Below are 144,179 nucleotides of genomic sequence, written 5' to 3' on the forward strand. Positions count from 1 at the left end.
AGCTGAACGAGATGCGTAGACAAAAACACGCCCTCTCTGTTTTAAGAGAAAGTAGACCCAAGTGTCACCAACTAAACGGGTCTGTAAAGGAACATGTTTAGTTTGGGAGAAGACACACGAACCCGTCAGTGGCCAGAGTGCGCAAAAGTATTGTTTCTTATTTTCTCAAGTGCTGAGGAACTGCTATACAAAGGTCATGTTTATGTAAAGTGCAGCCGTTATTGAGATATATCAGACATTTTCATTTCCGACGTTAAATTCCTCCTTTTATTTGAGGTCCGTCATGAACGTCAATTTGAATAATCCAAGTTGAGAAATGCTAATTCGTTAATTTAAATGCTAATTCGTTAATTTAAATGCTAATTCGTTAATATAAATGCTAATGTGTTGCTAGTTAATTAGATTAATATGTGTTTGCTGTACACAGCAGACCTGAGGTCGGTGTGTCTTCTACAGGTGCGTCTGGCTGTAATGCTGCATTCACGGAACAGGTAGGAGTCAGGTACTGTGTTAGTCCTGCATAAAGCCCGCCCTTCCTCGGCTTTGAGGTGGACGATAGTGTTTGAGACAGCTCACCTTTGTTACCAAAACAAAAGCGACCCTCCAGGGAGCCGCGATATCTATAAGTTTCCAGTTTTGAATCAACTACAGGCTGCTGTCACCGTCAATACGTGGTATCTACGATGTGTCCGCGGTGTTTGAACGCCCCACAGACCACGCCCCTCGGGAGAGTTGGGCGGTTTGGTGCCCCTGGGTGTCACCGGTGGAGTTTAACTCTCAGGCCAGTAGTCACGTAGACGGCCTGCGAGGAGCTGTCTGTCCCCTCCCTGCCTTCAGTCTCACGGTTCAGGTGGACCCCAGTCTGCATCTCCACTGTCAGCATGTCGCCGTCCACGTCCCCGCGGCTCTTCACGGAGAGGGAGGTCTCCCGCCACCGCACCAAGGACTCCTGCTGGGTGCTGCTGGGGACCAGGGTGTACGACGTGACCTCCTTCTTGCGGATGCACCCGGGCGGGGAGGCGCTGATACTCCGGCGGGCGGGCAAGGACGTGAGCCCGGAGATGGAGGGACCCCCGCACCGGCACTCGGAGAACGCCCAAAGGTGGATGGAGCAGTACTACATCGGGGAGCTGGACAGAGACAGAGACACTGACGAGGAACAGGTAGAGGGGACGGGGGGGGGGGACGACCACCTAACTAACTAGCAGGTCGGACATCACTGACCTCGGAGCGCACGAACAAGACCAGAGAAGAAGAGAGGCTCGTTGCTAGGGGGGTCGTCAGGGTGTAGCCTACGTCACGTCTTTGCCAGGTGTTAGAAACTTACGGGGGTCTTTTTTTTTTTTTTTTTTTTTTACCAAAATGACATAAAGTAACAAATTACCATGGTGGAAAGTATGTTTAAATGTAATTAAAGCGGTCTCCTACTTTAACCGCTCCCACTCAGTCGCAGGAGCTTTAGACACATTAAATAGCCATAGTCAAACAAAATGAGACAATTTTAAACCTCATTGTTGGATAATAATAATAATCATCATTTTACGCGCCTGCCCGTGTTTAAGTGTTGACTTTTTTTTTTTTTTTTACAGTCGTCTTTTAAATAGTCAAATTAGATGAAAACATGTCGCACTCTGAGCTGTCCCTGGCGAGCTAAATATTCCTCACACTGCCCAAAGCTTTGATTTTTGAAAGCCGAGCTGGGCTTGTTGGCTCTGTGAGGAACGACAGGTGTATAATTGTCTCTCACTTGACTTTACTGGGTGTTGCTGTGAGGCAGAGATAAAAAGGAACTCCTCCTCCTCCTCCCTCTCTTCCTGGAGTATTGATTGTAAGGGAGGGAACGAGGACTAAGTGGAAAAAGACACACAGGGGCAGGCTGTATCTGGCCCCATGCTTGTGTCATTTCTTTGGGGGAGGGGGGGGAGCAGGCGAGGGAGGGGCGTGCAGGTGACATGGTACACCTGTGATTACAAACAGGGAGGGAATTTGAGGGGGAACCAGAAACTCCCTGTGTGTTTCTCTTCGGGTGAGGAGGGAGAAACAGAGACAGTATGCAAAAAATCTCTCGCCGACAGAGATGACATTTACATGGCTTTCCCATGGCCCACTCTCACGTGTGACAGTGTGTGTTCCCACCTGTCTGTTGCATATCGGCACACAGAGTCGACAAACAAATGCAGTAACAAAAGACAATTTTTCTTCTTGTCAGTTTTATTTTTTTCTTCCTCTCTGGAGCTTTTAATCCTCTCTGGAGCTTCATGCTTCAGTCACTCAACTACTAAAAATATGGATTTTTGCACTTCTCTTTTTTGGTCCGTCAGCTTTTAGATTTGTAAGTAGCATACAGCAGGTTTGTGGGCTGTAGGGATGATGAGTGTGTAAACAAGGCGCGCTTGAAGGAGGAGGGTTCATGGAGCTATGCCCCCCCCCCTCAAAACACACACACACAACTTTACTACACTCTTTAAAGTTTCAATCATTCCCGTCCACTCTTAAGACGTTCGGTAAAATTCACATTTGAATCCAATCACAGAGGACATTGTCAATCCAATCAAATGTATGCTGGCCACAATTGCGGACATGCTTGCAGCACAGGGACGACGCACACAATCCCTATTTTTGTGGACAGGCAGTGGACAGACTTCTTTTAAGATAAGATAAGATAAGATAAGATAATCCTTTATTAGTCCCGCAGCGGGGAAATTTGCAGGCTTACAGCAGCATAGGGTAAAGTGCACACGAGACATAGTAAAAGAAGACAAGATAAAAATAAAAAATGAAATGAAAAAACAAGTATTATAAATAAGTAATAAAAGAAAGTAACAAAAAGTAACAAAAGAACACAAATTTAAAGGAAAAAGCTCACAGGTGAGCAGGAGCTGCTGTAAAAGAGAAAGGATCTTCTGTATGAGAAAGGAGCAACCACCTGATGAACTTAATTTCTACGTAAAATTATTGTTTCTTAATTATACACACTCTGATTCTGCTGAAAGACTAGTCAAATGTGACAATGGAAGTCATGAGACACATTTCTGCCCACTGACTAAAGTCACAAGGCCTAATTAATTTGTCAAATGCTGCTCCGTTTCTCTTCTCTTTCTCCAGTTATTTAGGCTCCTTGGTTTGACGAATGTTTAACCTACCCCACATTTTGTTCTTTAATGAATGGCCTGCTTAACAGTGAATGGCATTTCCACCATGCAGCATAAATGCCAGTGTGGTAACATGATCTATGAGTTTTGTGTCATTGTGACTGTAAATGGGTTTGATTTGTGCTTGGATGGCATCCAACAGAAAGGTCAGTAACAGAGGTAATACCGTCATGTTTTGAAGAAACAAAGCAGCTTTGCCTTTTGTGATAAGGCTTGTCGTGATGAATAACTGATACGGCGGCATTGATTGATCAATTTATCATTGTCTATGTTTCCAAAACCCTAACAACTATTAATTTACTATGAAAGAAAATCGGCAAATCTTGTCATTTGAGCAGGCGGAATAAGGAATGTTTGGTGTTTTTGCTTGAAAAATCACATAGATCATCAAAATAGCAAGGGATGCGCCGATCTGACTTTTTCAGTTCAGATATCGTTATTGGTACCTGTGCTTTGGGTTTCGTCAAAAACCCAGAACCGATCCAATACCAGTGTTGAATTAATAAGCTGTATGCCTCTCTGTGTTCAAGTGACTGGGATCTTCTCTTTTATGTGTAAGGCAACATCAGGCTTGACTTAAACATTGCTTCTCTAACTTTGTGACAAACAAACATAACAAATAAATACAAAATAAATTAAACACGTAGACATAAATTGTTGTTTATAATTTACATAATGAATCACACCCCAGCAACAAAGTGAAAAAATCTTCAAAATTAGCATGAATTACAATTCAGTTGTAAGGTTTACACTTAACACTACACACTTAAGTGCAGCCACATATTGGTCAAAACTTAAATGGGAATTAAAAATTAAAGTATATTATATGTATAGTATTCAAATATAGAACTGAATCGAATTGATCTGCTCCATCGTTACAAACACCCGATCCAGCTATTTGAGTCAGTATCGGCCCGATATTTGTGTCGGTCCATGATTTTCTGGCGATAGACGAATTCATTTCTCAACAAATTAATCCAGAGAATAAACACATTATAAACCTATTGCTTGCTTCGTAAATAATGATGGGTCCTTTTAAGCGGTATGTTGTCAGCTTCAGTTACAGATATCGCAGCGTATCGTCACCTGTACGCTGAAACCATTGTTCTAATGGGCTAAATAAGGTTATTGTGTCCTATTGTGTGTTACCTTGAGACTCTCAGCCCTAGGCATCGCTGTTAATTAATTGCCACCATGAATCATTTTTACACATTCAATGCTTCAAGTGTGACTTAATTCAGTCCCAATTTTGGCATAATCAAGCCTGGTGTGGTGTTCTGGAGGCAGCAGGTGCCAGAGTACTCTACAATGAAGTCCCACTCTTTCATGGAAGACCTATCCACCAAGGGGCTAAGCCCAGAAGAGTATACAGCCAGCGCCTTCCTCTGTCTCAGGGGAGGCCGCTCTGTTTGCACTCTGCAACATAGGACAAAGTGTTTGATCAGACCATAGGCTAATGGTATTTAGCTTGGTGGACATTACAGGACTCGTATAACACTCTGTTTGAGGTTGCTCATAGTACAAACACAAGGAGATTAAAGTGGAGATTAGAAGAGATGGTATCCTCCATGTTTGCGTAAATAGTCGGCATACACATGTGCTTTAGTAAAAAGGGGGAACCTGGCATTTTTCACATCAAAGATTATATCCTTGTTTAAGAATGTGTTCCTCTGAATCTCAAAACCCCAAATGAATCAATCCATAGAACACATGATTTACTAGGACTGAATCCAAAATCTGTAAAAGGAGACAGGAGACAAGACTGTAGCTGCTATGTGTGTGTTTGTGTGTTGAGGAGCAGGTTTACAATTAAACAGAGGTGCTGTTTATACTTCAACAAATGAAACTGGTTTTTAAAAGATGCTAATGGCTTCCTTTCAGAATTTGTGTCAACTCCCTGAGTTGACACAATGACACAAATTCTGTGTCAGTTGTTGGAGGTGCAGAAACCCTCTGTTACCTCATAAACAACCTTTGGCAGAGTACAGAGACCGGCTGCAGAGAGAACAACTGATGTTCTCTGAGATTAAAGCAGTACATTTCTGAGAAGAAACAAAGCGTTACGTGGTTTTCTTCTGATTAGGCCCAATTCACAGCAGGGTCTCTACAAAATCCAGATGCTGGTAACATTGTGATTGTGGCTAAAATCACAAATATTTCTATTTGGCGCAAGTATAATTTCATTAGATCATCAATAGAAGTAATATTTTCTTTTGTGAAAGTACAAAATTCGGAGTTTTTCATTATTGCTAAATTCAACTGCAAAGTATAGTTTAATAAGTTAATTCACTGCAGGTGTAATGCGGCAGCGTCTGTGGTGTGTTGATCCAAATTTGACAAGTTAAGCATTTTAGTTCCTTAAGCAAAAAGAAAAAAAGTTTTGGATTTGTCAGGTTTTTTTTTCTTGTAAATTTGTCAGTTTTTTGTCTTTAATCTTGGTAGGTCTGATTTTATTTTTGGAATATTACCTCCCAACCCACCTCCAAATGTTTTTGGGTTTTTTTCAGTTTGAGCTTTTTTTGCAAGATATTTTTGAGGGAGAAATTTGTGAGGCAGCGATCCTAAGTAACTCCAAGCACGAGTGTAGTGGTATACTGCATTGTGTTAATTTTTCATCGCAGACTGACTAAAGACAGAACTGCTTATTCTCTTAATCAGTGTGTCAGTCACAGGCACACCTTTGTTTGCTCCGTACTCCTGAAGCTTTGTATTGAACGTATCGAGCCAGCTAGGGCCTATCTACCTCTGGACAGGATGTGAAAATACACTTTATCACAAATTATTTTATTTTGTTTTCCACTTTTTGTCTGACTTTCTCTTCCTATACATTGATTTGAAATGTAAATATATTCAACGGGGCAAAGAGCCAGAGGTCGCATTCACGCCTAATGTACAGGAGAATGTAGCTCTGTGGTCATGAACTTGAGGGGGATAGTGCACGTATTGTTAAATAAGTGGAATCACAAATGAGTGAGTGAGTGAATGAATGAACAATGGAGATACTATGGAAGAGAACAACGCAGAGTAGGGGAGTGGAAGTGAGTCAAATTGAATAATAGTAGTTAAGTAAAACTCTGGTGGGAAAGGCTGAAACACAGATAACAACGAAGCCCAGCACGGATGGAGAACATAGAACATAGATGGGGAAATAGAGCATACAGAACATATTAGGGGAGAAACCAGTAGGTTGAGGTACAGCCTCAAGGTTGTGATGGTGCGTGTTGATACATTTGTGGATGGAATGCTGGAGGGCGACCGGGTCAGGCTGCTGGAATGCAGACTTTCATCTGCATGGATCTGTCTCCGCTCAATGATGTGATTGTCTTTTATCAGAGGGCAAACGGAGTAAGAGCCGGAGAGATCGACGGGGTTGGGAAGGGACTTGGTATAATATTAACAGTAAGCTCAATTTTAACAAATGCAATGTGCCAAATGTTGGTACTGGTTAGTCGTTCATTTTAAGCAGCATTTGAGATGTTCCGATACCATCTTTTCCTTCCAGATATCAATATCTAAACTTGTGTATTGGGCGATACCCATCCGATTCCAGTCTGTTTAAAAACCCAAATAATAATTTTATAACAACACAATTTTATAACTGTGTTGTTATAAATGGTTGTATTCTTATTTAAATATGTGCTTTGATTAATAGAAATCTTGGCATTACTCAATTTAATTATGTATTGTAAGCTGCTGAGAGTTAGTTTTAGGAAATTATTCTGTTGTATATTGCTGCTAAAACATCTACTTCAAACAACTGTATTTATTCCAGTTTCTCGCCCAAAAACTACATTTAACAAGATTACAAATCAATATAACATTCTTATTTAACTTCGCCCACTATTAATTGTTACAGAATAGAGCTTGAACGCATCATAATGTAACTTAACGGAACATCCATTAACACTTGCTGTTAGCTCCATTAGTTAGCCAAGCAGGAATGTGTGCTTCCCACTGTCTGCTAACCGCTAACGCTAACTAGCTCTCCTCGGTTTGGTTATGTTGTGGTTAATTGTTAAGACTTTGTCCCTGCAGGCCATTATAGACTCTTTTAATATGAGCCAATCACATTGAAGAAAAGGAATAGCTTAGTTTGAACAAGGATCCTGGCCAGTGTTTTGTAAACATTTACCTCTACTCCACACAAGCCCAACCAGCTGTTGAGGTATACTGCCTCTTTTACAACTCTTAAGAGCTGCTCTGAGTTTATCGCCATGGTGATACATAACCCTGCTCATTGTTTACCTTTGCTACCATAGAGACTGCCGACATGGCAATCAGGTGCAGGCCTCAGGTGGCTCCCCTCATCGCTACGGTAACACCTCGGAGAGAGTGAGGGTGAGGGAGGCTGGATGGATGGTCAGAAGGGATGGAGACGAGCATATGCCTGAAAGGAGCAATTGATTTGGGCAAAGTGTTTCACAGGAGTGATACTGAAGCCTGCCGTTAACCTTTTTTTCCCCAGTGTTTGCACTGAACTGGGTCCTAAGGTTCAAACTTTTTTTTTTTTACCCATTAATCCTTTTCCCATTGGTCTGTTGTGATCCCACAGCGGGATCTGATTGGCTCTAGAGGCCCGAGGCCCTGCTAATGTTTGCCAGTGGACATAAAGAAAAAGGACAGAGGAGATTATGGAACACTGGGACTGAATTTCTGCCCAACTTCCCTAAAATATCATGATCAAATTATTGTATATCTTGAGTTGCTAAAACAGAGTTATGTGACTCATTTTTGTGAGAGACAATCGGATGTATTCACTTTCCCATTACGTTTTGATTTGAAATGCTCTTTTAACAAAAAAAAGCATTTGTTCTATATACAATAAATACCCCAGCTATACTGAAAAAACAAATAGTGTTTAGATTAAAACTGTTTAAATTAAGTGGTTACTTTCCACCCCTAACTCTGCTGACCCCTTTTTCTTTGGAGCCGTTGGCTAGGCATTACACAGTGCACCCTTTAAGATAATTCTCATAACTCACACCTGTGGCTATAGATATGGCACTTTTGGCATCATTTCATGCTGTTTTCTTTCTGGTTGGTTTGTAGGCGTTGGTTGTAGCAGCAGTCACATTGTGATGATTTGGTCGGAAATATTTTGGTCAACAAATTTGGTCCCTGGCTGGTTTATGTCTCTACATCCTTGAATCTTCTTATGTGGGCTCATTTCACAGTGTGAGTTTCATGGATTACCAAAGATTTTACCACGTCTCTGTCATGCTTGTCAACTTTTGTCTGGTTTCGTGGCATTTATTTTAAATTATTATGAGAACTACATTTCTTCAAAGCACGGCAGCATGCTGAGGGTGGATGCCCTGTTTATATGGCACTTAGCTCAGTAGTAACTGTCTGTATGGTAACATAACACCTGCTTCACAAACTGGCTAGCTACACAGAGCGTCTGATTATGACACAGGAGGGAGAGGGAGAGAGAGGGAGAGAGAGAGAGAGAATCGGAATCTAGACTCCTGGACATTCAGGTTTGACTGGTTCTTTTAGTTAGAGGGAGGCGAGTGGTATTGCTGGCCACACAATTCCATCCTCATTTCTTTCATTGTGTCCTCCGACTAAATAACACGCCTGAGATGGATGATGTCCAAATCGACTTAGCATATGATTCAAGGCATCAGCGGTCAAACAGCAGCACCACGCCAACAATGCATGATGTGGATGTGTTGCATTCATTATTCTCATGACGTATTGATGACATTCAGTCATCCATCTTGGGAGAGAGGGAGATGACATAAAGATTTGCTCTGGAGCTTTACTAGATTATCAATTATAAATTTGTCAAGCAACTAAAAAGAAGGCGATTAGTGAGCTTTACAATCGTTTTGCAGCTGAAGTTATCTTGTTTGCATTGTTTAATTCCCTTGTGTGAACCGGTTTGGTTTGTTTGTCAGCAGGATTACGGAAAAAGCAGTCCCTATTTTTGTAAAACTCGGTGAAAGGGTGAAGCTTGGGCAAAGAAAGAACTCATTTATTTTTGGAGCAGATCCGAATCACGGGGTGGACACGCACATTATTTTTAACATTGCGAGGTAGGGCACTTGGCCTCAGCGGAGGTCTGCGCTCTCCGAATGCCCTTCTAGTTCACTTTGTAACAGACGCCGACCGTTTCTTTAGGGAGAAAGTTAGCCCAGGATATGATTCTGTATAAATGTCCCGTGTTGCTGAAAAGGGGAAGGTGTTCTTCCACCTGCTTCATGCTGTCTTCACTACCAACAGCCTCAGAATCTTGAAGGAAACACCAAAAGTATCCCAAGCTAACCAATCGCTGTACTACTTTTATCCGGGCCATTATCTCACCCCCTAACGAAGTGTGGATATATTTTTGAGGCTCTGCTCGGCCTGCTGCCTCTCATGCTGACAACAGTTTTGTGGAAGGGATGAAAGCAGAACCTGCTGACAGGTGTTCATTACAAATATCCACTCCCAGAAATGACTCAGGGGTTCGATTGAATGCTGTTGTGTAAGGACTTATATCATGAGGCCAAGTGTGAGCCATTAGATAATTCAAAATTCACAGTCATGTGATCTTGCCGCTGCTGTCATTGTTTTAAAATCTGATTAGCAGAGCGAGGCAGTGGCTTATGATTCAGTGATAAATAAACAACATTATCACTTTTATTTTTTGAAAGCTTGTGCAACACTTGATTTAGACTTCTTCCACACCCTGTAATTGATACATGGAGCTGCTCAAATAAGTAATCCTAATGGCTGTCACCATAACGTCATTGTTTTAGTAAGAGTTAGTGGTGCAAAAGGATCACAAAGCTCACGGTTCAGATCGGTTCAGATCACATCAGCAGAAAAAAAGAGCAAATATAAATTTTAGAAATGCCCACCCTTAGGTATTTTTTCTTTTTGCCGCCGATTCTGATTCCACATCGTCAATGGCCGATACAGATAGTTTTTGTTGTGGGTTTGCTTTGTTATAGCAGCTGCTATCCAGAGTAAAACATCACACAATTTAAATGATTATGAAATACAGGATTTTACTTTTATAAAAAAAAAAAGAAGTTTAAATGATGTCTAATAAGCAGTTAAGAGCTAGTGTTGGGAAGTTAAACAGGTCACAATTCCCTCTCTAATATCTATTTTATATCACTGTGAAAACAAACTGTATCCATTGAAGTTTTCTTTCATGGGATTACTTTTTAACACAACATGATATCGTTATAATTTACCTTTGCTCAATTCTTACTGAAAAGAGCCTGAACGCATCCTAACGTTACTGAATGGAACCTCCATATGTTAGCTGTTAGCTCTGGTCCTGCCAACTCTACAGACTCTCCTCCTGATGATTTAAAACACAGATTTGTCATTCACAATGTAGCATTATCAGGGAATGCCGATCCCCTGATTGTAGAATTTTACTGAATACCTTCCGATATCGATTGGCAGTAGATCTTTATTTCACAATATGATAGTTAAGGTGTGTAATCAAGCCACGGTTCACATTACACCCCTAAAGAGACTTAACACAGATGAGACTGTGTTTCAAGTTTTACCTCGGTTCCCTGATCATGTCTGAGACCTAGATGGCATAATGAAGCCCTCTTGTGCATGTGCATTGGGTCATGGTTTTAAGGATTTGATAATGTGTGAAAATAGATTTATAGAGGTCAACAGACTTTGCTTAGTCACCTCTGTTGGATTTGTAAATAAAGCATTTTCTCTTACATTTGCCGTAATCTGTGTGAATGATCGATGTGCCACACAAGTGGTCAGTGTTATCGAACCCTCCACGGTGTCACTGAACTTCAGCCCTGCTCTTTTCACATGAATCCAGCCAGGGACCTGCTGTTGACACACCCTCAGAAAAAACACAGTTGTCACAACGCCCAGATTGTGTAAAGTATTAATTCACATGAATACATTGCAGCGTTATCTTCAGGATAACACATATCACACCCCTGTCCTCTTGGAACACATTTATACTCCTGTTGGCCATGTAATGATGAGATGATGAGATGAGACATTGCAGCGTTATCTTCAGGATAACACATATCACACCCCTGTCCTCTTGGTGTGTGTGTGTGTGTGTGTGTGTGTGTGTGTGTGTGTGTGTGTGTGTGTGTGTGTGTGTGTGTGTGTGTGTGTGTGTGTGTGTGTGTGTGTGTGTGTGTGTGTGTGTGTGTGTGTGTGTGTGTGTGTGTGTGTGTGTGTGTGTGTGTGTGTGTGTGTGATGTTGGTCCATCTATCAAACAACCTCCAATCCATATTGGTTCATTTAATTTCTTGATGACAATATACATCACAATATAGTATGTTTTCTGGTAATTCAATAAATGGAAATCACATGGTTTTATATGCTCTTGTTAAAATAATAACCCCTACAAGGACTATCATTTTGTGTTGAATTTGGCCTTCCGAAAGTGTTCCGAGCACCAGAGTCCCTTTTAAAAAAAGATCATTATACTGCAGAAAGAAACTATATATAAAAATAGACTTTCTCACTGATAGTCTCATTTACTTATGAATACAGAGGCATCTGTAGGTGTTACGAGTGTCATTCTTACATAACGCTCGTATCAGCGCAGTGTGATTAAACCACGTCAGCCTCCACAGGTTGACCGATTTGGTTGACGCTTCTCATCTGCTATGTAACTGGAGACCAGAGATTATGAAAGCTTTTATCTGGCACTAAGGTTACCTGTAGAGCTGCTGCCTTTGATGCTCTGTTGTATCCTCAATGTTATTTATTTACTTACCTATGCTGCTGGAGACTGAGCCAAAATCAGTTTCAATATGTGTATTGTTTTTATTAATCACAAATAAGGTTTGACTTGAGGGAAATGTAAGACCAGAGTTAATCAACTGCACGGCTTCAGACTTCAGACTTGGTCCAAGTCTGCTTACATAGTGGCTTCCCAGAGGGCAACACCACCTCAGCCTTTACCCTACATGTAATTCCCCCACCTTTTAGTCCCAACACTCTCCCCATCAACAGTCATAAAAACACACAGCAATAAAAGACAATGACAGAAACGCACGCACACCCTGAAGAGATGGAACCCAGTTTTTCTTTTGAGATGGAACAATTTTTAAGTTGGTGTTATTTTACTTCAAAGTATCAAATCAAGCTAAATTTCATTAGCAATAAAAGACAAGAAAAAATAGAGAAATACAAAAATAGGCCTCGTGCACAAAGGGAAATTGGTCAAGTGAGATGTCTTTACCCGCCGACATTTTCTTGCGAGTGCCGAGTAGATACTGAGCATATGCAGCTCTAAGCAGAAATGGGAAGGAAGGGAGATGGTTTGGAGAAAAAAAACCTGACTTGTTTAATTCCTTTTTACTACTTGCCTGATTTGGCAAGCGAGTTGTTAAATTAAAATTTTCAACCATTAACCCGTAACCCTCTTTTATGTGATTTCAACCCCCAACCCCATGATCCCATATAGACCATGACGCAGTTGTAAAGGTGAACATTCCAAATGGGTCACAGTTTATTTCCTGTTGCAGTGCAAATATCATAAAAGGAATGGTCATTGTGACAGCATTCCAGTTATTTTATAGTGAATGAGGTGGGCAGAGCGAGTCCCACTATAACCCATCATATCTGTGTTGATTCACCTATGAGTGACAACTGCTTCCAGTCATTTAAAAAAACCAAAAAAAAAACAATTTTGACAATTTTTTAATCTAAATCTGCTCTTTTATTTATATTGTTATTGGTCCCTAAACAGATCTTGGCTCTGTCCAGCATTTGCTTATAGCTCAAATCAAGATAGCTACATCACGAGACATAACCAAACAATTATCTCTGATCAGACTGCATTTATAGCCAGGTCATTAATGCCTCTAATAACTGGTTTGACTCAATGATATGGCCTGTCAGGGTTGGGTAAATATAGGACTTGACAGTACGCTGCAATGCCCTCAGTGATTTGCATGTGAACTAGCCTTCTAGCCTTCATTTTTAGCTAGCACACACATCAATAAAAGAGATTAAGCTAGAGAGGCTGTCAAATGTGCTTTCACTCACCAACACTACATCTCTCTGTCTGTTTATTTACAGCTTCACGAAAAATTATTTACTACTGGAGTCATATTTCTAAATTAATGTAGGACGTCTCAACAGACATATTGCTGTCTAATGTTAGCCAAACAAAGTGCAAATGCTAACTTAGTTCATTGACCAACAAAGTAACAGGTACCAGAATAAAGGTCCAGATTTGAAGAAGCATAAAGTTATAAAATTGGAAAATTGCAACCACCTCCTGATAAGTATAGAGAGAGCTGGCTAACGTTAGCCCTCCTGAATATTACTAAATGTTATTAACAGTGACGGTTGGCTAGTTACTGATAACAAAGACACTCTATAACAATCATATGCATGTAGAATACTATCGGCTTGGCACCAATGTGAGTTCCTTGACATAATGACTCTTACTTATTTTATATCATCAGTTGCAGTGTATGTGAATGACATCAGCTGAGAGGAAGTAAACATGGACCCAAGCTGTTGCCTAGCAATTGAAATCGATTAAACCAATCTATAATGTCCACTTATTTTCCCCATTTGGTTCTTCTTTCCCCCAACCAGCTGATCTTTCACAATCACAATAAATTGAAACAAAAATAAAACAGGGTCAAACAGCAGAGTGGACCGCCATGTATCGCTTCTTCTTCATGGGTTTTTTAAATGTTGAAGCTTCATCCTTGTCCATCAAGCTAACCTGAATTGTGACAGATTTGAGGGTTGTTTTCTCTTATTGTAATCACAACCAAACTCCTATTGCCTTGAAAATGTGTTTTATTCCTCCTCAGCACATTCATTCAAGTCATCCACCCACATTCTCCTCCTCCTCCTCCTCCTCCTCCTCCTCCTCCTCTCCCAGCGGAGGCTGACTGTAGCTTCTGTGTTGTGATGGTACCAGGCCACATCGCCACCCCACTCTAACCATCTCCTTTGTTTTATTTTGCGTCTCATTCGTTTACGTTCTTCCTCCTACTGGGACAGAGCAGTCCTTATGTTTTCTCCTTGACAGGGATGCCCTCTGTAAAATAAGATTATTCAGTCATGCTGACCTCTCCTAACGTAAAGCGTCTCTGAAGTTTACATTTAATTATGAATCATGGATGCACAAACATGGTGACCTGGCAATAACTTAAAGACCATACTGCTGTGTCATGAGAGGGGAAGTTGAAGACTTGATCAATTTAATCAATAATCTACCGAAACGGCAAATATGAACATAGGAGGAATGACGTAATTGAGGGTTTCCTTTCTCAAGACAACAATAAGGATTCTTTAGGTTTAGACGGTGTTTGTTAAGCTTTTGGAATGCTATTAATCACACTGTATACTGTAAGCTAGCACAGCATAATGAAAAAGTCTTAAAATCATCCCTCCCCATACTGCAGTCAATAGGTGTCATTCTGGACATGACAATGGGTCAATGTAGGTGAGAGTTGTGTCAACAGAGCAGGCATACCACCCATTGTCTCAGCCCAGGCCTGAAGAGTGTACACAGCCACTCCTGGATCAACAGGAACACAGATCGAGGCCAGCAATTAGTTTCTGAACTCCTGCCTCCCGCATTCAGTGTTTACTTAACAACTAGCAGAATGAACCTGCTATTAATTTGTTCTTCAGTACATTCAGGCAGTAACGTAGAGGATGTGTCAGAGCGGGCGACTCAACATGAGCTGTTAGCGGCGTCACTGACGGAATGAAAGAAAAAAAGAGTCAGAAAGATAGAAGAAGTGTGAGTCAGAGAGGAGAGAGGTGTGGTGGGGTCACCTCAGTCCTCACCTCCCTTGGGCACTGTTGATGTGTTGCCATGACAGCTTTTGATCTGAGTTACGGATTATATTGAAGTCTAACTTCACCCCCAGGTCTGAGCCTAAGTCCACCCACTGCATAATTTAGAAAAATGCAAAAAAAGGCTGGCAAGGTGTATACGGCATCTCTACCACGGCGGTACTCCTCTGTAGTCCTGTTATGGTCACTTCCGTTCACTGGTGGCAAAAAAACAAGATGGCGACGGCCGAAATCCAGGAGGGCCATGGCCAAAATGCCAAACTCAAGGCTTCAAAACCGCATTCCCCAAACCAACTGGTGACGTCACATCGACTATATCCACTTCTTATATACATGCCTATGAGATATTTTCATAGTGGAAGACTGAAAGAATAGAAATTAAAGGTAAACAAATAAATGTATGGGTTCCTGCGTACAGTTCGATACAGAGTATGGTTGACATTCTGACACCAAATTGTCCCAATGTCCAACTTAAAAGAAAAGTGAATCTATTTCCCACAAGCCTGGATTATTAGGAACTATAACTTTATCTTCCTCTAGATATTTCTTGCCGTGGAGAAATTAAACAACAAAAACAGACAACATCCAGTTGATCTTTTTTCAGCCAAAGCACAGAAAGTTCAAACCTACAACCAGCTTTGGTTAAAACAACTGTTGTAGTCTCAGTGTGGCACTTCTGTGGTGTTTCATAACCGGTAACAACATAACAAGTTGCTCACCCATCGAAGATGTGGTTCTGTTTGTTAGTTTCGAGTTATTGGAATTATGTTGTTCCCTTCCAATAAAACTAAATTGCACGTTGCTATATTTTAGGCATGATCTAAAGCACTGGAACTGGCAGCATGACAAGTTTCTATAACCTACCTCGGATGTTCGACAAATAGTGAATTAAAATACACGCACTGCATTTCTTTGTCAACCTGCCACGTTAAATATTGGTTAAAGATTGATCTTAAATGTGAAACTCACAATAAATTAAAGCCTGCACCTGAGCAGCGATGTTGTGTTGGCTGTAACACAACGTCGTGTACTTGTAGGGAAGGATAGTTTTCTAACCGTAGTTTGTAATTTAAATCTCCACAGACACAACAATATATGTTTTTTCTAAATCATTTTAGAGGGCGAGAGATGCGATATTATAAAGAGTCAGTCTTCATTTTTATTGTTGTTGTTCAAAGGTCACACAGTTGTATAACCATAAAGGAGAGCAAACACTAAGGCATTTGCCGAATTACTTCCTGTCCTGGTTATTCCCGGTCAGGTATGAGAGTAGAACAAAACTTTGGCGTCCCAGTGGATGAACAGCTCGAGGATCTCCGTGGACGTCTGGTGCTGTGGCTTTTGAATTTCCCCAATGAGCTTTGTTTCTTTTCAGCCACTTGCTCAAAAATAATCTGTCTGAATAATATGTAAAAGCGTATAAATTGCCGAAAGCATACCAGTACCTCTGTTTGCCTTTTCATTTTTTTGTGTGCCGTCGCCACGGGATACCTTCAAAGGTGGAGGCAAAGCCTTTAATGGCCTTAGGTGCTGACACATTTTCAGTGTCTGTGTTTGTTATCTTAGAATGTGAACTATTGCCACCTGTTTAGTTAACGTTTAGCCCCATTTAAACCTCCAGTAAACACATTTTAACAGCTCCACAAAACTCAGCAGGCTCTTTGACTGATTGAAAATAATGAAGCAGAGGTTTCACTTGAGCTTAGAAGGGTGGTTTACCAGCAGAAACCTCCTTGCGTGAATGTCTCATAGATAGACTTAAAGTTGTACTTTTAGCTAGTAAACAATCGTTGTTGTAGTCATGTGTCATCATAGTTTGGCTGTAAACATAATTATACAATTGCTTTTATTCACTTTTTTTTATTATTTTCGTAACCAATCCATATTTCAATATAGATGTTTCGGTTTATGAATTAATTGCCAAGTCGTTTTTTTAATTGGATACTTGGCTGAATAGGTGACTTTGATTGGCTCTTTTCCAGTTTTCCTTATTTGACAGAAAACAACAGAAAGTAGAATTTTAAATAAATACCATGGAGGATTTGTATTTGAAACATAACAAATCTAAGACACAGTGACCTGTGTTCTCCTATACAGTTCTCTGATCTTGCTCAATAATCCACATAACAGAAGTATGATCATCCCTTTCTGTTTTAAAGTTCTTGGCAGTTAATGGTCCTCTTCTCAGAACCTGCTGTGACACGGTTCCCTTTAGCCAAGTCACACGATGTTATTAACAGTCAAACAAACTCTCTTTCTCACACACACACACAAATATAAGTAGTTGCACATGTTAAATGATTGACTATATTCAACCATTTGTTTCACCTTCATCAACAACTATGAAGGAACATATTGCTGGCCATCAATGGGAAATCTGTGAAGTCCTCACAAAGCCTAATCTGTGGTTCAAGTGTGAACTCTTGGGTGGGGCCAGTGGGAGAAACACTGTGGCAAATATTAATTCGGCCACGAATAACTAGAAAACTTTTGGGGCGTATGAGTCAGGTGCCATCTTGGGGTCCAGTACCAACTTCTTATAATACATCCATGGCCTAAACACAGATTGATTGGTGTCTGACTGGGGACCTGTGATAGCATTGTATAAGCTAAATGGAAAAAGGAAAATTCCAGTTTTCTTTTTAAAGAAAATGGACTTTTGGAGAAACGTTATTCGTTAATATGAGAGTAACAAATGCACCCACAGTAAGCCACTGCATCTGATTTTATCTCATTTTTTTTTACGTGTTTGAAAGACCCATAAAAATAGGAACTGAGTTGTGTAACTGTAAAAACATGTCAAGAATAAATAGAAAAAAAAGGAGCAGTCATTGCTGATCACTTTCAAGCCAGACTGGAACTTTCCTTCTATTAATATCAATACAACTAACTTATAACAGTATCAACACTGATACTGATCTCATTTTCATTGTAATGTAAAATGAAACCCCAACACTGGACCACATTCACTGCTCTTACATATAAGGTCAGAAAAAGCTCATTTTGAGTCTGAAGAAACTACAATTGTTTTCTTATCTAAACTGTTCTGATTGGTTTGTGCACTAGAGAGTGCATACAGTATGTGGGCTGTGTTCTGTCTGCATTAAATACAATTCTGTACTTCAAGGTGGTACGTGGAGGTTTGCACATATTTTGGCGTAGCAGAATTGTGAGGTGTGTCTTTGCATCGCCTGCCTACATTAAGAAAGATAATAAATCTGAAACAATGGCAATACTGACACACTTCTAGTGAAGCATTGCAGTACAGCCCCCCCAAACGCACTGCACCTGCAGAATTTTTCGAGCTCCGGTGACCTTTTGTTAAGCCGGTCCTAAATGTGTAAAGTGGGAGGAGCTTATTAAACATCGGAATCGCATGTCGCTCACAGCCTCACTCACGTAGGCCACGGCTGCTGCTGCTGATACAGAGGGTGTGTCTGCTTATTACTGTCACCAACATAAAGCTATCACGCTGCTTATTTCTGTGTGTGTGTGTGTGTGTGTGTGTGTGTGTGTGTGTGTGTGTGTGTGTGTGTGTGTGTGTGTGTGTGTGTGTGTGTGTGTGTGTGTGTGTGTGTGTGTGTGTGTGTGTGTGTGTGTGTGTGTGTGTGTGTGTGTGTGTGTGTGTGTGTAGCTTTGAGCGGAGCCACCCTGTTTGATTGTTTTGGTATCGGGTCTGTATCGCCATGTACAGTATCACCTATAACAACGCCAAACAAATGACGCATTATGTTGTATTTATTTTCTGATACCGGTATTGATTTGACGTTTCTTTTCTATAACTTTTCTTCTACTACTTTTCCCCCCATGTGTATTTGATGAACATTTGCTCAAACATTTTATCCAATCAAATGTATCAATACTGCTGTTAATGAAGAGCTACAGGACTGTGGATTCCAGATAAAGAGCTTCTGAACATTTTTGGCAATTAAATACAGACACACAAGATTACTTCTGCTCTTACTTTTGATTTAACTCTCTGGGTTTGTCAGAGTATGATAACTTATCATACTGTTTAAGATGATCTACATCACAGTGTTGTTATCAACTGTATAGACAGCGTTTTTCTGTCCGTACTGTAGACATGGCTGGGTGATGGATTGAAAAACAGGTTCGAAGTAAAGTATTGATCTCATATTACTAGACGTCACAGTGAGTTACAACATATTATTCTTCCAAGAAGGACGAGACAGCTTAATGGTCCCTTTGTGTCTTTTTTGTTTTGTTTTAGAACACTGTGATAATTGGGGGGGGTGTTACGTTTCCTCTGTAGGTGTTAGATTGCCAAGGTGATGTTAGCAACAAACCACAGGGGACCTGTGAGTAAGTGTGTACGTGTGTACTTGTGTCTCTGAAAACCAACCAGCTGATAAATATTTCACTTTACTGACAGCCAGTCAGAGGATGAACAGAGGCGGCCAATTGCAGAAGCAGGAGGATGATGAGTCCGGTAACATTGTCACGGAACGAAAGAGAAGCAGATGTAGAAATATTTAACTGACTACGTTTTTTGCCGTTATTCCGTAAAAGACAATGTTCCTACTAAGCTCTTTACATGGTTGATTAGAATGAATATTCCAATAATATTCCAGAGTACATGCAGCCACTAATACGCCGATTAACGTAACCGTGTGTTAGAAAGCAAGAAAAACAAAGCAAGTGCACACATGTATGACTGCCTATACGGTCTGGTCTGGATCAGTTTACTGCATCATCCAAGGCAATCCTAAATTAAATTGTAAATATTCTAAGAATAGTGGTTGGAATATGAATGTGTCACTGTGACAGGCTATCAAATTAATTGATCATAGTTCCTTATCAATAATTCTTATGTATCCAGACTCCCTCTTTCATTCCTTCAACCGTTGCTAGATGATAGATACCGTTGCGATATTTGTGCATATCCAAAAAACATTTTTTACCCAAGTCTTACATGTCTAAAAGTTGGTGTGTTTCTATGTCCGATTAGAAATGCGGGCTTTTGTTTTGGGCGTGCATCTCTGCAAACTGTTTGTAGTCAATTTGTGTATAACTACTGTACAACGCACAGAGCTGACTGTAGACAGGCAAGAGGGCCGTGTGTCAGAAAACTGTGATAAAACCCCCACTGAGACGCATATTGGGGAAATCGCTGTTCACCTGTCCAAATAATGCTTTCTAAAACCTGAATATTAACATCATACTTAATCAGAAAGTGCTCCATTCCGGATAAGACCTAATACGGATGCTGATTACATGACCCATATCTAATGATGTTGGAATAAAAGTGTGCATTTAGTCGCTGCTTCCTGTACCGCGGTGCGATTCCAGCAAAACAAGAATCAGCTACTAATTTCTCTGTGTGGGTGAGCGTTATTCTTTTAAATAAAGAAATACTTTAATTTACAATCTTTAGGTATACTAATTGCACACACAGTACGCTCGTTATATTTCATTATGTATTCACAACACTCATATCTCCTCCAACACATGTGTGAGGCCGCAACGGATGCCACTTCCTTTTGTCGTCAGGGTGAGTGACCACTAATGTTTCATTCAAATAGGCCAACAAACACCCCTGTCTTCAGTTTCACAGTGGAGAGGTTTGATTAAGGAAACTGGCCATTGTATTTTTACATATGGTGATGGAGAGGTGACGGCTCACACATTTTTCTCCTCTTTTATCACATTATAGCCCGCACTTTCCGGTGTTCTTTTCTACCGCAGCCGGTGTTGGTTAGAGCACACAGGCTGATTGTGTTATTTGTTTTCTAAAAACCTGGTCTTGGATTTCCGACCGTTCTTCATATTAACACACATCTTAAAAAGGGTGCAGCAGAGTCTTCAAAGGTTACTAAGGATCACTTTGGCTCAACGGTTGATGAGTGTGCGGTACTTTTTCACATCCACCTGTGGAAACGGTGACAGAAACAGCAGTTTTCAGTGTTTGTCAGTTCAAATGGTTAAAATATTGTGGATTGTAAATGTTAAGTGTTGAGGTGTTGGTGTCACATGTTGCCTCGACCTTTTAGTATACGACATGTAGATGGGATCAAAGGGCAGTCCCTCTGGAAAAAAACTGGACTGTGTGACTCACCTTACAGACAAACAGAGGCGTGATGGAGTAGGCGGAGTAGCTGCATAAGACCTGTGTTTCTACCCCCCCTCTTTTGATCATACAGATTTGCAATTTTATAAGTATTGAAGCTTGTTTGGATCAAACGTAGTTATATCTGTCGGTTTCAAAAGTAGTATATGATTTGAAAATGACATTTCCCGTACTTTATAAGCCCTTTACTCGTACGGATTGCAGACATTGTCTGGGTGAAGGTGGCTCGAGTCTCCGGACGTTTAATGCACAAATTGCCCGGACCTTGCCACTTCCTGGGGCCAAGGAAGTTCTCACTGTGACCCTCTCTCTGCAAGAAGGGACGCGGCCCCGTTGCTCGGTCTGTCCTCAGTGTGTCAGGGGTGTCGATAACCCCCCTGACCCGTCTGGTTTACAATGATTTGTGGGTGTGATTTTTATGACCTGTCGTTACCATTTACGTGTTTACAAGAGCACAAAGTCCTTTATAGACCTAGCCGATTGATTTTGCTCTCAGAGTGCAACAGGTTGATGCATTTCACTTGAATATACTGACAATTTTCTCCCAGGGAAGCATGCCTCGGGACTCCCTTGAGTGTTCCGAGGCCCACCCACCACAGTCTCCCAAACTGTGGGAAACACTGTAGTATGTTTAGTGCAATTAACTGGTATTTATAGTGGCAGAACAGCTTTATTGGTCGTGGTTTTAGGCTCTATATTTCAGTAAACGGCGCCTACAGGAGTTGATTAAATGAAGAATATCATGCCATGCCTCCCCTTGCTTCACTAATCTTGCATCCTCACTATAACAAGGCGCCCATGCAACCAACCAAACATACAGACAGATCAGTGTTTTAAACAGGTCTGTCTCTTTCTATGACTTTTATAAAATTACAAAAAGGGCTGGTGCCAGCTACAACCACGAGTCTACCTTCCTGCTGTTAATCATGTCCATCTCTTTCTCGATTTTGTTCTTCAGACTCTGAGAGAGAGGAGGAAGGCCAGCGAGCAGACAGCTGGAGAGACGGGAGACAAGACGACAGAGGAGCAGGAGAAAGAGGAGGACGAGAATGCCAATTACAACCGCTGCAGCCCTGTGGACCTGGACAAGGTGCGTGTGCGTGTGCGTGTGCTGGTCATGGGGTTGTAGACGGAGAGTGAACAGTCATCCGGTTATTCACCCTGCCTCATTCCAAAACTGTCCCTGTTAGTTAGTACACTCTGAATTTCTCACACTGCTAGACAAGAGCCTGTACAAACAAACAAAGATGTGTTAATGGCAATAAAATATAAACCCCTAACATAACTTTAACCTAAATACCAAACTGTCCCCTGTAAAGATAAAATAAGATAATCCTTTATTAGTCCCGCATCGTGGAAATTTACAGGATTACAGCAGCATAGGTTATAGTGCAAACAAGAGACATAGTGAAAGAAAAACAAGATAAAAAAAACAAGTATTATAAATAAGCAATAAAAACAGTAAAGAATCCAGAATAACTGAAATATTATATATACAGACAGAAAAATATTATAACTATAATTGCACAGTGTATTGTATTGCACAGGTTTTTATTGTCATGTTTTTATTGTCATGTGTCATGTGGTCTGCTGGGAGCAGAGCTGGTTGTGCAACCTGACAGCAGCAGGAAGGAAGGACCTGCGGTACCTCTCCTTCACACACCGGGGGTGAAGCAGCCGGTGGCTGAAGGAGCTGCACAGAGCTGCCAGGGTGTCCCACATGGGGTGGGAGGTGTTGTTCATCAGGGATGACAGCTTAGCCATCATCCTCCTGTCTCCCACCACCTCCACCATATCCAGTGGACACCCCAGCACACTGCTGGCCTTCCTGACAAGTTTGTTGAGTTTCTTCTTGTCAGCTGTCGAGATGTAGGATCTTGTCAGCTGTCAGGAGGATTCGCCCCTTCCTCACTGAGGAGACGGCGCAGGTGCTCATCCAGGCTCTGGTCATCTCCCGCCTGGACTACTGCAACTCACTACTTGCCGGAGCCCCGGCGTCGGCCATCAGACCTCTGGAGCTTGTCCAGAAAGCTGCAGCACGTCTGGTGTTCAATCGCCCCAAGTTCTCTCACACAACTTCCCTTCTCCGTTCTCTACACTGGCTCCCTGTAAGAGCTCGCATCCAGTTTAAGACTCTGGTGCTAGCCTACAGGGCAGTGAAAGGAACAGCTCCTTCCTATCTCCAGGCCTTGGTCAAGCCCTACACCCCCGCCCGACCACTTCGCTCTGCTGCCTCGGGGCGATTGGTTGCCCCGTCGCTCAGAGGTCCCTGCGGCCGATCCACCCGGTCACAGCTTTTTTTTTCTGTCCTGCCCCTCAGTGGTGGAATGAACTCCCCACAGTTCAAGGACTTTTAAAGAGTCGGTGCCCATCTTTAGGCGCAGGCTGAAAACTCACTTCAAGATTCTCCTCCGGGCGCAGCTCTCTGCGCCCCTGGCCAATCCTCTTTGAAGTACTACCCTGAGCCTTCCATGGCTGTTGCAGGCACCAGCGCGGTGGAGCGAAAATGCGCCTCTCTAGTTTACTGTTAGCCTTGTAAACCAGACCTGCCCAGATTTTTTTTAGCACCAGCCACGGGCTTTCCCCACCGACGTAGACAGCAGAGCGCTGGATTGCGATCAATTCGTTTATGCTTTTAGTTTGTTTGCCACAAAATTTATGTTCAAGTGTTTATTCGTATCAGTTCGCTGCACTTATTGTATTCGTCATCTTCAAGAAGTTTATGCACTTCTGGTGATTACTTAGTTCTAGCACTTATTGCCCAGTCTCTTTTAGTTTGTCGTATAGTCTGTTGCAATTATTGTTTTTAGTAATTGCCTCTTATACTTTTGCTCTGGTTTATGCTTTAAGATGCTTGTTTAAGAAAGGAGATAACTTATGACTTCTGGTGACTAGTAGTTCTCTTGAATACCTATGTTGAATACACTTCCTGTAAGTCGCTTTGGATAAAAGCGTCTGCTAAATGACTGTAATGTAATGTAATGTAATGTAAAGGAGCATTTCCTGTCTGTCTTGTCTCGGTTTTATAAAAAAATCACATACAGTCATTGGCGCATAAAGACGCACTCACGCATTCATTTGAATCATGTGATTGAGCGGTGTTTTTCTCCTATGCAGCTGTCCTCGCACAGGACGTTGCAATGACAGATTCATTATCGCTCACTCTGTTGCCAGGCACCAGTGCATCGAGCGAAATGCGCCTCTCTCGACTGTTAGCCTTGTAAACCAGACCTGGAGCGGGCTTTTTCTAGACCTTAAGGCTTCACAGTCTGTCCTCCTTTACAGCAAGTCAGTCGCTCCAGGCACGCTGACGATCAAATCCCCAGTTTTGAGTGTTTAGACGTCACTGTGCATCACTGACACTCCCATGAAAGAGCCTCCAGTTTGATTTCAATAATCAAATCCATGTCAGACACACACACACAAAGCATTTGTTGTATTCTGGCTGCAGTGCTTTGTTATGTAAGCACACCTGTTGTGGTGATAAAAAAACCAAAGCAATATGTATTTATATATGTCATGTGATGTCAGGACAACTGTTTGGATCTGATCCAGCTCTCACTGAAGTAGTCACCTTGTTCACTAAACACCTTGTTTTATTGTGACAACTGCATTGTTGTCACAGTCCACTTTGAGTAGACACACAGTGCAGAGGCAAACTGGTAAAGCTGGTTTCCGACATTATTTGATACATAACTTTCCTTTTGAAGCAAGCTGTGTGTGTGTGTGTGTGTGTGTGTGTGTGTGTGTGTGTGTGTGTGTGTGTGTGTGTGTGTGTGTGTGTGTGTGTGTGTGTGTGTGTGTGTGTGTGTGTGTGTGTGTGTGTGTGTGTGTGTGTGTGTGTGTGTGTGTGTGTGTGTGTGTGTGTGTGTGTGTGTGTGTGTGTGATCACATTTTCTCTGAGCACATCTACTTGGTCAGCCCAGTCTCTTTTGTAATTTGTCACCTTTTAATCATGTTTGTCGTTAATGAACAAACTATTAACTGATTAATAGAGAATCAATATTCATAATTCATATTCATTATTTTCAATTTAATTTATGTTGTATAGCCACAAATCACAAGTTTGCCTCAGAGGGCTTTACAATCTGCACGACATCCTCTTTAGGATGTCGTGCCAGGAAAAACTTGAGTGTTTGAACTTTTGTTGATGATTGAAACACACTGGAAGAAGTCATTTAGTTCAAACTATCATTGCTTGTCTTTGGGAAGTACCAACCCTTGTCACAAGTGCGCCTATCTTCATCTTGTGACATGCAGTTTCACTTCTTTTTTTGGTTTTTGTTTGCATAAACAAGGTCCCAAGTGATTTTCAGGACAATTGTTGTAGTTTAATGCTTATGTCCTTTCTGCTGTAATCCTATAGGTTTTTGTTTATTTATTGCTATGAGTTTAACGGTACAGACAACAACACTTATGCTCAGGGATTAGCAGCCTTTTAAACTACACTACCAGACTACAACTTGAGGTATTACAGTCTGTAATTGTCATCACTAAGAAAAGTAAAACAGTGTACTCTATTTATAATAATACAAAATATATACACCTACCAAGCTCTGTACTTATGTTGCGGCTGTGCAAAGTAGGCCTGTGTGCAAAGCTATAGAAAATAACGTTTTTGCATTCAGTTTATTTCAAGTTTTAATATTTTTAAATTCTTTGGGGAGACTGGGCATTGTATCATTATTATATCAATACAGCAATATGAGCGTGGACGTTGTCTTAAAAAAACAAGTGATGTCTTTTCCAGGTTTTAAATAACACTAAAGTGAATTTTCTTAACTAACCAGCCAGTTCTAGCTGTCGTTATCAATACATTGCTGATCATTACTTATGGAAAATCCTAATGTAAATATTTTATAAAAGCACCAACCCAATATCGATTTATACCCAATTTGTTCTAAAATATTGTCACATTTGAGTTTCTCCATATCAGCCCTTGACTGTTTTTGTTGTATCCTTGTCCATGTACTGCTCAGCATTACTTACTATCAGCACAACAGAACAAGCTGCTTTGACGCTATCAGTTTGTCCTCAGTGAACAGAGGTAATAAAGTAGAGAGATGCAACGCTCTGTGTTGATAACTTGGCAACCCTACATCGATATGACGGCTAGCTGACCAGTCGGTGCCGGCAAAAGTGCCACGACATGCTAAACTGTTGGCCTGAGTGAATGTATTTACGATGGTCAGTGTGGAAGTGGAGACGTCAGCCACAGCGGCTGCACGTTGAGAAACCATCTTTAGATTTCTTTGTATCTAAATGTGTGTATGTGATAAACACGTTATCACCTGCAATTACTTTTAATCAGCCTCGGACTAGATAAACTCCCTTAGGTAACTGTGTCAGGCTGTGCCTGATACCAACGTCCTCAGATTGTATCATAAGTGAGACAATCATCATATCCCGAATAATAAACACCATTTAGAAGTGGAAGATTTGGGATCATAATAAGCTTACAGTGTCAACACTGTGCGGTGGTCATGGTATTACTGTACTCATCTCCCTTTTGAATATAACAAAACTGACCACAGATCAGTGTGAAACTTGAGCGTACTATTTTCATTGTTAATCCACACCAGATCTGCATGTCTCATATTAAAAAAGTAGCTCATTGTCTGGTCTTGTGATTCAGAAATATTCAATTATTACTGGAACAAACACAACACAAACATACAAACTGTCTCTTCCTGGTTTGAGGAGAGCGGTTCGTCAGTTTTTAACTCTCTGCTGCCACCTGCTGGATGCAACTGTTGCACGTTTCTGTTACAACACACTGTTCTGTGGGCTTTCTACAGCACAGGCCCATTCACCTGTACAGATTACACTGTTCTAACTTCTCATTGGTTGTTTTTATACAGGATTTGGTGGACTGGCGGAAGCCCCTGGCTTGGCAGGTAGGCCACCTCGGAGAGAAATATGATGCGTGGGTTCACCAGCCAGTCGACAGACCCATCAGACTGTTCGGAAACCCCTTCCTGGAGGCCAGTACCAAGACTTCATGGTGAGAGACTTTGTCTGTCTGAAAAAAATAAATTAATAAAATAATATAAGGTAAAAAGATTTGTTTGTGGAAAAAAAAAAATAAAAATAAAAATATATATATATATAATTTAAAAAAAAAAATATATATATATATATATTCAATATTAATCTACAATGTAGAAAAAAAATAAAGAAAAATCATTGAATGAGAAGGTGCGTCCAAACTTTTGACTGGTACTATATATATACTATATATATATTATTATTTTTTATATATAATATAATCCTGACACTAAATTTATTCAAATCAATCTAATATTTTTTGCTTGAGAATTGAAAAGCCCTGTATTGCATTAAAAAATAAATGTTATGCATCCATGAGCAATGACAGCAAAACGCAAGACAGTGTGCTGAAATGAAACATGTGCACATCAATTATGTAAATAACAAACAAACGGTCTCAGATCGCGTTTTCCTGGCGTTCGGACCACATGCTATAAAAACAAAATAAGGCCGATGATGACCTTTAACAAAAAATGCCTTGATCGGCCCGGATACTGACCTTTGAGATCGGATTGGGGCACACCTAATCTATTGATACAATAATTCCCAACCATCAGAGTTTTGTATCCGCTGATATAGTTCATCATCAGCTCTGCAGATGCAACAGCGTCCATTGAAAGATGGTGGAGTTGCTCAGCTAATTCGTAAAAAATAGAAATCATAAAGTGGTGTGAGCCTGAACTTCAGTATATTTATTGGCACTTCCCATTAACCTGAGTCAAATGTAACACATCAACCCCACGTGCTGCTGGGATTGACAGTTCATGAAAACTAGTTACTATATGAGAAGTCAAAATACGAAGCTAAAAGTGACTCATAAATGGGTAAAGCGTCCAGTCCTGGTAACCCCAAGTGTTGGTATTATGGATGCAAATTTGGCCAAACCTAAACAACAAGCAGCTACACTGGAGCAGCTGGTGGTTTCCCCACAGTAGTTATTGCGTGAGAACAGTACATTTTTTTAATTTATTTTTTATTTACACACTTTAACTTTTTCAAATAGACTGAGGTTCCTGCTCCTCTCTCGTCTAGGCTGCATCACCCTCAATATGATATGATATGATACGATAGAGAAAAAATAAATGAACGCTCCTTCATCCATAAAGATCGAGAGTGTGACCATATTGCTATGTGCTCTCTTGCTACAGGTACTGGGTACCAGTGGTGTGGCTTCCTATTGTGTTTTATTTCAGTTGGCACTGCTACACCACCCTGGCTAAGGGCACCACCAGGCTCAACCTCACTTCAGGTAATACAAACACATACAATTGACTGCCTGAACACACAGCCATCAATGTTGATATCATTATCAAACATAAGCACCAGAGACTTTTGCACAATTTCCTTTTCATTTGCACTCTTCATTTGTTTACGCACACAACCGTATAATGCCACGTCGTCATCACGTTCACGTCCAGCTAATGTGTGTTTGCATCTGTGTCACTCTCGGTGTGTGTTCCCAGGCATCTCTGTCCCCATCCATAAGTACTTCTTCCCACTGCTCTTTTTGATGGGCTGGTTCTTGTGGTCGTTCATCGAGTACTGCATTCATCGCTTTGTCTTTCACATGAAACCGCCGGCCCACAACTACTACCTCATCACGATACACTTCCTCCTGCACGGACAGCACCACAAGGTACAAACAAAGCGCCACTGAGGGATGGGGCATAAAACTGGTTTAATCATTAGCTCGGAATTGTTTATTATATTCCCCTTTATCGTTGGTAATAAACAACTTTCTCCCTATTCCAAATATTTTCAATTCTGTATGTTATCAGTAGTTATAATTGACATTGATCATTTATGATTCTCTTTAAACCAAAGTGCTTTTTAGCCAAAAAATGTAGACGCCGTCTACTCGTTTTATCCCGTCTCAGTGTACGATGTCTGTCTCCACAGTCTCCGTTCGACGGCTCTCGGCTGGTCTTCCCCCCCGGCCTGGCCTCCTTGGTGGTGGGAAGTTTCTATCTAATCCTCTGCAGCACGCTCCCGGAGATCCTCGGGACGTCGGTGTTTGTCGGAGGACTGTGTGGCTACGTCATCTACGACATGATCCACTACTACCTTCACTACGGTTCACCCAAGAAGGGCTCGTACATGTACGGCCTGAAGGCCTACCATGTCAAACACCACTTTGAGCACCAGAGAGCAGGTGAGCCCTGGAAGCCTGATATTTGACAGACATATAGGGGCCAATGAAGATGCTATTAGATTCTTATAAGGTTTGATTCTCCATACTTTTTGTTTTTGTCTGTTCTAATGAAATCTTAACTTCTCTTTCCAGGTTTTGGAATCACCTCCACGTTCTGGGACCACCCCTTCAACACAGTCATCCCCGATGAGAAGTTCTAACATAGAAACGGCTCTCCTGAAGGGCCACAGGACTTATCAACCACCCTCCTTAGCAACCAGCATACATGCTGTAACCGCCATGACACCCTTAGTTCAATCTCCGCCGCCATAGCTTTTCAAAACCACGTAGGACATTCTAATTCTGCGGACTCCTGGGCCTCCTCGACGAATCCATACATCCATCTTATGTCCCCCTGCTTTTTGAATCCAGCACGCAAAACATTATTCGCCTAAGCTCGGTCATGTAGTTGCAAAGAACGCACCGTTTCCATCTGTGATCATTCTTGCACAGTTGCAAAGCCATTCTGTGCCAATTTTTTGTTATTATTATTATTATTATGTTATTAACTGAACCAAAATCTACTACGGCTGTGCTCTTCACCGCACTGACCTCTCCAGCCAAGTCATTGGAGGAAGGCCAGGGAGAGACAGAGAGGGACACACATGAACAGACACACAAAGCACGTACACATCTGTGTATTTTGATTGTTGAGCTATAATTACATTTAAAGGAATAACATGATTCCTCTACACCTGTAGAATACTATAGTGCACATCACACTGAAGAAACTCCAAAACATACTCCAAATATGCACTCTTTTCCTGGTTTACAAAAACCTGCCAGCAGCATGATATTCCCCTGTTCACTTTCAACTTTGGTTAACTTTGACCGGCGAGGTCGCAGCCTCAAACAATAGCAAAGAAGCGCATGTTTGCTGTTGTACCCATGTGGCAAAGGAAGTGATAGGTGGTTGTTGAATGTGGAAGACGTAAAAAGGAAGGAGATGTAACAGGAAGTGTGTGTGAGAGAGGGTATGTAGAGTCGAGAGTGAGAGAGAGAGAGGCTGTGAACTGGTGAACTAACTCAAGAAATGAAACCTTCATCCTTCCCCCGCACTGTCTGCAGCTTTAACGTTTCTCTTTTTTGCCACGGGTCTCTCAGCTACGCTGCAATACTCTGTTACACTGCAGGAATCGTAACAGTCTACAGATGTTCCCTCCACCGTTATTTGCCCTCACTGTCAGTTTTTGAAAACAGCTGTGAACAGAAAATATTTGGTTTTAGATATTTGGACAATGCTGGGTTTTAATTTATTAATTATCAGCAAAGCTGCAGAAGTGAAATCATACTGTAGGGGACTAATGCAATGTAATGTTAATGTCCTACATGTTTCTAACCACTTGAGATATATTTTTGCAAGTCTTTTGTAATACTTCCCTCTGTTTTCTTTTCTGTTTCGTCACTCATGATACAACAAAGATGTAGAATTTTTTTTTTTTGTAAAATGCTTTGTACAGAAGAGGAGATTGTTTAATTGCAGCAGCGTTACGTTGCCGGAGTGAGCAGATGTTTCGGTGTGAAGATGGATGGATGGATGTAGTGTGTTGTCATGGCGTCAGAGGGACAGAGCTGAAGGCATGAGGCCGGCCTGTCAGACTTCCTGCTGTGGGGATCTCGGGGTTCATTTTTTTAGTGGCCCTGCAGACCCTATCAGGATGACGATGGATGAACCATCTGACCGGGCAGCAGGAGGTCTCGATAGCGCCTGGCGGATCCTCAAAATGTCTCCTCTAAACACTCGACAGCAACACTGATAACTAAAGCAGAACAAAATAAATTAAAACCCATTTACATGAATATGTAGAGTAAAGTGAGAATATACTACAACTGCAGACTTATCCACTTTTCTAGTTTGAAGTAAAGACTCCAATTTACATCAATTTTATGTACATGCATGCTTACACATTCAAAAAGGAGTAAAACAATAATAATTTATTTTCTTAATATTCATTGCAGCAATAATAATTGAGTCTTCAGGTAAACCTTAAGAGGGCTGTGTCGCCAAAACACTGTTTCTGATAACAGGATTGAGCTATAACTGCACCAAATGTGTCCTGTTGTCTCCAGCATATCAGTTAATATGAAAACATAACACTGTCTGTCTTATGCTTCATACAGTCCAGTTGATAATGAATGCTCAAGCCATCATGAAAGAAGAATTCTGACTTTGATATAATGACCACAAAAAATGTTGCTTAAGAGAGAACCAAAGATTACTAGGTAATGAAGGTGGAGATAGTGATGACCATGATAATAATAATGCCGATGATGAGTGTAATAATAGAAAGTGATTTTGGCAGCTGCTTGGCAAAAGTGAAACAATTCCACCTGTTGGAATGAAGTACACACAGATCTTATTTATGTATATTTATACGACGTAGATGAAAGACAACAGCTTGTACGCCTTGATTCTGACAAGTGAACTTTTCCTTGTGCTAAATTATGCAGCGGAAAATAATATTCCCTAAATCTGTTTACTATAATATCTTATAACATTTATTTTGGAATTTTTAAGTGTCTATGCAAATGCAAAAACGTATTTGTAAATAAATATCTGTATATTTCTGATATCAGTCTCTCTTGTACTTTTTGTTTGATCACTGTTCATTATGCATTTAGTAGTTGGGACAACAGCATTATTACAATTCATCTTCATAGGGCCATGCATGCTTAAATGTCATGCAAACCCATCAAATATTTGTTGAGATATTTCAGTTTAGACCAAAATGGTGGACTCCCAACCAACATTGCCATTTGTATACTTTCCGAATAGTTTAATAGATGCTACAATAATGTAAACATTTACATATACAACTAAAAATGGCATTGGACTTTCAGAGAGCTCCATATTATGTCAAACATGAAGTATGGGTTCCCAACAAGGGACCACTTTGGTCCAAACTTAATTATCTCACCAACTATTTGATTAATATGATGACATTTTTTGACATTCATGGTCCCCAGAGGATGAAACACACTGACCTTAGGGATCACCTGACTTTCTCTCTAGTTCCACAAGGTTGACATTTTTTAATTTTAATAAAAACGCCACCACCAGGTCCACATACTCTGTCTTTGCTTCTAATTAGCAAATGTTAGCATGCTAACATGCTAACCTAAGGGGGTAAACATAACCTGCTAAATACTAGCATGCTGTCGTTGTCATTGTTAGCATGTTAGCATAAGAATGTTAGCATTCATCTCCCTGCTGTTCTTTAGTACAGCCTCAGAACTGGCCTTTGGACTCTTATTTTCCAATGCCTCCCTGAATACAAACAATGAATGCAAACAGGATACAGTGCTTGTTTATGAGTTTTGAGCAGTTCACACAAAGTGTGATTCTCCCATCTCAATATTTTTTAAAATACATATTTAAGAATTAAAGCAGGAAGAAAATAAATGAGCAAAGATTAGAAAACATAATGCTGTACAGCAGTGCTGTAATCTAGTTTTACCTGACATGTTTTCAAAGCAGCAGATTGTCTTAGAAGTCTCAAACCAAAGTGTAGTTAGTTGCCCTGGAGCATCTTTAGGTGTGTGTGTATGTTTTTTAACCCAGTTAACACCGAGTAGCAGAGGTGGTGGAGCAGTAGGACCCAGTAGCAGCAGTAAAATCAGAGCTCTGTCAGGAGGGAGGAGCCTGAATATAAACCAAGCAACCCTCCACACCCTGCAGTCTCTGGAAGTTCCTCCGCATTCCTGGCATATACCCACTCACACACACACATACACATATATACCAGCACAGACAGCTGGGAGGAACCACATACTGAGGCTGGGTAAGTGTGTGCAGAGAGTGAGAGTGTGTCGTTTCTGGTTTCTAAACTGAACAGATGTTGTCTTCATGTTCATCTCTGTGTGTGTGTGTGTGTGTGTGTGTGTGTGTGTGTGTGTGTGTGTGTGTGTGTGTGTGTGTGTGTGTGTGTGTGTGTGTTCAAACAGGAGTTCGGAGGGGTTGTGGGCCTGCTGTAGGACCAGGAACCAGAACCTCTTCATCAACACTCCCTGCCAGGTGTTGTATTTCCTGACTCAGCCTCTTTCATTCTGTGTATGTCTCTCTCTCGCTGTCACTGTCTGTTTAAACACAACTCAATCACTATAGGAGGGACGGTATCACTTCCAGTTGTGTCTCTGTCAATCCCATTTTGTCCACCGTGAGTTTGTCTGTGTGTCAGTGTATCTTTAAGCCCAGTAGCGATGCAGTCAAATCAGAGGAAGTTCCTTTATCTGCTGCTTTTTGCCAAAATAACCACAATTACTTCCTGAGAAACTGAACATTATCGTGTAGGTTCATATCTGAAGGGTGCAGCAAGTAACTGAAATTAGAGTTTTGAATACAGTTTGCAGATTCCTGGAAAATTACGCCTGGATCTGCTGCCAGTTTAGTCTCATATAACCAGTCTAATGCTGTTATAATGTAATAGCTGGTGATGCAAATGCAGCAATGAAAGATGACAATCATAACTGTCAGGATATGGCTGCACTCAAATATGTAAATAGTGGTTTATGAAAAAGTAATTTCAGAAAGGAGGTTACAAAGGTTGGGAGTGTTTGGTGGCACACTTACAGAGTCCTTAAACAGGTAGAATAAGCGCTGACTAACAATACAGTGTTTTATTGTCTCGTCACTTTTAATCAGCTCATAAAAACATTATAGCCAAGTAATGACAGTGAACTTAACTGACATATGCATGCTACCATGCCGCCCACATTTGCAATGCTAACATGCTGATGTTAGGAAGGTTTAATGTTTACCATGGACTTCATCTTAGGCTAGCAGGTTAGCACTCTAACATTTATTTATTAACCCAAAGCAGCTGAATTGTACTTTGAAATGTCAGTTGTTTTGTAGGTGTTTGGTCACAAACCGTATTGGAGAAAGTGAAAATTTGATCTGGTGATGGTAGTAGAAGAAAAGTTAAGGAATCACTTAAGTTATTACAAGTGATCCTGAGGGGATCGGGGATGTTTGAACCAGATGTCAGGACAATCCATCCAGTAGTTGTCAAGATATTTCCTTAAAAAATGCAAAAACCTCATGGTGACACTAGATCAAATGTCAGAGGATCAATAAGGACAAAAGCATTTAACCCCTGGGAACCATGAACGTCTGTACACAACGTTGTCCTAATCTTTCTTTTAGGTATTGAGAATTCATCCTCTGGGCACCGCGAATGTCTGTGCCAAATTGAATGGCAATCTATCTTATAGTTGTCGAGGTATTCCACAGGAAGACAATAATGTTAACCCCCTCGTGGCACTGTAAAACAAGTCAGGAATAGCCAACGTTAGTAGGATTCATCCTCTGGGGACCATGTACAAAGAAGTCATTAAGATATTTCAATGGGGACCAAAGTGGTGGAACGAAAGAATGGCATTTCTATGACTAGAGCCAAGAGGATAGCATGGCTGAAAATGGCAAACAAGCTCAATTGCAAGAGTGTAACAAGAGTTTTTGCAGTTTCACCAAACCATGACTAGTTCTTTGAAGATGATCTAACCATTAGCTCCTCTATCGGGAGATCTTTAGGATCGAAAACAGTGACGGGGACCCACAAACTAATACTGTTTTGTTTACATTTCTTCACAGTCTCAGCATGAGTAAGGCAGGTGGTGATGAAGGTGGTGGCGGCGGTGGCAGCAGCAGTGAAGCAGATGAGCAGCCGGAGGGTAAGACTCCAGCGGGGGCGGCCCCGAGCAAACTGAGTGCTACCACTATTGGACCGGGCTGGACCAAAGTTAGCTGCCCCTGCTGTGTATCGGAGCGGGTCGAGCCGTTGGTTCTGGTGAAGCTCGGAGAAAAGGTTCGCCCTGAGACGAAAAGGTGGCTCATCAGAGTGATTGGAACTTCTCAGAAAGATGGAGGTGAGGGCTCGAGTAACGGTGATGAGCTGCAGGAGTCCTGGAGAGCTAATTTGTCTGTCTGAATCGATTGCAGCCCTGCAAAGAAAAGCATAGATATCAAACATGTATGAGTCTCTCTCTCATACTGGAAGTCTATTAAACAGGAAAGTCATTGCTTGGAGGGTCTCTAAGATCGTATCTAGCAATAAAGCATTTGCATTTGCATCCCAGTTGGCAAAATAGATCGATACAGTTAAATGATTCCTATGTAAATGTACACCAGAGTTGGTTTATATGGAAGTAGGACAGAAAACATGAAAAAGAAGCATACTTGTATTCTGCAGCTATATGCATTTCTTTGCAGATGAAACACCGCATTTCAATATTCAAACTACTTTATTAATGTAAGAATTACATTATTTATATTTTTTTCTAACGTCCCGTTTTGTCTAGTTGAATGTCACATCAACATAGAACTCCTTCATTTATCAGGAAATCACACCCAAATCATTCAAAACCTATGTATGTGATGATAATATGTCAACTACTGGAAAAAAAGTTTTTTCCTATTGAAGGAATGTGGCCAGCTCAATTAAGGATTGGTTCACATTTTTCAAGTCTGTCTACAAATTACAAAATAAGGGTGTTACTGTCTCTCCCCAGGTGCTGGATTACTGACCCACCCGGGCGAGGACGCCACTGGGAACATCCTTGTGCTCTCTGCCCCACGCTGTACGTTACTTAAAGCCACTGAAGAGTTGGGCCTATGTAAGACTTACCGCAACGGGGAAATGGAAGCCTTCTCCTACAACGACAGAGACAACTTTAAAGATTCAGGTACAGCAGTAGAGCCTTGGATGCATATTACAAGTTTAAACCAAACAAGAGGGGGTGTATGTGAGTTGTTTAATAAAACAACAAAAACCATACAAAATTCATGAACACACAATGTATAACATTTTAATGGAAGCAAGTGTCTCTATGTTTACTTTAACAGTTGCTCAGATTTCCAAAAAGCCTGCAACTGTTTGGGATGTTTACTAAGCCATAAAACTAAAGCTTTCCGTAGTCTGGCAGTTGCACACGAAAATTCAGTTGTGCTGTGTTTTTCAATGGCCTGTCTGTTTTCAAAGCATATCAACTGTCCAGTGAAAATAATGTTTGTCGAAATTTGTTGATTTTGATTTTTTCAGATTAACTGGATGATTAAGTGTATTTTCCTTCTTTAAGAGATAAATAAACCCTTAACAAAATTAAAGATTATCTGAAAAATGCAAATCTTGATATATCTTCAGTTGGGTTGTTGTAAGTGTTGACCCGTTGTGATTTATAATCCCTAGATAACTTTCAAAGATGGATTCTAAGGAAATATCATTCATATCCCCAATAGAATTAATTTTTTTTGATCCCCTAACCTTTCTTCCAGTGCAATCAACTAGTCAGCATTTCAGTTTGTCCAATACTTTTGTTTATGACCAAATAGCTCCAAAATTATGTGAAATTCCCATTAGTATCAGCACTTTATGTTTAGTGCTAGTTAATGCTAGCATGCTACCATGCAAAACGTAAATGATATAGTCACATGTAACATGTATGATACACATTAAACCACCATGTTAGCATTGTCATTGTGAGCATGTTAGCATGCTGATGTTAGCATTTAGCTTCAATCTGTGGTTCTCAACCTCTTCTAGTCATGGCCTCCTAGAATAATCAATTTGTTGTTTGCGACCCCCCATTTTTTTTTTTCAAGAGCCCGATGTTGTCTAATGTGCTCCAAGAACTGTGGATTTTTGATGTGTTCCTTGACTTTTTCTTTCACTGAAATTCCCGTCAGAAACACATGTGCATGCAATCTTCCCCATTCTAAAATATATCATTTTATTTCTATTATGTTCTTTTATCATTTTTTTACACAACCATCTGGCAACCCCCTGAAATTATCTCGTGGGTTCTGACCCCTAGGTTGAGAACCACTGGCTTGAAGCGCCACCGTGCCTAAGTACAGCCTCACAGATTCTCAGGTGTATTTGCATTCATCGCTGGCTATATCTATGTATCTGCTGTGTCCATTCATGTGTGTGACAGACAACATGGAGGTGTTCCTGACCCTGGCGGAGCGGCAGTACATAGTGAAGTATGAGCTGGACGGTCTGAGGGCGCAGAGAGACCTGAGAATACCGGGCCTGTCTGACGGATACACACTGCAAAACCGTGACAACATCTGTGAGTGCTCTCACCGTCAGTATTGGGGAGACGAGTCAAACACACAGTGGAAAAATATCTATATGATTTCTTTTTTTTCAATTTGATTATGTCAATGGATACCTCAGGACAAGGATGGAAAACACAGCACTTTGAACAGATATTTTTGCAGAGCACTCATCTCACATGTGCAGACTCCCATCCAGTTCAAATACTGTGTTTAAACCAAGCTTATCATCACTTGGGATTTAGCTTTTTTAGACATATTGACAACCATGTTGTGAAGTTTTAGTTTCAAACTGCTGTCTCCACATTCAGCCAGTATCCACATGCACTATGTGCATCTATGTCTTGCTGACCTCGGCTGTTCTGCTCTCCTCACATTCAATCAAAAAATTGCTTCAGTCAGCATCAGCCTCAGAGTGTGTGACGCGCTGAGTAAGTGTGTGTATGTTACTGTATATAGTGTGGATTAGTCGTTGCGTCCGTCCCTCTGTCACCCGTGTCCTCGAGGCCACTCTGTGTTGTGTGAGTGTTGCTTTGTCCTGGGTGTAAAAGTGAATGTTGTTGCAGGGCCGAAGCTCGGGTCAGCTGGTGTTGTTGTGGACACGCTTCCACTCCACAACCCGGACAAACTGAAGGATCTCAGTAAGGCCTGGTATTCTGGGAATCAGCTGGCTCAGCCTCTGGGTGGGTGTAAATACGACAAACACAAAAACACACACACTACCACATGACTGCTTGTTAGCACGCACACATGCAGAAAATGATGCAGATTTGCAAAAATATATGAATATATTAGAACAGTAGACAGTTTCTTGACTTAATTGAGCCACGCATGCACTTACACCAGACACCTGTGTGCTGCTTTTTCCAGATTCAGTCAATGGTTATTTTGGAAGCCCTGTGGCGTTCTACTTCAGCTTCCTTGATTTCTACACCTGGTCTCTGCTCCCACCAGCGATACTGGGCCTCACCATCACATACTTCTCAGGTAGGTGTACAGATTTTTCCTTTATTTTTGTGTTTTTATACAGTCAATTTTACCATTTGAATTGAGACATATGCCTTTCTTTTGCAAGCTATTAGGTTACCTTAAGCAGCAAACTGGTCACACCTTGATAAGCACCTTGCAAGGCTGTTTTGTTTTAGCACTTATCACAAAGTGAATAAACTGTTTGAGCTTGAAATGACTGGTCGCCAGAGGAACAAAGGGACAAGAAACAACTGAAACAATAATAAAAGCCTTCCAGGCTAATGGCCCAGTGAGGTTATAAAGCCTTGATAATCTTATCAATGGAAGACAAGAACGGTTGTTGCAATTATTTATATTTATCAGCTTTATCTTAAAAACTGGATCACACGCTAATGACCTTAGGAAACAACCTTTTGTTTTATTGAAGATACTACAACTGTCTTATCATGAGATAGAAAAGGTAATTAACTTGTGTTCTTGAGAAAATTGATAGAATGAAATAACTGCTGCCCCTCTGTTATTGGCTTCCATCCTTCCCTGCTCTTTGGCCCACTGCTGTGTAAAGTTTTGCCTGAGGGTGGTAACAGAGTAAAGCCTATTTTGTGTGTTAGCATGTTAAAGCATGTCAGCATGCCTATAGTTAATGTTACAGGGGGTGGGTGAACGGAGGCAGAAAGGAAAATGACACAAATGCAGACGGACCAGGTGGACTGGGTGGCTTCAGGCTTTCATTGATAAAATGAAAGTACATGAGATTTATCGTTTGGGTAGAGCAGTCCAGACAGAAGTAGCAGAGTCCACGGGTAAACAGGAACAGGGCAGGAAAAATTCAATTTTAAGTATTGCAACCTGAATGCAGCTGGAAGTTGGACACCGACTTCTTCTCGCCCGTCACAGGTGAGGTCCAGAAGGAGATGGAGGAGTCCCTCTCTGCCTCACCGGTCACAAGTGATGAGGACTCGGGACCGGCCGTCAGCGGTCACATGATCCAGGCGATCTTCAGCATGCTCTGGTCCACGGTGGTCATGGAGCTGTGGAAGCGTCGGAGCTCCTCCCTCTCCTACCGCTGGGGGACCATGCACCTCGCAGAGCGCTTCGCAGAACCCCGACCCGGCTTCCACGGCAGCCTCGGGGTCAACCCTGTGACAGGTCGCATGGAGCCGCTCTTTCCTGAATGGCAGAGGGAACTGCGTATGGCCGTGGTGTCAGTCCCAGTGGTGGGGCTCTTTCTAGGTACAACTTAAAATGTGAAATGAACAAACTCATCAACGCACATAACTGTGAAAATACTTCTCACCCCTGCCTTTGTCTTCGTGTCCCCTGCTCCTGTCACATCTCTCTCTGCAGGGTTGGTGATTCTGGGTATGCTGTGCTTCTACTGGGGGGAGGCCCAGGTTCAACAGCTACACGGAGACTGGGACTCCCTGCTGTCTCAGACTCTGCTCTACGTGCCCTCGGTGCTTCACATCCTCTACACGAATGTGCTGGCAACCGTTTACAGGACGGTGGCAAAATCTTTGACTGAATACGGTGAGTGAGACATAGTGGGTGTCAATAAAGATATCTGTCTATCTATCTATCTATCTATCTATCTATCTATCTATCTATCTATCTATCTATCTATCTATCTATCTATCTATCTATCTATCTATCTATCTATCTATCTATCTATCTATACTGATGATGGTTTGCATTGAAAACCAAGGAGGTTGAGGTAAAAGGGTCATAGGAGGGAGACGGGGACACAATGAGGGAAAAGAGAATTGAAAATAGTAATTTAGCTGATCAGGTCATGCAATCCTACCAATAGCACTGTTCATAATGATTGTTATGAGCCAATCATTTCCCTTTTGTTTCCCTTTAGAGAACCACAGAGAGGAGTCCTCCTTCGAGAACCATCTGACAGCTAAAGTCTTGGTGGTAGGTTCCTCCTCGCCCCTCCACTCCTTTCCAACCATTAGCTCCTACATCCTATTAACCCAGTAGCCTCTTTCACCGGGCTCTTGTCTCTCTTCCCCCAGTTCACCTTCTTCAACTGCTTTGCAGTGCTCTTCCACATTGCCTTCTTCAAGCAGGACGTGCCTTTGCTCCGCAAGGTAACAGCAACATACCTTACACCTGTCTCAGTAGAGTGTTGAGTCTTCAGGCAGGGATCCCAGTGATTAACCAATGCACTTCCCTAAACATGGCTAAAATAATAGAGAATGGCATGGGTTGATGTAGCAGAGGCCAAGATATCCTGGAGCCATATAGATTTTTACCATACTGGTAATTTAAGTACTTAATCTATTTGATTTAAAGGTGAGGGAAAATGTATGGTTTCTATGTCTATGTAAGTTGCGGCGTTGATCAGCATGTATATCTATAAACCAGCATGTTGTGATCACTTTCATTTCTGCTTTCATTTCTGCCGTTATTGCATTGGGTGGGAGACGTGAGCATCTCTGATGGGATCGACCACAAACATTCTCCCTGCAAGATCTAATCTGCAGCGTTTCTTTAACTCACTGTCATTCAGCGTTTGGAAAATATTTTTCATGCCTCTTTATCTCTCCATAATTTTCTCCTCTGCTTAAGAAACTCTTAAGCCTCTTAAAAGTCCTTTTAAAATACCTACCCCAAATAAAAGCTCTCTTCAGGGCTAAGATGCCATGTGCATAAGTTTTATCTTTATCCCCTATCGCTAGGGAAATTTCTTAAACACGTCATAATTCTAAGAATTGTCTTACAGTTTCGTCACAAGGGGCAACTCTTTGTACTAGGAAGCTTGATGAATACAGTCCTTTATGGCTAATGTGGGTCAGGATCCCAAAATGCTGGATCCACCAATTCCCATAATGCAACTAGATAGTGTGTCTCACTAGGCCCTTCCTGCCTGTGTCTTTGGAACTCCATCCACCTTGTTTGTAACTTAGGCGTTCTGTTAAAAATGTAGTTTCTAAACACAGAGGATGAGCCGTACAAGCTTAATAAAGTATTTGGTTTCACTTCATTCATTTAGCCTGACAACGTGTTCATGTTAGCCATATTCCTGTTGGGAGGGGAGGTTATTTGTTTTTGCACTGACCAGTGAAATCAGTGATGAAAATAAAAAAGCTTCTGGAGTGACAACAAGTTAACGTATTTTTCGTTTTCTGTCTGAAGCGTCTGGCGTCTTTGCTGATAATTACCCAGCTGTTGAACCAGGTGACAGAGGTGGTCATACCCTTCCTGGTGGACCGGTTCATCAGCGCCCCCCACAGGACAGAGAGTGAAGACGACCCACAGGAGGACAAGTTTAGGAACCAAAGCACCCTGCCTGCTTTCCCTGTGAGTGTGCAGTAGTCAGAAAAAACGCAGATCAAGACAGTGATTTAAAAAACACTCTTGCAGCGTCTGACACGGCTTCTTGTTTTCCTCACAGGGCTTGTTTGCAGAGTACATCGAGCTCCTGGTGCAGTTTGGGTATCTGAGTCTTTTCTCCTGCGTGTTTCCTCTGACGGCCGTACTGCTGCTCATCAATAACCTAACGGAGATCCGAACGGACGCCTACAAGATCTGCAATCTCTTCCGGAAACCCTTCTCCCCACCTGTGGCTAGCATGGGCGTGTGGCGGGTCAGCAGAAAAACACAGCGCACAACAGAAATGAGACGCAGCCGGTTTGTCACACTAAGTTATGACTGAACAGATCTCGTCTTTGTCCTGTGTTCCAGATTGCTTTCGAGGTCCTGAGTTTCGTCTCCGTCGTGTCCAACTGCTGGCTGCTGCTGCTGTCACCATGGTTGCAAAATCTGTGTCAAGAGGGCGGATTGAGCAGCACAAACATTCTGCTGTTGGCTGTGTTGGTGGAGGTAAGAGGGAGTACGGAGAGGTCTCTAGTGAGAGCCACATTAAGGATAAATACACCCTGACATTTTTATCTCTGTGTTTGTTTGCAGCACGTGCTGATCTTGGTTAAGGTGGTTTTGGCGGTACTGATACCCGATGAACCGGACTGGGTCCGGAAGAAGAAGGAGCATATAGAGTTCACATCCATGCAGGCCTTGAGAGAGCAGGTTAACCCTCCACCACGCATTTCATTAGTTTACATATTGGTGTTCATTTTCATTGCCGTGACATATTTCATTTCTTCTCTTCCAGAAACTACATTCTGAATGAAGTCTTGATTTCGTTCCAAAGCGTTGAGGTGTTGCTTTACGCTGCTGTGTGCTCAGCTGCTACAACTAGAAGATAGTACCATCCTCAGTGTTGTGTGGACCCACAGAGGAGAAGAGTCTCCGGCAGGGCCCACAATGCATTCTGCTGTGCCCCGAACACTGCCCCTGTACACTTTAGTATTTCTGCTGCTCTCACTAGTTATGGTGCTTCCGCGATGTACATTTGCATTTGAAATGCATACTCATATTACATGTACACTGCAAGTGCAATTGAAACAGCAGCTAAAAAGTAATTTTTTTTATTAGATTGCAAATGGAATGTATTGATTATGTGTGCCCTTTAAAAAAAGACTTTGTTATGATAACAGAGGTTTTGACGGGCACTATGAGGGCACCCTGGGATGTATGTTAAATCACCTTGGCTACAGTATGTAGTCATTAGTTGCAGTAGTAAAGGACACACAGGACAGAGTATTTGATGTAATGCTCAGGGTCAAAGGCAGACAGAATACTTGACTAAGCTATCCATTTTTTTGTCTGGAGTAGGACTCTTTTAAGGAGTGTTTTTGCTCCGATCACCTAGTGATAAGCCGTGGTTAGTGTTCGGGATTCATAATATGCGGACAGTCTCATCACTGTAGTGATTATAAGATAAGATAAAGAGATATAACTTCATGTATGTGCATCAGTTGCAATACAAAGTGGGAAAAGTGAAAATATTATGAGTGCAAATTTAAAACCCTGTAAGTCTTTAAGACAAAAAGCAACATATAAATGTCTTTAAAGCTGCTTTACATGTTGCCTATTCAACAATCAGAGCATTAATAAAGCTGCAAATAGCTATTTGCTATCCAACATATTGGTGCAGTAATGACCTGAGCAGATAATGAAATCATTTCCCCTGTGTTTGCTGTAATCTAAACTTCTCATTGCTTCTTGACATAGTCAGGTCGCCATGCTTGCATGTCAGCTTATAGCGTAACGCCCACCTCCGGTTCACCCTCAGGTAACTACTGTTAACTCCTTCAGCGCTGTTAAGGTTGTTTGCACTGTTAGAGCTGTAGGCACCTTTAAATGCAAGCCGCCAGCGCCATATTTAGAGGCAATAGAAATGCTCTGAATTCGGCGCTTAGCACCTTTAATCAATGTATTTGTGAAAGGTTGGACTCATAATAATGAAACCACAGAGAATTATTACCCTACAGTGCCATCTTTAGGCTCAACAGAGCATTACAGCATCTCTAATCTCATTGTTATGGTTTTCTGGCCCACAATTTTGCTGTTTTGATCAAATCTCACTGTCCTCGTCAGGAATAAAGAAAAGCTCTGATAAATCTTCTATTGGCTAGCAAACAGCAGACAGACAAGGATAGAGACTAGCTGGTGAACATAATGGAACGTTTAGCAGCTAAAGGGGAAAATATTTCCCTCAGGAGCTGGTGGAGACCAAAAACAGAGCTAAAAGGAGAGTGAATATTGGACATTAGGTGGACAGAAACACAACTCAACAACAATGCTGCATTTACAGTTAGTTGTGCTGCCCCCAGGCAAACTTCAGAAAATCATACATTTTGTCTATGGTTCCATCAAGTGGAGAAATACCAGATTGAATTGTTGAATTGAATTCTTTATTGACAGTGAAAAAGGTCAAACCCTTTAGAGGGAGGTAGAGACTTTCACAGTAGAGTATTTTACACATTTATTTATTAACGTTCTACTATAATGGTATTACTATCTGTTATTGTGCTCAATTCACTTTCTTGTCTGACTTGATGTTGAAAACCTCGTAAGAAATCATGAAAAACACTTTGAGATTTGTCTCTGGTTGAGCCGTTAGAAGAAAATGTGGCACTTGTAGCCTTAAATAATCAGAGTATGGTTGTAGGACCATGGCACATATGTAACATGAGATGAAAACAGTAAACAATGTACCAAGATCTGATTTGCATTGAAAGTGATGCTACCAAAGAACCGCTATGTGCTTTGCTTTTAGAAATGTATATATTTTTAATGTCTGGATTTCAGTGTTTACTAACCTGCCCATCTGTTGTGTGCCACTAAGAATGACTGCTTGAGTTCACTGTGCTGCAACAGCTAATTCACCTTATAGTCTATTACATTACATTCACACTTATAGTGTTATTTCACTGTTCACTGCTACATTTGAATTAATATAATGAATGTGCAGATGAATCCAGGGAAGAATTCCACCATTTCTTCCATACTTGCTTGACAGTGGTGAATTGTTTTTACTTATAAATTATTGACTTGAAGAGTTAGTATTCTTTCCGGCCACCAGGAGGCACTATACACTTTCAATGTAATTCCACATGCAGCTTTTCACATCCCTGGTGGCTGTAGAAGGCCTGCCTCTGTAGAGATGCAGATGTAGAGGGGGGGTGAGACTTCCTCATGCGTCAGTAAATGTGCACTCTTGACACTAATCATAAACCTAGGAGTTTGTGTGCGTATGTTCTGAAGGGTTGTGATGAGGTTGTGAAGATTAAAACTATTACATAACCTGGTCCCAGGATCAGGATTTCAGGTCAGAAACAGAGATGGCAATGTGGGCCGGTTATCCTTCAATAAACTCACAGAAAGAAACTGCATGCTGTGTCTACTCTTTAAAGAAATCAACATCTCCCACACTCTTTACTCCATTCATTTGACAGCTGCAGTTATTAGTTGATTTTATCACTTAGTCGATCATCAGACAATCACCAGATGTCTTTATAAAGTCTATAAAGATATATTTTCCAACTGAGCTCTGACTAAATAAAAACTCAAACGAGATTATTTTGTTCGGTGCAGGGTCTCGCCTCAGTTCATGCTGTAACACTTGTTATGATCCAGCATTGATTGAATAAAAGTTATAAAAATCAATTGGATGTCTGTATGTTGGTAGCTTCTTTTGTAGGATTTTGTATGAATGATTTGTGTGGTGAGAAGATCAGGACAGTAGAATATCTTAAAGAACTATTAAAATATGTAATTATTGTTTTTGTAAAAAATATTTTTATGGGAAGAGTCGCAGATGAGTTTTCAGTCTGCGGCTAAAAATGTGTTGAGAATCTGCTTGTTCAGTAAACTTTTTTCGACATCCTATACTGTGCTTTTCAAGAAGTTCAGAAAGAGGCTAAAGAGGCCACTGGATTATTATTATTATTATATTATTCAATATTCAAAAATATTCAACACAACACAGCCGGTTATGAAAAAAACACATCTTACATCTGAGTTTCAGCAGAGAGACGTTGGTCTGTATAAAGTTCTTCTTCTCAGACGCCATCCATTGATGCCACATCTACAAGTGTGACAAATAGTAGCAACACTGCACACTATCACTGTCCACGTTCTCTATAAAACCAGCACACCGCACACATTCATCCTGTTGATTTAATCCATTTTAATAAATAAATACAGAAAAATAAGTTCACAGCTCCATGGAGACGTGGTCCTAGTTACAATACAGGTCAGTAGACACAGACACACTGAGGGGAGACAGGTTGCAATCACACAGGAACAAATAATGGGATTTTTATCCCTCGTCTGCACAGATTTGATTCTTTCATGGCTGATGAAATATAACCTATAATCAGATTTCACATGACATCCGCTGCTTATATATGCAGGGACCGTCCAATCACAGGTCGCACGCTAAAAATCCAATTAGTTGTACCCATGAAAGTGCAGTGACTGATTGGAATACGCTCGCTTTACTTAGCTTATTGTACAGCTTTGGCCTTCTTTAACCTTACAAAATGTTTCACTTCTTGTCTCAGCGTGAAAAGAGGAAAAATATACAGTATGAAAAAATAGAGAGACACACAGAGGCATTATATGGTAAAATAATACCATACGGAGGGACTCCTCAGCTACATAATAAAGTATCACATCATTCAGGCTAAATGACAAACAAACCTAATCCATCGGTTCAAGGACAAAGCTCGTATAAAGCTACCTGCTACAGTAGTCGTACTGTGTGCAATTCATCATTCAGTGGATTACCTCAAGGTACTTACAGTTACACAAGAACAAAGTCCTGTCAGATCCAAGACACATGGAGGTATATTGTGATAAATAACAGTAATAACATGCACAAAGTCACATGTCTCTTTAGAGAATTAATATCTTTGACGGTCATAAAAAAAAAAAGGTCAAGAATCTTCATATCTGCACATCCAAAATAAATCTGTTATGATTAAACTGTTCAGTATGAATACAAAGAACAAGTTCAAATACAATGGAAGACCTGCATCCCAATCAATGATCAATGATCCTATCAATAGTATTATACAGTGTGTTAGGACACGTCGTTATATCAAATAGACTTTAGGATTAAGAGTACAGAAAATCATATAATCATCTCAGTCTTAGGCATGTATTACACAGTATCATATGGTATCATATATCACATCATATCATAACAGTCTTTCTATAATAGAGCTTATATTTAGAGCTTTTAAACCAATGAGAAGCAAGTTGTGCAAAGGGGAGAGAAAAGGAGCGCTACTCTGTAGCAGAAGCTGGTTCAAAGTTTATTCCTATTCATATATTATAAATATGAAATCATGGATCAACTGAGCGCTAGACCATTCTGACTTTTAGAACTTTTCTCACACAGTCAGAACCAAAATGACACGTCGGCCATGCATGTGCAGTATGAAACCCATTTCATCATTATAGGCACCTTTTAAACAAACAAATAAAGACGATAGCTTATTCAATAAAAACTGTTGCAGTCATTATGTCCATCTCTTCCTGTCGTCATCTTTCTTTAATCTCCCTCCTGTAGGTCCAGTATTGTTTCTTAGCAACAGATTGGACACCGTCTAGTCTTTTTACTTCTATGGTTGCTCCTGTAGCTAATGCATGAGGTTCTGCTGATGTCTGACTACTGTGCTGTACACCACCGCTAGCTTAACACAACGTTTATCACATGAGCACAATGCTAGAACGGAGTGTTTGTAGGTATGAAGCTGTACACGTCCCGTCCCGTCCCGCACGCTTGGTGTCTTGCACGCAGCGGTTATGCCACTTCACAAGGTCTGACGCCAGCCATCTGCCCACCGCTAAACAGTCTGCGTGTCCCAAGCGAGCGGGCGGCACATCACCGGCAGCATTCCTGCTGTGTTTTCACTTACAGCACGTGGCAGCAGTTGTACTGAGCCAGAGGCAGGATCTTGGGCTTGTTGTGCGTCGGTATGTTGAAGGCCAGAGCCTTCTCGCACAGAGGGAACTGAAAGAGTCTCTCCCTCAGCTTTATGCTGTGCCGTTTGCCCTGCTCCACCCTCGGAGCGGCCTCGTCCCGGGTCCCCGATGCATTGTGGGGTTGAGATCTGTCTGTAGAGGGGTCATCTCTTCCGCCCTCCTCCGTTTTCTCGTCCCGCTCTCCTTCTCCTCCTGATTTTTGCTCCTCCTTCTCGTTCAGTATGGAAGAGGACGCAGATATGGAGGGCACCGAGGATTCAGGGAGGAGAGGAGGAGGTTTGTTGGTGCTGTTGTTGTTAGGTTCTGTCTCCCCGTCCTGTCCTTCCTCTGGGCTCGTGGAGTCCATCTCTCCCTGACAGCAGGGTACTCCCAAACCGGGCAGAGAGGATGGTGGGACTTCAGGAGTCTGACTGACTGGTTTGTCTCCATGACTGACCGGCTGGTCTGAAATCACACAGCCACTGTCTTCTTTCTCTATTTCCATTTCCATCTCTTCCTGCTCCTCCTCTTCCTCCTCCATAATCTCCACTAAGCTTCCTAATTCTTCTTTTTGTTCTTCGTCTCTGCACCTTTGATCATCTGCACCATCAAGCATCTCCTCCGCTTCGTTTTCTGGCTCTGATACAAACAAAGACGGCAAACATTCACCCTCTTTTGCCAAAATGCTCTCCTCCTCCTCCTCCTCCTCTTCCTCCTCTTCTTCCTCCTCACAGATCTGCTGTAGAGCCGGAAGGATCTTGGTGACCGGAGGCTCCTCGGGAGGAGGTGGACGGAGGGTGAAGCTGAGGCTGGGCTGCCAGGGGCCGGGGAATGCCTGCTGAGGCGGGGGCCTCGCCGCGAGCAGGTCCCCGCACTCAGGTGCTCCTGAGCGGGGAGAGCTGGGAGAGAGGGCCCCTGAGAGCCAGTGTGGAGGGGCCTCGGGGGTCAGCAGGGCGTCGTCAAGCCCCTGCAGCCAGTGATGAGCCTCGATCTCCTCGAGTGAGGCGCGGTGAGACGGGTCCTTCTGGAGCATCCTGGAGATCAGGCTGACGGGGAATAAAACAGAGAGGATTATTGTTTCATGAGAACAAAGCTGCAGTTTGCTTGCTTTATTTTTTGTATCACAGTTTGGAGAACAGCTGATAAACCAACTGAGTGACACAGAAAATGACTTGATTAATATCTGATATAGGTCACCTCCCTGCATCTTAACATCTCACTGTAATTCCTTCAAACCTAATTTAGTTACTAATTCTATTCGGAAACCTTTTTCTAAAAATTGAAAGCACCGTCATGTGACCTGCGCCTAAGTCATATGACTAGAGCTGGTTCAAATATCTCAGGATGTGTTTGCGGCTGCAGATAATCTAACAAACCACTTGGTTGAGGGTGTTTAATGCTTGTTGCCTTCTAGAGAACAGGAAATCGGTGTATCAAGGCGTTCATTCATTTCAGAGCAAGATGCAGCTGCTGTTTTACTCGTGCAACTTGTAGTGCTGCTGTGTTCTTTTTTTTTATATTATGTACAAGACTAACCACTTTGTCATGTTTCAGTATTTTTAAATTGCAGAGTTCCCCAGCCTGGGTGTGTATTTGCTCATGTTTAAATGAATGAGGTTGGTTTTGTTCTATATTTTTGTCACTATCAACAAAGCCAACCCAATGAAAAGACCAAAACAACAATGTGATAGTCCGTCTTGCAAGACTTTCTCACTTTCATTCCCTGTCGTTGCTCTTTTGGTCCATTTATTCAGGTCACAATCTTTAAAAAAAAATGACTCACAAATATATGATTTCATTAAGGCTGAGAAAAACAACTGCATGCTGTTTATTTCACCAAACATTATTCAAATAGGATTACAAAATCTAATTTGGGAGGGATTATTTTCAGCTGCAGATTAAGACACATTTTTTGCTCTAGTTAGTATTTATCCCATCATAATGGTGTATGTGTGTGTTCATGGTAACGAAGCCACATGTCACCCAGTGCAAAAGTGTGGCTCACTGATGGGTTCCCGCAGGTTTCACCAGGACAGAGATTTTTAATACAACACAATATCATTTAATACCTGTTTCAACATCAAGTGTGTTGTAAAACCAGTAGAGACGATATGGTCTTTAATCATCACGTGTTTTAGAAAATGTTCAGCAGTATATAACAAAACGTCCTAATGAGTAGTTAATTAGATTCACACAACCCTGATAAGGAGCACAACATGGGTGGAGGGTTTAACCAATTAAAAATGATTAATTCATAGCTAGCAGTAGTGACAGAGCTGGCTTTGGGTATGAGGGGCCGACTGCAACAGCCTCCTGCGCATATACAGGCCAAGAAAATATTGAAAACTTTTGTAAATGACTATTTAATAACTTAAGGCCTTTTTTTTGTTTTTTTCCCCAAGACCTGCAGATAAATTACACAAATTTGGATTTTAATTACAAATGTAAAACAGAGTCAGTGATTTTTTAAATACGGATCTGAATTTGGACTTGATATACCCCTACCTGCCAGCCATCTACTTCCCCTATTCTTCATGTCTCTGCAAAAGTCTATTGAGCTTGTGAAACCTGGAAGACTGTGTTTTGTGGGTTTTTTTTTTTATCTCAGAGTTATGTCATTCATCTCCGAAGCTGCAGCAGCAGCAGATCACACTGTATTGATGTTTACGCAGTACTGCTGTGAGCTCATAGCGGTGTGTTATGGTTGGAAGCTGTGAGGAATGAAAGTGAATTAAGAAGACATATGTGAGGTGCATTTTGTTTCAGGGCTGTGTCTGTGTGTGTGACGATGTTGAAATGCACTCAGATGTTTTGTACAAAAGAAAACAATGGCAAATATTTGAAATATAACATTCACTGTTTAAGGCCTATAGAGTGTTTGATGTTTTTAGCTAGAACTGTATTTGCAGCAGGATGGAGAAGCTTCTGAAATAACTAGGACACTTTCATTATCCCCTGAAACGCACACTAATGAGATGATTTTACGGTCAGCAGCTTCTTAACACCGGGTGACCCACCACATCTATTCCACGGCGTAAAAATCTCCCGGAGCAGAATTAGCCTTTAAGTGAAGAATCAAATTTCAATTTTAAAATAAAACTTGAAAAGATAACACAATCTCCCTATCTTAAAGATTACCCCTTTTTTTCCTGAAGCTGTGATCAGAGAGGAAAACCTTAATCGTATCAGCCATGTTGCATCGGTCTAGTGCGGCTCCTTGGTACTCACTCTCTGCAGTCGTCGGAGACGTGTTCGGGGACGCGGTAGCGACAGTCCAGGATCATGACCAGAGTCTCGCTGTCGTTGGTTTCCTGGAAGGGAGGGACTCCACACACCAACATGTACAGGATCACCCCGAGAGACCAGATATCTGGAACACACACACACACAGAAAAGCACAAAAATTAACCTTAAATAGCAAATCATGTCAGGCCTTCAAAAAAAAAGCCCACATTCCCTCTGCTATCAGATCATATTTAGAATTCTGCGAGCCTTGTATTTCATGAGGGATATTTAAAAATAAATGCCCCTTTTCAATTTCACTCGAAAACACCCCTGAAGTTGTTTTTTTTTAAAAGCAGCACACAGATGAGGTGTAAATGTGATTCTGTCCAACAAATATATATAAAAATAACAGGGTTATTTATCGATTCTACTTTCTATGTCCTCCACCACATCCTCGACAGAGAGGTCAGAGGTCGGGGCGAGCAACAGAGCGTCCGAGCAGTGCATAACGTCACGTAAACATTTTTCTCAATGAAGTGGGAAAATATAAGAGTAAAGTGCATGAGTAACAGCTGCGTGAGCGCTTTCATGTGTCTAAAGTATGAGGCCTAAGCTGCAGACGGCTGGGCTCGAACCCCGACTCAAACACACACACACACACACACACACACACACACACACACACACACACACACACACACACACACACACACGCTTCCTGGTGCTGACCGACAGTGCTGACAGAGTGTTCTTTTACCATCTCCACCCTTTCCTTCCTCCCTCCCTCTCTCTCTTCCTCATGCAGATGCCATGGGAGGAGGTCCATGCAAACTCAGAACAGCCTGAACCATGAGGGAACACACAAGAAAACACACACACACACACACACACACACACACACACACACACACAACACACACACACACACACACACACACACACACACACACACACACACACACACACACACGAGGAGGGGAGCTGAAGGCCATAACAAACAGAGGGCCTTGTTGTGGTGTTGTGCTATTCTGAGAATGATCTTGCTTTCCTTCTTTTTTTTCTGTCTCTCCTTGTGTTTCTCCCCAAACACTAGAAATAGGAACACTGCACATGCTGTTCACATTGTGAGTCTACCCTGATGTAACATAAGAATTAAAGCCAGATTGCAAAAAAAAAAAAAAAAAAAAAATGCTGCCGATGCTAATATCACATTTGTTTCTCGAGTCATTTAAAGGACAATTCCAGTAGTTGGTGACCTTGTTCTTTTTTTCCCCACCAAGTTTTTCAGTTTCTTCATTGTCACCGTAGAAATTCACAGATGATGAACACCTCCCTTTGTAAATATACTTTTTCCATTATAATATTCAAAACAGAGCCAGATGAGATAAAGGGGGATTGAAAAACTCTCTTTAAGAACACAATAAAAAAAACCCAACACTGGTTCATTCAGATCCATTTCTATCCATAGATTCTCACACGTACCAGTCCCATGTGTAAACATTCAGCCATTGTCCCACACTATGACTGGTCTAAACAACGACCCTCAGTCCCTCCAATACAATGTGAACTCATGTGCACGCTCACGGGCACGCTCACGGGCACGCGCATGTCTAGAGTAGTGTTATGCAACCACGAGCCACTGAGTGCTGGGAGAGTACTTTTCTCTGCTCACTGGGGAATATCACACATTCTTACCACTCGTGAACTGTCTGTTAAGAACATGCCTGTCAAACGCCGGGCCTCTGGTGTTGCTGCTTGTAGCTTTATCAAGAACAACTTCACACTCAACAATGCCTTTCTTTGGGTCCTGAGTGATACACCTGCCATGAAAAAGTTGAGTCAAACACACCAGATTCAGGCAAGGTAGGCAACCTGGACCCACAGCTAAAAGAGCTCCAAACAGCTGTAGATTTATTATGATGTTTAGATATAAACATATTTAGTTATGTTACTATTCTAACTCATCATACCCTGAAACAAAAGCCCCCCAAAAGTACTTAGATATATGTAGCTCAGCTGTGTAGCCTCCTACTTACTGTGTACTTCTACTTCAGGGGAACACATTGTACTACTACATAAAAACGACATTTTTCCTATTCAGGGCACTAGAGCAATATGCTGGCTTTTATTGAGTTGAACTTTTTTGCTCATCATTGATCTGCCGAAGTGAATTTAAGGAAATGCATGCTATGCAGAAAATATTACTGTTGTGCAGTGCCTTTTGGGAGTTTTTAGAAGAATTTCAATGAACATTTTACAAATAAGCAAAGTTAGTGGTTACTTTGCAGATTCAGACTTGTCACACAAAATATAACAATTCAAATATAATGCTTTAATATTTATTACACTATCCAGCATCATAGAACGTTCCCCCAAATTGTTTAAATAAAGCGGTTCGCAGAACGCAAGGACAACTATGGTTGCTAAACTTTAGGAAAACAACGTCCCGCAAATGATCATGGAACGTTAGGGAAACAACTCCCTCTCACTCTTCACTTGGAGTAAACATTTGAAAGCGGGAATTTTACTGTGGGTATTAATAGTTTTACTGTAAATAGTTAATAGTTTTACTTTATAAATATTATTGAGTACTTCTTCTATGATGCCAGTTCCCAAGCTATCAGTTTAACAACGGGTGAAAAGTAAATGATTAAATCCAGCCCTGAAAACTTAATTAGCGGACGTATTTTGCTGGCGGTAACGTTATTAGTGTTATAAGTTTGTATCAAGTCAACAGCAGGGAATTTTACTCACACGAGGACAGGGGAAAAACACATCCATGTTGCGTAGTCCTAGCTGCAACATATTGATTCCAAAATAGGAATATTAGAGGCTTGCCTTCATATAACTTACGGGGTTATAAAGTAGAGCATGGATTTAATGAATGGAGTTATATAAGGGACTGACAGTAAGGCAAAAATGTACAAAATTTGAGTTGTAATGGCCGAGTGGTGCTGTTCCTGGAGGCCATAGCTCGCTTGTTCTCGTTGAAAAAAAGTGAAGAAAAGTATGGATGTGACACTATCCAGCATTCATAAAGCGTTTGCAGGCTATATCCAGGATCCAGCAGCAAAATAACTACAATGAGCCACCAAATTTGATAAAGCACTCCAAGGGTTCCCCAACAAAACAGCAACCAAGTGTTATGGATCAAAAGAGTGATTATCAGGGTTTACAAGGAACATAAAAAAAGACAAGCAAACATAAATGGCTTTATAGTTAAATGCATTGTGGCCTGCAGGCGGCACAAACATCAACTAAACTCACACATACACACACAGTGTATGTATATATATATATATATATATATATATATATATATATATATATAAACCAGATGTTGAGATACAAAAGCGCGTGCACAGAGTCCAGCAGTACTACAAAGAGGAGCGGAGCTGATCCTGGGTCTATGGTCGGCTGTGGCCCTTTTTTGGTGCTGACCTTTGAAGTGCACATTCCAAAACCCATTACGTCATAAGGGGTCAACAAAATCTGCCCCGTTCCACAGGGACCTCCAAGTGAAGACAAGAACATGCAGCCCTCTTTTGCCCACATCTGGAGGACACAACTGGAGTATAATTGCAAGGCGGTAACTGAATTAAAGGATGCATTCAGGTCATCAGTCACTGATAAACATACTATAAGATATGAAACGGAGCAATTATGAAGGCATTTTTCTCCTGATGCTGATAAATCTCATTATTCTGATGGGATTATCTTCTGAGTCTGATATAATGACCCTGATAAAGCTGGGAATATGATTATATGTACATGTATTGTGCATGCAGACGTGCATTTTACAGACATCACTGTAACTATTACCATGACTGTATGTATTCACCTTGCAGTGACAGTAGAGTGGATCGGGTGGAAATCCCACTCTGATCCGACTAACATTGGATTATTTCTTGGGAATCAGACGAGATTCATGAATAATGTAGGACAATGTATGTTCTAACTGGAACTACCGCCTCACAGTTGCATGCCTCCACAAACCAAAGTCACGTTGCAGTTTATGTCCATGTCTGTCCAAAATACCATCACATACTAGACATTTATTGGTAATTATCACGATTAGCATATGAATCAAAAAATGTTATCGCGCTCCTGAGAGTGGGACGACATGGGACGTCATAGTGACCTTGATATTTGACCTTAAAAAAAACTAATCAGTATGTCCTTGATTCCAGGTGTATTTTTGTGCCAAATTTGAAAAAAGAAATCTTGTGCAGGAGAATGAACCGGACAGACGGACAAACAACACAAAAACATAATGCCTTTGGCCACGGCTGGTGCGAAGGTTAAAAAAAAATATGTATACACTCTCCTAAAAAAATTAAATAGTAATCTTGTAGGCAAGATGTGATATTTAAGGTTAAGGCAAAAAACAAAGCAGGGTATTTGCGAGAGACAGATTCCAACCTGGTCCAGAATATTTGTTTCTTGTGTGGGTTTAGCTCCAAAAAAAATGTATCTTAAATTTCCCAAAATTCAATCAGTAGCATCCTTTGTTTCATCATCATCTTTCGATGACGTAATCTGGGATATTTTCTCAAACTTTAGAAATCTCCTACATAGTTGCAGAAGAAATTGCACAACCGTTTGTCTCACAGGCTGACCTTATTATGTGAAATTGGTGGAGGGCCCCCTTATATATTAAAAAATAAAAATAAAAATAATAAAAAAAAGGCCAGACTTTGTTTTGCAATAAATGCAGCACGGTTTAAGCTGAAGCAGCAGAGTGCTGGTTCTGGGCTTTGCATAGTTTTGGAAAAGTCCTTGTTGATATAAACACTCCAGCAGTCTTCAGGTTGATATGGAAACACTGACAGAGAGGTTTTAACCTCTCCGGTTACCCAGTTATTACTTGATCTAAGCTTTCCATGTGTTGCTCCCAGTTAAGCCACAAGCATCCATCCCCTTCCACCCTGGAGCAGAGAAGTGAGTGGTGTATAGGAGAGGACGCATGGAAAGTCATTATTCTAAATGAGACTCTTTGCTGTGGTTTAATACGTCACCCTTTAAAGACATCAGAGAGCTCTAACCAAACATGACCTCAGACTTCATTACTGTGTCTGACTTATTTTGAATTGTCTTGTAAATGCTCTTTACAAGAATGGGACCGACACCAAAATCTACCACTTAGTGCTCTATAAAGCAGCTTTTTCCTACCGTCAAACAATTTTTTTTGCTGAATTTAAAAATGTCACAGTCTGCTTGGCTCAATTATCTAAGTTTTATAAGACCGGCAGAGCAAGTTACAACAAAATAAGCCCCGAAGTTGTCACCATCAGCAGCTTTTCTCAACAAAGGCATGTTATGCAGGACTTGTTGTCTAATGTTTGTAGACACAACATCCCTCCTCCCCTCGGCTCAGTGACACCAGAAGTGCGGTTGCCAGGTAATGGCCCAGTGTACCACCTGCAGCATCACATACGACAGCGGAAGTACAGCCAACCCCAGAAAAAGAAGAAAATAAAAGCACAGGACAGAGTGCCACGCTGGACGATTGAGACGGTTTACTTTTGTACACGTCTAAATATTATTTTTAATCCGGCATACCTTTAATGCGCTTTAAGGCGAATAATTCTACTTTAACCACATGTGACAGTCCCAGTCAATGCATTTTAGACTTCACAGCGTAAACAGTGTAGCTGACGCCCAGAGAGGCTTACATTATCTGCCAAATGCAGAACTTCCCCCTGCTCAGAACGTAGTCCACCGATGTAGGTCCCCCTCCCTTCTTATCTGTCATTTTATGCTACTTTATTGCTGAACACTTCTCCATCGTAACTCAACAAATATTGTCATAGTTAGATTGTTCTCAGGCAGTGCACATTCATGTCCATACAAACTATAATTTGTTGCCTCGTTACCATGCTGACCCAGTTCTATCTGAATCTTAAGTGCAAGTTCGAAGCAATTTGGCCATAAAAAGGATAACACAACGTTTGTCATTAGCACCATTGACCTAACGTGAGGCCTAAGATTAACAATAAAACCTCAAAAACAAACATGCGTGAGCAAAGCAATGGGCTGATATTATGTAACTGTAGACAGTGTTTATCTTTGTCAAAGGCAAGAGGCGCAATTGAGCCTTGTGTCTGTCCTCCACATCATATGACACACACAAACACACACACACACACACACACCGTGTCCACAAACAGGCAAAGATTCCCAGCAGCGAAGGAACCACAGTGAATTAAACAGCAGTCTTTTTATAGACAGAAATATCAAAGGGACTGTGTGTGTGTGTGTGTGTGTGTGTGTGTGTGTGTGTGTGTGTGTGTGTGTGTGTGTGTGTGTGTGTGTGTGTGTGGAGACGGTTTATGAGTCACCTTACTAAGCTGAGATCACTGAGGGACATCTCTTCCTCTGTGCAGCTCAGGATTAATCACACATTGGCCTACACATTTATTTATTGGTGTGTGTGTGTGTGTGTGTATGTATGTGTGGGAAGTGTACATTTCTAACAAAGTGATGATCTAACAGTGGCATCTGCAGGTAGAATAATGCTAAAATAGAACGGACAAAAAGTGCTCTTGAGTGGAGGTGAAGCAGAAATCAAGTCTTGGAGGATGTAATAATAACACACACGAATGGATTTAAACATACGCCCTTCGTGTGGACGCTTTTAGGAACAGGAAGTCAAGTGAAAAAATAGGAACTAAGGCAACAAATAAGTCAAGTTAAAGCTATAGAGGCGTGTGAGAAGTGTTTATCTGTGACTGCTCATTTTTATGCCCATCCCACAAAGACTACTACAAGTAGGCAACAACACAAGGTTATACGAGACAAAAGAAAACTCTAAGATAACACTACTACAACAGACACTGTAGATCCTTCCACATGTTCAGCTCCTGATTGTGGTTGGGATGCACTTATATTCAGTACAGATGCTGTACCAGAATAAATTGTGCCAAAACCCTGCCAAAATCCATCCTAGTCCAGTTTAGCAGATTAGGCCACCAACCTCCCTGAAGCTGACATGTTGTGTGTTTTCCTTCTGTTGCTATGGTGTCAAATCCTACAATCTAACGGCCTCTAATGTCACACAGTGGAGAAACAGTGATGCATTCTCTTTCTGCTATCTATCTCTGTCTCTTTACTCTCTCTCTCTCACTCTCTCACTCTCACACACACACACACACACACACACACAAACATTCGCAAATGCTTGCTATGCAGTGTGAGAGAGCAGTGGTGAGCTGCAGTGTTTGGTTCCACTGCAGAACGTGCCCCGTTGGCTCAGGACCGGCTGGCTTGCTTAGACTGACCCAGATACAACCACTAATCCTTTACGGACATTGTACACACACATGTACGAACACACACAGATCCACACGTACACACGGTCAGGCACAAACAAATACAAGCACATAAATACGGAAGGGTATACAAGGCAGGAACACACTCACTGAGATACAAGAAAATACACAGGGTCAAGAGGACAAATGTGGCCACACAAACCCTCTCACAGACAGAGGGAAAGTGGTGGATGCACTCACACACACAGGCTCACACAAACAGGCACAGTGAGGTAACGTTCACAATACAAGCTTTAGTGCTCAATTAAGATGTATTGCTTAGATCCTATTGTTTTTTGTTTTGGCTGTTCGCATTATTTATTTTTTAAGTGGTCAATATCAGAATCCAGTGTGAACTGGTCACAGTCCTGAACTGACCGGCATGCATGAACGAACATAACAAACCAGGTCCTAGACACAGCACGCTGAGCTACAGATGAAGACATGTAGGCCACTGAAGTCAGCTTTTACAGTTTCATTCATAAGTTGATGTGAAGTGAAAGCCAGTGAATTTGTGAGCAGACGATAACGAGGACGGTCGACTTAACGAGCAATTTTGGTAATTTTATCGCGCTAATTTAACTTTGCCTCTGAAGAAAAAGAGAGACACTGCTTGGCAGGCAAAGAGAAAAGACAGCAAGTAGAACTATCTAACTCAGTGAAATAAAGGTTTATCGCACAACTTTGTATTCTGTTAATCATCTGGCGACCATTCAGATTTCTCATGTGCCACCATGTGGGATCCTGACCCCCAGGTTGGGAACCATTGATCTAGACCAACAGTTCAGTTAAAAAAAAAAAAAAAATCAAAACAATCTAAATTGGTTTCTCACCCACAGCTGGAGCATCATACTCTTCTCCCAGCAGGATCTCTGGAGCGGAGTAGGCCAGCGACCCACAGCTGGTGGCCAACATCGTCCCGGGTTGGAATAAGTTGCTAAACCCAAAGTCTGTCAGCTTCACCGCCCCCTGCTGGGGAAAGAACACCACGTTCTCGGGCTTCAGGTCCCGGTGCACCACGTGGAGCTGGTGGCAGTACGCCACAGCGCGCACGATCTGGGCGAAGTGGCGCTTGGCGGTGCCCTCGGCCACGCCCCCCTCGTGACGGAGGATGTAGTCGTAGAGGTCGCCCCCCTCGGCCAGCTCCATGACCAGGTAGAGGGTGGTGGGCGTGTCGATGACTTCGTAGAGGCGGACCACGTTGGGATGCTGCACCAGCCTCATGCACCTGGAAATAATTAGTAACTATGGTGAGATAATTGTATATTGAACATAAGCTATTAATAGAGCTTTGAATAAGGATGCTAAGAGCGGTGCAGCTCCTCCAGGGCACCTTAAAACTACACAAGTTGTTCCTTTTTTGTTCCATGATTGGCTCAGATAAGATTCAGATGGATCACCGCAGTTTATTATCAGTAGGCTTGTTTGAAATCCTATTAAATCTGACCTAAAAATAGCTACAAAGTGCTCCCACTTTTGTTTTTCAAACCATTTTTGAACCTTTTTCTAAATCTTTTCTTCTCAAGCTTAGACTTTCAGTATTATTTACCTCACTTCCTGTAAGAGGTGGCTTGCTGCCATCACATCGAGTTTTGTCTTGTCAATCATCTTGACGGCAACCAGTTGCCTGGTGCTGACGTGACGGGCCAGCTTGACCACAGCGAAGTGGCCCCTGCCCAACGTCCGACCCAGATGGTACAGTCCGCTGAGATCGGAGCGACCGGGGCTGCTCCTGGGGTCGAGGTGTCCATCCTGGGCGGAGGTTAATTCTCCAGGGGTGTCCATGTTTGAAGCAAAACAAAAGGGGGGTGGGGGGATTTGGAGGAGAGGAGGGAGTGAACTGAAAGAGTTTCAGGAGAGAGGGACAAAAGGAAACGGGAGACGGAAAATAGTTGTGTCAAGGTGTCAGGGACGGAGGAAGGAGGGGTTGCAGGGCAGCGAACTTCCTCACTGACGGGGAGATGCCTGGCAGGACAAAGAAAAGAGAACAATAAATTAGAAGAAATGAAAGCTAGATGATTGAAACAGGCTTAGAAGAGGTCAGCTGCATCTAGCGCCTCATCCCTTCGAGAGCTGGACCAGATTGATGTTTCATATATTTGAACAAAGGCAGAGAACACAGAACAAGTTTTCCAATCAAGTAGTGAAGACTAGATTGCAACGTATACGAAGTTCACACTCTCGCGGTCTAGAATGAGAACAGCAGGGGGTTAAATATTATTTTTATTGTCTGTGATGTTGTGAAGGGCTGTGTTTGGCTCGATCTCAAATAACACCCATCCAGCACAAATGGCACGCCAAATCAATACTGTAACAGGAAACCATAATGTATGTGTGTGTGAGTGTGTGTGTGTGTATGTGTGTCATTAGTTTGGCTAAGAGGGTCAAAAGGTGGCATTAGACCTGATGATGTCATCATCAGACCCCCCACCCCCCACCCCCAAACAAGTTTAGCTGCCAGCATCATCTTCATTACCACGGTCATCATCAATGCAATTACCACTGTCAACTTCATTGCTGTTACCTTCATCTTATTCATCCTCATCTTCATCACCATCACTTATTCATTACGGACAACAGCAGCCTTTCCCCCACATGTTTAAAGGGCCGAGTGAACAGCAGCAGGCCTCACCGGGTTAATGTGCTCTGATATCCTTGGCTGTGCGGCTTTATCGGATCCAAAACACTGCGTTATCTAGAGACGCGCGCAGGAGCTGCTACACTTGCGGTGAGGCCAGCCGTTCTCCACTTGGCCGCAACCGCAGTCCCGAGTTGGCACATATGCATGTAGTCGTCCCCTCCTGGGCGGCAGCTCAACACCTCCAAAACAAACGCTCCCAACAACCTGGACAAGCGCAGCACGAACGTAACGCCGCTGCAGGACGGTGAGAGGCGGCAACGAAAAACACAGCAACCTCGGTGCCAACTTACCATTGTTGCACAAATATCCCGCAGCCGCGAACTGTCCAGCCGCGCGGTTCTCCCTGTCACTCCGCCGCCTCGCCGCGCTCAACTCGGACGTGGGAAATGACGGCGCCGCCTCCTCGTCTTCTTTCATAATACTCCATGTTCGCGGTCCATGTCTGCACATACTTTTCTCATGACCGCTCGCCTCAAGTCTTCTTAGAGTCTCTCTCGAGCTGTGTGACCGCGCGCCCGCTCCGCAAAGAGAGAGACAGAGAGAGAGAGAGAGAGAGAGATACAGCGGGACGGTAACATGCCGACGTGCGCGCGCGTGCACGCAGATACGCGCGTGTGTCCAGCTTTCCTTCTGACGTCAATACATTCCGACTCGCTCCCGCGGCGCAGCAGCAGCAGCAGCAGAAGAAGATCGGCCGCAAGCTTCTCGTGCTCGTGCGCAGTGGAGAGAGCAAAATGACTGAATGAATGCTCAGGAAGTCCAAGAAATTATGTAACTGTCTAATGAGTGTTTTTTTTCCTCAAAATAGCAGGGAGGCACAATGAGCTATGCTATAACATACATGATAACGTGCATTCCTGAAATGCTTCTATAATAAGGACTTTATTCGGATGGCTTGAGTTCACACAGAGGACTCAGAAGGCCACGATAGAAATGAGGACCTCAACTAAAAAGTTGTTTCCATTTATACCCCTATTTGTCCTTAGATATTGGGAGAGTCATGAGGAAAATTCACATAGCATTCTTTTGATATCTCTATAGGGAGCTACAGTGTGTCAAATGTACTCTTTTAAATAGGTTTACTACTGACCTCATCATGTAGATTTAATGTTACATGTTTTGTTGTGTGTATTATCCTGTTTCCATGTCCATCTATTGTATCTGATGTCACACTGACCACTGGAAATTACATTCTTGAACTGACTGCATTTAATATTTTGTTGTTATCTGTAGGTTTTAGAGGTTTTAAGCGTCTGCACTATTGGGCCGGAGTCTGCTGGATGATCTCATCCCGGCTGCTCTTTGTTTCCTCTATCCAGTCAGCCTGCAGAATAATAGGGCCATCTAGTGGTACTTTTCTAGGGTGAGGGGTTTGTCTCACTCTCTCGCACTCACCCATAAGAACTGTTAATACCAAATAATAGGTTATTCAACTAGCATTAAGTGTCAAATCCGCATATAAGGAAAGTTCAGTGCACCTCAAGGAAAAAGCAACTAAAGTTTTTCCACAAATTACAAAAAGAGGAATATATATGTTTTATTGTTTTTTTTACAGAGACAAATGAATACATGTTTTCGAGTGTTTTTCTTATTGGCCAAAATATAATATATTAAATAAGTAATCACAAAACAAAACAAAAACATTCTCTAAAAGGTCCCCTATTTTACACATAGCTACTGGCTTATCCCTCTGTTATAACAATATTTCCCCAACCCCATTTACTCCTGTTATTATATAATGCAATAAAACAGAACCACAAACTAGAAACGGAAATGACCATACAGTTTAACTACATACTACTAATAACACATAATCAGCCAGAACAAGATTTATTTAAGTGTTGTATTGGAATGCATTAGATTAAGTAAGGTGGCAAAACACTATTTCATTAATTTCAACTTGGTCTGCGAAAAAATATCACTTAAAAATGAAGACTGTTCCTGAAAAATGTAAAACATATAATATAAACATAAACAGCCTAAAACTCAGTTGAATTATAGCATGTTATACTCAAAATGCCTTCTGTTGCTACACCGTAGTGCTGCAAGGGAGGAATGGCTGCCCTTTAGTCACCCTTTTTAAAGTAGACTCATACAAGTCATGTGTATACAGTGCAGTGAAGTTCGTTTTAATCCTGAGGTAGCACATGAAAAGTGATCATAAGTAATAAATCAAGCCCACCCATACCCATCACAGAAACAGTACATGCTCCTCGTCCAGCAGCTGTGGATCCGACATCGAGAATTTTTTCTCTGTCATCAGGGCCATCGTCAGCCTGTCTCGCATGATCTCCTTGGATGAGTACAAGGGCAGGTACAGAATGGAGTGACATGTCAGAGACTCGGGGAAAAGTTGATCGTACTCGTGACCACTCTGGACTTGTGTCACGTAAACCTTCATCTTGACCTGGTCCATGCCAAGAACAGGAACCCTCCTGTACCCAGTCAGGAACCCTGAAGAACACCCGTGGAAGATAAGAAGTGAAACTATAGTTACTCTTTGTTACAATCTTTGTGAATCAGCATAATCTGCTATTGAAGCTGTAGTAGTCCATTTATTGATTGATTTATTTGAATGGATAGATAATAATTAATTATAATGATATTAAATAGGATTATATTTTCTCTCTTTACTCATTTCTTAAAATAACTGTTCAAGCACAGGTATCTAATGATGTTAATAATGGCTGGCTGCATTCCATTTAGATGCTCAAGTTTCTGTCAATGCTGGCTTACTGGGACAGTGGGAACAGAGCCATCATTCATATTATTATTTACATCTGTCCATTCTCCTCAAAGCCGGAGATATACTTGCTTTTTAACGACCTGTTCACATAGAAAACAGGCAGCGTCACGAAAATAATTCTTCACATACTTGCCTATGTAGGTAGCTATCAGGCAGCAAGTCTATGAGAAAATGACTCTACCTCTCATTTGATTTATTACCTCAGTAAATATTATAAACAGGAGTTTATTATTGCAATCGATAGTTTCAACTTTTCTTTAATACAGCATGATGTTCATTTAGTTAATTATGGTCCATTTAAAGTCAAATACACCATAAAGCAGATTTTGCTTTAGGGTCGGCTTACTGTTATTGACAGGTCACTGCCGCCACCAGAGCCCTATACGGCGTCTCTACGTCACTCCTCCACATTCCAAATATGGTGACTTCTGTTCATTGGCTTCGAAAAACAACAACATGGTGACGGCTGTAAACCAAGATGGCCACAGTGAAATTGCCAAACTTGAGGCTTCAAACGGAGGTCCATTGTAGATGATGTGTAAATAAAGCACATCACCATACTGCACCAACACTGTTCCTGCCTTTATGTGCTTATAGCATATCGTGAAAGTTTAGCATTCATTTCTGAGGACGTGCACAACCAACACTTGAATGAACACAGGATACAGGATCATGCGAACGCTAACACGCAAGTATATCTCCGTCTTTAGAATCACAGCCATAATCAACAGTTCTTAAGCGAACAACAACGATTCAAACCTTTGCAAAAGTGGGAAGCATTTTTTGTGGTGTGGGAAGTAAGGGTGTGGAAGTTAAGTTGGCAACTGCCTCTGACACTCCTTTTAGCCTTCCCCTCAACCACAATTAGCCATACTGTTGTTTGTAAAAAAGGACATATTTATTCCACAGCTCACATGCTATATGTTTGGTTTAAGGGTTCCACAATGAAAAGTCATTAACATGTGATACAGTACTTACAAAGGAAATCTTTCCTCTGTTCTTCTGTCAGTTCATCAAAAACCTCCCAAAACATCTGCTGGGTGTGGGAGGCAACGCCAGGTTCCCACATTGTGTTCTAATTCAAATAAAATAAAACAAAAAATGCAATGTTTTACATGGTTAAACAAGCTTGTGAAGATTTAGTAAATCAGTTGCAGTTGCAGAGAAAACCGGCTGAGCTTGTGGCTGGGACGGTGCGTGTACCTGTTTCAGTTTCACCCAGTCATAGTCGTCTTGGCCCACCAGCACTCCCTGCAGCTCCTCCGGCCGAAACAGCGTCACCAGTTTCCGGTCACACACCTGGAAGAAGCCGCGCTCGAATTCTTGAAACACAGCCTCTACTGACGCGTTGAAGACTTGATTCACATAGGCATCCACAAACTCCTTCCTGTTTAGCAGATTCAAGTTTAAATTCAACAAACCTCTCTCTGAGACGGAGATGATCAGGTTGCAGGTCCCACACATGCAACTTAGATTTAAACATTTTCAAAGTCTTACTTATTTAGAACTGTCAGTGGCTTTCCAGGATTTTGGGGGTCAAGGTCAACCTCTGTCCCATCCCAGTTTATCTGTTAAATGAATTATGAACAAGGAGGTTAGTTGTATCACTCCAAATACTTCAAAAAGACCTGCAGATTGCAGTTTTGAGTACTAAAAGAAAGATAAAAGAGGCACTTTACTGGAAACCCTGCGAGAGTAAAACACCAACCAAAAAGTTCTCGTCCAGGCGTTCTAGGTCATCCTCTTCATAGTCCAAGACGCACTGCAGACTCCTTCAAAAAACAAGTGAAACAAAAAAAAATAGTTACACCTAAAGAAATACTGAATTGTGTATGAAATTAACAATATTCAGGCATCAATTTAAAACCAAAAAATTGTATTCCTAAATTGAGATGAAAACTGACTTTCCAACAGTCGGGCTGAATTCAAACAAATCCTCCAGTGTCAGCTCCAGACCGAGCAGCTTCTTGAACAGAGCCAGTGGGAAGGGCAAGTGTATGATACTGCTGTTGTACAAGGCCAGTCCACACAGAACACCAAACAGGAAGAAGTTTGTCTTGTCCTCCTCTGTTGTCTGTATTCAGAAACAATGAAAATGTCTGTTGACTGCATATAGGTCCAGTGTTGAAGTGAATCCAGAGGTGTTGGTTGATGGATTTAAAGTCTTACCGTGGAGGGGAACCAGGCCAGCGTTTCCGAGTCGTTGAACATGAACATCCCAGATAGAGGTGACACCATTTCATGGAACAAGTGGTGAAAAAGGTCTCTCTTGTAGACGTCTGTTACCTTTGGGTCCCCGTCAAAATAGACCTGAGAGACAAAAAAGTTATAAACCTTCCTGTTAGAAACAGTTTAGATGAGATTAACAAAATTATTTAAGATTCAATGACATAACATACAAGTATAAAATGATTTGGCTATGCTTTAGCCCTCAGTTCAAAATTGTATCCAATATTTACCATAAGTGGCTTCTTGAAGTCTTTGGGATGAGCAGCAGCCAGTTGTTGGAAGGTGTCTTCCAAAAGTGACACTCGCTTCAGCTTCAGTCCAAAAAACCGAACTGACTCTGGAACTATTCCGAAAGGCCAAAGCTTGTTTGCCAGGTGTTCTCCCTATAATACAATTCAAAATTATATTTTCTTAAAAAGTTTTCTTATCTTAATTACATTTTTCTGTGATGTAATATAATGCATTTTATTATTAATGCTATTTTTCTATGACCACTTGGGGGCGCTGCAACTAGCTGTGAAAACAACAAGGGCATATTATCACCTAATGAAGGTGTTATCACAGTCCTATTTACACATCAGCAGACACAGAGATACATTTCTAAACTCTCCTTCTAGCTCTGTTTTGGTCTCAACAAAAAATCATGTGGGAGGTATTAATATTATTCATATCAATCTTGATATTAGAGGACAATACTTGCTGGAGTTGAGGTTTATAAGGGTGGCGAGCAAACCAAACTGGTAAATCTATGGGCCATAAAACCATAAAGACCAATTATTGGATTCCAGACGTGCCGCTTTCATCCTTTTAAACTCAAGGTCCTGGGGGTGGTTACACTTCTGTCACACCTGCTGTTACTAGGCAAGACCTGTGCCCTGCTCTGACAATCAAGAACTGTTCTTTTATTTAACAGTAAGGCTCACTGACTAAACTCAACAAAGTCAAAACAAAGAAAGAGGGAGAGATCATAAAGCTCTTGGTAGCCCAGAGTACGTCTACATTGCTACATCGAGAGCGCATGAAACGTGGCACGTGAAGGTCCCTCATGGAGCTTTAAAATGAGATTGCTAACGGAAACAGGTTGTCAGGTTAAATATTTTGCCACTTTGCAAAACTTAATTGGACACCCACTTGCTAACTTTAAAATAAACGAAACATCAATATTGCAAAACAAATGTTGATTTATCTGAGATTTCCTGACGGCCATTGTAATATTGTTGTTTGGTTAAATAAGGCAAAGGTTAAGGCTCAAGTTACCATAGTGTTTGTGGCATGGATGTCAAAAGCCATTTTCTTCGATTTCAGATCCATCACAAATGGGATGTTACAAAGGACAGGTGGCTTATCATCCATATCCTGAAGAGAGCATATGAGTAATTTAACATACAGAAATGTAAATTTGATGACCACATTTTTTCCCCCAAAATGTTGCTTTTATTTCACCTGAATGGGTACTATATGAAAAGCAACAAACAGCGTGAGAGAGAGAGAAACTAGCATTTTGTTAATCGTTTTTTACCTTGTTATATGACATCGAACGCCAAATCTGCAGATCTTTTTGAAGAAACGTTTCGCTAATTTCCAAACAAAAAGTTTGTTCCGGGATTCTCCGACGTCCTGCGATCCTGTCGTTGGCCTTTAAAACAGGTAGAGTTTGAAGGATTTTTGTAGAAAAGTTGAGTAAGTTGGTTGTGGTTTCTGTGGTGGTTTGAAATTCACGTAAAAAAAGATAAATGATACTCACGTTGTGCATGTTCTGGAGGACTAGTAGCAGGTTTCTGAGTCCAGGGTCACGAGGAACAGCCTCTGAGGACAGGATCACTGAGAGGGCCCGCTTCCACACTTTAACATGTTTAACCATGGTGGAGGTCGGCAGTGAGGACCACCAGTCCCCTTAAGAAGAAAACATGGAGACATTAATGACAGTGAGCTTTAACAACTGAGCAGACGGCACAGATCTGACTGGAGTCTGGAGTGTGCCACCAGAATAGTTAATGAAAATTATTAGACGCTACTAGTCTCAAAATATAATCATTCAATGCATTTATAAAATGAAAAAAATGATAACTGATCGAATAAAAATACTTTAAATGATGCCTTAAGGAACTTCAGGTTTTAAAAATTTGGTTTTCACTTAACTTTTTGTTATCCCACTTACTAATATGTCTGCCTATCTCATTAGTTCTACAACTCATGCCCTGCTTTACAACTCTTGTTTATAACTGCTTTACTGCATATACACAGCAGTGTACCACCTAAAAAATGAAAGAGCTCTAAAATGAATGATGCATTCATTTTGGATGCACACTTACCTAAACAATTTTATGATCACACAATCACATGATCCTATGACTAATGTTAAATGAAGCATCTCAAACATTCAAACAGCTATCTCTCCTAGTACCTAAGACCTGGAGGCTTTCGGCACAGAGTCTTTGCACGGCGGCGGCGATTGCCACAGCGAGATTTGTGCTTGTTCGTCGCAGGTCGTTTCTCTGGATCACATGCAGGAGCTCATTGAGAATCAGGAAGACCCTCAACCCCTCAACTCCCACGGGCATCTCACCAAGAGAGGGAGGCACGTGCAGGACAGCAGCCTCGACCTGTTGAGAGCATAAAATAACTGAGTAGGTTATTGCTGAGAGGTTTTGAAAGTAAACGTGAAAGCACATCTCAGTTACATACCTCGGCAAAAACATGATCCTTCTTCGCCAGTTTCTTGAAGGCATGTCGCACAAGTGACAAGTTCAAGCCAGAGTACTTCGACGAGGTCTGGAAATGTTTATCATTGCTGTGGAGACAAGAACATAATGTGACTGTGATGTAATTCAACAGATACAAAGACATGAAGATCATGCACGGGTGGTGTTTACCTTTGGTCAAGGAAGATTTGATTCATACCGGATGCAGAGGAAAATGTCCTGCGGATTTCCCTGCAAGGTTTTCATGTGGTTAGTCAATAATAATGAGAATAGAGTATTAAAAGATTTAACAGGCCATCCAGTTATATGGTATAACTGCCACTGCATTAAACTTACCGTTTGGTCTTTTTCCAAGACTTTGAATTACATGGAGTGACCCATCTGTCAATCACATCATCTGTTACATTGCTTACACTGGCAGTGTTTGACTCCTCATGCGCTTCCTGTGAAAGAAACAGGAAAGAGTTGGTCTGTTTGGTGTAGAAAAATGTATTCATATGTATAATTAATTGGGTTAAGGTATTATTAGACCTCTCACAATTATGATATGTACTGTATGTATTTGTGTTGGTACCTTAACAGACGTGCACGTTGCAAACGAACAGTTCCCTCCTGCGTAGATGTTTCCAATTATAGGACCATTAGTGGTGTCTGGAATGATAATAGAATAAAAGTTATCTCTGTGTATGAAAATTAAAACGCAATCAATTTAGTTACTTTGGAAATGTAGTCACCTTGTGGCAGTTGAACAGGTAGCGGCACGGACGGATGACTCTCCTCTCCATGTCCCAGCTGCCCCTGCTCTCCACACCCGAAGGAGTAGACCTTCTTGGAGTCCGTCAACACTAACGTGTGATCCCTAATTGAAATAACGTTAAAGCGCAAAAACAGTATTTAAATGTCAACAAAGATGCTTTTTCAGGAGTTTTACAGCCTCCCAGCCTCTATTTCACAAAACATTATAGCGAGGGTAGTAATCTCACTATTGTTGATGGAATGGGGCATGATCAACAGAAAAAAATGTGAAATTCAAATAAATGCAACACCCTGAGAATATGAGCTAGTAGCTGAAAGTTGTAGTCAAATTTTGAATTAGAAACAGACATTAGAAACTTCCCTGTGATGTTGTCAAATTAAATAATAAAAAAAAAAATGTATTTCAAAATGTTAAATTTGTGTTACAACGTTCTCATCGAGATATGAAAATTTGAATTCTGTTCTCTACTCGCTCTCTGGGCCATTTTGAAGTGTTCAAATGAACCTAAGAGTTCTGGCAAAGAGACTTTAAAATATGTTGCAAGGTACTACATGGAATCTTCAGAAAATCCTTGTTATTAATGACACCATTTGCCATTAGGTGAACTGCTAGTGCACGTGCTAGCAATAACGTTAGCAAGCCAGCAAGCTAGGTTTGGCCGGCTAGCTGTTACTTAGCTACGCTGCATGGATCTAGCGTAGGTTTCTTATTATGGTTAGCTTGCAAACTAATTTTACTGGGAAGAACAGCCACTCAAGACAGTATTTTGCTACGTTAGTTACGCACTGTCTGCGCTTTAGGGGAGCTGAAGAGATGAAAATGACTCTTTGCACATGAACGTCACATCCAGTGGATTCTCAGGGCAAACCCGTTCCAAGTCCTTTACATGAAAATCGGTTGACACGCTGTTATAGTAAACCGAGAAAGTTGGTGAAGGTCTAACTTTTAAAGTTACATAACATTGCGTTCACACATTGGCAATGCAAAGCGATTAATACATGTAAATTGCTTCACATAGTGCCTTTGATTCTGGCATTTCTTAGCAAAAACAGTCACAACTGGAAGATACAAAAAAATGACTCAAACCAAGCTGGAAGTGCGTTGGTAATGAGACTGAATTGCCTCAGAATAATTGCATAAGAGTTTATAATTGTACTGTACCGTCCACATGCAATCTTGGTGACCTTTGCCCCCAAGAGCTCCGCAACAAGCCGAGGTCGTAGTTCATCGCTGAATGAGTTGTGCCCAAGCTGTCCATATTGACCAGATCCAAATGTGAACACTGCACCATTCTGAGGAAGCAACCAGACAAAACCATAGTTTAATGTCCCACCTATGTTTTGTTGTTACATATTTACATATCTGTTGGATCTAGGAAGGTAGTGCTACATTAAGCCTGCGTTGGTGAGGCATGTAAAAAAAAATTGCCAGAGATCATTCAAAACACGTTCTATCATTTCAGTGTCATTTGTAGAACTGTTTACAACACAAGAGTGTTTGTGTTGTAAACAGTGCTTTTTTTAGTCTAACCTTTGTCAAAATGGCAGTGTGGTCCTTTCCACAGGAAATGTAAATAGTTTTCTTCGTGTTCAGGTTACAAACAGGAGTTGGTGTAGTCCTGTCTATTGGAAAACAAAATAACATTAAGTTTTACATATACACAAATAACAGAATGAGTATAAGATATGATTTTTTTTATTTTTTTTTACCTGTTGTGTCTCCCAGCCCGAGCTGCCCGCGGTCGTTTCTGCCCCAGCAGAACACGCCTCCAGAGATGGAGAGGGCGAAGCTCTGCTCTCCCCCTGCAGCCACCTGGACCAGGGGGAGCCCTGACAGACACTGGAGGTGTTGGGGTGAGTCGCCTCTGGGCTCGATCCTCCCCAAGCCCAGCTGGCCCCTGGAGTCCCGCCCCCAAGTATACACCTGGCCATCTGTGGAGAAATGACTTTTATGAAGCCCTGGAATGTTTGACTTTTGCAAAATCACTTTGCAATATATTTTTTAAGTGCTATGTAGCAGATGTTATATTATTATAATTATTATCTTCTACTTGGCCTTGATATCAGTCACTATTGGACTTTGAGTCCACTTTTACCATCACAACACAATAAAGGGTTTACAAAAAGAAGCTGTAGGATACAAACTTTAAAGCAGTGTTTAGCAGCACTGGTAGTATGTTACTGATTTCATTTTATTGCCTATAACTATGTTATACCCCAGGAAGAGTTTCTACAACTATCCTAGGAGCCTATAGCTTTTTGCTTAACATTGTTAGCAGTTCACTGTAGACTTCACTGTACCTTTGGTGAGGGCCACTGTGTGCTGGCTTCCACAAGCAACCTGAGATACTGGTATGTTACACAAAGCTTCCAGGGGCCTGAGAGGACAAGAGACAGAAAAAATAAAACAGCTCAAAACACTCGCCGACTAGCATTAGCCCAAGTGAGGATTTTTGTAATACAAATTTTGCATCATTACACACATTTTGATGCAAATTCTGGACACAGATTGACATCATGAGGTTAGTTTCTCCTTACCTCGGAATGTAAGTGCGAGTTGTGTCCACACAGAAAACGTTTCCTCCCTCAGAAAGCAGCGTGACCATATGATCACCACAACCCACGGCATGGATCTTCTCTTTACACGTCACGAACTCTGAAAGAACACAGCAGGTGTACTGTAAGTGATGCAAATAAGGAAACATTTTGCAAGAGCTTAGAAGGAAGTTATAAGACTGATGCTCACTCTGATTTCCTCTGACTCTTTCCCCATCGTTGCGCTCTTCTGTGCGAATGATGGCAGCATGTGTGTTGTTTTTGATGAAGGCAAGAACGCTGTGACCTGCTGACAGATCTGTGATGTCAAAGCCGAAGTTTAGAAGGTGAACTCCGTCGCCTGTTGAGATATTTGAGCCATCCTTCAACCGAAAGCCCTGCTGGCAGTTCTCTCCCCATGAAAACATCTTTGTAAAATGTCTCTGGAGGACCGTCAGCTGCTTTTAATAACTCAGCTCTGTCAGTCAGAATCGAAACTAGATTGGTTCATTGTGCATTCTTTGCTGTGAGCAAAGGAAAACAAAACTTAGAACCATGATGAAACGAAAATAACACTCCCAGTGAGTCAGAGGCAGGAGGAGCTGTCTAACTTGAGAGGAAAAAAGAAAAACGAAAGTGAAACTGGAGTTGAAAACTGCTGTTTATGCATGACGGCAACAGTATTTACACTGTGTTTAATGATTAAATAAAGTGAATAGGAATACTGGACTACTGAGATACTCGACTCAGGTTTTTTTTAATGAACAGCTCACATACTCAACATTACTTAGGCTACACCAATAACTTGTCTCCTAGAAAGAAGCTCCTTTAGGTCCATTCTCTTCTTCTACAAGGCATTTAGTGCTAAAAATTGTGGGTGAATATTAATAAAGACTCAAATACCAAGAAGAGGGGGTTTCTGTTCATCTAACAATCTTTGCAAAGCTTGTCAGATACTGACAAAAAAACCCATTGATATTGATATTTAGTATTTATGTTGTGTTAGATCTATTTCTTATGTGTGGTTTAAAGTCTGCAAAGGCCAATGTTAAATAAATAAATAAATAGAATGATTTAGAATCCTCAGTTTAGATTAACATTGGCTTTGGAAAATGACACTTTTATATCAACATTAAAAAAAGGAAAATAAAAATGAAGTAGTATAACAGTATACAGTTTAATCTTTGAAAATAATAAGTGAACTGGAAGAAAAATGTAATTAAAAAATATGCTCTTCAAGAAGAGTGGGTCTTACCGATTCAATTTAGTTGGGTCCATTAACGAATGCTATCCATTATTATTTTTTCCATATAACATAATACTCAAAAAATGATCTAATACTGCTATACATCCAAGCTTAAGAATCCACTGAACAGTATAAAGGCAGGTGGTGTTTTAACGCCCCTCCATAAAAGATAGAAGGCAATTCTTATTTTATATATCCTAACATACATGTTTATCTCATATATGAGTTGCATTATTTCACTTCCACTTATAAGAATGAGGACAGCTCTTCAAGTTGCTGTGTGTTCATGAAAATGTATGCACCCTCAATAAGTGGACTGTTGTGCTCAAAGTTTTAGTGTCTGGACTTATGCAAGAGGTGCTGCAGTTGAATTAAACCAGTTTCATTTTTTATTGCTCCAACATGAAAAACTTTACATGTAACAAACATTTCCTCCCTATGCTTTGCTGTACACATTAATTTTGTTTTAAACATTTTTTGTTCAACTTGGCCCCAAAATAACACACTATCACACTCTTCATTACCTGAGGAGATGTGACACTTTTAAAATGACGCAAGATTCCCCTGCAACACATATAGTTTATACATATACACTATCTATACAGTACCAGTCAAAAGTTTGGACACACCTTCTCATTCAATGTTTTTTTTTTTCTACATTGTAGATTAATATTGAAGACATCCAAACTATGAAGGAACACATATGGAATTATGTGGTACACAAACAAATGCTCAACAAACCAGAATATGTTTTATATATGAGATTATTCAAAGTAGTTGAATGAGAAGGTGAGTACAGATACAGTCACGGTGCAGTCCCTCCATCACTTGTAGATTCTTCTATTGTTGCTCAGGGCCTCTGTCAGCTTGGTGTGCATGATCTCCTTGGTTGAGTATAAGGGCAGCTCCAGGATTGAGTAACATGTATGCGTCTCAGGGTAGTACTGGTCATAAGAGTGGTCCTGGACTTGTTTAACTCTGACTGTCATCTTCATCGTTTCCATGCCAAGAATGGGCACCCTTTCAAAGCCAGTCACAAACCCTAGTGGAAGAGAAAGTGGTAATCAGTGAGTTCTTCATTTATTTTTTATGATATCTACGTGTTAAGCTTTGCACGATCCTTCCCTGAACCAGACTGTTGAGATAAACTTAATGGTATCGATGCTCACGCTAACTACAACAGTTGTTTTATTGACTCAAGGCAACCAAAGTGTACATAACCTACCCTTCTCATGGGAAGATATATTAATAGCACAACATCTACACGTCATTATTACCCTTGTTAGGCTTTTCTAACTGTGTAATGCGGTTGTTATCAGGCAACAAAACTACCTGCTAGCCACATTTAGGTTTAGGCAATAAAACCACTTAGATGAGGTTTAGGAAAACAACATGGTTGGGCTTAAAATAAGTCTCTAAACTAAGTAACATGCATACAGAAAAACACAACAGTAAATGTGTAAATGTAAAACAATGTACTTGTTTTAATAAGTAAAAAAAATAGGTCCAATACTTACAAAGAAAAGCTTTCTTCTGATCCTCAGTTAGTTCATCAAAAACCTCCCAAAACATCTGTATGGTGGGGTGTGGTGGTGTGGTATTGTACTCCCCCTCATAACCTGTGTTCTAATGACAGTGAAACTGACTTGTTACAATTACTTCTGTTACCGATTTTATTTTAGTATTCAAATTAAGCACAATGCTTGGGTGGTGATGCAATAAATCAGTTGCAGAGACAACTACTCTGCAAAAAGCTCTTGTTTTAGACTGTACCTGTTTCAGCTTTGCCCAGTCATGGAAGTCTTTGCCCACCAGCACTTCCTGCAGCTCTTTTGGTCGGAACAGCTTCACCAAATCCTGGTCACACACCTGGAAGAAGCCTCGCTTGAACTCCTGAAACACACCCTCCACTGATGTGTTGAAGGCATGATTCACGTAGGCATTCACAAACTCCTTCCTGTTCAGCAGATTAAAGTTTCATGTCAACAAACAGGTCGGCACAGCAAGTGAGTGATCGAAATCCTATCTATCTAGGTATTTTTCTGTGGAACTATGGCAACTTAATTTCCTCGTCCACAAAACTTACTTTTGGTATACCTCAAGGCTTGTTCTGGGCCTCTTTCTTTTCTCTTTTACATGCCTCCCCTTGTTCACATAATAAGTAGATATACTATATATTTTAATTCTATGCAGATGATATGCAGTTATATCCTCTTGTCAACTCTACTGATACTAGCAGTTTGGTTGCCCTAAATAATTGCTGTGAGGATATAAGAAGCTGCATTACTCCCTTCACTTTATTGAGTTTAATAAGACTGAGTTTAAATTTATTTTTTAACAAGTGCTGATTATAAATTAAAAAAAATATAGACAGATGAAAGGAAATTAAAGCATAAATATTTTTTTTCAGGTCTGCAGAAGAAAGATGATTTCAGTGAAATTTCTTAACAGGTGAAGTAAGTTACCTTGCACCGCAGGTGGATTCTCGCCCTATCACAAGATCAAGTCAGAATTGCAGGATCACATGAAAATCTATCTTGTCAGGCTTTGAGTACTGCCCTAACCCCAGCCACCAGTAATTACGATCAATCAGCGGCTTGGGCGGAGCTACACTCAGGTATGGGCGTAGTTTATGTGTGTGAGACAACACAAATAGACGACTGTTCGCTCTTAACAACAATAGCCGCTCCTAAAGAGGATATATGCTTCAATAGCGTCAGTTATATCAGAACTGGAAAGTATTTTTTCATTAAAAGAAGTGCAGCGAACGACTTTGAAGGCTTTTCTAGGTGGAAAAGATGATTTTACTTTTCTCCCAAGTGGCTTCTGCAAGAGTTTGTTTTACCAATAAGTTCCACTGAGAGTCTGCTGATTGGTGAAAGTTGGCCAATGATAGACAGGGATACAGATGGTTCACTAGATCACCTGCTACTTTTTTTTGAAAGTGTCTGTCCTTTTCCAAATAATGATTCTGTGTAACAAACTGATTTTTGATATGTACTCATTTATAAATGCTGATTAAGTGTTTTCCTTCAATAATTGAAAAATAACAAAGCACACAAGAACGTAACAAAAATGCATGGCCCTTACTTGTTTTCCCCCGTCAGTGGCTTTTCAGGATTTTTAGGGTCAAGGTCAACCTCTGTGCCATCCCAGTTGATCTGTTGATCAGTTATAGGAAAGAAGAAGATAGTGATGTAACTGCTTTGGGAAATGATATTAGATCTCAGAAATAGGAAGAATGAGATATGTTATTGACTATCTGTATCACACATACCAAAAAATCCATGTAGAGGTTTTTTATGTCATCATCATCATAATCTTCCAGGATGTTCAGCAGACTCCTAGAAACAAAATAAAAAGTTATAATACATTAAATATCAAAGTGGCTGTTTACGGTATATTTTGACCAGAATCAGCACCTAAAACCCCAAATTAGTGATTTAAATAAACATTTATTTCCCCTTACTCTCCAACGCGTGGACTGAAGTCGATCATGTCCTCCAGTGAAGGCTTAACACCGAGCAGCTTTTTGAACAGAGCCAACGGGAAGGGTAAGTGTATGATGCACTCGTTGTACAGAGCCAATCCGCACAGAACCCCAAACTGGAGGTATCTCTGGTCCTCCTCTGTTGCCTGGTGTTGATTGAAGACACAACTTATGTCAGAAAAATAGAAACAAAAGAGGGCAACAATATCTTCATTAAATATTTGAGTCTATTGTACAAAAGTTTTCCTGTATGAGGATTTAAAGTGTTACTTTGGAGGGGAACCATGCCAGTGTATTGGAGTCGTTGAACATGAACATCCCAGTTTCAGCTGACATCATCTCATGAAACACTTCGTGAAAAAAGTCTTTTTTGTAGAGAATATCGATTGCAGTGTTTTCATCAAAATAAACCTGTAGGACAAAATGGCACAAGGTGCAGTAGCTTATAAAAGAGAACATAAACAGTAACGCAAGATTTGAAGTCTGACTTGTGGCTATCAGATCAAAACTAAATGTTTACCACAAGTGGAATCTTGTAGTAACTCTGATCAGCAAAAGCCAGTTGTTCAAAGGTGTCTTCCAAAACCGATGCTCGCCTCACGTCCAATTCATAGAACATGTCTTGAGGGCCAGCGCATCCAAATTCCCAAAATGTTTCCTGCCACATGCGAGACATTGCTTCCAGCTGGAATACAATTTCTCATAGTTTACTTTACCATTTATATGCTGTGTGACTAAAAGCTAACTTCAGTGTTTAATTTCACATAGAACATGTATTATTTTATACTGCAATGACACCCACTGAAAAAAGCCCAGATATTTCATGATCTTGATTACCTTGGTGCAGTTAGCATTCAGGTCAAAAACATACTTTTTTGACTCCAGATCCATCAGAATTGGAAAGCTACACAGGATAAGCGGCTCAGAATGAATGTACTGAAAAAGGGGGTGAGGAGAGACAAGATCAGAGATCATCAAATGTGTGTAAAGATATTCCCAAACTATTTAACCATGTGTTCTTTTTACCTTGTGTTGAGAACGTAAACGCCAAAGCTGCAGATCCTGATTGAGAAAGTTTTTGTCAATCAACAAACAGAAGTCCCTTTCTGGCATTCTTTGGGGTTCTGCGATCCTGCTGTTGGCCTTTCAAACAAGTGTTTATTAGGTGAAAAGTTCATCAAATTAAAAAGCTGTATTCAGTAGTAAGACTGTATAGGTTTATGCTGTTACGTTCATAGAAAATACATCCAATAAATGATACTCACATTGTACATATACTGGAGGACTAGCAGCAGGTTTCTGACTCCAGAGTCGCGAGGAACAGGCTTTAAGGACAGGATCACTGAGAGGGCCTGTTTCCACACATTAACATGTTCAACCATGGTGGAGGACGGCAGTGAGGACCACCAGTCCCCTGAGGGAGACAACATGGAAAAAGGGAGCGTCAGGGAGCATTTAACAGCCGAGCAGAGGGCGAGGATATATCTTAAAGCAGTGTTAAAGCAACATTTACCATTTTCTGCCATTTCTGCATCAGCTTATATTATCTTGAATAGGTTAATCAGTCATTTCAAAGAGATATAAGTTTGATAAATGCCTTTGATTATGCATGTGTCAAATATTGTACAAATGAGACAAAATAAATGTATTTAGGCGGGATTCCATTTTTCTTTTTTCTGATCAGTAAAACTACAAGATTCAAATATTTGTGTAGGCTACAATTAACAGACCAATATGGACATTCAGGCTCCATTAAGTGGTTCAAATGTGTACTGCAGATACAAATGTTAAATAAAAGACTGTGGAAGAAATTTGCTAATTTATTTGGCGACCCTAATTAAATCTCCTGCGACCCACCAGTTAGTTCGAAGCCAAAAATGGTAAAATGAACTTTCATGAACTGAAAACACACTGGGTTTGGGTTAAAGTTCAAAGCGAAAAAACATGGACAACTCCCACATCAACTACCACTTTGTGGTAGCGACTTGTCAATTACTAGATAGCCACACCCATAAGCATACTCTGCTTTATGGTCTATTTGACCATAATTTACTGAATGAACTTCATGCTGATTTGAAACTAGCGAATGAGACCATAGACTCATGTTTATATGTGGAGTTGCCCCCTGATGGCAAATGGGAAGATTGTCAGTCTGTTGTCCAAAGATAAATCATTGCAGGATTACATGCATGCATTGTTTCCTCATGCTAAGGCAGGCAGTCTGAATCCAGCTCGGGAATGGCGGACTCGGCCACTAGCAATAAAAACTGCTCAATAGAGAGGTCTTTCCTGAATGTTTGGCTGCAATCCGCAAGTCAGAAGTTGATAATTAAGAGTCGGATGGATTGCAGCATTAATAGATTGAATGACCATTGAAGAAAAAAATGCAGACAATAAATTAAATAATAATCAAAAATGGTTGATAAATGATTATTTATCTCAAAGATTATAACTTAAATGTATATTGTATTTTCAAAAACGATATTTTGCTGATGTGACACGTGTGGTGGCTACAGTACCTATGACCTGGAGACTGTCAGCAGACAAGTTTAGGACGGCGGCAGCGACCGCCTCAGCGAGCTCTGTGCTCGTTCGACGCTGTTCATGTCTCTGGATCACATGCAGGAGCTCATTGAGAAGCAGGTAGATCCTTAACCCCTCCACTGCCAGTGGCTTCTTATCAAGGGAAGGAAGCAAGAGCAGGACAGCAGCCTCGACCTGTTGGTTTGAAAGAACATCAATGGAATAATATCAGGTATAATTGGTCAGAAACAAATACAGGATAGTAAAACTTCGAAACCCTTCATGCACATTACACAAATTTTAGTTACATACCTCGGCGAAAACATTGTCCTTTTTCACCAGTTTCTCGAAAGCGAGTCGTGCGAGTGACAAGTTCAAACCCGGGTACTTTGTGGAGGTCTGGAAATGTTTGTCTTTGCTAAAAACAAAAAAGAAAAAAAGACTAAGCTCACATTTGGACCAGATACTCAAGCACAGTGGCGTTTGTTTGATCATAAACCAACATTGGACAAATTTTGACCTGATGATGGCACAAACAACAGATCAGGTGGTCACCAAAGTCATTGACATTTATCACGTGTAAAGAAATGTTCATGCACAGAGATGCTGTGTTTACCTTTGCTCAAGGAAGCTTATATTCACACAGGATGCAGAAGAAAACGTCCTGTGGATTTCCCTGTGAAGATTTAACATTTTCAGTCTGTTGCACTGAGAAAACTGTGTTAAAGCGTTGGATCCAAATTATTGATTTAAGTCATGAAACATCAGGTTGTTAAATACATTTTTATAAAAAAATTGTAAATTGAAAATATATCGCCAATGCAATTTACTTACTGTTTGATCTTTTTCCATGACTTTGAATCGCATTTGGAGGTCCATTTATCAATCATGTCATCGAGACGATGCTGTGTTTTGTTGTTGACACCGTCAGCGTTCGCCTGCTTAGGAACGTCCTGCGACATAAGGAGGATTGAGTTGATGTTGACAATAATTATGACGCAGACCATCACGGCCTGTGTTGTACATATTGTAGGTTTGTGTTGGTACCTCATTGGACGCACACGCTGCAAACGAACAGTTTCCTCCTGCGAAGATGTTTCTAACTCGAGCATCATCCGTGTCTGGAATAAAAACAGAATGAAAGTTTAATCTCCTCCGTGGCACCATTCATTGCATTGACATTATTTCAATCAGTTTTTTTAGAAATGTAGTCACCCTGTGTTAGTTGAACAGGTAGCGGCACAGACGGATGACTCTCCTCTCCATGTCCCAGCTGCCCCTGCTCTCCACAGCCGAAGGAGTAGACCTTCTTGGAGTCCGTCAACACTAACGTGTGATGTCTGAGTAGGTGTTATATATTACAAACAACATTTTAACGTCTCCACAGATGTGAATACACTTTGACTGGCTACATTTTTAAGTATAGTTTTCACTGGAGCAGCTTGAAGCAGCTCTTGAAATCTTTGATTAAGAATAATTGCATTATAAATGGTGATTTATTGTACCGTCCACATGCAATCTTGGTGACCTTTGCCCCCAAGAGCTCCGCAACAAGCCGAGGTCTTAGTTCATCGCTGAAAGAGTTGTGCCCAAGCTGTCCATATTGACCGGAGCCGAATGTGAACACTGCACCATTCTGAGGAAGCAACCAGACAAAACCATAGTTTAAATTCCCATATATTGTTTATTGTTACTTATTTACATGCAAGTCGAAATCTAAGTCAGTATACGGTTTATTTTCTTTACAAAAAGCAATTCATTGCTAAATGTAATGTCTTTTTTTCCTGTAAAACCTTCTGTAAATTATTAATATTCTAATTTTAACATGTAAGAATACTTATTTTTGTATTAACCATGGATACATTATCATACATGTCTGCTGTTCCTCTAAGCTCTGTGGAGCGTTTTAATGCCGACTAATTTTTTTGGGGGGGCGGTTTGACATATCAAGTTAAAATGTTTGCATGTAAATGTACCGTAAATATTGTATATATTAAATTGACGTCAAGACTTCGTGACATAAAAATACAACTTCTAATCAGATATCTCTATTGAGGGGGAAAGGACGGTTTAACAATCTACTGCTGTGTTAGAGTGGCAAAAGCAACAAAACAGCCAAGGCTGGCCGGTTAGTTGATGTAATTCAACACTAATATTTTTTACCAAAGGGGCCTTTTAAAAAATGGATCCTTGGGTTCACAGAACCATATAAAACCTATTCCATCATTCCTTTTGTATATGGGGGTTATTTGGAGAGTTGAATTAGGATTATTGTACTTATGTCTGTTGTTAAGGAAGAAACAGCCCTTTTTCCAGCATAAAATGGTAAGGTAAGTGGTTAAACCAGGCGCAGAAGTGACTTAAACTTGCATTCTTTCTAATGGCCATCATGGGGCAACTCCTCTGTTTGCAAAAAGAAGTCTGATTGTATAGAAGTCTATGAGAGAATGACTCTACTTCCCACTTGATTTATTCCCTCAGTAAACATTGTAAACATGAGTTTATGATCTCAATCTCTAGTTTCAAGTCTTCTTCAATATAGCATAATGTTCATTTAGTAAATGATGGTTCATTTAGAGTAAAGTAGACCATTAAGCAAGGTATGCTTTAGGGCGGGCTTGCTGTGATTGACAGGTTGCTAACACAGCATTCGGATGTCCGGTTTGGGAGTAGTCTGTGTTTAGAACTTTAACCCTTTCACAGTGTGTTTTAAAGTTAAATGTAACATTTTGGTCGCCTTAAAATGTTTTGTTCAGCGTTGTGTTTTACTTAGCTCAACCCTCTCGTGTCACTTTTGGTCGCAAAAAAGCCAAGATGGCGACAGAAAAAACCCCCAAGAAGACTACGATGATCAACAGTCAACTGACGACGTTAACTTATTACAAACAGTCTATGGATACAACATCTTACTATACGATATTCAAAATTGTGAGAAGTTACTAAGGAGCTAGTGGGAAAGAGTAGAAATCTAACCTTCGTCAGAATGGCCGTGTGGTCCTTTCCGCAGGAAATGTGAATGGTTGTCTTCATGTTCAGACAATGAACAGGAGTTGGCGTGTGTCTGTCTACAAGGGAGAAATTAACATTCAAGTTTGCATGTCATGGAATTAGTACTGACAAGATTGTTATTGTTTGTAAAATGCATCTTTAAAGAACGTAATAAAGAGACTAGGTGAATAATAATTCAAGTGAAGCAGATATAAATCTAACTTGTTGCTGCAGTACCTGTTGTGTCTCCCAGCCCGAGCTGCCCGCGGTCGTTTCTGCCCCACCCGGACACGCCTCCGGAGACGGAGAGGGCGAAGCTCTGCTCTCCCCCTGCAGCCACCTGGACCAGGGGGAGCCCCGACAGAGATCTGAGGTGTTGGGGTGAGTTGGCGCCGGGTTTCCTCCTCCCCAGACCCAGCTGGCCCCTGGAGTCCTGGCCCCATGTATACACCTGGCCACCTGTGGAGAAATCACCATGACCTTGTTTTTTTCTTCTTCTTATAACCCTGAAGAGCCAATGAGCTACTCCTGTAGTAGTAATGAGGAACTGAGTACTAATTGACTCATTTTTAAAAACTTAAAGGGTCCGTCCACCGAAATCGCACACACACAAAACACCTCTAAACATTAAAAGGTTTCCTTTTAAATTGGAAAAAGAGAATTACAGACAACATATCAATAGGAGCATCTCTTTCCAAAAACAATATTCATTTCACTCTGGAAAAACTTCACACAGAGAATTGTTTCCATCCCAGTTGTTTTTGGGTGGAGGCAGAAAGCTCAGACTCACGTCACATAAAACAAGACTTATCTTGCATGTCTGCATACCATAAATATTACTGTACTCTACACGTCACTGTACCTTTGGTGAGGGCCACTGAGTGCTGGCTCCCACAAGCAACCTGAGACACCTGTATGTTACTCAAAGCTTTCAGTGGCCTGCGAAACAAGAGACAGAATCAAAACAGAGCTCAAACACAGGCGTGAATCAGAGATTTTGCAGGACAACTTTTCCCTATTTTACACATTTTCTTACATAATCAGGACACCGATTTACATCGTAAACTCAGCTCCTCCTTACTTTGGATTGTAGGTTTGAGCTGTGTCCACACAGAGAACTTCCCCTCCCTCAGACAGCAGTATGACCATATCATCACCACAACCCACAGCCAGAATCTTCTCTTTATACTTTATGAACTCTGAAAGAACACAGCAGGTGTTAAATATATATATATATATGTCATCATCATCACTGCAAAATAACAAAACGTGATTTGTGACTAAACGGTTGATTTTTTTTTTTTTTACATAAATAAATACAGGTAGAAACATCATGATGCTCACTCTGTTTCCCTTTAACTCTGGTCCCATCTTCCCTCTCATTCGTGCGAATGACGAACGCGTTTCCGTTTGTTTTGACGAATGCGAGCGCGCTGCGGCCCGCGGACAGATCCGCGATGTTATACCCGAGGTTTAACCGACCGACCCCGGCGTCCGCTGCCGGCCTGCCGTCGCTGTAAGCTCCGTCTTGCAGCCGGAAGCCCCGGTGTCCGTCCTCTCCCCATGCAAACATGTTGTCACACAGCGGCTGTCTCTGACGAGCTTTAAGGACTCGGAAATGAAACTTACAGTGGAAAACGAAACCTAAACATGAGCGAGCGAACGGCGTGAAACGAAACGGTCCGGTGTCCAGCTGACACCACCAGTCAGCTGATTATTTACCTTTAAATGAAGAAAGAGGAATGAAAGTGAAACTGCGAATGTCTGTTTGAGTTATTTGTAATACATATCGTCATATTTAGACGGTTATCGACTTTTAAATCAGCAGTTTGTATGTGTCACTGCAGTATAATTGTATCTCTCGAGCGTTACAGGTGGTTATCAGTCCATACAGTTAAATGTGCAGATTAGTATGTTTTTGGTGAAAGGTAGTGACTGTCCCCAATTGACCCCAATATGCATAGAAGGATCACTGCATAGGCAAAGTGGCCAATGTGTGTGTGTTTCATTTAAAGTATTCTTTAAGATAATTGAGTAAATGTGTATGTAGTAAATGTAGTATGATTGTGAAATTGTCTGAAAGTTTTGTAAATCAGGCGTTTAAATCACGTAATGTCGTAGTGATGACTTCATTTGTGTGGTTGTGGCTGTGGCTCAGATCTTTATTAGATGTTAATTCTTCCAGGGTTTGTTGTTGGTGGTTTTATTTAAATGAATGTGTGTCTGAAACTAGAAGGGCGCACTCAGTAGAGTGCAGATCACAGCCAGGTGTAGGTGCATCACAAGTCATATAATTGCGTCCACGTTTCCCTAACTTGCTTCTTTTCCTTGTGTCTTGTTTTCAACGACCACTGCTGTATTGTGTGATTGATAAAAACAACCCACAGTTGGCTAATCACCCGTCTAGACACCAATGTGCTGTAAGGCATAGTAATAAACATGCACAAAGTCTAACCACAACATATTATGCAGTTCGGCTGCTGCAGAATGAGTGATTAGCCGTGGACAGACACAGATGTGCACACTCACTCACAGACGCACGCACACATGGCATGAGCCTCCTAGCTGAGATAGAGAAAATAATAAACACCAAAAACACGAGATAGCACTGAAAAAAATAAATATTATTATATACACCATAAATGGTAGATAATGTTTTTTTAACAATTTTTTAAAGCATAGGCTGTAAGAAAACAAACAGGAGCCTATACAAAACAAAGAGAAGAAACATTTCACCAGGTATTTAAGGCCAATCGAGGATTAAAACGTCCTCTTTTAAACCCACAGAGCATGTACAGTATGTTGGTGAGTATCATACCAGCAAAATTTTAATGTGGGATTCTGAAATTGTATTCAATGGTTAAACTGGAATTTGACATACTGCATAAAAATCAACCACAAGGTGGAGGTAGAGACTTAATCTGCCTCCAGTTTCACTGTCGGGGCTCCAGCATGTCTGGTCAACCCTTTTTTTTTTAGTTAGTTAAAGTTAAAGAAAGATCACAAGCAAATATTCGCTGGCCTTTTCCTTGCTGAAACCTGGAGCCATTTTTGGGGCAATTGTATTTAGATTACTTTACCAAGTAAATTTACCATCCAAGTAATAAACCAGCACTGCTTATTAAAAGGTGATGCTGGCATAAAAAAACTCAAGAGGAGGGTGTTGCTGCTCAGCCCAATGGGAGCTAAAACAACCAGAGGTAAAGCGTCATGGGAAATGTAGTCTTACTGATGAAACGCTTGCACCAATGAAATCTCAATGAGATCTTTCTAAGAGAAGGGCCACTAAAAATGTACTGCCTGACAGCATCTCTGCTCATCACTCACTCCTTCCTCTTCTCTCTGTGTCTGCTGATCACCTTCTTCTCTCTATATTCAGGCAGTGAAGAAAATATATCGCAAGTAAGAGGAGTTAGATGTGTCGATAATTTGATTTAAAAATATTTCTTGAAGGTGTGAATCTGTCCTGACCTCTGTGACCTCTGAAGTGCATCCCCCCAGGATAGTAGATGATCTCTCTTCTTCTTTCTTTTCTCTGTTTGCTTTTTCTGACAGAGCACTGTGGGAAATAAAAGGAGGTCAAAGGCCACTTGGATGCAATTATACCACCTGTGTACTGTATTTATGGGTTGGATTGGACAGAATGGATTCTGTTACAAAGTTCAGTAACTGTGTCGTCCCGTCCGCTTATCCGGGGTCGGGTCGCGGGGGAGCAGCTCAAGCAGGGGGCCCCAGACTTCCCTTTCCCGGGCCACATTGACCAACTCTGACGGGGGATCCCGAGGCGTTCCCAGGCCAGTGTTGAGATATAATCTCTCCACCTAGTCCTGGGTCTTCCCCGAGGTCTCCTCCCCACTGGACGTGCCTGAAACACCTCCCAAGGAAGGCGCCCAGTGGGCATCCTTGCCAGATGCCCGAACCACCTCAGCTGACTCCTTTCTAAGTAAAGGAGCAGCGGCTCTAATCCGAGTTCCTCACGGATGGCTGAGCTTCTCACCCTATCCCTAAGGGAGACGCCAGCCACCCTTCTGAGAAAACTCATCTCGGCCGCTTGTACCCGCGATCTCGTCCTTTCGGTCATCACCCAGCCCTCATGACCATAGGTGAGGATAGGAACGAAGATCGACCGGTAGATCGAGAGCTTTGCCTTGCGGCTCAGCTCTCTTTTCGTTACAACGGTGCGGTAAAGCGAACGCAATACCGCCCCCGCTGCTCCGATTCTCCGGCCAATCTCACGCTCCATAGTACCCTCACTCGCGAACAAGACCCCGAGGTACTTGAACTCCTTCACTTGGGCTAAGGACTCATTTCCTACCCGGAGTAAGCAATCCATCGGTTTCCTGCTAAGAGTCATGGCCTCAGATTTAGCGGTGCTGATCCTCATCCCAGCCGCTTCACACTCGGCCGCCAGCCGATCCAGTGAGTGCTGAAGGTCACAGGCCGATGATCCAATGAGGACCACATCATCTGCAAAAAGCAGTGACGAGATCCTCAGACCACCGAACTGCAACCCCTCCCCACCACGACTACGCCTCGATATCCTGTCCATGTATATCACAAACAGGATTGGTGACAAGGCGCAGCCCTGGCGGAGACCAGCACCCACTGAGAACGAAACTGACTGGCTGCCGAGGACGCGAACACAGCTCTCGCTTTGGGAGTACAGGGATTGGATGGCCCTGAGGATAGACCCCCTTACCCCATACTCCCGCAGCACCTCCCACAGTTTCTCCCGGGGGACCCGGTCATACGCCTTCTCCAGATCCACAAAACACATGTAGACCGGATGGGCATACTCCCAGGCCCCCTCCAGGATCCTTGCGAGAGTGAAGAGCTGGTCCGTAGTTCCACGTCCGGGGCGAAAACCGCATTGTTCCTCTTCAATCTGAGGTTCGACGATCGGCCGAACCCTCCTTTCCAGCACCTTGGAGTAGACTTTACCAGGGAGGCTGAGAAGTGTGATACCCCGGTAATTGGCACACACTCTCTGGTCCCCCTTTTTGAACAGGGGAACCACCACCCCGGTTTGCCACTCCTTTGGCACTGTACCCGAGTCCCACGCGATGTTGAATAGGCGTGTCAACCATGACAGCCCCTCAACACCCAGAGCCTTTAGCATTTCTGGCTGGATCTCATCAATCCCTGGGGCTTTGCCACTGCGGAGATGTTTGACTACCTCAGTGACCTCCACCAGGGAAATTGACGACGAAACACCATCAACCTCGAGCTCTGCCTCCAACATAGAGGGCGTGTTATTCGGATTCAGGAGTTCCTCAAAGTGTTCCTTCCAACGTCCGACGACCTCCTCAGTTGAGGTCAACAGAGTCCCATCCTTACTGTACACAGCTTGGATGGTTCCCCGTTTCCCCCTCCTGAGGTGCCGGATAGTCTTCCAGAAACACTTTGGTGCCGACCGAAAGTCCTTCTCCATGGCCTCTCCGAACTTCTCCCACACCCGCTGCTTCGCCTCCGACACGGCAGCAGCTGCAGCCCTTCGGGCCTGTCGGTACCCTGCAACCGAGTCAGGAGTCCTCCAGGATATCATATCCCGGAAGGCCTCCTTCTTCAATCGGACGGCTTCCCTGACCACCGGTGTCCACCACGGTGTCCGAGGGTTACCGCCCCTTGAGGAGCCTAAGACCCTGAGGCCACAGCTAGCCACCGCAGCTTCAGCAATGGAGGCTTTGAACACCGCCCACTCCGGCTCAATGCCCCCAACCTCCACAGGAATGCCAGAAAAACTCCGCCGGAGGTGTGAGTTGAAGATACCTAGGACGGGGGCCTCCTCCAGACGTTCCCAGTTCACCCGCACTACTCGTTTGGGCTTACCAGGTCTATCCGGAAATTTCCCCCATTCCCTGATCCAACTCACAACCAGATGGTGGTCGGTTGACAGTTCCGCCCCTCTCTTTACCCGAGTGTCCAAAACATGCGGCCTCAGATCAGATGACACGATCACAAAATCGATCATTGATCTTCGGCCTAGGGTACTCTGGTACCAGGTACACTTATGAGCACCCTTATGTTCGAACATGGTGTTTGTTATGGATAATCCATGACTAGCACAGAAGTCCAATAACAAACGACCGCTCGGGTTTAGATCAGGGAGGCCGTTCCTCCCCACCACGCCTCTCCAGGTGTCTCCATCGTTGCCCACGTGGGCGTTGAAGTCACCCAGCAGAACTACGGAGTCCCCTACTGGAGCCCCATACAGGACTCCATTCAGGGTCTCCAAGAAGGCCGAGTACTCTGAGCTGCTGTTTGGTGCATACGCACAAACAACAGTCAGAGTTTTCCCCCCTACAACCCTAAGGCGCAGGGAGGCGACCCTCTCGTCTACCGGGGTAAACTCCAACACCGCGGCGCTCAGCCGGGGATTTATGAGTATCCCCACACCCGCCCGGCGCCTCACGCCCTTGGCAACTCCGGAGAAGAATAGAGTCCAACCCTTATCCAGGAGTACGGTACCAGAGCTGAGACTGTGCGTGGAGGTAAGCCCCACCAGATCTAACTGATAGCGCTCCACCTCCCTCACAAGCTCCGGTTCCTTTCCCCACAGCGAGGTGACGTTCCACGTCCCCAGAGCCAGCTTCTGCCGCCCGGGTCTGGTCCGTCGAGACCCCTGACCTTCGCTGCCACCCATGTGGCTGCGCACCCGACCCCAACGGGTCTTCCCACAGGTGGTGGGCCCATGGGATGAAGAGAGGGGGTGCCACGTAGTTTGTTCGGGCTGTGCCCGACCGGGCTCCGTGGCAAACCCGGCCACCAGGCGCGCCATCGAGCCCTCCGTCTGGGCCTGGCTCCAGACGGGGCCCCGGGCTTCCTCCGGGCCGGGTCACATCTCCTCTTCTTGCGTTATTCATTGAGGATTTTTGAACCATTCTTAGTCTGGCCCCTCACCTGAGACCACTCTGCCATGAGAGACCCTACCAGGAGCACAAGGCTCCAGACAACACAGCCCTCAGGTTCACAGGGACACGCAAACCTCTCCACCACGATATACCAAAAACAGGGATTTGTGAATCTTCTATCTTGACAAACTTTATTGGTTCATAATATATTGTGTAAAGATTTAATCTGCAGATGCTCCAGTTCAAAATGAGAAAAACTTTCTTATTGATTCTGTATTTTTTGAGCCACGAAAAAGGCTAAAATGTTGCCTGCGACACACAAGCTAAGACTTTTTTTTCACCTAAACCACAAGAGATCCTTGAGTACACAGTCATAAATGAGCACAAAAACATGTCAGGCTGATGAGTCAAGTATGCGAGATGAGCCGTGGACAGACAGACAGACACACACACAAACGCCTGACGCATGATCTCCATCTTCTTAAAATCTTAAAATCCATAGGCTCCACCAGTAAGAGAGGAAAGAGTATGTGTGATATGGTCATGAGTTACAGGTTTGGTTATCAGTCTGGTTGAAGCATTTTAGAGCTGAAAAAAGGATATTTATTTATCCTTTTCAAACATTTATTTCTAATTTATCTTAAAACCTAGACCACATTTAATAATACTGACTGCACTAATAATAAGAGCCCATCTCACATACACCAAGAGTTTTTTGGTGTTCCCTTGTCTTGGCTCTTCTAAAGAGGATAACCATGTTGGAAGGGATCCTCTCAACTACCACTGCCAGAAACTGTCTGGAGCTGGAGGAACATCGCCTTCTTCCTGTTTCGTGCCATCGAGAATCAAAACAGATTTCCCCTCTAAATCCAACTCGGAGGCACAAAATAAAAAAACACAGAGTAGCTGTCTGTAGAGGCTGCAAATCGTCCCCTCGATAACATCATTTGTGAGTTATTGATGATGAAATAAGGTTGTTAAAATGAAGTAAATCATAGGAGAAGTACCAACAAAATGATAAATGATTGCTGTATTTTCTGTCTACTCAGCACTTTTACTCTGCACTTCTTTTAATATCAATCTCTCCTGCTCTGGCTTTGCCGTACTCATGTCCGATTTTTTTTTATCCTCTTGAAGCAACTTGAGTCTTTGACAGCAAGTGAAGGAATGCAGCCTCTTGAGCTTGAGTGTGTGTGTGTGTGTGTGTGTGTGTGTGTGTGTGTGTGTGTGTGTGTGTGTGTGTGTGTGTGTGTGCGTGTGTGTGTGTGTGTGTGTGTGTGTGTGTGTGTGTGTGTGTGTGTGTGTGTGCGTGTGCGTGTGCCAAGCTTCGGGGGAATGAGTTGTGCTGAGCCGTACCAGGACCTAAACATCCACACACAGCATCATCTCCCGTTCTGGGGAGAAGAGTGGGTCTTATCGATTCAATTTAGTTGGGTCCATTAACGAATGCTATCCATTATTTTTTCTCCATATAACATGATACTCAAAAAATGATCTAATACTGCTATACATCCAAGCTTAAGAATCCACTGAACAGTATAAAGGCAGGTGGTGTTTTTACGCCCCTCCATAAAAGATAGAAGGCAATTCTTATTTTATATATCCTAACATACATGTTTATCTCATATATGAGTTGCATTATTTCACTTCCACTTATAAGAATGAGGACAGCTCTTCAAGTTGCTGTGTGTTCATGAAAATGTATGCACCTTCAATAAGTGGACTGTTGTGCTCAACGTTTTAGTGTCTGGACTTATGCAAGAGGTGCTGCAATTGAATTAAACCAGTTTCATTTTTTATTGCTCCAACATGAAAAACTTTACATGTAACAAACATTTCCTCCCTATGCTTTGCTGTACACATTAATTTTGTTTTAAACATTTTTTGTTCAACTTGGCCCCAAAATAACACACAATCACACTCTTTATTACCTGAGGAGATGTGACACTTTTAAAATGACGCAAGATTCCCCTGCAACACATATAGTTTATACATATACATATACATATACACTATCTATATCTATATCAAACCAGTCAAAAGTTTGAACACACCTTCTCATTCAATGGTTTTTTTTTCTACATTGTAGATTAATATTGAAGACATCCAAACTATGAAGGAACACATATGGAATCATGTGGTAAACAAACAAATGCTCAACAAACCAGAATATGTTTTATATATGAGATTATTCAAAGTAGTTGAATGAGAAGGTGAGTACAGATACAGTCACGGTGCAGTCCCTCCATCACTTGTAGATTCTTCTATTGTTGCTCAGGGCCTCTGTCAGCTTGGTGTGCATGATCTCCTTGGTTGAGTATAAGGGCAGCTCCAGGGTTGAGTAACATGTATGCGTCTCAGGGTAGCACTGGTCATAAGAGTGGTCCTGGACTTGTGTAACTCTGACTGTCATCTTCATCGTTTCCATGCCAAGAATGGGCACCCTTTCAAAGCCAGTCACAAACCCTAGTGGAAGAGAAAGTGGTAATGAGTGAGTTCTTCATTTATTTTTTATGATATCTACGTGTTAAGCTTTGCACGATCCTTCCCTGAACCAGACTGTTGAGATAAACTTAATGGTATTGATGCTCACGCTAACTACAACAGTTGTTTTATTGACTCAAGGCAACCAAAGTGTACATAACCTACCCTTCTCATGGGAAGATATATTAATAGCACAACATCTACACGTCATTATTACCCTTGTTAGGCTTTTCTAACTGTGTAATGCGGTTGTTATCAGGCAACAAAACTACCTGCTAGCCACATTTAGGTTTAGGCAATAAAACCACTTAGATGAGGTTTAGGAAAACAACATGGTTGGGCTTAAAATAAGTCTCTAAACTAAGTAACATGCATACAGAAAAACACAACAGTAAATGTGTAAATGTAAAACAACTTGTTTTAATAAGTAAAAAATAGGTCCAATACTTACAAAGAAAAGCTTTCTTCTGATCCTCAGTTAGTTCATCAAAAACCTCCCAAAACATCTGTATGGTGGGGTGTGGTGGTGTGGTATTGTACTCCCCCTCATAACCTGTGTTCTAATGACAGTGAAACTGGCTTGTTACAATTACTTCTGTTACCGATTTTATTTTAGTATTCAAATTAAGCACAATGCTTGGGTGGTGATGCAATAAATCAGTTGCAGAGACAACTACTCTGCAAAAACCTCTTGTTTTAGACTGTACCTGTTTCAGCTTTGCCCAGTCATGGAAGTCTTTGCCCACCAGCACTTCCTGCAGCTCTTTTGGTCGGAACAGCTTCACCAAATCCTGGTCACACACCTGGAAGAAGCCTCGCTTGAACTCCTGAAACAGACCCTCCACTGATGTGTTGAAGGCATGATTCACGTAGGCATTCACAAACTCCTTCCTGTTCAGCAGATTAAAGTTTCATGTCAACAAACAGGTCGGCACAGCAAGTGAGTGATCGAAATCCTATCTATCTAGGTATTTTTCTGTGGAACTATGGCAACTTAATTTCCTCGTCCACAAAACTTACTTTTGGTATACCTCAAGGCTTGTTCTGGGCCTCTTTCTTTTCTCTTTTACATGCCTCCCCTTGTTCACATAATAAGTAGATATACTATATCTTTTAATTCTATGCAGATGATATGCAGTTATATCCTCTTGTCAACTCTACTGATACTAGCAGTTTGGTTGCCCTAAATAATTGCTGTGAGGATATAAGAAGCTGCATTACTCCCTTCACTTTATTGAGTTTAATAAGACTGAGTTTAAATTTATTTTTTAACAAGTGCTGATTATAAATTAAAAAAATATAGACAGATGAAAGGAAATTAAAGCATAAATATTTTTTTTCAGGTCTGCAGAAGAAAGATGATTTCAGTGAAATGTCTTAACAGGTGAAGTAAGTTACCTTGCACCGCAGGTGGATTCTCGCCCTATCACAAGATCAAGTCAGAATTGCAGGATCACATGAAAATCTATCTTGTCAGGCTTTGAGTACTGCCCTAACCCCAGCCACCAGTAATTACGATCAATCTTGGGCGGAGCTACACTCAGGTATGGGCGTAGTTTATGTGTGTGAGACAACACAAATAGACGACTGTTCGCTCTTAACAACAATAGCCGCTCCTAAAGAGGATATATGCTTCAATAGCGTCAGTTATATCAGAACTGGAAAGTATTTTTTCATTAAAAGAAGTGCAGCGAACGACTTTGAAGGCTTTTCTAGGTGGAAAAGATGTTTTTACTTTTCTCCCAAGTGGCTTCGGCAAGAGTTTGTTTTACCAATAAGTTCCACTGAGAGTCTGCTGATTGGTGAAAGTTGGCCAATGATAGACAGGGATACAGATGGTTCACTAGATCACCTGCTACTTTTTTTTGAAAGTGTCTGTCCTTTTCCAAATAATGATTCTGTGTAACAAACTGATTTTTGATATGTACTCATTTATAAATGCTGATTAAGTGTTTTCCTTCAATAATTGAAAAATAACAAAGCACACAAGAACGTAACAAAAATGCATGGCCCTTACTTGTTTTCCCCCGTCAGTGGCTTTTCAGGATTTTTAGGGTCAAGGTCAACCTCTGTGCCATCCCAGTTGATCTGTTGATCAGTTATAGGAAAGAAGAAGATAGTGATGTAACTGCTTTGGGAAATGATATTAGATCTCAGAAATAGGAAGAATGAGATATGTTATTGACTATCTGTATCACACATACCAAAAAATCCATGTAGAGGTTTTTTATGTCATCATCATCATAATCTTCCAGGATGTTCAGCAGACTCCTAGAAACAAAATAAAAAGTTATAATACATTAAATATCAAAGTGGCTGTTTACGGTATATTTTGACCAGAATCAGCACCTAAAACCCCAAATTAGTGATTTAAATAAACATTTATTTCCCCTTACTCTCCAACGCGTGGACTGAAGTCGATCATGTCCTCCAGTGAAGGCTTAACACCGAGCAGCTTTTTGAACAGAGCCAACGGGAAGGGTAAGTGTATGATGCACTCGTTGTACAGAGCCAATCCGCACAGAACCCCAAACTGGAGGTATCTCTGGTCCTCCTCTGTTGCCTGGTGTTGATTGAAGACACAACTTATGTCAGAAAAATAGAAACAAAATAGGGCAACAATATCTTCATTAAATATTTGAGTCTATTGTACAAAAGTTTTCCTGTATGAGGATTTAAAGTGTTACTTTGGAGGGGAACCATGCCATGGTATTGGAGTCGTTGAGCATGAACATCCCAGTTTCAGCTGACATCATCTCATGAAACACTTCGTGAAAAAAGTCTTTTTGTAGAGATTATCGAATGCAGTGTTTTCATCAAAATAAACCTGTAGGAAAAAATGGCACAAGGTGCAGTAGACTATAAAAGAGAACATAAACAGTAATGCAAGATTTGAAGTCTGACTTGTGGCTATCAGATCAAAACTAAATGTTTACCACAAGTGGAATCTTGTAGTAACTGTGATGAGCAGCAGCCAGTTGTTTAAAGGTGTCTTCCAAAATCGATGCTCGCCTCAGGTCCAGTTCATAGAACATGTCTCCAGAGACAGGGCATCCAAAATCCAAAAATGTTCCCACCATATGTGATCCCTTGCTTCTAGCTGGAATACAATTTCTCATAGTTTACTTTACCATTTATATGTTGTGTGACTAAAATGTTCAGTGTTTCATTTCACATAGAACATGTAGTTTTTATACTGCAATGACACCCACTGAAAAAATGCCCAGGTTTCCTGGGGATTTCATGATCTTGATTACCTTGGTGTAGTCAGCATTCAGGTCAAAAACATACTTTTTTGACTCCAGATCCATCAGAATTGGAAAGCTACACAGGACAAGTGGCTCAGCATGCATGTACTGAAAAAGGGGGTGGGGAGAGACAAGATCAGAGATCATCAAATGTGTGTAAAGATATTCCCAAACTATTTAACCATGTGTTCTTTTTACCTTGTGTTGAGATCGTGAACGCCAAAGCTGCAGATCCTGATTGAGAAAGTTTTTGTCAATCAACAAACAGAAGTCCCTTTCTGGCATTCTTTGGGGTTCTGCGATCCTGCTGTTGGCCTTTCAAACAAGTGTTTATTAGGTGAAAAGTTCATCAAATTAAAAAGCTGTATTCAGTAGTAAGACTGTATAGGTTTATGCTGTTACGTTCATAGAAAATACATCCAATAAATGATACTCACATTGTACATATACTGGAGGACTAGCAGCAGGTTTCTGACTCCAGAGTTGCGAGGAACAGGCTTTAAGGACAGGATCACTGAGAGGGCCTGCTTCCACACATTAACATGTTCAACCATGGTGGAGGACGGCAGTGAGGACCACCAGTCCCCTGAGGGAGACAACATGGAAAAAGGGAGCGTCAGGGAGCATTTAACAGCTGAGCAGAGGGCGAGGATATATCTTAAAGCAGTGTTAAAGCAACATTTACCATTTTCTGCCATTTCTGCATCAGCTTATATTATCTTGAATAGGTTAATCAGTCATTTCAAAGAGATATAAGTTTGATAAATGCCTTTGATTATGCATGTGTCAAATATTGTACAAATGAGACAAAATAAGTGTATTTAGGCGGGATTCCATTTTTTTTTTCTGATCAGTAAAACTGCAAGATTCAAAGTTATGTGTAGGCTACAAGTATCAGACCAATATGGACATTCAGGCTCCATTAAGTGGTTCAAATGTGTACTGCAGATACAAATGTTAAATAAAAGACTGTGGAAGAAATTTGCTAATTTATTTGGCGACCCAAATTAAATCTCCTGGGACCCACCAGTTGGTTCGAAGCCCGGTCTTTGGATAAGGGGTAACATTGGTATTAGAAAGCTGGACGCTATTTTCCCATGTTTGTGTGTCTAAGCGGATAATGGGGACATACATTTTTTTAATTTGTCCAGTATTGTGGGATAGCGCTGCACACTCGTCAAATAAAAGCGTTTTTTTTTTGCCCCTGACATGCTCAGACTGTTGTTCTAAGTGTCTTACAAAGGACCTTACAGAGAAATCTATCATTTTACTTTATCTCTTGATCCGGTCGTTTTTTTAAGTATCGCTCAAGGAGAAGTCTTGTAAAGAACGTTTACTCTGGCTCAAATAAATATGGGTGGCCATTGAAGACAAAGGCCTCATCCACATTGTTGACTTCTCTGGGCTTCTCCTTAACCAAGACTCTTTTTATAATGTCAGACAATTCTTATAACAATCAGAGCCTGTCACTGACAGAAACAAGCACATTAAGTGGAAGTGAATGACGGTGCCAGCTTGCCCCAACTGCACCTCAATGCTGCTTGTGAGCTTCTGCCATCTAGAGCGCTCACGCCCAATTCTGAACCAATTTCAGAAATTGTTGTACTAATTTGTCAGTTAGACACAAATCATGTTGAGACAATAGGGTCCAGGTTGAAAAGTTACCAAAGGTACCCTTAAAGCCTATTCAATTTAAAATCAATGATGTTTCATTATATTTGATTTGGTGACACTCGTGGTTACCAAGGTTACAAGAAGCAGGTTTAATAACTCCTGATGCAGATATTTTGTCCGGATTACAACAGAAGAGCCGTTGGTGTATCTCTTGACAGTGCAGTCAAACAAACACACATTATTTCAATCAAGATATTAGTAATAATAACTGCTACTGCAATCTGATTTCATGCTGCACACAGTGTGAATGGTAGTAAGCCACACAACAGCAGGTCACGGTATAGTTGGTTATCTTGCTGATGGGATTTCCTGCTAGTTGTCTGCAGCTCTTCATCTAACAGCTCACTGTACTGTAGCTGCTCATTCTTCTTGTTCCATCACCTTCTGCTATATTTAAAACCGATCCACTGCCTGAAAAGATTTCCTAAAGGACCGTTTAGTTTTGTTGATAAAATTTGTTAATGGTAAAATTAACTTTCATGAACTGAAAACACACTGTGTTGGGGTTAAAGTTCAAAGCGAAAAAACTCCCACGTCAACTACCACGTCGTGGTAGCGACCTGTCAATCACTAGATAGCCACTCCCTTAAGCATACTCCACTTTATAGTCTATTTGACCATAATTTACTGAATGAACTTCATGCTGATTTGAAGAAGACTTGAAACTAGCGAATGAGACCATAGACTCCTGTTTATATGTGGAGTTGCCCCCTGATGGCAAATGGGAAGATTGTCAGTCTGTTGTCCAAAGATAAATCATTGCAGGATTACATGCATGCATTGTTTCCTCATGCTAAGGCAGGCAGTCTGAATCCAGCTCGGGAATGGCGGACTCGGCCACTAGCAATAAAAACTGCTCAATAGAGAGGTCTTTCCTGAATGTTTGGCTGCAATCCGCAAGTCAGAAGTTGATAATTAAGAGTCGGATGGATTGCAGCATTAATAGATTGAATGACCATTGAAGAAAAAATGCGGACAATAAATTAAATAATAATCAAAAATGGTTGATAAATGATTATTTATCTCAAGGATTATAACTTAAATGTATATCCATCCATCCATCTCCTTCCGCTTATCCGGGGCCGGGTCGCGGGGGCAGCAAGCTAAGGAGGGTCCTCCAGACGTCCTTCTCCCCAGCAACACTTTCCAGCTCCTCCTGGGGAACCCCGAGGCGTTCCCAGGCCAGACGAGATATATAATCTCTCCAGCGTGCTCTGGGTCTACCCCGGGGCCTCTTACCAGTTGGACGTGCCTGGAAAACCTCTAAAGGGAGGCGTCCAGGAGGCATCCTGATCAGATGCCCGAGCCACCTCAGCTGGCCCCTTTCAATGCGAAGGAGCAGCGGCTCTACTCCGAGCTCCCTCCGGATGTCTGAGCTCCTCACCCTATCTCTAAGGCTGAGCCCAGCCACCCTACGAAGGAAGCTCATTTCGGCCGCTTGTATTCGCGATCTCATTCTTTCGGTCACTACCCAAAGCTCATGACCATAGGTGAGGGTTGGAACGTAGATGGACTGGTAAATCGAGAGCTTTGCCTTTCGGCTCAGCTCCTTCTTCACCAAAACGGTCCGGTACAACGCCTGCATCACTGCTGATGCTGCACCGAACCGCCTGTCCATCTCCCGCTCCATTTTACCCTCACTCGTGAATAAGATCCCGAGATACTTGAACTCCTCGCTTGGGGAAGTGACTCACTCCCAACCCAGAGGGTGCAATCCACCGTTTTCCGGAAGAGAACCATGGCCTCAGACTTGGAGGTACTGACTCTCATCCCCACACTTGGCTGTGAACCGCCCCAGTGCGTGCTGAAGGTCACGTTCTGAAGAAGCCAACAGAACCACATCATCTGCAAAAAGCAGGGATGCGATTCTGAGGCCCCCAAACCGGAAACTCTCCTCCCCCGGCTGCGCCTTGAAATCCTGTCCATGAAAATCACAAACAGGATTGGTGACAATGGGCAGCCCTGGCGGAGGCCAACACGCACTGGGAACAAGCTCGACTTTGTGCCGAGTATCCGGACACAGCTCTCACTTTGGTCATACAAGGACCGAATGGCTCGTAGTAACGAACCAGGTACCCCATATTCCCGCAGTACCCCCCACAGGACTCCCTGAGGGACACGGTCAAAGGCCTTCTCCAAATCCACAAAACACATGTAGACTGGATGAGCAAACTCCCATGCACCCTCCAACAGACCTGCAAGGGTAAAGAGTTGGTCCGCTGTTCCACGTCCAGAACGGAATCCGCATTGCTCCTCCTGAATCCGAGGTTCGACAATTGGACGGAGCCTCCTTTCCAGCACCCTGGAGTAAACTTTCCCGGGGAGGCTGAGCAGTGTGATACCCCTATAATTGGAGCGCACTCTCCGGTCCCCCTTTTGAAAATGGGAACCACCACCCCGGTCTGCCACTCCACAGGCACTGTACCCGACTTCTACGTGACAGTGAAGAGACGTGTCAACCAAGACAGCCCAACAATGTCCAGAGCCTTTAGCATCTCCGGTCGAATCTCATCCACTCCTGGCGCTTTGCCGCTGAAGAGCTTTTTAACTACCTCAACGACCTCTGCCAGGCATATAGATGAGTCTTCCCCTGAGTCTTCAGACTCTGCCTCTACCACAGAGGACCTGTTGGTCGGGTTCAGGAGTTCCTCAAAGTGTTCTTTCCACCGCTCGACAATATCCCCAGTCCGGGTCTGCAGTTCTCCCCCTGCTGAGCACAGCCTGAGAAAAGCCCTGTTTCCCCTTTCTGAGTCGTCTCACGGTTTGCCAGAACTTCCTTGAGGCCATTCGAAAGTCCTTCTCCATGGCCTCTCCGAACTCCTCCCACACCCGGGTTTTGCCTCAGCAACCACCGCAGCTGCAGCCCTTCTGGCCAACCAGTACCTGCCTGCTGATTCAGGAGACCCCTCGGCCAACCAAGCCCGAAAGGCCTCCTTCTTCAGCTTGACGGCCTCCTTCACCGCTGGTGTCCACCAGTGGGTTCTTGGATTGCCGCCACGACAGGCACCGATCGCCTTCCAACCACAACTCCTAGCAGCAGCTTCCACAATGGAGGATTTGAACATGGCCCACTCGGATTCCATGTCCCCAGCCTCCCCGGGATGCACGAGAAATTATTCCGGAGGTGGGAGTTGAAGACCTTGCGGACAGGATCCTCAGCCAGACGTTCCCAGTTCACCCTCACTACACGTTTGGGTTTACCGGGTCTGTCCGGCAGCCTCCCCCGCCACCTGATCCAACTCACCACCAGGTGGTGATCAGTTGACAGCTCTGCTCCTCTCTTCACCTGAATGTCCAAGACATACGGCCGCAGGTCTGATGACACAACTACAAAGTCGATCATAGACCTTTGGCCTAGGGTGTTCTGGTACCAAGTACACTTATGAACCTCCCTATGCTCAAACATGGTGTTTGTTATGGACAGTCCATGACTAACACAGAAGTCCAACAACAAAGCACCACTCGGGTTCAGATCGGGCAGGCCGTTCCTCCCAATCACACCCCTCCAGGTTTCTCCATCGTTACCCACGTGAGCGTTGAAGTCTCCCAGAAGAACTATGGAGTCCCCAGTCGGCGCCCTTTCCAGAACACCACCCAAGGACTCCAAGAAGGCCGCTTACTCCGAACTGCCGTTTGGTGCATAGGCACAAACAACAGTCAGAGACTTTCCTCCTGCAATTCCCAGTCGCAGAGAGGCGACCCTCTCGTTCTCCGGGGAGAACTCCAGAACAGCGGCGCTCAGCCGGGGGCTTGTGAATATCCCCACACCCGCCCGGCGCCTCTCACCCTGCGCAACTCCGGAAAAGGAAAAAGTCCAGCCCCTCTCCAGGAGTTTGGTTCCAGAACCGGTGCTATGCGTGGAGGTGAGCCCAACTATATCTAGTTGGTAGCGTTCCACCTCCCGCACCAGCTCCGGTTCCTTCCCCGCCAGAGAGATGACATTCCATGTCCCTAGAGCTAGTCTGTGATGCCGGGGTCAGCACGCCCAGGTTTCCGCCCCAGCCTGCCGCCCAGCCTGCCGCCCAGCTCACATTGCACCCGACCCCAATGCCTATCCCTGCAGGTGGTGGGCCCACAGGGTGGCGGCACGATGTAGCTTTTTCGGGCTGGGCCCGGCCGGGCCCCATGTGCCAAGGCCCGGCCACCAGACGCTCGCCGGTGAGCTCCCCTACCAGGTCTGGCTCCAGGAGGGTGCCCCGGTTTCCCTATTCCGGGCGAGGTGCCACAACCTTGTATCGTCCGATTCATTGAGGTTTTGTGAATCGCTCTTAGTCTGACCCCTCCCCGAGACCACTTTGCCTTGGGAGACCCTACCAGGAGCTATTGCCCCCGACAACACAGCTCTCAGGATCACTGGGGCACACAAACCCCTCCACCCACGATAAGGTGGCGATTCATTGATAAGGTGGCGATTCATTGTATTTTCAAAAACGATATTTTGCTGATGTGACACGTGTGGTGGCTACAGTACCTATGACCTGGAGACTGTCAGCAGACAAGTTTAGGACGGCGGCAGCGACCGCCTCAGCGAGCTCTGTGCTCGTTCGACGCTGTTCATGTCTCTGGATCACATGCAGGAGCTCATTGAGAAGCAGGTAGATCCTTAACCCCTCCACTGCCAGTGGCTTCTTATCAAGGGAAGGAAGCAAGAGCAGGACAGCAGCCTCGACCTGTTGGTTTGAAAGAACATCAATGGAATAATATCAGGTATAATTGGTCAGAAACAAATACAGGATAGTAAAACTTCGAAACCCTTCATGCACATTACACAAATTTTAGTTACATACCTCGGCGAAAACATTGTCCTTTTTCACCAGTTTCTCGAAAGCGAGTCGTGCGAGTGACAAGTTCAAACCCGGGTACTTTGTGGAGGTCTGGAAATGTTTGTCTTTGCTAAAAAAAGAAAAAAAGAAAAAAAGACTAAGCTCACATTTGGACCAGATACTCAAGCACAGTGGCGTTTGTTTGATCATAAACCAACATTGGACAAATTGAGATTTTGACCTGATGATGGCACAAACAACAGATCAGGTGGTCACCAAAGTCATTGACATTTATCACGTGTAAAGAAATGTTCATGCACAGAGATGCTGTGTTTACCTTTGCTCAAGGAAGCTTATATTCACACAGGATGCAGAAGAAAACGTCCTGTGGATTTCCCTGTGAAGATTTAACAGTAAAAAAACTGTGTTAAAGCGTTGGATCCAAATTATTGATTTAAGTCATGAAACATCAGGTTGTTAAATACATTTTTATAAAAAAATTGTAAATTGAAAATATATCGCCAATGCAATTTACTTACTGTTTGATCTTTTTCCATGACTTTGAATCACATTTGGAGGTCCATTTATCAATCATGTCATCGAGACGATGCTGTGTTTTGTTGTTGACACCGTCAGCGTTCGCCTGCTTAGAAACGTCCTGCGACATAAGGAGGATTGAGTTGATGTTGACAATAATTATGACGCAGACCATCACGGCCTGTGTTGTACATATTGTAGGTTTGTGTTGGTACCTCATTGGATGCACACGCTGCAAACGAACAGTTTCCTCCTGCGAAGATGTTTCTAACTCGAGCATCATCCGTGTCTGGAATAAAAACAGAATGAAAGTTTAATCTCCTCCGTGGCACCATTCATTGCATTGACATTATTTCAATCAGTTTTTTTAGAAATGTAGTCACCCTGTGTTAGTTGAACAGGTAGCGGCACAGACGGATGACTCTCCTCTCCATGTCCCAGCTGCCCCTGCTCTCCACAGCCGAAGGAGTAGACCTTCTTGGAGTCCGTCAACACTAACGTGTGATGTCTGAGTAGGTGTTATATATTACAAACAACATTTTAACGTCTCCACAGATGTGAATACACTTTGACTGGCTACATTTTTAAGTATAGTTTTCACTGGAGCAGCTTGAAGCAGCTCTTGAAATCTTTGATTAAGAATAATTGCATTATAAATGGTGATTTATTGTACCGTCCACATGCAATCTTGGTGACCTTTGCCCCCAAGAGCTCCGCAACAAGCCGAGGTCTTAGTTCATCGCTGAAAGAGTTGTGCCCAAGCTGTCCGTATTGACCGGAGCCGAATGTGAACACTGCACCATTCTGAGGAAGCAACCAGACAAAACCATAGTTTAAATTCCCATATATTGTTTATTGTTACTTATTTACATGCAAGTCGAAATCTAAGTCAGTATACGGTTTATTTTCTTTACAAAAAGCAATTCATTGCTAAATGTAATATCTTTTTTTCCTATAAAACCTTCTGTAAATTATTAATATTCTAATTTTAACATGTAAGAATACTTATTTTTGTATTAACCATGGATACATTATCATACATGTCTGCTGTTCCTCTAAGCTCTGTGGAGCGTTTTAATGCCGACTCATTTCTTTGGGGGGGCGGTTTGACATATCAAGTTAAAATTTTTGCATGTAAATGTACCGTGAATATTATATATATTAAATTGACGTCAAGACTTCGTGACATAAAAATACAACTTCTAATCAGATATCTCTATTGAGGGGGAAAGGACGGTTTAACAATCTACTGCTGTGTTAGAGTGGCAAAAGCAACAAAACAGCCAAGGGTGGCCGGTTAGTTGATGTAATTCATCACTAATATTTTTTACCAAAGGGGCCTTTTAAAAAATGGATCCTTGGGTTCACAGAACCATATAAAACCTATTCCATCATTCCTTTTGTATATGGGGGTTATTTGGAGAGTTGAATTAGGATTATTGTACTTATGTCTGTTGTTAAGGAAGAAACAGCCCTTTTTCCAGCATAAAATGGTAAGGTAAGTGGTTAAACCAGGCGCAGAAGTGACTTAAACTTGCATTCTTTCTAATGGCCATCATGGGGCAACTCCTCTGTTTGCAAAAAGAAGTCTGATTGTATAGAAGTCTATGAGAAAATGACTCTACTTCCCACTTGATTTATTCCCTCAGTAAACATTGTAAACATGAGCTTGTGATCTCAATCTCTAGTTTCAAGTCTTCTTCAATATAGCATAATGTTCATTTAGTAAATGATGGTTCATTTAGAGTAAAGTAGACCATTAAGCAAGGTATGCTTTAGGGCGGGCGTACTGTGATTGACAGGTTGCTAACACAGCATTCGGATGTCCGGTTTGGGAGTTTTCCGTGTTTAGAACTTTAAAAGTTAAATGTAACATTTTGGTCGCCTTAAAATGTTTTGTTCAGCGTTGTGTTTTACTTAGCTCAACCCTCTCGTGTCACTTTTGGTCGCAAAAAAGCCAAGATGACGACAGAAAAAAACCCCAAGAAGACTGATCAACAGTCAACTGATGACGTTAACTTCTTACAAACAGTCTATGGATACAACATCTTACTATACGATATTCAAAATTGTGAGAAGTTACTAAGGAGCTAGTGGGAAAGAGTAGAAATCTAACCTTCGTCAGAATGGCCGTGTGGTCCTTTCCGCAGGAAATGTGAATGGTTGTCTTCATGTTCAGACAATGAACAGGAGTTGGCGTGTGTCTGTCTACAAGGGAGAAATTAACATTCAAGTTTGCATGTCATGGAATTAGTACTGATAAGATTGTTATTGTTTGTAAAATGCATCTTTAAAGAACGTAATAAAGAGACTAGGTGAATAATAATTCAAGTGAAGCAGATATAAATCTAACTTGTTGCTGCAGTACCTGTTGTGTCTCCCAGCCCGAGCTGCCCGCGGTCGTTTCTGCCCCACCCGGACACGCCTCCGGAGACGGAGAGGGCGAAGCTCTGCTCTCCCCCTGCAGCCACCTGGACCAGGGGGAGCCCCGACAGAGATCTGAGGTGTTGGGGTGAGTTGGCGCCGGGTTTCCTCCTCCCCAGACCCAGCTGGCCCCTGGAGTCCTGGCCCCATGTATACACCTGGCCACCTGTGGAGAAATCACCATGACCTTGTTTTTTTCTTCTTCTTATAACCCTGAAGAGCCAATGAGCTACTCCTGTAGTAGTAATGAGGAACTGAGTACTAATTGACTCATTTTTAAAAACTTAAAGGGTCCGTCCACCGAAATCGCACACACACAAAACACCTCTAAACATTAAAAGGTTTCCTTTTAAATTGGAAAAAGAGAATTACAGACAACATATCAATAGGAGCATCTCTTTCCAAAAACAATATTCATTTCACTCTGGAAAAACTTCACACAGAGAATTGTTTCCATCCCAGTTGTTTTTGGGTGGAGGCAGAAAGCTCAGACTCACGTCACATAAAACAAGACTTATCTTGCATGTCTGCATACCATAAATATTACTGTACTGTACACGTCACTGTACCTTTGGTGAGGGCCACTGAGTGCTGGCTCCCACAAGCAACCTGAGACACCTGTATGTTACTCAAAGCTTTCAGTGGCCTGCGAAACAAGAGACAGAATCAAAACAGAGCTCAAACACAGGCGTGAATCAGAGATTTTGCAGGACAACTTTTCCCTATTTTACACATTTTCTTACATAATCAGGACACCGATTTACATCGTAAACTCAGCTCCTCCTTACTTTGGATTGTAGGTTTGAGCTGTGTCCACACAGAGAACTTCCCCTCCCTCAGACAGCAGTATGACCATATCATCACCACAACCCACAGCCAGAATCCTCTCTTTATACTTTATGAACTCTGAAAGAACACAGCAGGTGTTAAATATATATATATATATGTCATCATCATCACTGCAAAATAACAAAACGTGATTTGTGACTAAACGGTTGATTTACATTTTTTTTTTTTTTTTTTACATAAATAAATACAGGTAGAAACATCATGATGCTCACTCTGTTTCCCTTTAACTCTGGTCCCATCTTCCCTCTCATTCGTGCGAATGACGAACGCGTTTCCGTTTGTTTTGACGAATGCGAGCGCGCTGCGGCCCGCGGACAGATCCGCGATGTTATACCCGAGGTTTAACCGACCGACCCCGGCGTCCGCTGCCGGCCTGCCGTCGCTGTAAGCTCCGTCTTGCAGCCGGAAGCCCCGGTGTCCGTCCTCTCCCCATGCAAACATGTTGTCACACAGCGGCTGTCTCTGACGAGCTTTAAGGACTCGGAAATGAAACTTACAGTGGAAAACGAAACCTAAACATGAGCGAGCGAACGGCGTGAAACGAAACGGTCCGGTGTCCAGCTGACACCACCAGTCAGCTGATTATTATCCTTTAAATGAAGAAAGAGGAATGAAAGTGAAACTGCGAATGTCTGTTTGAGTTATTTGTAATACATATCGTCATATTTAGACGGTTATCGACTTTTAAATCAGCAGTTTGTATGTGTCACTGCAGTATAATTGTATCTCTCGAGCGTTACAGGTGGTTATCAGTCCATACAGTTAAATGTGCAGATTAGTATGTTTTTGGTGAAAGGTAGTGACTGTCCCCAATTGACCCCAATATGCATAGAAGGATCACTGCATAGGCAAAGTGGCCAATGTGTGTGTGTTTCATTTAAAGTATTCTTTAAGACAATTGAGTAAATGTGTATGTAGTAAATGTAGTATGATTGTGAAATTGTCTGAAAGTTTTGTAAATCAGGCGTTTAAATCACGTAATGTCGTAGTGATGACTTCATTTGTGTGGTTGTGGCTGTGGCTCAGATCTTTATTAGATGTTAATTCTTCCAGGGTTTGTTGTTGGTGGTTTTATTTAAATGAATGTGTGTCTGAAACTAGAAGGGCGCACTCAGTAGAGTGCAGATCACAGCCAGGTGTAGGTGCATCACAAGTCATTTAATTGCGTCCACGTTTCCCTAACTTGCTTCTTTTCCTTGTGTCTTGTTTTCAACGACCACTGCTGTATTGTGTGATTGATAAAAACAACCCACAGTTGGCTAATCACCCGTCTAGACACCAATGTGCTGTAAGGCATAGTAATAAACATGCACAAAGTCTAACCACAACATATTATCAGAGCCCGTCTACGAAGAGCCTGGGCACTCCCTATACGCCCCATTGTACCGATTTTGGTTGTAGTTCCATGAGACATCCACTGGGGGTGATCGCGGGCGAGTCCAGATTGAATGGGAGTCTATCGGGCTAAACGGCTAATTATGCCTCTTTCACCTGCTTGTCGTTGAAATATCGCAAATTTTATTGTAGATTCCGCAAGTTCAATATAGATTATGGTTCAAAAGTCAAATGAGTGAGTACTTATGTCCTTTCGATTTCTTACAGTTTGGGCCGTTGTTGGCCGTATACGCTAGCATTCTGCTAATGATGCTGATTGGTCAGGGACGGACTTGCGACTGATTACGACCAGAGACCCCTCTTGACGGCATCTGAAGCTGAAGCGCATCGGAAACATTATCTTAAGGAGGACTTTCCGTCGAAGTTATTTTTGCGTACTGTATTTATATTATATATATATATATATTATACTATTATATGTTAATAAAAGGAAGTGCCGAAGTGATTCAGAAACTGCCGTAAAGCAGTACCTCTGACAGTGTGACGTCATCGCATTTTTTGAACACCTTTTTAGAACAGATACGTGACCTTAAAAAATGCAATATTCAGCTGAGTTTATTATTTTAGCCCCACCCTTTGATAGCTACTTTCAAATTACTTGACAAAAAATTACATCGTGAGAAAAGTGGATTCTGAGGATAAAACCTCGTTGGCTCCCATTCATTCTGGACTCGCCTACGAGCGCCCCGCATGGTCAAAGATTATTACTGCAACCAGTCCGGAAACCCGGAACTAACCCGCGAGTGCCACTCCTCATATTAGACATTCTCTGATATTATGCAGTTCGGCTGCTGCAGAATGAGTGATTAGCCGTGGACAGACACAGATGTGCACACTCACTCACAGACGCACGCACACATGGCATGAGCCTCCTAGCTGAGATAGAGAAAATAATAAACACAAAAAACACGAGATAGCACTGAAAAAAAAAATATTATTATATACACCATAAATGGTAGATAATATTTTTTGAACAATTTTTTAAAGCATAGGCTGTAAGAAAACAAACAGGAGCCTATACAAAACAAAGAGAAGAAACATTTCACCAGGTGTTTTAGGCCAATCGAGGATTAAGATGTCCTCTTTTAAACCCACAGAGCATGTACAGTATGTTGGTGAGTAACATACCAGCACATACCATCTTACTTTTATGGGTTTAGAGGCTGAGTGACTTCCTCCGGAGGCATCTTTAAATGAAATGTCTTTTTGTTGATTCCCAGGAGAAAATCAAACACCTCTGTATCTGTGTACTCAAAAAGTAAAATATTGTGGAATGAAATGAATAACTTCAATATTAACTTGATACACTGTAGCTGTTTATTGTGAAATACATCAACACGTGTCATCTTTGAAATGATGTCTTCAATCCATACATTTTTTTTGTATAATGTTAACAGATGTGACGACCTTTGGAATAGACAATAAATCCATACTGAAAATAAATCTTTAAAAAGTCAAAGCAGGACATTACATTATTAATACATTCATGCATTTTTTTGGGGGGATTTAATAGAAAAATATGACCATAAAGGCCTTAAATCTATATTTAGAAAATAATGTCAGAACAAAGAAAATTTTAATGTGGGATTCTGAAATTGTATTCAATGGTTAAACTGGAATTTGACATACTGCATAAAAATCAACCACAAGGTGGAGGTAGAGACTTAATCTGCCTCCAGTTTCACTGTCGGGGCTCCAGCATGTCCGGTCAAACCTTTTTTTTTTTAGTTAGTTAAAGTTAAAGAAAGATCACAAGCAAATATTCGCTGGCCTTTTCCTTGCTGAAACCTGGAGCCATTTTTGGGGCAATTGTATTTAGATTTTTTTTTTACCAAGTAAATTTACCATCCAAGTAATAAACCAGCACTGCTTATTAAAAGGTGATGCTGGCATAAAAAAACTCAAGAGGAGGGTGTTGCTGCTCAGCCCAATGGGAGCTAAAACAACCAGAGGTAAAGCGTCATGGGAAATGTAGTCTTACTGATGAAACGCTTGCACCAATAAAACCTCAATGAGATCTTTCTAAGAGAAGGGCCACTAAAAATGTAAAATACTGCCTGATAGCATCTCTGCTCATCACTCACTCCTTCCTCTTCTCTCTGTGTCTGCTGATCACCTTCTTCCCTCTATATTCAGGCAGTGAAGAAAATATATCACAAGTAAGAGGAGTTGGATGTGTCGATAATTTGATTTAAAAATATTTCTTGAAGGTGTGAATCTGTCCTGACCTCTGTGACCTCTGAAGTGCATCCCCCCAGGATAGTAGATGATCTCTCTTCTTCTTCCTTTTCTCTGTTTGCTTTTTCTGTCAGAGCACTGTGGGAAATAAAAGGAGGTCAAAGGCCACTTGGATGCAAATATACCACCTGTGTACTGTATTTATAGGTTGGATTGGACAGAATGGATTCTGTTACAAAGTTCAGTAACTGTGTCGTCTTAGAATAATTACATTTTGCCTACTTTTACATTACATTGAATAAATGCACACATTTGAATGGTTCTTTTCTTTTTGTTTTTATGATAAAACACATCAGTAAAAGTTTTGAGTATACCACAAGAGGATCCATTGTCCCCAAAACTGTTGAATGGGCAGATTATATGACTTTGATAATAACCCTAAACACCTAATTGCAGATTTTTTGGCCCATAAATTGAAAACTAAAAATTGCAGATTTTCCTCTTCATCTCTCATATGCATGTCAGTCTTATTCATTTACAGGTTCTCATATGCTAATTTGTCAGCCCAATAATTTAATAATAAGAAGCATTATATAAAGAAGATGAATAAAAGTGCTTTATGCAAAAATAAACTTTATCCCTCCGGGCTCCCTTACAGTCATGATAGTGGCAAAGATACCAAAAACAGGGATTTGTGAATCTTCTATCTTGACAAACTTTATTGGTTCATAATATATTGTGTAAAGATTTAATCTGCAGATGCTCCAGTTCAAAATGAGAAAAACTGTCTTATTGATTCTGTATTTTTTGAGCCACGAAAAAGGCTAAAATGTTGCCTGCGACACACAAGCTAAGACTTTTTTTTCACCTAAACCACAAGAGATCCTTGAGTACACAGTCATAAATGAGCACAAAAACATGTCAGGCTGATGAGTCAAGTATGCGAGATGAGCCGTGGACAGACAGACAGACACACACACAAACGCCTGACGCATGATCTCCATCTTCTTAAAATCTTAAAATCCATAGGCTCCACCAGTAAGAGAGGAAAGAGTATGTGTGATATGGTCATGAGTTACAGGTTTGGTTATCAGTCTGGTTGAAGCATTTTAGAGCTGAAAAAAGGATATTTATTTATCCTTTTCAAACATTTATTTCTAATTTATCTTAAAACCTAGACCACATTTAATAATACTGACTGCACTAATAATAAGAGCCCATCTCACATACACCAAGAGTTTTTTGGTGTTCCCTTGTCTTGGCTCTTCTAAAGAGGATAACCATGTTGGAAGGGATCCTCTCAACTACCACTGCCAGAAACTGTCTGGAGCTGGAGGAACATCGCCTTCTTCCTGTTTCGTGCCATCGAGAATCAAAACAGATTTCCCCTCTAAATCCAACTCGGAGGCACAAAATAAAAAAACACAGAGTAGCTGTCTGTAGAGGCTGCAAATCGTCCCCTCGATAACATCATTTGTGAGTTATTGATGATGAAATAAGGTTGTTAAAATGAAGTAAATCATAGGAGAAGTACCAACAAAATGATAAATGATTGCTGTATTTTCTGACTACTCAGCACTTTTACTCTGCACTTCTTTTAATATCAATCTCTCCTGCTCTGGCTTTGCCGTACTCATGTCCGATTTTTTTTTTATCCTCTTGAAGCAACTTGAGTCTTTGACAGCAAGTGAAGGAATGCAGCCTCTTGAGCTTGAGTGTGTGTGTGTGTGTGTGTGTGTGTGTGTGTGTGTGTGTGTGTGTGTGTGTGCGTGTGCGTGTGCGTGTGCGTGTGCCAAGCTTCGGGGGAATGAGTTGTGCTGAGCCGTACCAGGACCTAAACATCCACACACAGTATCATCTCCCGTTCTCTACCACAGTTCACAGAACGACATGACCGCAGAGGATGTCTCTGTCTCTCTATTTTTTTCTCTCATGTCTTTTACTCTTTCACCCAGTTTCTTCTCTCTCTCTTTCTCCCTCTCTTACTATGGTGCTGTTTCACCTTTCACAATGTCCATTTTTTCAGCTCTTTCCTCCCTTTTTTCTTTTCTGGGTAAACTAATGAGACTTCTAACATTTTATCAATTCTACTCAGACACTAAATCTGATTTGTTTTTAATTGATTTGTTCTTTTGAGTTGGTGGAAAAATCTGCATCTGGCATCTGCATGGCTGGGTTAACCCACTAGGGGGCAAAACCTTACTTTATAATAATAATAATAATAATTAAGCCTTTATTAGTCCCACAATGGGGAAATTATTTCTCTGCATTTAACCCATTCCGGAGGAGCAGTGGGCTGCAATGAAGCGCCCGGGGAGCAACTGGGGGTTAGGTGTCTCGCTCAAGGACACCTCGGCATGTTGTCGGTAGAGGGGTTTGAACCACCAACCTTGTGGTTACGGGACAAGCGCTCTATCTTATGTGCCACAGCCGCCAATCAACACGTAATCAACACTAGCAATGAGCATTGTCCACTCTGTGCTTTATATCATGTCCTGTTAACAAGGAAAACAATATCTTAATTGGGAGGCGTGCAAAGTCAGTCATATTTGAAAACAGTCTGGCATAAAGATGATGAAACATTTGGAATGGTAGTTGTTTAAGTGCACGCAGTCTAGGCCTGGCTGAATGCATCACACCATTTTAAACATATTCATTCTTTTATATAATACACTACTAGAAACTTCAGTAATGAGAAACCCAATGGGCCTTTTACACAGCAAACATTTTGACACATTACAATATAGGAAAGCTATAGGTGTAATAAATGTGCATGAAGTTTTCATCTGAGACTTTCACACGTCGTAGGTGAAGCACAGGTGTATGTGATAACTTTAATGATGGCTGCATTCCACTTAGGGGAGGTCCTGGTATTGTGCGTCGGCTTGCTCACTGGAATGCCTTATTGGGACACTTAATGGAACCGTGCCATCCCTGATGTTATTATTTCCACCTGTGCTTTTCCTCTTATGTCTGCTGTTTTTCCCCCAGCAACCGTGAGCTGAACGAGACGGAGAAACACATTTTTATCACTGTTTCTTTCTGGCTGATTAGACCTCTCGGTTGGGCTAAGCTGGGAATAACATGAGGTCACCAAACTCAATGTACCAATTAAAATGATTGAGATGTTAGTTGTCCCTCTTCCACAGGTGCAACGGGAAAGTGAATTAGATGTCAATCGAGCAAAGTCTAATCAGGTGAAGTGACATGGGTGTGTAGGGCCTTTTAATCTTGTTGTCCCAAATATAAAGACGATTGCTTTACGCAAGGATGAAAAACAAAAGAAAATGACGATATCAAACACTCAACCCACGTGGACTAAGTCATTGTGATGTCACCCAAATGGTGTGTGGACTCCAGTTTTCAAGCCTTTTTTTGGAACGTGACACTAGAGGGTAGACCTAAGCACAACCGAATGCTGAGTAAGACATTTTTAGATGACCAAAAAGCCATCATCCCTGATGAACAACACCTCCCACCCCATGCAGGACACCCTGGCAGCTCTGTGCAGCTCCTTCAGCCACCAGCTGCTTCACCCCCGGTGTGTGAAGGAGAGGTACCGCAAGTCCTTCCTTCCTGCTGCTGTCAGGCTGCACAACCAGCTCTGCTCCCAGCAGACCACATGACACTAATACACTAATACACTAATACACTGTGCAATACAACATTTATATACAGTCTGTATATATATTTTTACTGTGGATCTCTACTGTTCTTACTGTTTCTTACTGTTTCTTACTGTTTTTATTGCTCATTTGCTTATTTATAATACTTTTTTATTATTTTGATCTTGTGTTTTTTATTTTATTTCTATTTACTATGTCTCTTGTTTTGCACTATCCTCTTTGCTGCTGTAATCCTGTAAATTTCCCCGCTGCGGGACTAATAAAGGATTATCTTATCTTATCTTACCTTATCTTATACAATCTGACTTATTTTTGAAGCCAGGCAGATGGCCAGTAGAAAGAATGTAAGTTTAAGGCAGTTCAGCATTGGATTTACTTTTGAGAATTTAATCAACACAGACACCATCAAACCAGAAGCTATTTAAAGCTGCATGGAACTATTTGTGGCCACTAGGGGGCAGAATATTTTATAAAATCTACCTACCGTATTTTCCACACTATAAGGCGCACTTAAAAGCCTTTCATTTTCTCAAAAAACGACAGTGCGCCTTATAATCCGGAGCGCCTTATATATGGATTAATTCTGGTTGTGCTTACTGACCTCGAAGCGATTTTGTGTGGTACACGGCGCTCTGTCAAAATGTTTTAGTACGACTTTGGTAAACTACAAAGCCGCACCGCAGCAGCATTACGGCTACCGTAGTCAGGAGCGTCGCGGAGTAATACATACTGTGCTTCACCATAATAACAGTGTGTGTGTATAAGGACCCAACATGGCACCTGTCAAAAGACACGCTTACGACGCAGACTTCAAACTCAAGGCTATCAGTCACGCAGTAGAACATGGGAATAGAGCAGCTGCGAGAGAATTCAACATTAATGAATCAATGGTACGGAAGTGGAGGAAGTTTGACTGACTGACTGTTTTGTTTCGCTTAATGCGCCTTATAGTCCGGTGCGCCTTATATATGAAAAAAGATCGAAAATAGACCATTCATTGACAGTGCGCCTTATAATCCAGTGCGCCCTATAGTGCGGAAAATTACCTATCCAGCAGATACTGAGCAAAAGTGACATTAGAATTACAATTTCTTGCTGAAAAGTTCTGCAAGGCCGAGGGGAGCTGCAGATTTAAGTGACAAATGTCTCACTTAGAGTAACCCCTTTCACAAAAATATATATATGAGCTGCCAAAACATTTATTTTGTTGTTCTTTTTAGCAAACGGTCTAGCAGCTACTCTCTCTCAGCAGGTTGCGATAGTTGCTTGCAAGTTCATTTAACTACAGAAATGTTCTGATTGGCTGAGCAGGAAATATGATTTTTTTTTTCTCTGTACTTTTCAAAAGGCCTAATCCATGTTTTCTGTATCTGCTCTAAGTAGAACATTTAGATACAGCGTCTTATGTGACTACTGAAAGTGGACAAAACTACAGTTACACTGAGCAGCTCTCTTGCTTCAAAGGCCTCCAGCGGCATGAGGTTGGGACGAAGATGAAACACCAAAACACACACACACAAACACACACACACACACACACACACACACACACACACACACACACACACACACACACACACACACACACACACACACACACACACACACACAGAGCAGAGAGAGATGAGAGATATAGGCCTTGTCCGACAGCTGAGATATAGCACAAGAGCCCTGGGGAGTTTCAGGGGATTTCCACCGAGGGAATCGGACACGTTGTCTGATTTACACTAACACTTTGGCTAAACTTATGATAAAAGTTCACAAAAGAAACATCGCTGTATCTGTCTTTATCCATCTCTGCCTCCATAAGTCTCTGTCTCTGTTTTCTGCTCTGCAGCTCTCCCTCCCTCCATAAATACTGCTGTGGCTGTCGGTCGAGAACCTTTTTTAAAGTTATTATTTTCATGTACGCTAGTGTTGTTGACTGTCATCTCACGAAATTACCCTAAAAAAAGGATTGTCATTAGAAATCCCGAAGCTGAAGGTCATAGGGTGAATGAAATAATAAAAAACGTATATTTTAACTTGAAAAAAAAGGTGGAAATAAGAAAAAACAGCATGAGGGAGTGAAAATAGTCAAAGAGAGAGGCTGAAAGAAAACACATTTAGTTTTATCGGCCTTTACTGCTCCTTTTTTTTCATTGAGAGGAGAGCCAAGGAATGCAATGAGGAATCTGGTGAGAGATAAAGAGAAGAAAGTGGATGGTACTGTACTGTAGTGTTTGTGTGTGTGTGTGTGTGTGTGTGTGTGTGTGTGTGTGTGTGTGTGTGTGTGTGTGTGTGTGTGTGTGTGTGTGTGTGCTGAGTGTGCAACTGTTTGTGTATATACATGTGTATATACAAGGTCAGCTGATGTATGGACAAAGTAAGATATTGTTACTTTAGGGTTGGGGCATGTTCTGAAAAAATCAAATTGGATGCTCATAATGATGGAATGATACACAATGAGGCCAACATTATTTAATGAGTGCGAGGCGGAATAAAGCTATAATGTGACCTGCTTGTGGGCTTTTTGACATTAATACGACATTACGGACGTATGAACAAAGGCTGAGTTAAGGCGAAAAAAACATTGTTTTCATGCACGGGTCAACTTTGAGATTGTGTGCTATTTTGCTCCCATAACATGTTTTCTTTCTTGTCTTATTTACTTTTCTATTGGCTTCTGTAGATTTCTCCTTAATTCACAAAAAAATTGTCTTAATGTAAGTAATCAATTGGGGAAGTTTCATGATGATATCTTTTAGTTATTTTTCAAAACAACTTTTTTTCTGATCTACTAATTTGCTTATTCTTATTTTCTGGATGAACCTGGCTTTATTGAATGTTCAGATTTCTGCTCTGGGAAATTAGATAAGATAATGCATATTTTGCATATTTAAACATAACATTTTCAGATAACTTGTAATGGAAAAAATAATCTTCTTATTGTAAGTTATTAACTGAAAGTTTTATGGTTGTATCTATTATATTATTAGAAAGTTCAGCCAAGTAACATGTATTCCATTTCATACGGACAAAAAATGAATAAATAAAAGACCACAGAGACAAACTGGTACTGTATCAAAACAGTCACAATAGATTTACACGGAGAGAAACCATCATGTTCATTTATCTCACACTTTGGAGTACAATGTGTTTCACTGACATTTGCTGTTTGATGACTCAAATATTAATACACATGAAAGACAGAAGAAATGAAAAGTATAAACACTTCCTGGATCCATCCAAAGACAAGTCTAAAACATATCAGTTAAGTTACATATTTTTTCACCATGGAAAGAGTTCACATCCCACGTTGAAGAAGTATTATTTACATCTTGACCATAATGTCCCGGCCACAGAGCCAGTGTGACCAGACAGACATATTTTAGTGTCTAAAACACTGCCAAAGTCCAGCAATATTTACACACCGCAGAGACAAGAGACTCCCAAGAGCACTGAGCGCTGCCTGAACAAAAAAATCCAATCCTCATATTACTCAAAAACAAAAAAAGATCAGCTTTTTAATACAAAGCGCATTTATGTTTGCAATGTATATTTAACGAAACACCAAGAGCTTACATTGCAAAAACTGCATGGGGGTTCAATGCAAATTATTCACTTAATTTGATGTCTTTAAATCAAACCCAGCATTCATTTTCATGGTGAGAGTGTGAGAACTAGCAGAGCAAAGAGAGTGAGTGGCACCTCGCTCCCTTTAAAACGTTCCAGTGACAGCAGTTATTGTCCCCCAAAAAAGAATAAATAAGCCTTCCCAAAGTAGTTCAACATAAAGAGATATTTACAGCAGAAAAGGCGCTAAACTGTACAGGCATATCTGACCTTTGACCTCAATGTAACCATGACGGCAAGAAAACAGTCAATAACTGGGTATGAATGAAATATTACATTATAGAGAGGATGGATACATGATCTCCCTAACGCAGCATTTTTTTACTTGTGAAAAAAATCTAAATATTGAACGGTTTCTTTAAAGGATAAGACTGGTGATATTCTGTTTATTTGTATTCAAATCCATAGAATTAAAATAGGAGTAGAATTGTCGGTCACTAACCATTATGTGTATCGTTGCCATTGCGACCGTTGTAGTGGGCTAACTTCTGTATAAACTGAAAAGACTTAAGGCATGTCACGGACTCACTGAGGTTCTACAGTAACTTTAAGAAGTGAGAGAGCCAGAGTAAAGAAGTAAAATTTTTAAACGTAATGCTTCATCCACACACTCACTACCTAGGACCCCACATGAGTGACAACTTTGTTCGGCTCATTTTTCCGTAACCAGTTAGCTAACTAGCGGTCAGCTTGCTAGTTAGCATCAGTGCTGGGTCTAAGGTTTCCTCCGTCTAGCTCTTGCCGCTCCAGAGAAGTAGAGGCTACATAGCTAACTGACGGGCAGCTTGCTAGTTAGTTTGCTTGCTAATTACACCAGCTTCAATGCTACACTGGCTACAGAAAATGAGCCAAACAGCGGGCCGGTGGCCATGCGTCAGTGCTGGTTCCTCTGTCTCACTCTTGCCGCTCCGGAGAAGGAGAGGCCACATAGCTAACTAGCCAGTCATCCGTCTCCAGAGCTGCTTCTGATCTCTTCATGGTGAGCGGCTAATAACAGTTGCCATTTTCTTTTGTACCGGTGAAATGACCACAGAAAGCTGTTGAAGGTCTGTTCCCATGAAAAACCCAAAATCAACGAATTACTGTCACATGCCACAATGCAGTAGCCCTCAACTGTTGTCCAAAGACTAATATTAGCTATGAGCCCTCATTTTCACTGGGTGAAATGCTCCTTCCTTACATTGAACATGGGCACTGTCATTTATTTTGACTCAAAGCCACATACAGCAGCATGTCTGAGACGATGAGTTTAAAGGTCTATGAGACCGCAAAACATTGCACAGTGGGGCATAATATAATGAGGAGGGATTTTACAAACTTATTATACTGAATGTACTTGTTCTGTCGCTGAACAACACTGCTCATTAATTTGTTGATACAATAAGCTGTTTATCTTTAGCCTGTTAACTTTTCAAGTTAAAGGCCGTTATTTGTGCGTTTGTTTGACTCCTACTAAAATAAAATAAAATAAAATAAAATAAAATAAAATAAAATAAAATAAAATAAAATAAAATAAAATAAAATAAAATAAAATAAAATAAAATAAAATAAAATACTGTAGGTAAGCAGTAGAAATACTGCACCTTTACGTTGGCACCCCTCCGCTATATAGACGGCGTGATCCCAGTAAACTGGTTGAAGGAGCTGTGATTATCACACAGTGCTAATGTCTGTCTGAACATGACTTAACTATTTCTCTTTTAATTGGATTTGTTAGCAAAAACAAAAGTATGTATTATAGCCAGCCTTATCCTTTAAATATCCCATTCTGGACAAATAGAGACTTCAATCTAGTGTAGACTGTGGTATCTAGTTAACTACTATTAACTTTTTAACTTTTTAATAGGACAACACTGGTTCCCACACAGACTAGTTTCTTGGGAGCAAAGGGGGTCATTTGGTTTGGATTAGCCGCAGACAAAAATTATAAGCAGATGTAACCCAGGTGTTTACACTTTGATATGGGCTGACAAAGGACTCAGATGGCCAGCTGGAGCTTGGTGAGGTTCCTCTGGTGCATGTTGTGGTGTCGCACCAGCTCATCGCTCCGGGCAAACTTCTTCTGACAGTTCGGCCACCGGCAGTTAAACGGCTTCTCGCCTGCGAGAGCGAGGCCAAGGGTCCGATGCACAGGTTGGAAGAGACACAAGATGGAGATGAGGAAGAAGCGGAGAGGATGGCCATGGCGAGAGGTGACCGGATGGAATAATGAAAATAGGGGGAAAGAAAGGGGGGAAAATGAGAGAAATATTAGAATATAATGCTGATCATAACCCAAATAGGAAGATTAAATTGACTTTATGTAGTACTGCAGTCAAGTAAGAATAAATAAATATCGACGTTCAACAACACTATGTTGTAAAACTACTATACTTGTATTGCAAACATCAAATGGATGAATAAGAAATGGAAAAATAAAAGTTTACGCACTTGTTTTACCTGTATGAGTCCGGGTGTGTGTCTTAAGGTGGTCAGACCGAGAGAACTTTCTCTGACACGTCTCGCATTGGAAGGGTTTAACTCCTAAACACATGTAAAGTATGCATGCATACACACACACACGCACACGCCCAGGTTCAAACACACACACACACATACAGAAAACACATGTTCAACATTACGCACACACACACACACAGACAGAGGGAGAAAAATACAGTAGAGCAGAGGTTTGCAGGGAAGCCATTCCAAAGTTTGACCGGCCTTTAGCAACTTTATTTGAGGGGGGTTCAGTGTGGTCATCACTGTATACAAAATGCAAACTGTGCGTTTCAAAAGACTGCATTGTCCACACAAAATGGCTGTCATGCAAACGACAGTGGAGAACAAGAGGAGAGAGAGAGTAAATACAAACAACTGAAAGGGAAAAAAAAGAAGGAAAATATAAAGTCAAAGAGACAGACTGAGTAAAACTGATCAAACCTGTGTGTCTCCTCTGATGTCTTTTGAGCTGGTCAGAGCGAGAAAACCTCCGGCCACAGTCTGTAAAGTCACACTGGTAGGGTTTCTCCCCTGGACAAAGACGAGAGAGAAGACAGAGACCATTAAATACAATTTAATTTAAAATGATCCGATCACTTCTTTATCCCTGAGGACATCACAGATAACACACCAAGAGAAATATTTGCTTTAAAGGTCTACTAGTTTAAAGCTACTATGAGGAAATCTAATTTTGTGTGGATTTTGGCGCCCCCTGTGGATAAAAGTGGTGGTGTTTCCAAGCACCAGAGTCCCTTTAGAAAACCTCCCATTTTACTGCAGCAGGGGTTCTGACAGTCTGCGATGCTCAGTCCTGGTTGTGGTTATCCTCTGTCTCCTGTGGGGCCCAGCAATACGCTCTGGGTCTCCAGCAGCGTGGTGTCGGCCCCCACGGAGACCGGTGGAGCAGCGATCCACCCCGGATCTGGCTCTGTCCTCAATGGGCTGGTCGCTGCTTGAGGCCCCCCCCCAATTTTAATCAATTGATTTGATAAATTGACTAGCCAATTGAAAGAAAATTAACTGGCAATGATTTTGAAACAATTAATTGTAATTTTCTTTAAGCAAACAGTTTTGCTGTTTTTCTTTGTAATTTATGTAAATTAAATAAATTTGAGTTGTTGACTCTTGGTGTTAGCCAACTGCCGGTATCTACAGCAAAGAGGAATAAATACCCTGACCTTCACAGAGTTCTGTCTCTTTTATTGAGGAACCTCTTAAGAATCACAAAACGGATTGAATGAAGAGGTCAAACAGAAAAACTTTGAATGAAGTAAGAACACCGTGGTCACAGTAACCGTGTCTGGAAACACTGGCACAAACAAACCAGCTGACAGTAGTTAAATAATGAATAAAATATCACAGCAGATTTTATTGTTTCTTTGTTGGTTTCACCTGTGTGTTTGCGACTGTGCATCTGCAGGTGTGACAGCTTGAAGTATCTCTTGTTGCATCCTGGGTAGGCACACATGAACGGACGCTTCTCGCTGCTCTCTGAACGCACTATGGCCGGAGCGATGCTGGGCACCCGCCGCACATCCTGCACACAAACACACACACACACACACACACACACACACACACACACACACACACACACACACACACACACACACACACACACACACACACACACACACACACACAAACGCTTCTTATTTAAAGCCAAACCACTCTGAACTCACAATGAACAAAAAACACACCAGTAATTGAACCAGTGAAATGTAATTTAGAAAACAGGCAATTAAATCTGCCCCGTGTGTAAATAAGTGCATGTGAGGTGTCTGGCTCAAGGGGATCATTATAATAAAATGCTCGTATATTCATTAGATGTGAATTAGCAGTAAAATGACCCCAGACTGACTGCAGCCCAAAGGGAGCTGTTAGTCACGCCTTTTAAACAGGCCCCACTTCCACAGCTCCACGTTCACCGCTGACACAGACAGAGAAGAATAATAGGAATAACACATGGCTGTAGGAACATTTTCATCTGCTGCATTGTAAATGTACGCATCATGTTACATTATTTTACACGACCTCACGTACCACCTGTGTATGTGAAGCAAAATAAAAGCAGAGTCACATAAAATATAATTATTTGGGGAAAGTGTCCATAATGAAATAATCAAAAAAAAGATTTGTAAAGGGGATTTTGCAATGAAAATTTCTTAAATGAAATAAAACCTCCCATTATTATAAGAAATAAAAGATGGAACATGAAACATGTCATACTAATGTATTGAGCTCAAATTTTTATTATTTCACAAATTGTCAGTTAGTTATTGTATTTTACACAATTGAATCATGGGATCATCTAATTCACAATTACTCATTTATTTGTTTATTATTGAACACTCCGCACTAAAGTAACTGATACTAATCCAGCATGCCTCACTGCAGTAGTAAAGAGCAGATTAAGGTGTTGCTCGTTAGTTTAAATAGACTTCAACGAAGCTGAGTGATCGATCCTGACAGCAGAGTGAGAGAATCAGCTTTGATTCAGTCATTTATTACGTGAGTCTTGAACAGTCTTCAACAAGCTGTTTAATATCTTTTTTTGTTGTTGCATAAAGGGTTATTAATGAAGTATGAAATTTTGTGGCAGTCGTTTGTATTTCCTTTGGCAGAGACTGAGAATTAGTGTTATCCCTGTAATGAAAATGGCGGAGTAAAGCATTACTTTGCTACTCCATCTGTTCGCTCGCGCTTTAGCAGCTCTTAAATTACACTTTTAAAAGGCAAAAGAATGAGAGCTCGTTTATTCTTTTCTGTGTCAGACCTCTCGTGTTGTTGTATTTTTTTGCGCAATTCATATTCTATGCACAGAATAGGGAAAAAAATAGAATGAATGATGAAACAGGCCCCAAAAAGAGAAAGAAAGATCTCAAAAAGAGTCCTGCTGTGGACTAAGAGCAGGTCTGGAGAATCTCTGCCTCCTGTCCTTTAGAGCTGCTGACAGACAATAATTAAAATCTAATGATTTATTAACATGCTGATCCCTGTATGGAAACTGAATCCTTACCTAGAGTAGCCCTATGTGTGTGTGTGTGTGTGTGTGTGTGTGTGTGTGTGTGTGTGTGTGTGTGTGTGTGTGTGTGTGTGTGTGTGTGTGTGTGTGTGTGTGTGTGTGTCTGTGTGTTGTGTTTGTGTGTGTTTCTCCACTGCTAATGGATTTGTGGAAAAAGATTCCTCTTGGCCTTTGGAGCGGCCTTTTAAAAAATCTCTGCGTACGTATGTGTATGTGCTACGTGTTTGTGTGTGTGTGCATGTGTCGGCATTCCTGTGTGTGTGTGTTTGTAAATCTCCTCTGCTTTATTTCCTCGCCACAAGGCCATTGTATCAGGCTCCCCAGCTCTCATCTCCTTCAGTCCACTGATTCATAAACATGATATAAAATATATTCTCTTTGTTATTGAAGACTTTATAACCCCGTTGGCAGCATCAGAGTGAGTCCTACCTGTAGGCCCCTGAAGACTCCGTGTGTGTGTATGCGGTACTGTGTGCTGCAGCTGTACAGCATAGGGGTGTTGGGGTCGCTGTCGTAGCCCGCAGCGTGGCTGCCAACATAGAAAGAGAGAGAGGAGGGATGATAAATAAAACAAACAGTAGTTCAATTTACTTTAAAAGTGAAAAAGAAAGAAAATCAGTTCTGATTCAATCAAAAATGTTCCGCTGTAAAATATAAAAAAATAGGGAAGTTCAGTGCTACTAAAACATGTCACGATCACAAAAATCATGTGTGAAGAAAAGGTTTCCACACAGACAACTGCCACGTACATGCAAAGCAGAGAGACGTTACGTAAAAAGACCCAAGATCATGATTCAACGCCATAAATCCATACGCTGGCAGATATACAGAGCATGAAATGCTATTCCACTGCAGGTATAGCGTCATGAAAAGTATCATTATTAAAAAATTATTTACCTTGTCACATATTGTACAAATGGAAAATCAATGACCAATCATCTGTCCTTTTGTACAATAAGCCCCAGATATAAAAATCAGCTGTTACACGGTTTACTGCTGCTAATGATTTCTTTCATTATCAATGAATCTATAAAAAAATTGTGACATCTTCAAATTGCTTGCAGTTTGAAGAACAGTCCAAAATCTAAAATGAAGACTAAAAGCATTAAAGATTCATCTGAAACTAGGATATATTTGGCATTTAGGCATGTAACATAACTTTATATTTATCTAAACTAAAATAATTCAATACTAAATGTTTAATGTAAATTTATTTTTAACAAAAATAAAAAAATGATCTTGCCTAGATAATTGCCCAATTGGACGTATCATTTCATCATTAGCTAATAGAACTCTAAAGAACACTAACACTTATGTATGACAAAAACAGCTTTTCATATTTCACTCAGACCTAAAGAGCAGAACAAAACCTGCTCTGTGTGACACAGCTGCCAGTGTTGCCTCTGCTATCTTCTTATGATAACACACAGAGAAACAGAAAGCTCTTGTCTATGAAATGTGTTATATTTCAGTCTGTCTGACTAAATGAGGAGGACGGGAGTTTTGCATCCTGTGCTGACGCGGTGGGAATGTTCAGCACACGGCCAAGCAGTCATAAGTTGCTCTTTGTCTCCCTCGATGCTTCCACGGACGGGAGGAGAGACATCGGGACCACTTCAGCTGTGGCCGTGGTGTAAATCACACTGAATGCTCCTTTAACTCATGTTCAATCGTTCATATTGTAGTAGCAGTTAATGTACGTATGTAAGTTAGGACACCTTATTCAGGGATGATGGACCTTCCACTGAAACACCTCTTATTTCAACTCCACAGTTACAAAACTGGTTTCGGTTTTAGTGTACAGGGACACAAATTGTCCGTATTTTTCTTGTAGCTCCGACTTTTTTGCGGGGCAACATTACATTAAAAAATGAAAGTTAGGTTTAGGCAACAAAGCAGGTTAGTAAAACATCATGTTCAGGCTTAAAATAACTACGCACGGTTAGTTTTAGTTAACAAAACCATACCATATTATGTAATTGGGTTTATAAAACTGTCATGAACGTTAGGTGTACGCATCAAAACCACAACCATTAAACCACAATCCAACACCGGCCTCGTGGTCGAAAGTCGGTTGAATACTACCGTCACTTTCTCTGACTGTTGCTTAGTCACGCGGATGTGTTTAATTTGTGTGTCCACCACGAAAAAGGATCCTCATTGACTTTTTGATTGAATCATGAAAAAAAAAGGACAATTGGTGTTCATGACCTGCCATGATACAGGGCTGAACTAAGACATTAAATACAACTTTTACCAGGGAAACTAGTAATAAATCTAATAAATGAGAATATTATATAATATCTATCTTAACCAGAATTCATAGGAGTGTAACTTTCTAAATTGGTATGATGAAAAAAAATTGATTCAGTGAGAACAAAAGTACTTGTTGAAAACAATCAATGAGTTTTATTAAAGTGCATCTGATATATGTCGTCTCAGGCTCTACTGTCTCCAGAAAACACCTCTTGGGCAGGTGACGTTTGCTTCACAACATATCTGCTGTTCATCTCGAAGCTCAACTCCCCTTCACTTCCTCTTCCTCACCCCCTGCTCCTCGCCCCGTCCCTCTTTATCTCCCTGTCTCCCACTGAATCCCTGCTACTCCCTCACACCTCCCCAGCGAGTACGAAGAGTCACAGAGAGAGAGAGAGAGAGAGAGAGAGAGAGAGAGAGAGAGAGAGACGCTACCAAGGCCACTGAAACACCACGATATCAACCTTCTCTTAAGAACATTTCAGCACTTATAAAACACAAAGGTCTTTGGGCCATAAAGCATTAAAAATCACATTTTTCTCTCCCTTCACTCATTTCAATATAATCAGCAAGATCAACAACACTATGATATCTGAACGCGTAACCACATTTCTGTTGCTACCACCCCTTTGTGCACGTACGCATCTCCGTCAGACACACATTCATCTGTTAACTGTGATGACTGCCTGTTGGCTTGGGGTAGAGAGGTATTTGTGAGCCGACACAGATGCTGACCAGCGTGCAGCTATGCAGGTCACAGTGACATAAAGTACAGTGCGTACTGCTGAATGTTGTTTTTTTAACTCTGTGTGAACAGGGGATGTTAATGCCTTAGTGATAATCTCCAAATGGTTTCTTATGTATTTCTGCTTTAAATTAATACAATGTTTCATAGAATGTATATAAAGTTCTAAGATGAAAACTCTGGCTGGACAGGCTCGGACAACGCCGTGATAACAACCTGTCAATCATCAGGTAGCTCTGCCCTAAAGCATACCTTGCCTTATGGTCTATTTGACTCTAAATGGACCATTATTTACTAGATGAACATCATGCTGTATTGAAAAAGACTTTAAACTAGAGATTGAGACCATAAACTCATGTTTACAATGTTTACTGAGGTAATAAATAAAGTAAGAAGTAGAGTCATTCTCTCTAGTCCAGAGTAAGATAGCTATACAATTGCAAATCAGATTAAATACATTAAGTATAGAGTTCCATGGCCCAGAGGGGACCACCTTGATCTGTGGTGTCAGTTCTACATGTCTGAAGCATGTCTAAAGCATGTCTCTCATGAATTTTCTTAAAAAACAGTAGCTGAAGTATCCTGGTAGCCTAGTGTTTAAGATGAATACATTACAACTATAACAATACATTTAAAAAAGACTAAACTAACTTTTAGCTTTGAAATGATATTTTAAAATGTAATGAACACTGCAAGAATGGTTTTGGTCTATTAGTCTCTGTGGTCTCTGTTATATAGGTTCTCATGTAGATTGATAACTAATACAAATAATACACTTTTCATTATTATACTAAGTCTACTATGCACTCTGCTCAGTTTTTCAAAAAGACAAGTTATTCTTAAAGTTCCTCATTGTTTTCTTTTTTTCACTGATCTACTGAACAAGCATTAGTGTTTAGTAGGATGATGTCTACAAACACAGGTTATCTACATTGAACAAAAAAATGGTTTTGATAGATGCTGAAAGAAACTAATCAATACTGTCTCAAGCAATGACGCTGCCATTGCTGGTCCAAAAAAATCATCTTATATTTAACCAACTCTTCATGTTTCCCATTCAGCATAAACTTCACTGACTGCTTCTATTCAAAGAAAGCGATGGTCCTACCTCTTTGTGGTGGGCGCCAGTGTATTGACAGGTTTCCATGCCACACAATCCAACTGAGAGGTCATTTCATAAACATTTTCTCCGCTGTGGAGGGACATAACGTAGAAGAAAAGCCCATGAGCTGTGCGGCGGACTGTCATTTAGCAGGGTTGAGTGTGTGCATCCATTTGTGGCTTTTTGTTGTCCTTAAAGTAGAAGCACTCGAATGAAAAATGACAACTCACACACACACACACACACACACACACACACACACACACACACACACACACACACACACACACACACACACACACACACACACACTCAGAGACAGTTGCAGGTTGAGCTGAGGTTAAAAAATGTGCCTCAGACAGAGACTAAGAAAGTTAAATTCTCCCATAACAGCCACTTTTCATTAAACACAGCAGACTCCACAATCATTATTCAGAGCTGCCATATGATAAAATACATTGTTGCAAACACACTCACACACACACACACACACACACACACACACACACACACACACACACACACACACACACACACACACACACACAGTGGATTTATAGCTCTAACCCCCCTATCACACCACCTGCCGGCTCGCAGCAGTCTGGGCGGGGGTAGATGTGGTGCCTGGTACCCTGCTCATTACGCAGCTATTATTCTACAGTACAGCATGGGGCAAGCGGCCAGCAGAGCACACACGCTGTTTCTGCTGAAGTATTGTTGGATCGGAGGCTGAGCGCAAGATTTATAGTAATGATCCGTGACATTTTCAAATAAATATGCATCTGCTTTTCTTCTCTACCGCTGACTGACGGAACCCATCGCCGGTTCAGCCCACATCCATTCAATCCTATAGGTTTCTGCCTTAAACGCCTAATGTGTGTTTAAGTAGTTCTCTCCTGGGGAAACCCCTCTAGTTCACAATGAAGCCTGAGGCCGAGATAACAATCAATTTGTTAAAAAAAACAAAAACCTACCATGAGGAATTATATTCACCATGGATGAACAAAAATAAAGCAACTTTGGAAACATTATCACAGAAAATCTAAGGTTAAACATATCATATCCTCGAATGTGCAGCAAGTGTGAAGTGCAGCAAAGGAACACCGCTTTAAAAGGTCCATTAACCAGATTACAAAAGAATTTAAAAAAACATAACCCCAGCTTTTTGGTAAGGCAGTTGTGATATACTGACGATACCTGTAATATTAAAAAAATGACATATTGATATCATGATGCTAGACATGATATTCTAATGTAATTATCCAGTGTCTCTTTAATCACTTTGTTGTACAGTAGTGGTTAAAGCCTTTCTCTCCATCTCCCTATACTTGTATTTTGAAAGTTATTTATTTGACAATAAAAAGAGACGAAACACACAATAAACAAGGTAAAAGAAACATTTTACTAAGAGCATTATTATAATTTTTTTTACAATTTTTTTTTATAGATGTCGCAATAATATTGCTATCGCAAAATTATTTTGGCCATGATAATAGTTCAGTGAAAATCTGACATCCTGAGATATTGTGGGATATAAACCAATGTCCCCACCCCAATACAACTGAAGTCAATGGAATTTTACTAAAGTCAGCGTGCTAACATGCTCACAATGACAATTTGATGTGAGGTAGGTATAATGTTTATGATGTTCACTATCTTAGCTTAGTGTGCTAATATTTGCTGATTCAAAATAATAAAAAGTATTACAAAGTACAGCTGAGACGGATGCCGGTGTCCAAAGGTATTAAAACTTACGCTGTGGGCAACATGAATGTCTACACCAAATTTCATGGTGGTCATCCAATAGTTTTCACAACATTTTACTCAAAACTCATACTGCCGCTGAATGAAAAGTCAGGGGGTCATCACAGTCATTAGGGTTCATCCTCTAAGAACCTTGAATATCTAGGTCTTAAGGCAATCCTTCCAAAAGCTATTATAATACTTCAGTCTGGACCAAACTGGCCAACCAACATAGAGATGTTGCCATTCCCACAGCCATGACACTAGCGTAGCTTAAATGACATTAAAAGAAATACCAAAAGCATCATATGTCTATCAGAGACAATGACCTCATTATTTCTTCATATGAAACAGTCTCTATGATATAAATGCATTCCAAGCTATCTTTTTGAGTTAAGGAAAAACATTTACCTCCATTTTTGGAGGCAGATATCTCAAAACCTGTAACAAAACAATTAAAAATATCAGCATGACTCGGTACCACTGGAGTGTTCTTGAAGGAACAAATCCTTTTTACACCTTCCAAAAAGTTCAAAGACTTTGAAAAAAGCAACTTATAAGAGTCTTCTTTCACAAATTGTTGTAGGGTGTTAGCCTGTATGTGTGTGTGTGTGTGTGTGTGTGTGTGTGTGTGTGTGTGTGTGTGTGTGTGTGTGTGTGTGTGTGTGTGTGTGTGTGTGTGTGTGTGTGTGTGTGTGTGGATTAATAAGCCCTCAGCATGTTTTCATCTCATGTTGTTCCAGCGGGCTGAGCTGAGTAAATACAGTCCTGTTGGTACCAGGCTGCAAGATTAGACTTAAACTGACTCAACTCACATGAGTCTTCCCAGCCCCACTCTGTGTATGTATGTGTGTGTGTGTGTGTGTGTGTGTGTGTGTGTGTGTGTGTGTGTGTGTGTGTGTGTGTGTGTGTGTGTGTGTGTGTGTGTGTGTGTGTGTGTGAACGATAGCAATTATGTTTATGACAAAGAAAACTCTTGGGTCCGTGTGTGTCCACCTCGTATCTCTATCTCTCTTCTCTGGCTCACACACACACACACACACACACACACACACACACACACACACACACACACACACACACACACACACACACACACACACACACACACACACACACACACACACACACACACACACACACACACACACACACACACACACACACACACACACACACACACACACACACACACACACACACACACACACACACAGAAACCTCACCAGCCATCCCTGTTGTGGTATTTACGGAAGATTACTTCTGTTCTGCCCTCGTTGGAAAAAACACATCAGTGGTATGTGAAGAATGTTTCATTTAGAAACATAACAACAAGAAGCTTATTAAAACTTGTGTGCAGTACTGTACTGCTGTGGCAGATATGGAGGTTTTCTTATATTTGCATTGCATTTACCCAGTGAAGTTGTAAGTGTAGTGCTTTTCCATTAGGACCAATATGAGCACATTACGTAACAAGCTTGTTAATATTTTCTTAAAAAGGTGCTTTTGTTACTGCTGTGTGGGAGGAGAAAGGAGGAGCGGTTGAGTCAGGGTGTGGCTAGAGCTGAGCTGGCTGAAACAGTTTTGGTGTGGCAGCAGTATGAGAATTTTGGACAATTTCCACTGTCATAATTAATAAATTAGTTATAAGTTGTGTGTGTGTGTTTGTGCTTTAATATTTTTTCGTTTGTGTCCATATTTGGCACGATGATGATCATTAATAAATATGATATTTTTCTGTTTATTCGATTCACCATACTTAATAGGCTTTTTCATAGAAGACGTTTGTCACAGTAGGAAAAAAAGGATTAAATAATAAAAATGAATGATGGCTGAATTCCATTTAGCTGCTTCTGTTTCAGGGTCCAGGTGTTGTTCATGCGGGCTCAATCTCACACTGTCATGGCTTAAGGTATCGCTTGAAGCTTGAACAAACATTTTTAAAAACTGCAACCATAATCCGGGAGAAAATAAGTTTCCCTGGAATTATATAAATGAGAATGCAGGTTATGGGAACGTAGTTTTTTTAGAAGACAGGGTTGTCCTACTATGAGAAGTCAAAATGTCTGATGTAAAAAAGAACTACAATGTATCGTTGAAAATGGCACTAGCCACAGCAGCACAAAATACATAAATCCCTTTGCACTTAATTTTCTCCTCGAGGACAAACAGAGCGACCGATCAGTGGAATCAATGCATAGTTGGATAAGAAACAGACTTCTTTTGAATTAATGTGATTCAACTGCAGGCTTTTTACTCTATTTTCTATGTACGATTTGATTATCCCTAACAAGATGGAAAAATGTGATTCCTTCCAGACTACAAATGTTTTCAAAATGGATTTCAAGAGCTGTATCAATCTGAATTCATTTAAGTCATAAATGCTTTGGTGCATTGTAGTTCTCCGTGCAAATTATCAAAACAGATTATCTGACAGCTATTAAAGGTGTGCCTCAGAGAAAACAACACCCCTGATATTCACCAAAGCTACAGCAGGGTAATGTTGGGTAAAACCTGGGTTAAATGTTATTGTAAAAAATATCTATATGAAAAACAAAACGCTAACAAACTCAAAACTTTTTGGAAATGACTTTTTTTTTACTTTTTCCTGGCACGTCAAAATCTCAGTAAGCATCACATCAAAGTAAAGACCAGTGTTGAATGAAAAGAGTCAAATAACGACGATTTGCCTGCATACTTCTGTCACCGGCCCAGTGGAATAACTTGATTCATGACATGTTGTGAATATTTTCCTATCAGTAAATCAACCCTCTTTCCCTCACAAACTTCCTGAAACCGTCGGTTCACTTCCTTCAGTGGCACCGTGACTTTTTCATTGCTACCTGTGAATTAGATGTGGCACGTAAACAACATCTTAAATTAGGATTTTAAGGATCTGCGTTTCTTACGGGGATGCTAGCACGACACCAAGTGAAACAACTGAAGGGCCCCCAGAGGAAGGAGAGGTGAGGCAGAAAAAGGAAGCGGCCGTGGCAGACAGACCTGTACTGAAGGTGAACATCCTGTTCGAGACCGCTCAGCGCAGGGAACAATCAACAATGGTTTCTGAAATATTTCCAGCTTTAATTGTTTGTGTGTGATGAAAATAGATTTTGCAGAGAGTGGGCTAAGCGTGTGAAAGGTGTGTTTGTGTTACCTGTTGTATGGGTTTCTCAGCAGTAGAGCCTGGCTGCCTGTGCAGCTGTCTGAAGGCGTGTGGCATCCATAGACAGGTGGAGGTACAGGGTACTGCTGCTCCGCTGTAGGGCATGGACACATATAGATATCATATCGAATATTATATTACACATGCATTTGTATGCAACCATGAAGGTAAGCATATTCACGGCTCAGACGCGATGTCTTCTGCATCTCGTCTCCTTTAAAACTCTTGCCCTCCTCCTGTTTTGCTCTGCTTTTTCGACACTTTCTTCCACAAATAAAGACTCTTTTCTTCACGTATCTCTTCCTGAGTTTCCACAGCAGTACAGCAAATGAACGGCTCCCTCGACATTTCTCTACATTCCAAAATCCCCCTCCGATTCTCCCGTTTATCTTCGCCGTAAAAATTAGGGCCGAAATTTACAGAGGGGACCTCGTAAAAAACAAACGCATTTAAATGTTTACCAATAACATGGTGCCGAGGAGGGATTAAAACGGAGAGGTGGGCGGATGAAAGCGGGGATGAGGGGAGGAGACGAGGGAGTTTTCCCGTGAGTCAGGATGTGGCTGATTTATACCTCCGACAGGCGAGGTCACGGCGGAGACTTCAGGATAAGGGACAAGACACTCCCTAGGTGAGGGCTACGGAGCTGCCATCCAGACGCAGCTGTGTACTTGCACACTGGCTTTAAATAGAGGTTTGTTACTATTGAGAGAGACTCTGGTGCATAGTTTTTTTTTAGTTGTTTTTTTTTAAGAAAAGTGACTGAAAGTTAACAGTAAACAAAATCAGTATTTTTCAGTCTTGCGCAGGAGAAGCTAGAAGCTCACGCAACTTATTACGCAACAGAACTGCCCTACAAAAGCAAAAACTCAGCAACTTAGCTACATATTCGGATAAAAAATGACCTGAACGTTACTTTCTGACATCTGTTAAACTACTTTAAAAAACAATTAGGCTGTAGAAATATGTACAATACTGTGAAAATCGCAGTGACTACAAATAACACACTAGGAATCAGACGTCGCACTTAACTGCAGAGATAGCCAGCTAGCTAGTAAGTAAATTAAAAGCAAAAGCTAATTATTGCAAGCGATTATGTTTAATTTTTCAATAGCAATGATCTGTAATTGAAAAATATGAGCATTTTGTTTGCTATTCCACGTCACTAGATGAGGCAGTGGCTAAATCCAATCATGATGGAGAACAAAAAGCTAATTAGCTTAGCAGAGCAGCAGTGTCAGTGGCGAGCTAGTGGAATTCAAATTTAAATCACATATTTAAATGTATTAAATTGTTAATTTTTGTTTTTATTTTAAAATTCGTTGGACTGACAGCCACCTAGCAACACATACATTTATATGTACACATACATTTATATATATATATATATATATATATATATATATATATATATATATATATATATATATACTTAAATACTTAAGTCATAATTGTTTACCCAGTTACCCAGTTTGCTGGACAGCCTGACATTTTTTAAACTATCCTGTACTGACTGCTTTTTGAAGTGCAGAGGGGCGAAAAGCTCTGCGCTACAGCACAAAAACACACTTACCCATGGTGCTTTGCTGGGCTAGAGCGTCTTCGTGCTTGAAGGAATGGTTGGAGAACTGCGAGCTGTGGTGTGTAGGAGTGTGACCGTAATTACCGGCTCCATCGAATGCGACCGCGCTGTAGCCTGCGACACAGAGAATAAAAAGTCAGAGTCAGAGGAAGGTAACTTTTGAATAAAGTCCATCAGAGATCAGACAGTACCTCATTCACACTGGAGCTGATACTTTAAGGTCATTTTATTTCATTAGACCATCAGCAACAATTACACGATGCTGGTGTATTTGTTAAATTTCCCCCTTATTTAAAAAAGGTTGGATATATTATCATTGAATAAAAAACATTAAACTACTTCAAGATGGATTAAATGCATTTGTGTCTATGATCTTGTAACTTTTTGTTACTTTTTAGTACTTGCTTTAAAAAAAATTCTGGTTATGAGAACAAATATTTATTAAATAGTCCAGTTTATAAGTGGAGATTTTGATCCGATCAAAAAGTCATAATAAAGTTTGGTGCTTCTCCACAGGGAATAAAGAGAGGAATTCACAACAATTTAGAGCTAAAAAATTCCTTTACTCCTCCTCTCTGACAGTTACATATTATGGAGTTAATCCTTATTGATGATTTCAGAATTCACAAACGCTTTGGAGTCATTCTGAAAGATTCATCAACTCCAAATAATCGAGTAAAACAATGATCTAATTTACCTGACAGACAAACATTGATTTAATGGTGGTTATTTAATTAAACAATAAATGTTATTACCAGCTTTGTCGCTGGTGTATTGCAACTTTGTACATTCATACACACATTTAGGGTAGAGAAAAAGCAAAGTGACAGCTACTCCAAAGAGATGAAAGGACTGAGATCAGCCTTTACTGAGACGGAAGAGATTATTTCTTTAATTTAGTTTTATTAAACAACATCACACCAGGGCACGCACGCACGCTCACACATACACACACACAAACACACACACACACACACACACACACACACACACACACACACACACACACACACACACACACACACACACACACACACACACACACACACAATGTTGTTCCGAGGAGACTAGATCTGTGTCTGACATCCCGGACCTGACTCACGACTTAGACTGACCTACAGGGCACAATGCACACACATCAATCACCTACATTCACGGACACACACACACACACACACACACACACACACACACACACACACACACACACACACACACACACACACACACACACAGTCGCTATCTCTCACTCTCACATACATGCTTCATTAATTAAAATGAAGCACTTTCACTAACTTTCCTCGCTGGATCATTGGTTGAGAGGAGGGAGGGAGGGGGGGGATAAAAACCTCATTAAACATCTCCATTTATCTTCCACTCACCCCTGTCTGACTCCTCTGTGTGTGTGTGTGTGTGTGTGTGTGTGTGTGTGTGTGTGTGTGTGTGTGTGTGTGTGTGTGTGTGTGTGTGTGTGTGTGTGTGTGTGTGTGTGTGTGTGTGTGTGCAGGGTGATACCATTGTTGCCTTGAAGTCCAGCATTGAGGTGACAAGTGATGAGGTCAATTTGTATTCAACTGGAAAACCCAAAGTCTGGAAATACCCCAAGACATTTTATTTGTCCCACAAAGTGGAATGAAATACTGTTTATATATATATATATATTTATATATATATATATATTATATATATATATATATATATATGTATATATTATTTTTTTAAAGGTGTGGAAATCTACGACTTTAAAACGTCCATAATTATTTTATTTTCATCCTGATACAGTATATATTATAAAACACTATCTTGTTTTCACGCAGAGCGTCAAAGGCTGGACAATGATGTTTTTAGGTCTATTTCATGCAGTGCCTTTATACATGAGTGCTGATATTTGCAGGTTATCATGTATTGCTACTGTAACAGTTTCCTGATAAACTTGCAGACCTGAAATCACAATTTTATCCGTAAAACAAATGATTTCTGATCCAATAAATGACTCAAAATGGAAAAACGTTCCTATTGCACCCGTTGGGCCTCTGTCAAAAAGCCTACGGTGAAATGTGAATGGTTGTAGAAATCTCAAGCTCTGATATGAAAATGTAATCCCTCCTGCGGGGAGTTTACAGTGACAGTCTCTGTGACCCTGCTCCGCTATCAGAGACCCGCGTCCTGCTGTGAGTCTGTTTGTCTCTGCTCGTCCAGCCACAGCGGGGAGCAGATAAAACAGGTTAGAGGTCAGCGAGGCTCTTTGATTATAATGTTATTCCTAAATTATCTGCTTGATAAGCATGTTATTAGTAATTAATCTGTTGGGACCAACACCAACAGATTCATTATACCTGCACGGAAAAGACCAGGGATTGGGTGAAGAACCAAGTGAAAACAAATTGCATGTTGGGATTTTAATGCGTCAATGAGTCCCATTAATTGGCCTTTGACACATTTCCTCACTGTGTGTCCCTTCACTCTGTATCACATATTCTTTAGTGAAGCTTAACAATACTATTTAAACAGAGGTAAAATCCGATGACTTTAGTGTTTACATGTGATGCTGAAGACACTAATAAGAAATTAAGAATTCAATTAAACTCAATTATTCCAACTCGCTTTAACAGAAAATAATAAAAAATAAAGAAAGATATTGAATGGGATTTAATTCTACAATAGAGTGTAATTCTACATGTCTTAAACTGTTCCGTCTGTTCAGTAACAGATAAAACCAACATTTTGGGAGATTTTCACAGAAACATTTTTTTTTTTTGAGCAGGTAATTTTTCAAAATGTGGATCGAGAGTTTCTCAAGCTAAAACTACTACTATGATGTTCAAATGTGAAACACTCTAAAATATGAGAACTACCAGACTCCAGTTGCCAAAATGACAAATCAGGATTAATTGATGCCTCAACAGCTGTATCTTTTTTTTCCCTTTTAATAACATCTGGATAAAATAATGCTGCATATTCTTGTGTGTCATACCTCATCTCAGTCTTGCATTTTATTCATATATTTAAAGTATTTATATTTATTACCAGTCCTAGTAAAAATAACTAAAAAAGAGAAGGGTCATTTACAAAAATGTTTCCACGAGCAGACACATTTTAAAGTTATTCTGTCACATTAGCGGTAGAAGCCTCAGTGTTATAATCAGCTCATTGTTTGGTGTTCAGCAGCTTCAACACAGGCGACGCTTGACCAAAATTAAAGTGATTTTACGTCCGTTTAGAATTATCTTTCTCCCCTCCATCATTAAAGAAGTCCAGAGCCGGAAATGATTAGGACCTATGTATATATTTCAAATGTATTTCCTAAAAACATTACTTAATCCGTCGAGTAGTAAAAAAAAAAACATGATAAAAGCGGAGTTATAAAACCTCATGAAGGATCATCACCGTGACTCCGAGTCAAAGTGAGTCAGTTAAGGGTCAAAACAAGGTCATGAGTCGACTAGTTGTTTGGCTTTATTTTCTCTTTACTGGGATCTGGCGTATTAATGGTCCATATACACAAAAGAGCACTACACTACAAGCATGGCTATCTTCGGCTAAGATGTTAAAACCTGAACACTAAAATTATTTGCGTTTTCTGTGAGTGTCTAAGCTGGATCACCTCTCTTCAAAGGCTTGCAATTGTCTATTATCTATTTAATAATTATCTCCTTGTTTATTACATACCTAATGTAGCAGTGCTTAAAGTGAGGGTAAACTAAGGTCTCCAGTCAGGGAAGGCAACACCTCTGCCTGTTTAAACCAGGTCAAATAATGTTTCACATTTTGTTTCATATTCGTTGTTTAATACTGACAAAGCATTATGTAACTGAATGATTGTGCTTCAGATTTACATCAGGTCATGATTGATGACTGACAGAGTGTCGGTTGAACTAAATCGAGCAGTGACTCGTCCTGCTTCTACATTTAAGTTCAGTCATTGAAAAGTGAAATTATGTCATCAACACAGAGGGTCAACACTTTCAGGAAAGTAAGGTTGTGTGGAGGAAAGGAAGCAAAAAACTGCAGAAGATGATATATTTCAAGATTTGGGCCCCATTCACCAATGGCCCTAAGGAAGAAAATTCTTCTCAAATTCGCAGTTTTTACAAATATTCTGCCATTCACTAATGTTATCCTATTTCGGGATTTCTTTCTTAGATAAACCTTGTTCTAAGCGGCACATTCAAGAGCACGCTTACGAACGTTTGAGTGCTGACATGTTTGTGCAAAATATTTGGATATTGTGTTTTCCTTAATTCTACAGTATTATAATATTATAGGATTTAAAAAACAATATTTTTTATCATTTCTATATATTTTAAACAATTATTTTCATTATTTAAAAAGCTTTTTGTTGTTTTAAATAAAAATAAACAATTCATATCAGTTATGTTAATTCGGAACCATTAATTGGGAGCCATCAATAATTAGGCAATTGATCATGCTATTTATTGGCCTAATAACGCTACCGAGTTCTTTTTCACGTCCTGCAGAATTCCTTGTGGAGTTCTGTACTGGTCATCCCTTGACTGAATTTTTTCAGTTTGTCTTTTTAATTTCTGTGTGTGCACATGGCACTGCCGTCCCATGACATTTTACAAACTTGGTAACATGCCATATTACGCCAATGGTCCCTAGTTTGACTCCAACATTGGGACCACTTCTACACCGTCCTCTCTCATAAAAAGGCCATAAGGCCTCAAACTTTCCTCCGGCCCTACCTGTCTGGTTGCGTGCTGCCTGCTGTGTGTCCATGCAGTTGGTCAGGTACGGCGGGTTGCTGAACATCCTGCTGGGGGGCTGGTGGTGGTGCGGGGCGGTCACGGACGGCGGCTGACTCGGAGGCGGCGGTGCCCCGAAGGCCCCGTACCTGCAGGCCCCGGTGCCGGTGAACTGCCCGGAGAAGTGGACGGTGAAGGCGCTGAGGCCGCAGTGGGGGTCAGCTTCGTGGTGGTGGGGGTCGCCAGTGGCCCCCAGCTGGGCTCCTGCTTGATGAAGGAGTGTGGCCCCAGGGAGGCGTGCGGGGCGGCCAGGGAGGAGTACGGGGAGGCGGCGGTGTGGAAGTCCAGGACCGGGCCCCACTGAGGGGCCGTGCTGACGGGCAGGGCCGGGCAGCCGGGGCTGGGGCCCGCCGGGAGAGGGGGCAGCAGGGAGTTCAGGTCGCGGACGTCTGAACCCATCGTTGTCCAGGGGACAAAACTGGGACAAAGGTCGCCTATTTTTAAATTTGATCTGTTTCCCCGCCTATGTGTCCGGCTCACCCAAAACCCAAATCACCCTCTAAATCCACGGAGTCTAGAAAGTCTTTCTCTCACTGAAAGAACGGCTTCTTCTCTCTTCTATATGGATCGTTTTTTCTCCCATCAGCCGTTCAAGACTCTTTCCTTCTGATCTGGAAACTCCTTAAGTCCGAGAGAAGTTCATGGCGACACAACAAAGTCACGGAGCCAACTTTTATCAGCGGCAGCAGAAGACTGAAGAGGAGAAGTAAAGTCAAATGAAACAGATCAGCTGAGATCTTTCCCCTCCATGGCAGCAGTAAAAAAGATTCTTGGAGAGATGGGAGTCCACTCAGGGAGGAGAGAGGGAGGCTTCTGCTCAGAGCTTTCTCAGTGAATGGAGAAAGAGGAGTGGAGGAGTGAAGGAGGAGTAGCCCTCTTTTCCCTCCACGCTCTCAGCCCCTGTATGTGTGTGTATGTGTGTGTGTGTGTGTGTGTGTGTGTGTGTGTGTGTGTGTGTGTGTGTGTGTGTGTGTGTGTGTTGGTGTGTGTGAGGAGGCTAGGAGGTGGAGTCAGGAGGTGATGAGGGACAGGAGCCCTCTGACTTCATTCATTTACTGTATGCAGAACACACACACACACACACACACACACACACACACACACACACACACACACACACACACACATTTGCAGGAAAATAAATCACAATTCTGACATCAGTGCGTAAAACAAAAATAAAAATCCATCTCCTCATTCATGGCCTATATATATATATATATATATGTTTTGTAATATGTAAAAAGAGACAAAAAAACAACACAGAGAAATTGTCTCTGAGCATGTTGAGAAAAACATATCCCATGAACTACTCTGTTGTTTCATAAGGTTAGACAGCTATAGATCTACTTTATCACTGAGAGGCTGATGTGCTGAATATTTTTCAGCTATAGGTTACATTTTTTTGGGGGGGGTGCACAAAGCAGTCTACACATGGGCTTATCATTTGTAATGATGGAAATCACAAACGCTATTTTTAAGACATTTGAAATGGAAAGAAAATGTGGCAGTCTCGATAGCACCCTGTCATAGCCTATTATTATTAATATTATTATCATTTAAGCCCTAAAATTCACCTGGACAGAAACAGAAGTGAGAAACGAGGCCCGGCCACGCGCAGGAATATTAAAGTGAAACCAAATGAAGTATAAGTTAGCTTACCTCGGCTACTAAGACGTGTCCCTCGAATATGATTGTAGATTTGATCTGTTTTTGTAATTGTTTTGGTGGTAGGAACAAAAAGGATAACGGTCTAATTTAAATTGTTCGCAGATTAATTGTCGGTCACAGATGAACGGCCCGCGAGACGATAAATCTTGCTGATTCAGGCTTCACGGCCTTCGGTTTATTTTCATGTTTCAATTTTCGAACTAAAATAAAAAAAGCAAATAGTAGAGGTATGAAAATGTTCCTTTATGAAGTTCCAGTGACCCCTGGCACGTTATTTGTTAACCAATGTGATTTTAAGTGGCCTGAAAACTTCTGTAGATACCTCGGGACATATTGTAAATACACGGTGAAGCGAATCATTTGGTGTGACTTAAATAGGTCTAAATAAGAAAGAGAAAGTACATTTATTTATTTTAGCACTATGTTTTATTATAAACTAAACGATAACTATTATTATTATTTTATTTTCCCTATTTTCATTACAGCTCGAAGCCTTCCTAACGTTTTACCCTTAATCCCGTGCTGTTTATTATTTATTATCAGTGGCAATGATAGATGTCCATAAAGTCCCGGTGACAAGTCCGTTACAATCTTCATCTGTGTGTGTGTGTGTGTGTGTGTGTGTGTGTGTGTGTGTGCAGGTATGTGTGTGTTGGTCTGGGCGGCGGCCTGGTTCAAAATAAAGATACCGGCTCATCTCATGTTTTACCGGCAGTGTTAAAGCGCTCAATAAAATACATAAACACATACAAATAGACTTTTTTCCTCCAGATCACCTTTAAAATTTCAGCCACCGAAAATAACTCAATTAATAAATGAATTAAAGAGCGTGAGCTTTTGATGATGGTGAAGAGTGCGTCAATACCGATTGAAAGGCAGCTTCATTAATGAGGCTGAATACATTAATGGTGGATTTTACATTTTTAAATATTACTTACCATTATTAAATGATGTCGTTATCTATAGTAATATCATTATGCTTCTGTGTGTTTTTCTTACCTGTCACTTTCCGTCATTAAAGAGAGCAATAATCTTTCCCTTCTCTCTGCTCTGAAGTGCTGCCTTCCTCCTACCAACACGTTACAGTAGGCTGACCCACTAGAAACCGACCGGAGACCGGTTTATGACCCTGCAGCTATCATTTAAGACGACCCAAAGAGAGGGGGGGGGGCATGAGAGAGGAGGACAACTATGATGAAGCTTCTTCACTCTGCAACAGAAAGGGAAAACTAACAAAACACTTCCTACACTCTGCAAATAGCTTTTTCTCTTGGTGAAAATGCATTTAGATTTTCTTCCAAATTTAAATCACCACATTTTTTCATTCAACAAGAATTATGAATGATTTATTTTAACGTCAACCTGCTCAGAGACACCAGATGAAAATATGACTCATTCACATCATAGTTATATAAATGAAAACGTATTGTCCCTGATAAATAATGTCCTAATGAACAAGAACTACAGCAGAGAACCTACCTGATAGAGTACACTTTTGAAATGTTGTGAGTAGAATTGACAGGCCTGATAAACCAGATTTGTTTGTTAATTGAGGTTACTGTGACATGGCAGCCTGTAAAGTTAACTTGAGACGAGTCAGCTCTGTGGATGATAAAAACAATGAGGTAATGTTTCTGATGTCACTGTGAAGCTGACATTTTGGCCGTCTTTGTCACTTGGAACAGCCTGAACATCCAAATGTGGGCAAAAGAGGAGTCCCTGTGAGGAGCTGAGCTGGCAGCCAACACGACTGTCTGTGATTGGCTGAGACACCCGTCAATCAAGGCCATCACTCCCCAAACGAAGTTAACTTTAAACCTTTTTTATGTGCTTATAATAAACAGGTACCAAAAATGTACATACTTTAAAATTGCTCCTAAAAGAGACAGTAGAGGTCAATATAGTCTGAAAGTGCTATTCCATCCAGCTATATTTATGCACATTTTCAATTTGCATGTACAAAAAGTATATATATATTTTTTAATTTAAGCTTAAATTTGACAAAAAATAAATCACGATGTACGTGTAGCATTTGAGTTAAATGACCACTGAACCTTCCGCTGCACTGTGGATATGAAAAATGGTGTCAGATGAAAAACATCATGTCTGAGTGATGATGGGACTGTAACCTTCCTCACATTAATACTTGAACATAAATATTTGCATCACGAAGAAATAGCACCACTTTAATCCGGATGCTTCCATAGCACAGGAATCATACTTTTCTTCCTGTGCAAATCTTTCTTCAAATTTATACTACTTTTGGATCAAAACTTACCTGAGTTTTTCTTAAAGTCATCACCTTGTGGCCATTAGATGAACTGCAGCTTACGGTACGTCTCACTCAGACCAAGCTGTTAAACTCTGATGCTAAAAAAACGGATTTTTTAACAATGAATGCAAACGTTTTAAAAATAATACATTTCTGGAGTGCTCGGTAACCGAGTCTTTCCAGCATTACAGCATGCCATATAACACCTGAGTTTGCTTCCAGGCTTGGGGCCCTTTATTGCATCCCCCTCATTCTGTCCCCATTTCTACACTGTCATCCGTAAAAAGGCAAGAAAAGAAAATATATATATATTATTATGATGGATTAAGGGCAAGTTAATATTAGACAAAATAAGAATACATCAAAATATACATAATAGACAAAGAAATTGAATAAACAAATGGATACATAATAATCTAGATAAAAAATTGCTATAGTAATCCGAGGTTGCAGTTTAAATATGTTTTGTGAAAAAAACACAAAAAAACAAACTCAACAAAATAACTTGGTTTAAGTTTAGTAAGACATCATGGTTTGACTTAAAATAAGCATGTTTGTTCCGTAAATCAAAATAAGTCAGTGTTGGGATTTTTAGGAGACCAGTACGCACTGCCACTGAAAGTTGATGGTGGACTTAAATCATGCACTGATAAAATGTCCATTTTTAAATGTTCTTACTTGAGAAACTTGGCCAAACTGCTAGCTTATAACAACACAGTATCCATTTCACTAAGTAGCATTCTATTTATAAGTAGTAGTATTTATAAGTAGCATAATATATCTGTTTATTTATCTATTAACAACCAGAACGTACTGTTGTTTTAGAGAAGTCCAAAAAAACTGGAAGAGTGTGTAACCAAACTGAAAAGAATCACATTATGTTTTCTGACCTTTCTGTCTCTCAGTTCCTGTGTCAATATCTTCCTCTCATACATACTTTGTGTGTTTGTTTGTGTGTGTGTGTGTGTGTGTGTGTGTGTGTGTGTGTGTGTGTGTGTGTGTGTGTGTGTGTGTGTGTGTGTGTGTGAGTTGTCCTTGAGCAATGCCACTGCTTCTGATCTCCTATTGAAGCTTATCTCTCTCTCTGACTGATGCTCCCAGGTTTTGCCAGCTGCCCTGTGGCCATGGCAACCACCAAACACGTGCACACACACCTAGTCCACACACCATTCTTGGTACCTTTCGCTGGGAAATCATTTTTTAATAACCATCTACAGAACCCAAATTGTTTCATTGTCATCTTGTTCAAGAAGATCATGTTTGGAAAAACAAACTGGACTGAGATGGAAACACAATCTGCAAAGCCACTGGGACAGATGTTTCAGAGTCCAACAGCTGGTAATATTTCGTCCTCAGCGTTATTAACAGAAACTTTCTGGAAGTCCTCCAACTTGAACATGATGTCTTGATTTTTTGATTTGTATTTTACCAGAGCTTGTATGCTTCCCATTCAAGACTAATGGACGTTCAACAGGCCAAAGACGCTGGCAGACTGCCACTGGTGGACGCAAACACACAGACTGTCTGAAGTCAAAGTGGGCTTCCCCCCCCCAATCTCAACGGAAGTGTCCACTCAGCGCTTTTCTTCCCATCATGCTCTTCCCCTGGAGCCAATTACAGCTGTGACACATCTCAATTTGTTTTACACACCGGCAGAGGAAGCAGGGCAGGTACAGTTAGATGGCAGAAGTGTGTGATGTCGTCTACCAATTACTGTCATTTTGTGTGTGTGTGTATGTGTGTGTGTGTGTATGTGTGCGTATATGTATGCACGCATGTATGAGTTAAGCTGTATCTAGCAGAGATAAATGGTGACTTCACCATCTGGAAATCCAGTCTGTGTCTTTCTCTCTCTGTGCACAAAGAACTGCTGACCCATGATTCAACTCTTCAACTCCGCAAGGAACCGAGAGCGAGAGAAGGGTGAGGAGGAGGAGGGGGCGAGGGAGGCAGGAGGCTTGCGGTGTTAAAAGTGCTTGTCATGAGGAGAAGAAGTCAGACTACTTTGTTCGGCCGTCCACGAGGGTCCGGTGAAATAAGAATCGATGTGCACATATGCATTAACACTCATGCAGAAGTACACACACACACACACACACACACACACACGCACAAACACACACAGAGTCTGCTTGCTGTTTCACTCGCGTATATGACTTATGTTGTCTCCCTCAGAGCCAGACAGTGGCTGACATGTGGGGAATAAAATAGATGTTGTTTTAATGAAGTGTGAGCGTGTATGACTGACATGTAACTCTCTCTGCACTGTATGCTGTGTAAAACGTGCACGTAGATGTTAATATGTGCACATGTAAAAGGTAAAAGTTCTGCTTAACTAACACAACCGAGTTGATAAAATCGCTTTGTCATCTGATTCTCACTAACAGTGTCACTCTGTTGCCACAAAACACAATAAAAGTCATCATCTGACCATTTCTTTTTGATATTTAAACCAATACATTTTAATTCTCAAGATGATCTCTTTTTTTGCCCCTAACATTGACTGACTGACATCCCTTACATCAGGGATTCAGCCTAAAACTTTTACGTTTGCAACTCTTCCTCAGCTCAGGCTGGTCTGATCTTACAAAAAATAACGCAGCATAATTCATAGATTTTCCACAAAATCATTTGCGTATGTTATCCACGTAATCAGTAATCCGTAAGTATAAAAATGAGAAGGGAAGTAAAAGTTGTTTTATTTCTTGCGTACCTTGCGTACTTCAGCTACTCCATTTACGGATTTATTTGAACCTAAACCATGATCTTTAACTAAACCTAACCAAGTAGTTGTCTTGCCTAAACCTAAGTTGTTTTCTGTGAAGACAGAAGTTTATTTTGAAAAGACTGCATGCATGTTAGAAGCGAAAAATGAAGAGTGACTTTTCATGAGATATCATACAAAAACCATTGTATGAGGATAGTTGCTCAGTTACACAGAAAGAGATAGATTGAAGTCTGTAGTATGTGTGTAATACTTCTATATTAGTTGTGGTTAGATGTCAAAAGTGGTATTGTGGGAAAAACATGGACGTATGTGTTGAAGATTTTGGCCTGTAAGACCTCTGACCTCTGATTTTAATTGCTGAGATGTAGCCACTGTTTCTGGGTCAGTATGCCAAGTGATTCAAAGCCCCATTAATCAATATTTTTAAATCAACAAATGGATCAATGACTGCGTGTAATTTTGAGGAAGTCCCCTGTGATTATAAACTCACTAAGAAATTATCATTAGTCTAAAGAGCCCCTCAGCTCTACAGATTGTTTTAGCATCCATGAGTTCATTATCTGCAAATGTTATTCAATAGGGTGGAGACCATAACAGAGCTAAAAGTCGACGAACTCAAGGCTTCATAAAGGCAGTCCACAAACCAATGGGCGACGTAACGATGACTATATTCACTTCTTATATACAGCTTATTGGTAAGCATGCAACATTTTAGCTAGCAGCAAAAAAAAGGAAAAATAACCGGATATTTAGCATTAGCAAAAACGGTCCTTTTTTCATGGCAGGCAATTTGACATGTTAGCAGGTAAACCACAGGCGTAACAAATATCCGGCACGCTCTTAAAGGGCCAGTGTTTAGGATATGGCAGCATAAAATAAACTGAAACTTATCCCGTGTGCGAAGTGTGTTGAAGAACTACGGTGGCTTACGCAAAAACGTGAAAGGCCTTATCTAAAGCCGGTGTTTCGTTTGTCCGCTTTGGGCTACTGTAGAAACATG

At 41.3% G+C, this 144,179-nt stretch overlaps 7 protein-coding genes across 13 annotated transcripts; 2 read left to right on the forward strand and 5 right to left on the reverse strand.

The window, feature by feature from the left end:
* The first annotated feature begins 556 nt into the window (after positions 1–556).
* On the forward strand, positions 557–31,820 carry fa2h (fatty acid 2-hydroxylase). Its single transcript, XM_054619985.1, has 7 exons — positions 557–1,163; positions 21,975–22,106; positions 26,878–27,020; positions 28,213–28,313; positions 28,528–28,700; positions 28,964–29,216; positions 29,349–31,820. Exons 1-7 carry the CDS (start codon positions 882–884, stop codon positions 29,414–29,416), a joined length of 1,152 nt encoding a protein of 383 aa, XP_054475960.1. The 5' UTR covers positions 557–881; the 3' UTR covers positions 29,417–31,820.
* Positions 31,821–32,934: 1,114 nt separating this feature from the next.
* On the forward strand, positions 32,935–45,267 carry ano10b (anoctamin 10b). Its single transcript, XM_054619771.1, has 16 exons — positions 32,935–33,037; positions 33,201–33,270; positions 34,849–35,123; positions 35,766–35,939; positions 37,191–37,328; positions 37,881–37,997; positions 38,185–38,301; positions 39,181–39,516; positions 39,631–39,813; positions 40,148–40,203; positions 40,305–40,379; positions 41,428–41,592; positions 41,687–41,878; positions 41,977–42,114; positions 42,202–42,318; positions 42,404–45,267. Exons 3-16 carry the CDS (start codon positions 34,856–34,858, stop codon positions 42,419–42,421), a joined length of 2,094 nt encoding a protein of 697 aa, XP_054475746.1. The 5' UTR covers positions 32,935–33,037; positions 33,201–33,270; positions 34,849–34,855; the 3' UTR covers positions 42,422–45,267.
* A 546-nt stretch (positions 45,268–45,813) lies between these two features.
* Positions 45,814–61,273, reverse strand: snrkb (SNF related kinase b). Of its 3 annotated transcripts, none has more exons than XM_054619767.1 (5): positions 61,077–61,273; positions 59,695–60,110; positions 58,979–59,373; positions 50,839–50,980; positions 45,814–48,656 (listed from the first exon to the last, which is right to left on the reverse strand). In XM_054619767.1, exons 2-5 carry the CDS (start codon positions 59,928–59,930, stop codon positions 47,561–47,563), a joined length of 1,869 nt encoding a protein of 622 aa, XP_054475742.1. In that variant the 5' UTR covers positions 59,931–60,110; positions 61,077–61,273; the 3' UTR covers positions 45,814–47,560. The 3 variants fall into 3 exon arrangements, with proteins under 3 accessions (XP_054475742.1, XP_054475745.1, XP_054475744.1); XM_054619770.1 differs by lacking the exon at positions 61,077–61,273 and adding an exon at positions 60,778–60,820; XM_054619769.1 differs by lacking the exon at positions 61,077–61,273 and adding an exon at positions 60,670–60,738.
* A 1,025-nt stretch (positions 61,274–62,298) lies between these two features.
* Positions 62,299–72,230, reverse strand: LOC129108624 (probable E3 ubiquitin-protein ligase HERC3). Its single transcript, XM_054620496.1, has 23 exons — positions 71,966–72,230; positions 71,758–71,875; positions 71,521–71,597; positions 70,930–71,151; positions 70,751–70,842; positions 70,382–70,512; positions 69,198–69,322; positions 69,038–69,114; positions 68,800–68,906; positions 68,635–68,694; positions 68,447–68,552; positions 68,166–68,364; positions 67,506–67,654; positions 67,281–67,397; positions 67,019–67,117; positions 65,992–66,144; positions 65,702–65,842; positions 65,437–65,606; positions 65,241–65,304; positions 65,030–65,100; positions 64,736–64,919; positions 64,511–64,607; positions 62,299–63,240 (listed from the first exon to the last, which is right to left on the reverse strand). Exons 1-23 carry the CDS (start codon positions 72,180–72,182, stop codon positions 62,978–62,980), a joined length of 3,039 nt encoding a protein of 1,012 aa, XP_054476471.1. The 5' UTR covers positions 72,183–72,230; the 3' UTR covers positions 62,299–62,977.
* A 1,136-nt stretch (positions 72,231–73,366) lies between these two features.
* Positions 73,367–83,593, reverse strand: LOC129108213 (probable E3 ubiquitin-protein ligase HERC4). 5 transcript variants are annotated; one of them, XM_054619920.1, is made up of 23 exons: positions 83,346–83,593; positions 83,083–83,200; positions 82,864–82,940; positions 82,239–82,460; positions 81,987–82,078; positions 80,519–80,649; positions 80,229–80,353; positions 80,061–80,134; positions 79,848–79,966; positions 79,630–79,689; positions 79,326–79,431; positions 79,010–79,208; positions 77,756–77,904; positions 77,517–77,633; positions 77,328–77,426; positions 77,011–77,175; positions 76,761–76,901; positions 76,470–76,636; positions 76,278–76,344; positions 76,091–76,161; positions 74,774–74,957; positions 74,518–74,626; positions 73,367–74,042 (listed from the first exon to the last, which is right to left on the reverse strand). In XM_054619920.1, exons 1-23 carry the CDS (start codon positions 83,572–83,574, stop codon positions 73,825–73,827), a joined length of 3,039 nt encoding a protein of 1,012 aa, XP_054475895.1. In that variant the 5' UTR covers positions 83,575–83,593; the 3' UTR covers positions 73,367–73,824. The 5 variants fall into 5 exon arrangements, 4 of the variants coding, with proteins under 4 accessions (XP_054475895.1, XP_054475896.1, XP_054475897.1 ...); XR_008531918.1 differs by lacking the exons at positions 73,367–74,042; positions 74,518–74,626 and adding exons at positions 75,466–75,521; positions 75,678–75,705 and having other exon boundaries at positions 74,935–74,957; XM_054619921.1 differs by lacking the exon at positions 77,011–77,175.
* A 7,032-nt stretch (positions 83,594–90,625) lies between these two features.
* LOC129108526 (probable E3 ubiquitin-protein ligase HERC4) lies at positions 90,626–105,291 on the reverse strand. The gene is given in 24 exon segments (XM_054620368.1): positions 90,626–91,318; positions 91,788–91,896; positions 92,044–92,227; positions 93,354–93,424; positions 93,541–93,607; positions 93,733–93,899; positions 94,024–94,124; positions 94,127–94,163; positions 94,273–94,408; positions 94,565–94,692; positions 94,783–94,899; positions 95,022–95,170; positions 100,730–100,928; positions 101,046–101,151; positions 101,359–101,418; positions 101,561–101,679; positions 101,774–101,847; positions 101,942–102,066; positions 102,232–102,362; positions 103,675–103,766; positions 103,927–104,148; positions 104,552–104,628; positions 104,771–104,888; positions 105,044–105,291. Coding segments are annotated over 24 exon segments (3,036 nt in total). The 5' UTR covers positions 105,273–105,291; the 3' UTR covers positions 90,626–91,100.
* Positions 105,292–115,057: 9,766 nt separating this feature from the next.
* Positions 115,058–137,335, reverse strand: wt1a (WT1 transcription factor a). Its single transcript, XM_054619686.1, is given in 9 exon segments — positions 115,058–117,745; positions 118,085–118,168; positions 118,568–118,657; positions 119,519–119,663; positions 121,581–121,680; positions 130,155–130,257; positions 131,737–131,859; positions 136,452–136,701; positions 136,704–137,335. Coding segments are annotated over 9 exon segments (1,224 nt in total). The 5' UTR covers positions 136,911–137,335; the 3' UTR covers positions 115,058–117,623.
* Positions 137,336–144,179: the final 6,844 nt, after the last annotated feature.

This window comes from Anoplopoma fimbria, chromosome 19 (genome assembly GCF_027596085.1).
Source record: "Anoplopoma fimbria isolate UVic2021 breed Golden Eagle Sablefish chromosome 19, Afim_UVic_2022, whole genome shotgun sequence".
NCBI lineage: Eukaryota > Metazoa > Chordata > Actinopteri > Perciformes > Anoplopomatidae > Anoplopoma > Anoplopoma fimbria.

Bases quoted from the DNA above. Each gene is read 5' to 3' on its own strand.
- fa2h (XM_054619985.1), top strand. From the start codon at position 882: ATGTCGCCGTCCACGTCCCCGCGGCTCTTCACGGAGAGGGAGGTCTCC. The intron at 22,107-26,877 runs GTGCGTGTGCGT...GTTTTTATACAG, and splicing joins GCCCTGTGGACCTGGACAAG to GATTTGGTGGACTGGCGGAA. The intron at 29,217-29,348 runs GTGAGCCCTGGA...TTCTCTTTCCAG, and splicing joins CTTTGAGCACCAGAGAGCAG to GTTTTGGAATCACCTCCACG.
- ano10b (XM_054619771.1), top strand. From the start codon at position 34,856: ATGAGTAAGGCAGGTGGTGATGAAGGTGGTGGCGGCGGTGGCAGCAGC. The intron at 35,124-35,765 runs GTGAGGGCTCGA...GTCTCTCCCCAG, and splicing joins AACTTCTCAGAAAGATGGAG to GTGCTGGATTACTGACCCAC. The intron at 40,204-40,304 runs GTAGGTTCCTCC...CTCTTCCCCCAG, and splicing joins TGACAGCTAAAGTCTTGGTG to TTCACCTTCTTCAACTGCTT.
- snrkb (XM_054619767.1), bottom strand. From the start codon at position 59,930: ATGGACACCCCTGGAGAATTAACCTCCGCCCAGGATGGACACCTCGAC. The intron at 50,981-58,978 runs GTGAGAAACCAA...TGTGTGTTCCAG, and splicing joins GTATGATGCTCCAGCTGTGG to ATATCTGGTCTCTCGGGGTG. The intron at 48,657-50,838 runs GTGAGTACCAAG...ATTCCCCGTCAG, and splicing joins GTCTCCGACGACTGCAGAGA to CCTGATCTCCAGGATGCTCC.
- LOC129108624 (XM_054620496.1), bottom strand. From the start codon at position 72,182: ATGTTTTCATGGGGAGAGAACTGCCAGCAGGGCTTTCGGTTGAAGGAT. The intron at 68,553-68,634 runs GTAAACACCACC...TTGTCTCCACAG, and splicing joins CAAATCTTCCTTGACCAAAG to CAATGATAAACATTTCCAGA. The intron at 65,101-65,240 runs GTTGGTGTTTTA...TTCATTTAACAG, and splicing joins GCCTGGACGAGAACTTTTTG to ATAAACTGGGATGGGACAGA.
- LOC129108213 (XM_054619920.1), bottom strand. From the start codon at position 83,574: ATGTTTGCATGGGGAGAGGACGGACACCGGGGCTTCCGGCTGCAAGAC. The intron at 83,201-83,345 runs GTGAGCATCATG...GTGTTCTTTCAG, and splicing joins CAGAGTTAAAGGGAAACAGA to AGTTCATAAAGTATAAAGAG. The intron at 82,941-83,082 runs GTAAGGAGGAGC...CTTGTTTCGCAG, and splicing joins GCTCAAACCTACAATCCAAA to GCCACTGAAAGCTTTGAGTA.